General features: G+C 38.7%; 1 protein-coding gene across 3 annotated transcripts; it reads right to left on the bottom strand.

The window, feature by feature from the left end:
- Positions 1-31,121: 31,121 nt before the first annotated feature.
- LOC104921929 (polypeptide N-acetylgalactosaminyltransferase 10) lies at positions 31,122-100,311 on the bottom strand. Of its 3 annotated transcripts, none has more exons than XM_027273255.1 (14): positions 100,084-100,311; positions 81,160-81,262; positions 78,521-78,659; positions 75,157-75,323; positions 53,434-53,619; positions 49,726-49,909; positions 43,358-43,475; positions 39,169-39,276; positions 36,635-36,856; positions 34,775-34,891; positions 33,589-33,738; positions 32,631-32,866; positions 31,669-31,825; positions 31,122-31,554 (listed from the first exon to the last, which is right to left on the bottom strand). In XM_027273255.1, the coding sequence occupies exons 1-12, from the start codon at positions 100,231-100,233 to the stop codon at positions 32,702-32,704; spliced, it is 1,809 nt and encodes a 602-aa protein (XP_027129056.1). In that variant the 5' UTR covers positions 100,234-100,311; the 3' UTR covers positions 31,122-31,554; positions 31,669-31,825; positions 32,631-32,701. The 3 variants fall into 3 exon arrangements, with proteins under 3 accessions (XP_027129056.1, XP_027129058.1, XP_027129059.1); XM_027273257.1 differs by having other exon boundaries at positions 31,122-31,527; XM_027273258.1 differs by having other exon boundaries at positions 31,669-31,820.
- Positions 100,312-144,179: the final 43,868 nt, after the last annotated feature.

Here is a 144,179-nt window from a genome sequence, read left to right as displayed (position 1 = left end):
GGAAGTATTAATTTGTGGAATAATGTCTCATTGAAAGTTAAGAGACAATACTATTTAATTATCACCCAAAGATAGATGCTAGAAAGTGCTGTCAAGGGGTCACATTGGATTCATTTATGAGAACTGTGGATATCAATACCAAATAGGATATGAATCGAGATTGTAGTTTTCCACCAGAAAACATTTTCAGATAGTAGAATAAAAAGCTCCCTAAAATAGATTTCCATCATTGACTGTGCTGCAGTGGAAGAAAAAAAAACATCTCCTACCTTCAACTGTTGTGAATTACACATTCTAGTCAGAAAGAAACATCTGTTTACTTTGGTGCACTGTTTCAGCACACAGAAACTCTGAATAAGTTTATATTCTGTACCTTGTAATAATCTCAAAGGACACGAGTCATACTCTGTTCAGAGTACTCCCAGCGTTCAAACTGTTTTCAAGGGATTTCCTTTATTTACGGACATATTGGAAATCTACAAAGAAACCGACAATGCAGAAGGAATTTAATTTGATCAACCAGAGCCTGAAGCTGCAGCAATAGATGATGGATTTCCCTGTGGTGCTGCAGCCTTGTCCTATAACTGGAATATTAAATTATATTCCTCAACACAAGTTCCACTGGGTCTTAATATACATACGTAGTGTGTGAGATTTGCAGATAAGCAGGTTCATTTGGATTAAGCTCAGGTGAAGAACCTCTAGAGAGTCTCACACGTCCTTTGAAGATACTTCCCTTCATTCACTTTGCATTGCTTATGGGAATGTGTTTGCACTCACTACGCATGAATCAATAGTCAAGGAAGCTGGTGATGAAGTGTTATACTGATGATGTGTTTGTTTATCCAGCCTACAGTGAAACCATTTTGAATGCATGTTTTATGTGGCTTGCAGCTCCACAATTAAAAATCCATACAATCCCTAACCATTTTTATGTTTATGCCCATCTGCATGAAGCATGTTTACATTGCTGGTGATCACTTCCAAAGCCATGCCAATTTTCACTGTAAATTTAGAGTTCAGTATCTCACCCAACCCTCTGACCTGCTTTACCACCAGAGCAACAGCTGCCCTACAGGTTTCCTGGTGGTTTTTCATACGGTTTTAGATCTCCATGTCGGTTTCCTGGTGGTTTTTCATACGGTTTTAGATCTCCATGTCTGTTATTACTGTGTTTTTAATAGCCTGACCATAGCTTCTGTGGAACATTATGTATACTTCTGTGACACACAAGTGACTGACAGCTGTGCCGCGTTGCCTAGCAACAACAAGATGCCTCTCATGGCGAGGAATAAAAAGGATGTGATGGGGATCAGAGCTACAGGGAAGAGCCTCCATTGTGATCTGCACTTTATATACATCCTGTGTGACCGCAGTCATGACAGTGTCCAAAAACTGCAAATTTAGTTATCAATTATTTTTGTTTAATCAGTTATTCATCCAAACATTTGCCAGTAGTTACAATTTCTGTTAAAAAAATACACTATGACTATTGCTGCTGACAGTTAGAAAGTGCTATTTTCAATTTAAACCCGCAATCTTGAGCTTGAGAGGCAGAAGTCATCATCCACCATCCATCCAATTTTCCTTTTTCTGCTTTTTCACATCCGTTTTTAATTGAGTGGATGTCTCACTCTGAAAGATTAGATGGGGAGTTGCAGCCTGTGGTGGTGTAATTACATTAGGAAGGGGATGTTTGGTTCTGGACGGATACCTGGCTGTCCCCTGCTGTCGACTAAACTGTCTGTCAAACATCAAAACATCTCAGTCTTTAGTTTTGCTTTTTGCCAGTAAAGACTGAAAAGTGAATGAGTTAGTTAAATCCTAAAGAGAAGGGAATTGGAATTTTCCTCACATTTGCATTTTTATATATTTTTTGTAGGAATATTGAGGTACGTTGGACACAACAACAACCCAGGGAGCCATCAGGAAGTTTGCTCCAAAAGTGAGTCAAATGTCTAACTTCATAGCAGAAATAAACATGTTTACAGCCTGGTATAAAAAAAAACAGTTTTGGTCTCTATAGTTAATTTTAACCATCCATAACTGTAAGGGTCAGTTTTTATATGACTTCATATACATTTCAGATAACAAACAAATTAAACAAATTAACAAATTAAAGTTCTACATAAATAAAAGCAAGTCATATTAATTGGCAAGTCTTTTTTCACACTAATAATGAGCTTATCTAATTAATCACTGCTTTGTTTATATTAGCAATGTTTAAAAAAATAAACTTATTAAAGTTCATTAAAGTAAGTGGTTCTATTTAAATGTTAATGAAGTAAATGTACCCTGTTTCATGCTTCAACTCACTGCTGATTATTTCGATATTTAAGATTAATATTTTTTAAGTGCCTTGAGTGCTGAAACATAAAAATGGTTTATAGTACATATAGTACACACAGAATAACAAAATAAAACACATATTACATATGTTACACAATAAACAGTTTTACAACTTAATTTGATTAACAATTTTTGTGGGTCCAAAGATTTCATCCCGATACATAATAGCAGTCAGAGTGCCATTGTCTAACCTGTAGAGGACTGTGTGTCCTTCCAAGGATATGCCTCCCCAGTCCATCACTGACCCACCACCAAACCGGTCATGCTGAATGATGTTGCAAACAGCATAACGTTCGCCACTGCGTCTCCAGACCCTTTCACATCTGTCACATGTACTCATGTTGAACCTGCTCTCATCTGTGAAAAGCACCGGGTGCCAGTGGTGGATCTGCCAATTCTGGTGTTCTGTGGCAAATGCCAGTCGAGCTCCACGGTGCCGGGCAGTGAGCACAGGGTCCACTACAGGACGTAGTAGGGCCCTCAGGCCAGCCTCTCATGAAGTCTATTTCTGATTGTTTGGTCAGAGACATTCACACTGGTGGCCTGCTGGAGCCTGTTTCCTGGAATCTCCTCCATGCTCTTGAGACTGTGCTGGGAGACACAGCAAACCTTCTGGCAATGGTGTGTGTATAATATATCTATTATATGATATATGATATATATATATATACTGGGAAAAAAAACAGTGGGGTCTCTCACAGCTCTGCACTCTGTACAAACTGCCATCGGCGAGACTCCTGCTCAGTCCTCAGCTTCTTGCTCTGATGTTCTGAGTCACCATCCAAATCAAGATTTGTAGCCAGCTCAGAAAGAGGGACCCATTCAGAGGGAGTCTGCTGAACATGCTGCTCTCTCACTGTTTCACATTGATCCGGACAAAACATGGAGCTGAGCCCAGTGACACTGATGGTCTCTGGGTAGCCCCAGGTTTAGCCTTTTGTAGTTTTATTCCTTTTGTATCCTACTTTCCTATCACCTCTACACATAGGCACACAAGATCAAAGTGCTATTTTTGTGATATACTGCATGATATTAGAGAAATACTGAGAGCCAAGCATACCACTTGTTTGAGTTCCTTAGGCAGTAGATCTCCGAAAACAACAAACATGTTTATGTTTAATTATTTTTTAAACCTTATGTCCAAAGGCCTGAACATTTCTCATTACGCTTAGTCACAATATGTATTGTGAGCTAATGCTGATTTAATAGCAGCTAGTGTTTACCAACCACAGTTTAGCAAGTTTACTTGCTACTGTAGATAGTTTAGTTTTAGGCTGTAGAGTCTCTGTTGTATTCTTTGTCTCACTCTTCGCCATGTGGTCTATAAATTACTCTAATTTGAGATATAGAGTTCTTCCTATTTTCCATGCCAATGGACAGATGGACCCACAGATTTATACATTTAAAGCCAGACAATGAGTGAATGACTGTATGTGTGTCTAGGTGTGTGTGTGTGACTGATACAGATGACAAACTAGGACTCAAGCTGTTATTGTCAGATGATAATCATCCTGTCATCTCTGTCCACCTTAACACTTAAAAAAATCCATGGGAAGGAAAACTGTTTGCTTAGCTGTTTGTCCATCTGTTTTGTTTAGTTTTTCACTAAAATAATGTAAGAGGCTTCGGGAGAGAATTAACTGTTTTTGTTTTTTTTGTATCCATGTGAAAAGCAGTACTCTAATTGAGATGGTAAGAGGGAACGAAGGATTCCCTCCATTTTTCTTTGTTATATGTAATTTTTTGTTTGGTGACTGAAAATAAAAGTCAAGCTGTTTTTCCTCCAGTGTGATGTTTTGTCTTCCATGATACCCGGCACCTGTCCTTGCAGCAGCCAGGGATGACATTAACTTACAAATTCCAGATATATATTTATGAGGCGAGTCACTAGTTTTAAAGTAGATGCTAATGGACTTGCCTTGTGTTGTAAGAAATACCATGTTTGAACACTTCAAAGGTCAATCAGTAACTATTTCTATACTGTATCTTCACTCGACCCAAGTCTCTGTTTCCTTAACTCTTACATGGAGCTGATTTTCATCTAGTGATAACATTGATGTCAAGGCCAAAATACAGAACCATTGCCTAGACAGAATCTCCAGGAACAACCATCCTGAGGAATATCCGCTTTTGGAGCCTCAGTCTTACATCTCTGCCTTTTTTGCGGATGATGTAGGCTGTAGGCTTCATTAGACTGTGACCTTCAGCAGCCAAGTGTGAGGAGGCCAGAATGAGAGTCAACACCTCCAAATTTGAGGCCATGGTTTTGTGCCAGAAAATGGTGGATAACTCCCTTCAGGTTGGCAATGAGCTTTGGGTAGTCAGCAAAAATAAATTTCCTTCTCAGGGTGGCTGGTGATGAAATTTGTATAAAACTTTGAGAAATCAAAAAATCAAAATTTACTCCTTTAGAAAATGCACACATTCAAAATGACACTTGACATGGTAACAAAGGTACAATGACTTCACAGAGGCTTTCTATTTGACGGGGGGAGTTTAGGACCTCAGAAGGAACTCAGAGCCCAGTTGCTTTGACTCTACAGTGAGATGAACCAACCGAGGAGGTCTGAGTTCCTAGTTAGGCTCTCCTATTAGTGCTCAAGTTTTTCTTGGACCCACATACACTATGGTAAGATACGCAAATGTAGGACAAACTTAAACCCAACTATATAGCCCATTTTGGGTGAGCCCTAACTAGGTTCAGGGCTGAGAATCAAAGCTCTACCCTTAGAGGATATCAGGCTGACTGTAAGGAAACCCTAAAATAGATCCAAACACAGTGGAAAGTTTTTATTTCCCAGCAGACCTGGGTGCATATAGAGATTTCCCAGGAGGTGCTACAGTAAGGGGAGGAACTACTGGAGAGGTCAAGAAGTGAGCTCCTCTGCCTGCTTTGATGCTATTGTAATTATACATCTAATATTTAATAACTGAATGATGAAATTATCTTTCTGTGCACTGTTGAACTGGTCAATTGGAATTTAAGGTTAACAAATGTCAGATTCATATTAGTTGAGCACCCTTGTTCAGATTCATGCTGAAAGGGAGGCTGAATGAGGACGACTTGTAAGGAGAGACAAGAGGGGCTGAGGCTGGAGGCCTCCATACATCTCATTTGGGTTCTGCTGCTTGATTAATGTGGTCCTTCATTTCAGATTGGGTATTCACCAAGAAATTTGATGAGACAATCAGATTTCCACTGTTAGGTTATTCCTACAGCACAACGAATGGATGCACTTTTTATAGGGCCTATTGTTTTAATGATGGATTGCACGCTGCATCTTGAGAAAATTGAATACATTAGAGATCAAGTTTTAACAAGATCAGACAAGTTTTGCAAGCTATGCTTTTCTACAAATACGATGAAAGTTGAAAAATGTAAAGCCACTGTCCTTGCATTTTTATGTCACATAATCCCTTTAAACCTGAATTATTTTGGTATTAATTAAGTGACAGATCAATGGCTGTAATGTGAAAAGGTCCCACCAGCATTGTTATGCTGAACCTACCTAAGAATAAATAGCTTTCTCTGATGTTTACCACTGGACTTGTCTTGATCTCATGAATTGGTGAGGACTAAACCAGAACTAAAGAAGTGTGTAAGTGAGAGAGTGAATGATGAATGAATGAACTTTATAAGCTAACATTAAGTCACATTTGATCATTATTCTTTTGTCTGGTGCGGCTGAAGGCTGGAGGCCTCGCTTAAGGGCAACACTTGCAAAGAGAAGGGATCATACCATTCTACTAACAAATTCAGAACAAGAAGTCTGGGCCAGAAGCATTCCATTGGCAGTCCTTTATGTGAGTGAGCTGTTAGAACGTCTACCTACAGTTTAATCTCATAAAGGAGACAGCACTTTTCAAAACCACATAACACCTTAAAGAAATAGCTTGAATCATGATGTTTTGGTCTTATCCCTCATACATATACAATGTTGGGTGTAGAGAACAAAGACAGACACCATTCACTCCAATTAGATTGTGATAATGACACCAAATAACATACCAGGGATTCAGTGATTTTCAGTCTTAATTATAGAAACAGATTAAGGAAAAAGGTAAATCTGCTAATCGATCAGTTTAGGTTTAATTACAAGCACTGATGTTTCAGTATGTTTGCTCAAAGAAACAAACAGAAAAGACTTGGAAGCAATCTTTAACCTGCAGAGAGAAAAGGAGCGGTACCGTAAGTAACATGTTTGTTTGATCGAGGTGGAGCAATTTATGAGTGAAAAGAAAGTATTTTTTTATCAGTGCAACCAGCTGTGTCCCTACTGCGAAACACCGCCAGCCCAGAGAGCAGCAGCTGGCAGGCAGGGGGGGGGAATTCAGCCAGCGATTTCACTGATAAGCACACCTTTAATCACAGAAGGAGGGCTAATCAATGAAATCACCTGAGTGGTGATTGGTTTGTCTGCTACCCTGCAGACACTCAGCTCTCCACAGGCTTTACAAAAAAGGGATAACAGGAACTGCTTTTTTTTTTCCACATCAATATTTAAACCAAACTGAGTCACATTTACAAACTGATGGTCCAGGAATTTTTGTACTATCCGAAAAACAGTGACACATCTTCATTTGGTTTGTGTCTGTACTCAGGCACATTGGATTGTGTGTGACTATGTGGTTAAAGTGCTGACTTTCAGCTTTAATTTGAAGGTTGTTCACATCCATATTGAGGGACTCATATCTCGTTCAGATCACAGTCTACCTCCAGAAGAACAAACTACTCGAGATTCATGCATTTTCAAACTGAAATGCCATTTTGTACATTGTGCTTTCTCAATGTCAGACTAAATTACCCTTTGTAACCTCATGTGACTCTCTCTCTCTTTCACAAAAGAGTTTCTACAGGGCTGCACATGTGGTATTTTTATCATGATCACAGTTGCCCACAATTATCGTGTGTCCCCTCATCCATTATTGTCACATATGCTAAAACTGTAAGTGGTGCCAGCAAAAAGATTTATTAAAAATTCTGTATTGTGCCACTTTTGTAAACCCCAGCAGCTTTAAAAGGGAACGAGACAGTAAATCAATCAGCAGAGGAGCTTGGACTTAATGCTGAACTGACAATTTGATTAATTAAATGTCGATTCTAGTTGCTTTATGACTGATAAGACTAATTTTGCAGCAACTGCTGAATAGAACCTTTGATGCAGGTTTTGAATGTCAAACTTGTGTGCAGTAGGTTTAGTACATCATAATTTAGTCAGAGTGTGTGTGAGACAGATTCACACCCAATTAACTTTCTCCATCCACTGATTTTTTTTTCAATTAACCAAAGTTAATTGATCAAAGTTTAATAAAAGTTCTGTTTGTTTGTTTCTGACTTGTTTCAAGTCCCCATGCAATCAGTCAAAGCTTATGAAATGAGGCAAACAAAATGACAGGCTGCCTCTTGTATTATTGTCTTCTCAATTAAATTTCACCTCACAGAAAAAAATCTGCTCTTTTCAAATCACTTATTATGTATATCAACTATTTTAAATTTAATTAAGCAAAACTGTGATAATCTTATGATGAGAACCTTTAATTCATAATTTAAATAGCAATGCCAACATAAAAAAAAAATGTAAACAAAAATCTGCAAAACAAAACAGATTATTAGCATAGGTTACATATTTAACCATACAAACTATATTATAAAACTGTATTAGAATGAGGATTTCTATCTACAGACATTATGGGTCTACGTAGTCCACAATGTTGAACCATCATGTTTCTAGCCCTGAATGGAAAATCTCAACACTGGCTCTAGATATGGTTATTTGTGTTTTTCACATATTTTGCAGCCACTATAGCAAGGGAGGGTGATGTAACGGGGTTCAATAACCAACTACATGACTAGATGTCACTAAATCCTACACACAGGTCCTTAAAGAAGGCATTGTACATTAAAATGTTCCCTTTCACTGTTAGGGTCACTATTATATCTGATGTATTTGGGTTATTATTGCTGCTACAGTATGTTGCATTTTATTGCTGTTGATTTTCTTGATTGTTCTAATTATAAATACTGTACATGCTATATAGAGTGATAACAACACATTTGTTGGGCCACAGCAAAGGCCAACTTTTCCTTGCATAAAAATTGTTAAAAAAACAAACAAACAAAAAAAAAATTTTTTCACAGGATGTAGTACAGGAAATTGTAATCTTGTAGGATACAAACTTGTGTTGATGAGAGTTATTGAACTCATGAGAGTATATAATTCAGTAGACAACATTGGGCTGTGCCTTTACCTTGAGGATTATTCAAGTGATTCCCAATACATATACCACATTTGTTCAGGTATGATTTCCTTGAGTGTTTAGTCGAGAATGTGAGAGGCTGTCATGCTGTCATAAATACCTGTACAAGCTCTGTTACCGTGCACAGCAAGACACCGACTGCCCTCCCCTGATGCTCCGTGACCTTACCTCGAGACTCTCCTGGCTGTCCAGCTCTAATGGAGTCAACCCGTCGACCATCTGTCAGACAGCCTGTGAGCGGTGATGTTGTGTGGGTGGAGAGCTGGCTTGGTGTAATGAGCCAGAGAAGCAGTGACAAAGGAGAAGCCATGTGGAGGAATCTAGCATCCATCTCTGTCTGCAACAAGTGCACCTGTTGACCTTCATGGGCCAGACCCGGAAATCTCATGTGTTTAAAAGACTTTCTAAAACAACAAACTCTGTGTCTTCTGATTTACCCGTAAAAAATGATAGTCAAGGTGTTTCCGGAAATAGATGAAATCCAATGTTTTTGCTTGCCCTTCAAGCCTGCAGTAGCAGAATAGAGATCATGGTAAAATAGATAAAGTGTGCAATGCACTCACTGTTATCCATTAAACATCTGTAACCATGGATACTGATAGAAACGTATTGTGTATGTGCTGTTTAACTGCAATATTTCAGTAGGTCATTCTTGAGTTTGGAACATGAATAACAAAGTAGCTAACATAACTGCATACCTTTTTCAGTTTTCAAGGTCCGGTGTCAGATTTATGAGCAAAAATAGAATAAAAAAAAATATTTTTCCCCTTAACTCTTATTGTATAATCACCTGAAAATGAGTCATTATGCTTTTGTCACTTAGAATGAAGCTTTTATATCTACAGATGCTGCAGCTTACCACATCTCAGTAGTAATCAGCACAGAGTCTGATTCATCACATGAGCTAAGTAGGAGCTTCTGTCATATAATAACAAGGGTTTATGTATAGGGAAAACATGTGTTTGTAAACTGCAGCGTAAATCATTTACTCCTATAATTGACAAAAAAGCACAATAACAAAGGACCTGGGAGGTACAAAGGAGGGAGTGTGTCTTTGTAAAACCGTTCTATTCTTCATAAAAGATGTTGCACATGACCTTAGACCTAGATGCAAATAGTCTCCCATCCATACTCGAACTCAAGAACACTTTATGTATCAAGTTTCATTTCGAGCGCAATGCCACTGGGATTTTATTCTATACCATGGCCACAAAGAAAAAAAATGTGTTCATATAATCGGAATAGTTTTGTGTGTAAAACGCACAAATAACGCCACAGAGATCATCACCCACACTTACAAATGACTCCCATGGCCCCTTCCTCTTTGCATGGCCTTGCCTGCAGGCATACAAACACACACACACGCACACACACACACACTGTGTAGAGTGCGAAGCAGGAAACAAAATGATATGATGCTGCATCATTATCCCTGAAGGCACATTCTGCTGCAGAGTCTTTGGGGCTTTTTTTTTGGGTGGTGGTGGGGCTCATAATCTGCTGCTGCTTCAAGGCTTTCTTACTGACATGTAAAAAAAAAAAAAAGAAAGAAAAAGAATAGTTCCTTTCTTCTTTACCCTCTTCTTTGTTCATAGAAGTAAAGCAGCAACCTCTGGGTCCCAAACTAATTATATATATATAAGCTTATATTGCTTTTGTTCTTTCATCGTACCTCTTATCCCTGTTAGTATAAATACTATGCTTCTTCCAGCAGATCACTGAGCATATTTACTCCAATGTCCACATAGAAGCTTTATCAAAAGATTACATTGGTCAGTGTAGATCAAGACACTGAGGAAATAAGTAATCACACTTTTGAAAAACAGTGATGAAAAGGAGCATGATACAGACAGACAGATGCTTAATGGACTTTGCTGTAGATGTGGATGTGGCACTTTAAGTACTTTTCCATAACGTTTGATGTACTTGGTTTTGGGTGGAGTAGATGATTAATGATGCATTTTCTTTAAAACATGGCTCAACAGAAAAACCTTACAAGTCGATATGTTTTTGTTTCAAAAGGAATTTAGTTATTGTAATAATAGTTATTGATCCGATATTCCAGTAGAGGGCTGTTTTCATACTAAGCCAATGTGTTAGCTTATAGTAAATGTATTTTTTTCTGGCTCCGGTAATTGATGAGTGATAAACATAGGCTTTGTTCAGACCATAGACAAATCAGATCTTTAAAAGTGACAGATTTTAAATAGTTGTTATGCTAAATGAATTTGGTAAAAGGTGTCTCTGTTATTCTACGTCTCATCTAACTCTGAATCTAACTTTGATCTCCCATGAGAAGTATGTAATGCTTTAAGGCACGGAGTAACACACCACCAACTATTTCATTGATGTGGTGAAACTGTATCACATTTTGTGGAGAAAATGTTTTGTAGTTTTCTCTCTGAAGTCCTCTGGCTGATCCGCCTCAACTCTCTGTGATTTATAGAGTTTCCTGATGGACTGTAAACGCTGCTAACTATAGCCGCTGATGTCTGGCAAGGCTGCCCGGACTGTGAGTTCAGATCACTGGTGTGTTTGTAACACAGATGTTTTTGACCACAGGGAAAGGGGAGGTTTTTTAGACCGGGGGCCTGGGGGAATGCTGACAGGGAGCAGACCCCATGTCATGCCAGGCGTTAAGGCTACAAACTCCACCTCTGAATAGGCGAAATTGAATATTATCATATCTTTTCATTAGTTTATAATCCTGTTTACGTTAGAATCATGAGGTTTTCACTGTGTATCTTCGATTGAGCACCGTATATCTACAAAGAGAGCCTCCTCCATGGAGTCTGCCATGGTGCACTGCCATGTTTCTACAGTAGCTCAGATTGAACAAACCAAACACGATAAGGAGTTTCACAGCCACTTTGGTTTTTCACACATGCTAAGAGAAGTGGTATTCAGTTGGAAGTAATATGAAGCCTCATTGCTAGATGCCACTAAATCCTACACACTGAAGTTAGTTTTCAAAAGCAGGAAAAACTTCAATGGGAATTGGTTGTATTTAATAGCAAAGGATTTCTGACAGTCCTCTTTGACTCTTAAATGTCTCTGATGTGCAGTTGTCCTATTGTCCAAAATTAAAAGTAAATCAATCATATGATCTTATTTCAAGAGGTCATTGAAGGGTGAAATGGTTGTCGCACAGTGATTCAAAGAAAGAAAAAGAAAAAGAAGCTTCAAAATGTGATATTTTCTTCCATGATGTCTATGATACAGTACTGCTTGCTTCTCCCAGCTCTAATATATTTCAAGATCCAGATTCACTGGAATTTGCAGCAACCGAATATCTCGAGCTGAAAAACAAGAAGCTTTTCCTCATTTATTATTTAGTCACTTTCTCCTCGCTCGCAGCTTCTTTTTAAGTTTAGCAAAACCGGCAGACTGTGTTTACGTTCAGCTCCAGTCTATTATTTATGCAAGATAATCGAGTGTATGAGTGAGTGAGTGTGAGTGGGTTGGTACTGTCGACACAATACAATATTCATGCACCGTACTAAGGTGTGTGCACCACAGTTTGAATGTGTATCTTCCTGTTTGATTGAGATTACACATTTGTGTTGGTCTATGTGTGTGTGGACATGTATTATTTATGTGGGGACCTAAGTCTCTGCACACAGTTAAATTGTCGGGACACACCTTCCTTTTGGGGACAAACAAAAGTCTCTTAAGGTTAGGGTAGAGTTATGCTTTAGAAAGTTGTGGTTATGGTTATGGTAAGTCTCCAGATAATTAATCTTTCTAATCTCTGTGCTGCCCTTTCCATTATGTCAACTTGTATCTATCAGGAGAAATAATAAGCAAGACTCAATGGTGACCGAACGTACATTTTCAGTGTGCATGATGGTTGCATTGCAGCCCATTTTAACGCTGCTGGCTGTAGCATTATCACTTAATACTGGACCGCAAAACTTGGTAAAAAAAAAAGTTTCCTTTTGAAGCTCTCAAATAGACATGGACATTTAGAACTTCCCACTGCACCTAAATGCTCCACCGGCAGTAAACCGTCTAAAAAGTCAGCTGCAAAAAATGTCTTGCATTCAAAATCCTAATTAAATGAAAGCACAATTATTATAAAAAGATTTATTTAAATTATTAAATGTAAAGATGTAGGAGCTCAGCCATGGGAAAACTTTACTGCACTCCATTAGCCGCACGATGACAATATGGGTAATTTTAGACCAAGAAATTGGGTCTTTCATAGGAATCAAAGGACCCCTGTCTCAGGTTCTCTTCACACATCCATGATTAAAACGACCATGTCACTTTTGAGGTGTTCTTTTTCAAACCAGATTGAAACTTAGCAAAAGCCTTTTCCCTCTTTGGGGCTTGACAGAACAGAGAAATCCGTCAGGCAGCTTGATATAACACAGATTCTTGTCAATAGGGAGCAGAGCTCTCTCCTCTGCAGTACCTGTGAGGTGTAAAATCAGATCCTGTGTCGGCATGACCACAGCTCTCCTCCCGAAAATGAACAAGTGGTTATTAACCATGTCTGAACAAATATCGATCCAAATAGTCCCAAAACTCTAAGTGATAGATACGAGGTCATACTTATGTACTTTATGAACTTTGGGTCCAGAGACAATTCACCACTCAGAATTAAACAAACACAAGGCAATCAGAGGCTTGACGGTCCTGTGTCTATAGCTTGTACATATATCGTTTTGTTTTGAGATTTATTTGGATTGATTTATATTTGATTATGTTTGCATCTTGATTAGTGTTACTTTTGAATTCTGGCAGATTACACTTGAATACAGTTCAATGGAAATAACACTGTGAAAGTCTTCCCACACCAGTCATTTATTGTAATAAGAGCTTTACATGTTATTTTCGAACATTTCATGAACTTCAGGATCTATTCAGTGACAGACATGGAAAGCATGAATGTAACTTGTTGTCTTTTTTTTTGTATTACATGGGCACATATTCAAGTCTGAAAAAAAAAAGATATTTCATCAATTTAAGTGGCTTAGAAGACCACAATGCCTCTCTGACAATACAAGAGAGTAAAAGTGAAGAGGCTGCTTCCAGTGTTCACTCTGTAGCATCCTTCACCCATGCCGGTCATCCACCAACGCATGTACTCATTACTACTGACGGATAATAATTAATGCAACTGACTGCATTACAATGAAACTCAAGGAGTTTGAAATAGTCTTGTGTGAGTTTAAAAGATTGGAAAAAAAATAAGAACTTGGAACCTTTGTTTTCTACAGGTCGATTCATCACAGCAAGATAAAATTTATTAGCTTGGTGTGAAAACCCATTTTTCTGATCAAGGGTGCACAGGAGCGAAGACACCATACATCAACACAGGTTGATAGAATAATCTTACCTCCACATGAGGCCCAGGCCCAGGCACTTACCTTCAAAAACCCCAGTGTAGTGCTCTACAAAAGTGTGAGAATGCAATGCATATTATAATGCCTGGTTGTGGGTGCTAAAAGCATAGAGACAGGCTGATCTGTGGGTACCTAGATCACTAAAAACAAGTACACATATTAAAACCTAGTAGCGTAACCGTGAGTGGTGACCTCAGTTTTAATCAGTATATCAACAGTATTACCAAGGGTGCCTTTATATATTTCAGAAACATTTCCAAAATCAAAGACTTTCTTACAAATTTTTATTTAGAATCATGCTTTGGTATATTGATATGTAACAATAAACGTAATACGAGACAAATATTAATAAGGATTAAAGCAGGTAATGCAACTAAGAAGTATTAATTGATAATAGCATGAAGAAATATTAAAAAAACAATAAGACACTATGTCCAACTCTGTATCAGAGAAACCAATGCATGCATTTGTTATGAGTAGCACAGACTATTGCAGTTCTCTTTTTCAGGTGGTCTTTGGAGAGACCACCTGAGCACATGAGACCCATGATTTGGGCAATCTTCATGCTTCCCTTTTGGAAGGATACCACAAACCCTCCAACTGCTCACATGATATGCAGAGACATATTCAGCAGCAGAAGCACTAACCTATCTAGCACAGCTATCTACTGTTTTCAGAATACAATTCAAAATCCTCCTCCAGTACTTGCTGGTCTGGCTCCACAGTAGGCAGTTTACAATCCCAGCAGATATCTGTCTGGTGAGATGGTGCTCAGCCAGGATGGATGGATCAGACAAACACACCCAGGAGACCTTTGTTTGTAGGCGATGAGACCAAAGTCAGGACTGACTTATTTTCAACTTATATAACATAAGTTCCTAAGGTACATTATTATGTTCATTATGTTACGAAATGTTAAATGTTACATATGAAGGTTTATTTTTAAATTCTCCCGGGATATTGCATGTTAATTATTGCTAATTTGACCACAGTATCTACAGCATCATAGCTTGAAACATATGGCTAATCTGTTATTTCTGAAAAAGTTAGGAGTGAAAACGTCAAGAGTTACCAGGCATTCAACCAAGTCTTTTTCTTAGTCTCTCACAGTCTGACATATAATGACCTAATAAGATCGTTGTTATCTCACTGTGTTATGTGATCTAAATTTAGGGGTAGCAGATTTCCACCTGAAGATGTGAAACTAACTGGACTGTGATGAAATGAAATTCATCAATCATTAATTTATTAATTTCTGAAATATATATTTTAGCTTTTAATCTATGTGAAAGTGTACCTAAGTTATTTAATGTCATTTATCTTATTTTATGACGAAATATGTCAATGATGTCATTTTCTTTCTCCCAAGAGACCATGTGTCCACTGACAGTGAGTGTGTGTGTTAGACTTTTTGTGATCAGAATATGTTATCATACATATATAGGTGTTTTGACGCAATGTACATTTCTTGGAGTGATTGGCACAGAAGCTGGAGTGTGTAGCTAAGAACCAACCTGCTATACTTTGATTTCCGTGCTGGCAATGAATAATTCTATTGGGTTAGTGGCTTGCTTGAGTACACTTGAACAGGACACACACATTGACTGAATCAGGTTACAGTAATGATCTCTCACTGGGTCGCTGAGCCCCTTCCTCACTAAACATGCCGACATCTCTTGGAAAGGCAGTGCCGATGTGAGAATCCATTTTAAATTCATGAGAACTAGTGCTAATATTTAATATTTCAGAGTGTTAAAACAGAAGACAGCTTGTGCTGTGAGCTGTTTGTATATTTGTAAACACTTACAGTTTATGGAAAGAAAAGCCTCGATGTGACAGATTATGAAAAAGCTGTCAGACTGTCATGAGATACATCTACTTGCACCTATGTGGACATTTTTTTTTTTTTAAAGCTCAGAAATAATCAACAAACATTCCAACATGCACTGTTTTTTCTCTACAACAACACATCAGATGCATCCTGATACAAGTTCACATGCTGTTGTGGTTACTCCTGGGAAATTTAACTTTCATCAGTCACAGTTTCCTTCTGCAATAGATTTCAGGCCATTACTGGAGCAGTTAGAATAGAGGAAACTAGAACATTTCTGAAGAAATTTTGAGTGTGCCTGACTCTGGCACCGTCGCCCCAATACATTATTACTGACACTGCTCAGTAAATTCAGTATTAATACAACAAGCTTTGTCATCATTGCCTTTTCAATGTCTCTGCCTTGTCTGTCTGTCTGTGTGTGTTTTTTTTCCTTCCTTCCTTCCTTCCTTCTGCTGTTTTTTTTTCCTTTCTTCCTTCATTCCTTCCTTTTGTTATTTTTTCCTTCCTTCCCTCCTTCCTTTCATCGTTTTTCCTCCTTCCTTCCTTCCTTCCTTCCTTCCTTCCTTCCTTCCTTCCTTCCATTTGTTTTTTTTTTCCTTTCTTCCTTCCGTCCTTCCATCCTTCCTTCCTTCCTTCCTTCCTTCCTTCCTTTCGTCATTTTTTCCTTCCTTCCTTACTTCCTTCCCTCCTTCCTTCCGTCGCTTTTTTCCTTCCTTCCTTCCTTCCTTCCTTCCTTCCTTTCCTCCTTCCTTCCTGGCCGATCTGCACGTTTTGATACCTGTTTTGTGTGTGTGCGATGGAAGAAGCGTGGTGGATAACATATACAGTAGTGTGCACTTTCAGGCACACTCAGTTACACCAAGTTCTTGCAGAAAGTCATTTGGAGTAAATGCAGTTATTGACTTCACAGTATTGTCAAATAGAGCGACCCCTTCGTCCTTCAGCCCCCTTCTTCAGCCAAACTGAACTGATGTCAATGTGTGGAGACAAATGGTCATATTCCATTTCCAGCTCGGGTAATGTCGCGTTAATGAACAGGACCATTTTCCACCAAATTAAAATCCATTTGCATGAGGCTTAAGTGCATCTGGCGGATACATTTCCATAAGCCAGACAGGGCTCAGGGGCAGCACTTGAGGCGTTACTGTGCTTGTAATAACTGAATTAAATTTTTATTAGAAGCAGCTAATTTCAAGTGAAGAAAATTACTCTGACAAGTCGGATGGTTTTCGGGACACTGAATGGAGGCAAGGCAGGCACATTAGAGAGGCTCTTCACTCTTCATGCTTCTTTATGTGACAGATTCATGCAGCTGAACATAGAGCAGGCTTCTGAAGGTTACTCTGTGTGTGTTTGTGTGAGTGGTTTAGTTTTTGATTTTATATCGGCAATAAAAAAATCCTCTGTGAAGATGAAGAATTAATTACATTCATAGGCTGGATAAAACTGAACTAAGTAGGCCATGTTTACATTATGAAATCTGAAGCTTAACTCACAACCAATATTTCTTAGGGAGCTCCACATACAGTGATGGGAAAGAATTCAGTTTGAGAAAATCTAAACATGCACTAATCGATCTGATATTAACAGTAAATCAGTCTTATCTATGATATGAAATGCTCAAAGGGCTGAAGTTATAAAGGGAATTATCTCACATTTCTTCCTAATTGCTAAGATTTTTAGCATCATTTAATTTACAGTACATTTACTGAGACAAGCTCTGACAAACTATCTATACGCCACCAGTTAGGAGCTGGTGGAGCCCAAAACAGAGCTAAAAAGAGAGTTATTGATTTCGATTCATGAGGTGGACAGACACACGACTCAAAATAAATAATAATGTTGCTTTCGGTTTGCTGGTTGTGTAGGGTAGGTGGCGTGAATGTTGGATTGTTAGTATTGTTTCCATGTGGCACAAATGAATGCTGCTATCCCATGCATTGTTTTTTACAATGTGGGGATGGTAGGCTGACCTAGATGAGACCACCTGAGCATTTTGGGAAGTTTTAATACTACAGTCAAAAGGCATTGGAAAGATCTGAAGACTAGAAGGGGAAGAGGGTGGAATTACTTTATTTAATGATGCAGATTGTGACAATGAATGCCGCTTTAATTTCATCAGCTATACGGGCAGATGGAGTAAGGAATTCCCCAAACACCTTTGCTGTCCAAGAACATATCAAGCATGGGCAACATATTGTTAAGAGAGTGCTTTATCCATCGAAACATTGATGCTCAGTATGTTTTTTGTCAATTTAGATAACATAAATAGAGCACATATTAGAAAAATGTGTCCATAAAAATTGTACTAGGAGCAGAACAATGTCAATAAACTGTTGAATCTGTTTTATGCAGAAGACAGAGACCATTCTAAAGTCTTCTTGTTGTTATACAGAGCAAACACTAACCTTAGAGTTTTAAAGAAGAGTGTTTTTGCTTATAGTTTAAAGTTTATTTTTGATATATAAAGTTGGCTATCAGTTATGTTGCTTTTATTTTCAAGCAACTGTTTGGTTTAGTGCCGCTTGTCTTTACGATATGGTATGATTTGTTTTTATTGTGCTGGTTTCTCTTATCTTGTGTACAGATGGATAATATGTGATATTTTTGATAAGAAAAGATGGAAAAAAAAAACACTGTCAGACTGTACAGTTCAAAATCAATGCAGCAGAACCAAAGATATGGTCTTTTTTTCCCCCCATACATTCTTCTTCCTTGTCAAAACTTGGTGCCTTCATTACTCACAATGTAACTCAACTGCCGACAGCTCAGTTGGAGTAGTAGCCATGAGGTGCTACTGGCTGACTAACTTTCTCCACTTTCTCTAAAGATTTTTTATATACTATACTAACTATACTAATATTAGTTTACACACACACACACCAGACATCAGATATAAATTCATCATCACGTGATATCAATGAAACGTGTGTGTTGGATAGAAGCCTTCATTTAGAGATGCTGTTTTTCTCTTAGATAAGAGCCTAGGGGATGAATTGTCTAAAAACTCTCAGCTCAGCATCTTCTGTGAATGGATTTTTAATAAACCAATGTAGTTTTTCCTTTTTTTTTTGTCCTCCAGTTGCATTTAATTTAAAAAGAAAAAAATAATACAAAGCCAATATGGCAGATAAAACAGTCAGTTCATTGTTGCCAAAATCAATTTTGAATTGCAGGGTTTGTTCTCACAGTTATTCTTGCTCAGCAACAGATGTTATAGCTATGAAGATGGCTTTGGATGTGTCTGATGATACAGAATCTGGTATAGTAAGTGTTAGTATAATTAAGTCTAACTAACTATCAAACTCTAATTCACAGAAATACAAACCAGTTTGTCATGTAATTTGCGTTGGATTTTTTTCTGTTTCCCAGAAGATGAAGATGATAATGATTTTGGTGATTCCTTGGCGCTTCATCGAATGCCACTGACAGACCAAAATTTCTGACCCAAACTTCATTCTGCCACCAGCGGAATAATGTCAATTTTAGAAGAAAAAAATAATAAATCATAAAAATCTTATGGGAAAAACCTTTAAAAAAAATAACTTAGACTTAACTCAGAGGCAACAATGCCTTTTTACTTCAGACACTTCATTTCGTCACTTTGACATTGTCTTTGGCTCTTTGTACTGTCTACTAAATAGTACTGAAACCACCAAGACTGTTCACGTGGTCTCGGACAGGTCAGTTTACTTTAACCACATTGTCAAAATAATACATGGGAAAACAGCATTCATCTCCTATGTGCTACATATCTGGAACAAACTTCTGCTTCAGCTCTCAGTTCTGTTTAGACTTAAACTTTTCTGTTTGCCAATGCCTTTTATTTTATTCAAATCTGAGCTATGCTGCACTAATAGCAAGATTTGAAAATAGTCTCAATGAAATGAACCCATTTGTACTTCCATTTGACTATCAAACTTTTTCCTTGTTTCAGTAAAACTCATTAATTGTGTACCCAAGCATATATCAAAAGGAAAATAGGACAAGATGGGGATATTGTCCTATCCCCCCCCTGTTCTGTGGTCTTCCGTTATAGATTGTCTGTGATGGCCTTTTTTGAAATAATATTATCGTAAATTACTGTCTGTCTTTTTTCCCACCTGTGATGATTCCATTGTTGGACCTTTGTGCTTTGAAGACCTGCTATGAAGTAAGTAATTACTTACGCTGGATGGATGCAAGGCTAAAAACGAGGATATGGGCCAAGCATGAGAGTGTTTGTAGAGGGGCAGAGAGGAGCTTGAGGGGGACTGTGGTTTGTGAAAATCCACATACTGTATGGATTGATCAAAATCAGCTTGGCATTGCCTGGGTTACAGGACATGAAAATGTCACCCAGGGGACACAGGAGATCTATATAATATATCAGCCATCTAAAAATGCAGTAATATTTTTGTCACATTTTAAATTGTAAGAAGAATGCAGAGAAGAACTAAATCTTGCTGCCATTTTGTTCTAGTTTCTGAGAGCATTGTTATGGAGTCACTCTGGGAAACGTAGGAAATTAAGAAGTAGATGAGATGGGTTTGAGTGCAAATGGGTACACAGAGAGTAAATTACACCACTTGATCACAAAAATACCTCCTGGAGTGCACTGAACATCACAGAGCGTTGATATATACCGAGGTGAGATGGTGGATTTTTCTTTGGTTGTCATCATCCTATCAGAGAGACCCCTCGAGTATTCAGATAAATGCCTCCCCGCATGCCATGAGATGTGACTTTAACCAAGATGAAATGGAATTAAAATGATAGGCCATCTCAGGGGTGCAGAAAGAAATGTGTTTGCTTTTCAGCTTTCTGTCTTTCAAGTGAGCACTTCTGTGTGATCTTAAACTTGGGCTTCATAACCATCTCAGCTCCGCCTTGCCTGTACAAATCTGACAGTTAGGTAAGGAATGGTGTGGATTTCCTATGCGGATTGGCCTGATTTTGTAGGTGCCACTCCACAATGTACTGAGATGATTCAGAGCCCCCATTTAAAACCAAGAGTTTCAATGTGGTATGTGGTTTATACTTTGGAAAAGATTATCTGAATTAAAATACTACTGTTTCATAAAACAAAAGGGAATAGACGTACAGTCAAGAAAAAAGATCCCTAACCCACAGGTGCCTCTTTCCTGTTTTATAATTTTGTTCTTTCACTTGCTTCATCATTTATCCATGTATCATTAAAAATCCAAAAGAGTGTTTGATCACACAGCTGGGATGTTGTTATCCTTATTCCTGTTTGTTCTGTTGCCTTCACTTAATTTGTGCTGCTCTGCAGAGGAACTGTGAACAGGCTTTGATTCTCTGCTATCTGGCAGATGCTTTCACACTGGATCTCTTTTGCAAACTCACTAATTCTTCCTGGCAGGGTAACGGTGGGAATTGCTGACTTTTTTTTTTCTTTGGCTACTTACAGTTCTTTGTGGATCAAGTTGATAAAATCAGTCAAGCCAGTGATGCGATAAAACCAAGAGCTTAGTTATTACAACTGTAATAATACCATGCATGTACCTTACAGCATTACCCACAACAGAACAAAACAGGGAAAAAAAGCTTCCTGCTGACAAAGCTCTTTGGCATGTCTTTTCAACACTCATGTGTCAGGGTTTAACGGTTCTGAAACCAAGATTGTAACAAGACAAACACATCTACGGACTCAGGACTCCACCAGTTGTATCAGATGCAGCATGCTGGTTGACTAAACCGATAAAGTGTCGCTGGTCCACTGTATGGGTTTGTTAGTTACAGTTAAATTGGACCGAGATTAGTATTAAACCATAGGCTGACATAGTTCAAATAAAGTCGGGTTTATCTGTGAAAACACCGGAATGAGACGGTCATCAGACAAAAACAGACCCGAAAGCGAGTCTATGGTGTCATTTCAGTGCCAAAATCCGCATGCATAAAAAACATAATCAGTGTGCATAAAAATCACTCTCTGCATGCTTGTAACCCCCCACTTCAAATGCCTACTGTCTCCAGGTCAGAGCCAATCCGAGGCAGAGTAGGGCGGAAGGGAGAATGCAGGCTCTCCATTCTCCCTTGTAGCAAGTCAGTAAACTATCACAATTACTCCCAAGCTGTTCAGTACATTTAAATGTAAATATTTGTCTGTTTCTCAACTTATCTAATTTTTCTCTGACATCTCGATCTGCAATAAAATTCTGCCTCCAACTCTACTACTACTACTCTGCATCGGGTTGGCTCTGACCTGGAGTGAAATGAAGCTATCTGAGTCCTTCTCCTGACAGTGTTCAGTTGATGTAACTGCAGCGTCAGGCCAAAGTAATAAAGTGGTATAGGTGTGTTTATCTCTGTGGATAAGTGGTCATACTGAGATGCACTAGAGCACATGATCAAAGTAGTTGAGGTCTGCTACAACATGCCTTCTTCGCGTATGATCGTAAATTGATTTGTCAGTCAATTATGCAGCATTACAATTGAGCACAAGTTCAGGGATTATCAACAGTCAGCAACTGAAATTTATTGAGTTTTATTGATTATTGATTATTTGAGTTTCATTTACTGTGTTTTATATTCTTCAGAGAAGCCATCTTTTGCTTTGATTGTAGCTTTAAAAACACTCAGCACTCATTAATCGGCTTCATGAGGTAGTCACGCTGGTTAAGCGTGCCTTGAATTTTGAATAAATCATCAACAGTGTCATAAACAAAGCAAATCCATACCATCACTCCTCCTCCATGCTTCACAGTGGGAACCACACATGTAGATATTTGTTCTCCTACTCTGTGTTACAAAGATAAAGCAGTTGGAATCAACTATTTCAGATTTGGCTCATCAGACCAAAATACATATTTCCACTCTAATGTTCATTTCTTGTGTTTCTTGGCCTAAGCAGTTCTCCTCTTTCTTAGTTGAAGTTCCTTACCATGAAGGCCTGATTCATGCAGGCTCCTCTGAGTAGTTGAGATGTGTCTGCTACTTGAACTCTGTGAAGCATATATGTGGGCTCTAATCTGAGTTTCTGGTAATTGCTAATTTCTAAGGCTGGTAAGTGTAATGAACTCCCTCTGCAGCGACTAACTCTTGGTCTTCCTTTCCTGGGGCAGAGCCAGTTTCATCATATTATTTGATGGATTTTGTGACTCCACATGTTGATATATTCAAAGTTCTTAATGTTTTCTGGATTGACTGACCGTGACTGTCATTTGTCTTGAGTAGTTCTTGCCACAATATGAATTACTACTACTACAGTAGTTGGATAAAGGTATTTACTGTATGCCAACACTATCAACCATACAACGGATGGTCTGAAGGCAAGAAATTCTACTAATTAACTTTTGAGAAGGCACACCTGTTGAAAAGCTTTCAAGGTGACAACCTCATGAAGCTGACTGAGAGAATGCCAAGAGTGTGCAAAGCTGTAATTAAAGGAAGAACTACGCTGAAGAATCCAGTTTGGCCGAATTTTCTGTTGCTGAGTGGTTTTCTAATTGAGGAAAATGGAATAAAACATTATTTTTGCTGTACTGAATATAATCTGTGGGCCTGGCTAGTGTTTAGACCCTAGACTGAGGGAACATACAGGGAAGTGTTTTTGTTTAATGAATCTGATTATCAAGAAGAAATTTGTGCTTAAATGAATGTTGATTGGACTTAATATTTGAGAGATCACACCAGTGTTACTGCATAATTGAACCAATTTTATACAGATGTACTGTTCCATGTACTGTCTACTATCATCATCGCTTGTCATCTAAAACATATTTTCGTTATTTAACATTTTTTAACATGTTGTGCCTCCCTTTGTGCTGTTGGTGGTTACTTCATTTTTGTACAGAAAGAAAATCAACTTACGACTTGTTTGAGATAGGTAATCCATCATAGTGGACACAATATCAGCTTTTATCTTGTCAGAATTATTATATTGTTATGAATTGCAAATCAATCTACCATAATTTTGATCAGAATAAAAGATGACGGTGTCATGGCGACACTTCCTTACTTTAGAGGTGAAATGACGCTAGAAGAAAGGAATAACAACAGCTACATTTATGTGTTTTATTTGTTAGGCGTTGAAATACAAATGTGTTTGTATTTCATTTTCATATATGAACTGTGTTTTTTTTTAGATTTAGCGCGTGGGCATCCGTCTGAAAGCCTGCTTGATCAACAAGTAACATGTACTGCACTGTACATGTAAGAGGAACTTCAACATTTTTAACATCACTATTTTCCTTTATAGATTCAAATTAACCTGTTAAAACCCCAAAGTGACTCAGTAACACAAACAAACCGATCAAGGTAGTAGACTAGCTACACCTATATTATGTGAAGTAAAATTACTTACTGGTCGAGATAAAAGTGAGCTGTATAACAATATATCAATATAACTACTGGTTAAACATAAAGGATTAACCCCTAAATTCCACTGGGCAGAGCTCTAGAACACTGTTTTCTCCATATGGCTATATACCCCACCAGGAGCCTTTCAGAGTGGTTTGCATGCAAGACTTTTAACTTGCTCAGATTTGGTCATTTCTTCCCTGGTGCTTCTACCATTGAAGGCTACATAGCTAAATGGATTAATCTTGTTTGTGCTGCTTGACTACGTCCATCAAAAATTGAACAGCTGCATATTAGAGCAGACTGCAAAGCTACTTTTGGGATGCTTCTAAAATACACCCTAGTTTCTGGTGGAAACACAATCATTGTCTAGAATAGGCGTGATTAGCTTTGCTGGCGACAACATAGCCAAGATGTGTCATAGCTGTACCTGGTGGATTTTAGATGTTAATACCATCAGACACATGGAATAACAATTTGAGCTTGTCGGGGGCTAAAACAAGCACCTTCCTTATTAGTCGTTTAAAAAGCACAACAGTGTAAAAAATATATATAAGAGAATATACAATATATATATAGTAATATAGTTTCCCTTTAAATTATACATGAACTCTGCTGCTGGGCCCAAGATATTGGTATGTTCACTGTGATAGATTGCTGAAATCAAACAAGTTTCATGTCTTTGTAAATTGATTTTCACACTAGAGTAAAATAAATTGAAAAGATTGGCTGTCTAGAGGGTGAAAAAAAAAGATAAATAAGAAAAAAAAACACGCACTCAAAACTAAATTACAGCAGTAAATATTTGATTTGTAGTAAATGGACTGAAAATGCAAAAACCCCAGCATAGACCTTGTTATGTAATGTAAAGTCTAATTTCCAGCTGACATTTTTTACGGCTTTCTCTCAGCTGAAGAGTCGGTGAAGAGCAGTTTGGCTCGTGTACACGAGCTGCTTTTGGATGTGTGCCTGGTGGAGGCAACCTGAACAGAATATATAGCATACCGTATAAATCAGTTCAAAGACGGAGGTGACAGCAGCATGTGTGTGTCGCCAACAGCCAGCAAGTAACTGACTGAAGTACAATAAGCAGCAGTTCCTGCTTGTCGCTGTCAAAATGCTGTTGTTATTCTGAGGCTCCAGTCTGCAATTTACTCACCAGAGCTGAATAGTTTCATGTAAATATAACAACAGGTATTTCACTAAGTCACTGAGCCTCAGAAGTACTGTGGAGTGGAAGAAATCATTTGCTTCACAGCTAGAAGGATGATGATGAAAAATATACAGAGTGAGGGACAGGCTGTTATGTTGAATGAGTGGAAACAACAGGAAAGAGGTGAAGACTTACGAAAATGTCCAACTAAAAGAGGTAGGGGGATCAATTTAGGTCTTTGTTCACCCAAACAAATTCAAAAGTGGCAGACTATCTCTTTGATCTCTTTGGATTTAAATAGTTTGCATAGTACCACATGCTTTATAACTTGCAAACATGCTCAGATGATTAATATACAACAACAGAGCTTCAGTTGCGTCCCTATTTCCTTAGTTCTAACTTAATTATCTCCTGACAAGAAGAGCTATCTTCTGACAAGCAGAGTTATTTCCCCTGAGGTTCGATAACAAAGTACAAAGTTATAAGTAACTAAGTAAATTTATTGTCATGAAGCATCTGTACAGAGAAACAAAAGCTCATGCAGGAGTGTAGTGCAAAAGTGCCGATATAGATAAGTAATTTGATCGGACAAGGCATTCCATTACAGCACAGGGACTTTAAACTAAAAGTATCACCTAATTCCTTATCTTGCTGTCAAACACATCACTCTAGAAATGTGTGTCGACAGTCTTCGACATGAATACAATCCATGATGATAAACTATTTCCATGCACACATTACCTTTTTGGTAACTCAAGAAGTCAACACCAGCCTCCTTTGGTTAGCTGCACTATTTTAGTGGGAGACAACTACAGGAAGGTCATGTCAGAGAACAGTTGAGGGACAGCTGCAATAAAAAAAATTATATCATCAAAATTCCAACAAAAGTCATAATTTTATGCTGTCAAAAATCAGTATTGGTGGTTTTTAAATTTAGTTGTAATATTTTATTTAAAAAAGTTCTCGTCACTCCTTTAGCCTTCATGCCTGTGAGTGGGCGAGCTGGTGTCTGTGTTTGCAGTGAGTGAGATACAGTTTAAAGAAGGTTGCAGCTTAGGAAGCACAAAGTCTGAGGCTGTTTTGTTTTATGCGAAATTAAATGATTGGACGTGCACATTAGTTCTCTGTGTGTGTTTTTGTTTCTGTGCCCAGAATGCAGACTGACTGATGTCAGTACTGTTTTAAAAGGTTTATTATGAGAATTAACACAAAACGCAGGTGGTGGTGGCTCAAGGCCGGTCGTCACAGGTGAAGCAAGCCAAGCTGATTAAAGGATTCAACGGAGAACACTAGAGAAAGAAAAAAAGATGATAAATACTGTAAAAAAACATACAGGAACGGATAAAGGTAAATTACCAGAAGTTTACCAAATATGAAAGATTAATCTACTGACTGCAATGAGCACAGGTATAGGATAATCTAGCACAGGAGTGGTGTCTTGACCAGGCTTTTATGGGAGGTTTAATAGCTGGATGACAGACAGATGTTCCTTGCTACTGAGACCAGAACACACCACACATACTACAAGGGAGAATAAAAACAATAGTAATTTCACTTTTTTTTTTTTTTTCATGAATGTCATCTACAAGCACTTATTTCACTTCAAAGTGACAGCCTGTTGATGTGTTACATCACCTAATAACACCATTGTAGAACAGCTCCAATCTGCCTTTTTAAACACCAAGGCATGTTAAAGAATTTGACCCGGATACATCCACCCAGGTCCCTGGCGACCCGTGTCTGCCACTGTGACACTGCCACGACCGTGATTTTCCATTAGTGTGTGACAGCGGAGCCATTTATAGCAGTGAAGCCCTGTGGAGAAACAGGTTACCTGTAATTATTCAGCTGATAGGTTATGAAGAGAGCAATCCTGTCACACCTCTCCTGATTTCCTGGACTGAAAGAATCAGAGGCTAGAAGGAGTATGGATATTAGTCAGACTGCCAGTAAGCAAGTACTTTCACCAGGAGTTAGTTCATGTTTGATTTTGATTTTTACCCTCAACCCTTTCTGTTGATTAGCCTGGTTAACACACGCTAATAAGTTGCCGTTCATTATGGCCTATTTCTATGAGACATTTTTTAGATGTCAAAGATAAAAGTTGATGCTGCTAAAGAAGGAGAATGTTTTTCTTCTTCAACCACGCCAGGGTTCAATGAAACAGTTTTTGTTCAGCTTTTCTGTCTCCAGCATCTTTTTACCATTTCAGGTTTGCTGAAATTCATGTTGCACATCATCAAAAGGAGTGGGTGCAATTTGCAGGGTCATAATATGATGGAGGTGAATGCGGAGCTGGATGCTTTAGAAATGGTATTTCAATGACAGTACCCCCCCCCCCCCCCCCCCCCCCCGTTCAATTGACTCGGCACAGTGCAGTACAAACACATCTCCAGAGTCTCTCGGTAATTGTGAACATTACCCGCCATTTACATCTGATTGTTTCCGCGTCTGTTTAGAGCTCGAGATGTCAAAGTCTCAATCACACGTCTTGTGCAAACAGCACTCACAATGAAGAGCAGGCAGTGAATGAAAGTGCTTTTGCTTCAGAGCAGCACGGCGAGCAGTGAGAGTGTCTACCATCATTTCTCAAGCTGGAATTTTTTGTGCGGAAAATCCTAATGTTGTAGCTTTCAGTGATCATTAAAAGACATGCAGCCGTTCAGATTCGTAACAACGGCAAATTACAGTTTTATGTTCATCTTCTTAATCTCTGATGTTTCTTATGGCTGCAAATGACCAAAGCAGAGGAGGTTCTGATGAGAAGCATGCTAATTAAAGAATGATAAGACTTATTTAAAGCACAAGATTACTTCATCCGAAAGACACAAGACTCTTATATATTACTATCCTCTCTGTCTTTGTCTTTCTTTTCAGAATCAGCCAACTGAGTGTTCACTTTGTCCGTTAAACCAATCAGAGTTTGCCACTGAATTCTGTAAGCCAATCATGTTCTTGCTTTCGAGCTTTAAAACTGTTTCATGGTTTGTGAATATGAGTGTGGAAAAAGGCCTTAGAAGTTTTTTTAAATAGACATAAATAGACATAGGCTATGAAAGTGCTTTATTGCTTTATTTCTTTATATATTTCATGCAAAAATAGAAATTAAATTTCACACATCCAATCCTCTCTTCTCTTTTTAATCATTGTCTGTAAGTAATCAATGCAGTAGTTTGATGGAAGTGAGCCTGGAAAGTACTTGGAATATCCTTGAATTGTGTATGGGAATCCTACAAATGTTATTATTCACATTTATCTGTTTTTTTTTGTTGTTGTTGTTGTTTGTTTGTTTGTTTGTTTGCATCTGTTATATTGACATGAATGTAATGAATGTATTCATACATACATCTGTAACTGCTTATCCTCACTAGGGTCGCAGGGGCTATCCCAGCTGACATTAAGTCATATCTACAAACAATTGATTCACCAATTAACCTATTGAGTGCATGTTTTTTGGACTGTGGAAAGAAGCCGGAATGCTAGGAGAGAACCCACGCAGACACAGGGATCCATCTGGGGTTTGAACCAGACAGTGCTAACCACTGCACTACTGTGCCGCCCTTGAATGTATTCATTTGAGCTTATTTATAAGATATAAGATCAGATAGTGGAACTCAGGGATAAAAACTGTAGAGAATAGGCTAGTTGCATGAAGTAGGAGAGGGTTTGTACTCCTGGAGGAGGTCAACTGTGGAAGCCTTTGAAGATGAGCAGAAACTTGGACGATCTGGTATTGGACATTTGGTCAGTGTTGTTGGATGAAAATAGGGGTTGGATGATTTGGTGGAGGGATGGTAATGATTGGCCACTGAGTTCTGAAAATTGTGCGGAGGGTAGACCACAAGCACCTCGGCCCTGATCGTATCACTTTGGTGCCAATGATGACGTTAAAGTGCATCCTCTCATGCAATATTGCTTAAGTGGAGTGAGAACTGAATGAGTGGAGGTGGGCCATGTAAATTTCCTTAGTGCATTAAACTCTGCTGATTTCATGTAGATGGACTCTTAAAACAAGTGAAAAGGACAAATGGTGTTTGGGCCTCAGGAGTTCCTGTCATTTGTGGGAAAACGTTAGCTTGCTGTGAAGGTTTCATCCCCTGACTGGGCAGAAATGATAAGTTTGTTTGACCTTAGCTTCATCAGATTTCCAAGGAGATGTCTGCAATCATAGACAGGTGCTGAGTCAAGGAACTGTGTGGTCAATTATATGATGCTGGATGGGACACAAAGTGGGTGTAACACGCATAATAATTCAGAAAATAGTAGACATTGTTGTTTCATTGTATGATATTTTGTGTGCAGGCTTGTAGTTCTGTTTTTCACTTTGTGACTGTGTTTGGAGATCGCTGACAAAAGGCCCGAAATCAGATGCAAATTAGCTTTGGCTTGGCACTTAAGAATCTGCACTTAATTGCTATTTATGAGCTCACCAATGCCGTGCAGAAACTCATATAAAACAGGCTAAATATCTGGTCGTGTCAGCAATCTCCAGCCAATTAGAGCAGACATAGATTGTCATCTGCAGTAACTCTTTAAACCCAATCTTATCTGGCATCAACAAGTTTCTCAGTATTTGTAACCTCGCTGTATTTTGTACATAAGAGGTGAAGACCTCAGAGAGTGTCATACCATTCTCCGATTCTCTTGTACTGTAGATGATGATGTACTTGGATGTCATCATAGAATTTACACTACATGTACAGCGAGTCATGTGGATTATGGAAATTATATTGTGTCAACAGCTATTGTTATTCATACTGTAGGTTGCATGCATCTCTTGGAAAGAACGTGATAACTTACAAGATACAGTTGTTGTATACAATGAAATGTACTAATATGTATCAGTAGAAGAATGAAAAATAGTATTTTGCAGTTGACACTGTGCAGTTGCATAGTTCTACAGTACACAAAATGTGTGTAAATGTCTAGTCTCTCACAGCATTTGCTCATCATGAACTGGAAAGAACTGAATACTTTTGCAGGTAACTCACTGTTGCCATGCTTACAAAACATCCAGTTGTTGTTGACGCATCCACTGACTCAGCGATTCGACTCAAGTCTCCAGCAGTGGTTCTGCCAATGTAGACAACATGTGGCGTTTTGTGGTCAGAGGTGGAGACAATGTTGCAGTGGGGCAATAAAGAACCTACTTTCTTGGTTTTCTAGTAAAACTCTTCACTGACAAGTGAAATATAGCACAGAAGTACTACTAAGGATGTCAGTTTCATGGAAATGCAATGGGGGTGGTTCGCCCAGGGCGTAAATGTGGCCAGGACCGGCGCTGCATTGACATATCCTGAAGTTGATTTGGTGAACTAACTTGCTTATTTGCACTTTCAGCATTTACTGAACAGCATTATCATGCTTTTGGAGTCACCAAATGAACATCAAATACATTTCAGGCCACCTAATGAATGTAAGTCCATTATTCACTCCCTTTTAGCACTGTTTTTTGTTATCTGTGCTAAATGCTGTGGGAGATATCTTTCTCCTCAACTGCTGAACGCTGCACGACATTCACTAGCTAACTGTGTCTGTCTGCTGTTTGGTGCTGAGCAGGTAGTGTACAATGTTTTTTTTATAACTTATTCGGTCAAAACAGTTGCAGCCAAAAGTGCCATCAAAATGGATAGAGTGAACAATTATGGTAAGGTTGTAGGCTAGACAGCTGAACAATATGTTGAAAAAGCTGCAGATTTACAGGTAGCGATATATGAATTTTAGCTTACATTTTTTAATCAACACATGAATAGCTGTTACGTTTTTGCTTGATATATCCCCATTGAAGAAACATTTATGGAATTTGTTAGTATTTTACCTATACACAGTCGGGCATTGGAATAAAAAAAAAGGACATAACATGTCATTTTGTCACTTTATTGTTCAGTAGAAAAATATATAAATATTTGCACCTTAACGTAAATATGTACAAGATTGTGTTCCTTTGATAAAAGGCATATCCTTGGAATGCATCTGCACACTGTGCAGGAATAAATGTCAAATAATGTTCAGAATTTTATATTTTTTTCCAGTTTTCATAGAGTTATAACTTGCAAAAATATCCCACATATGTCGTTGTTTTGGTACCTTGGGTGAAAAGACAGAGCGCAGGCATTTCCCATTGTTGGAATTGTTAAGGCAACAATTGAAAAAGACAGTGAAAAGAGGCAAAAAAAGAGATGATCCATTGAATCCAGCAGAGTTTGTGTTTGACAGGAGAATCTTTGCAAATTTCCATCTCTCGAAAATTGTTGACATCCAAGCTTCAGTCTGTTAGAGCTCTGTGTTTTGCCAGGGGTTTCCCCACCCTGGGGAAGGACAGAATACAGACAGTTTTATCAGTATTTTGTGAACTTCAGTTGACAGGAGATTGACTAAATGTTTGTGGCACTGGTGCTCAGGCAAGCGTGTCTTTCTTTTACCTCCTTGCTCATCACAAGCTCACGCTGTATGATTGTATTCTGAATATTGTTGTGTGTGGTCTGACCAACTCTTCAGCTCTTAGCCAGCACACTGGATCACTGCTGTGCCACGGGGAATGTTTCTGAAGCAGCACTGTATTCATTTGTAGCTTCTTATCTGGACAATAGTAAAAAGAGAAAAAAAAAATGGTCGTCTTACAGCAGCTCAGAAAATTTGTTGGACAAAGTTTATGTCCTATCAACAAAATCCCATAAAAAGATTAAACAAACTATGCTATCTAATTTCTCAATACTTTCCAATTCCCCTACCTTCAGACCCCATATCTTCTATCCTATCTGAGTGATCTCATCTCAATTGATATTGTTTTTAAATATTAATAATATTTTACCTATTTCCAGTCCGGTTTTAGAGTGTTTTTAAAAGTATGTGTTGAATGTCGCCTTTGATACAGACGATCATAATACCTCTTACATTGCTTAGAGACTTGCGTAGGGAATCAAAGACTTGGCTTACAAATTTATATGCTTACAAAATTCATATGTCTCCAACAGAACCTTCTCTGTCGCTTCGGGTGTGTCTACTTCCTTGATGGATCAACTGAGTTGTAGTGTCCCTCAAGGCAGCGTCCTTGGCCTCCTTCTGTTTTCTAGTTTTGGCCAAGGTATTTAAAATCATAATGTGCTTTACCATTTTATGCCTATTATACACAGGTATACATGCCTTTATAACCCTGATTGTTGCAGTCTAGCTAATCTCACAACCTCACTGATATTAAATCACAGATGTCCCAAAATTTACTGAAATATAACAATGAAATTCAAGGTCATCCTGTTTGCCCCCCTCCTCTTTGACTGAAATGAGTTGAAAGACACTTAATTGTATTTAACAACACAAATAACCTTTTTCCCCTAAAAAAAAACTAGCAAAAATCTAAATTATTCTATCATACTGTATTGTTCACCTGATCAAAAGTGACCACTGTGTCATGATCTTTTTCTTTGGAAGATGCATCCTCTCAAGGGTCCAGTGGCCTCAGTTGGCTCCCTGGTTAAAGTGCTCCAGCACGGTGGCGTTGGTTCTCTCAAACAGCCACTGCTGGCTAAGAGAGGAGGGATCGCACGTGTTCATGAAGACTCGCCTCTCGCTTGGGCTGCTGTCAATACAGCTGTTACTGACAGGGTGATAGAGACTCGTATCCTGGAGGAAACAAGGTAAACAGAAGAGTCCTATTCACATGGTAAACTTTGACAGGACATGTATTTCCTTCTTCATATGATTTTGGTGAAAAAGCTTAAATACTTCCCAAAACATTCTTGCAATAAACTACAAAGATGACAATATAGCACTCATCCTACCATTATGATTTCCACTGACTCGGAAAAATGCCGATACATTTAGTTGAAATATAACACATTTGGAAGATCCAAATGAGTTTTTGAGCAGGTGAACTAACTAACTACTATGTCAAGATGTGTATTTGAAGTAAGAGAAATTTACTCTTTGGGTTCTAGTATCAGTCATGCCTATGGATGAATTTTAATTGAAATAAAAGCCAAAAAAAAGAAACTTTAAATAAATAAATAAATAAATAAATAAATAAATAAATAAATAAATAAGAAGGGGAGAAAAGAAGTAGAATTTGAATTGATATGTTTGATTGTTTTTTTTATAAGTCACCCCAAATGCAGCACATATGAGCAACATATAGCACAGATGGCTTTGTTCCATTCATCTTCATTAAGTGTTGTTTACCATCTTACAGAGACATTTGTGTTTCGTTGTGAAAAAAATAAAAAACAGATGGGGGTTAAAAGCATCCATTAAGACCCCTCTTAATGATGGAGGATACATTAGTCATTTCCACCATTTAGTAGTTAACTCCAAACTCCAGTCTCAACTTCTGGACTCCTCTGCCGTACCTTTCTGTAGCGCCACAGCTGGTTCCCCTTCATGCCGTGACAGTCGTACAGGGTGACAGGGCTGTTATGGGAGACAGCATCGAAGCAGACCTTCCTTGTGTGCATGGGGTCACCCACCCGAATATCCTCCCTCCAACCGAATGTTAACACCTGCAGGGAACAAATTTAAACTGTGAACACACATCAGATGTTTTCCCTTCTCTGCTCCTGCATTCTTTCTTTCTATAGTTTTTGTTATCCTTTGTTATCCTTATTAGGGTATAAGAATAGTCTGTCAAATCCACTGAATCAAACTTTTGCTGAACAATTTTGACTGAGTTATTCAGATCATCATTCTTTCCTCTATAGTTAGATCACCATGAAGATGTATATATGAATTGTCAACAATGAATTAGGATTAATCTACTAACCCAAAAATATACAAAATTCCATGACAATCCATTTGCCTCTCTTCATTTAGATACTCTAATCTGCAACTAGATATATCCAAATAAATTAAGACACTTAAATGTAAACATAAATACATAACTGTGCTGCCCCTCCAATGAAGCGCTCTGAACAACTGGTCAATAAGGAAACCATTAACCTCATTAACAACATGCAGCGTAGCACTCCAACAAGACAACATGAAGGAAGTGGAGGAAATTGAGACCAAATATATATAACAATAAAAATAAAAAAAGAAGTAAAAATAAAATGAGGAATAAAATGAAAACAAACAGAGAAGTAAAAGCAATACAAAAAAGAAATAAAAACTGCATAAAAAACAAAGAATAGAGATGAGAAAACTCTTAAGAAGAGATTTAAAAGAAGCTGAGGACTATAGTATGTCTGATTTTAGTAGACCATAGTATCAGGGTTCAAACAGCCAAAGCCAGATCACCCTTTGTCAAAAACAACTGGGCTCCATTCATGGATGTCAGTTATCGAGGGGGCACATTCCAAGGCAATAAATCAGAAATCTATTTAGGAGCAAGGCCGTTTAAAGCCTTAAAAGTGAGCAATAAAATTTGAAAATCAATTTCAAATCTAACAGGGAGCCACTATAGAGAAGGAAGCACAGAGGTGATGAGTTCATGTCTCTTTGTCCCAGTAATGAGTCGAGCAGCAGTGTTTTGTATGAGCTAAAGATGGTGGACCAAGCCCTAGCTGATAACCAAGTACTAGAGGAATGAATGACCCTCACCTGTCCATGACTCCAGCCCACCTCGCCTCGTCCTTTCACACAGCTCTCCAAGCGAATGGGGCTTCCTGACACAAAGTGTTTTATCTCCATACACATCCCACTACCCACATTCCGTATCTAGAATAAACACATAAGCACAAAAACACATGGACGTGTAAAAATAAAAACAGGAAGGTTCCACCAGACAGTTTTATTCATGGCCTTCGTAGTACCACTGTGACACTCCGACTCTGAAACATTATGTGTGTTGTGACTCTGCATGGTGAACATTTTCCTAAACAATTACACGTGGGTAGTCCTAACTTTGTATCTGCGTAAAAAATAACCCTATTTTAGTTCCCCCTCTTATTAATGTAGTGTTGATCACACTTATTTTCTTTAATACAAAACTTAACATGTTCCTGCATAACAAGACTCTGCTGACAGTGTTGTTGGTTTGTACCCACAGCAGTCCAGTGGTTTTTAGTTTGGACCCAGGGTGTGCATTCAGAACAGCCTGATGATAGTTGCAGCATACATGAGCCAAAAGAGAAGCCAAAGACCCTGTGTTATTGCAAACAAGTTTCATCACTGTTTCTTGTTCTTGTTACGACTGGGAATCACTATCTCCAGCTCAATGCACACCCCTCTGTTTTCAACCTGGAAAACTCCAGCCTTTTAATTTTTAATAAGGTAAAAATCCTGTGTTGAATTGGATATGACCTGAGCTTCAAGATGGCCACTTTTGTTTGTCCAGTTTACCTGCATGTGTCCGGCAGGAACATGCTTCCACCTCCCTCTGAAATTTGTATGTTTTTATGACGTATGTACAACATTATACTTTTTTTTGACAGCACTTTGGTTGTCTTTGGGATCCCACTTTAGATTGAGTCTGATATGTGTATCAAATGATTGTAATGCATAGCGTAGATTTCTAAATACTGCAAAGCATTTACCATGACTTCCATCCATCTATTCATCCATTATCTATAACTGCTTATCCTCATCAGGGTCATGATTTGAATATATTAATGATAAGATCACAAAGCACAATCACAGGGGATACGCTAATTTCAACCTATTTGGTTGCTTCGGGAAAAAGAGCTGTGAAAGAGCCTTTAGGCATTAAACTAAAGAAAAGTTTTCCTGAGAGTTTAAGAGGAAGTAGAAACTGCTGACAAATTTAAACAATAAATGTTAGATGAAAACACTGTTTAAACTTTGCTTTTAGCTAAGGAGCAGTCTCTTTTTCATACTAATTTCCCTCTTCCTTTGATATATATATCCTTTTATTTTATATATTCATCTACTCAAAAGTTTGGAGTCACCTGTTTAATTGAAGCTTTTCGTCTTTCCTTCAATAATGGCTATTTTACCAGAGATAAAAACACTATAATTCGGAGACTAATTGCATTATTTACATTTTAAATACATTTGGCCCCATTTAAAATAAGTAAACGATTAAAACTTCCATTTAGTCATTGTCCAAGCATGACAGGGGAATGCTCTTTACCCATTTTCCCCAAAACATCCTTTGATTTCCAGTCCACAAAAGTACAGCATCAGCTTGTTCAATATTGTACACTTCTGATTTAAGTCTGCACAGATATTGATAATAACCCTTCAATTTATGTTACAAATGACTGGTGATTTCTAGTTGAACCACTGGACAGTGAACTAGAAACAAACTCAACTATGGTTTACTTAAATCTGGAGCAAGACCAAGTCTTTTTGTCAGACTATGGGTCGACTATTCGGCTGTTTAGCTCAGACCATGAGCTGAGGAAGGTTTCACAGTTGTAATTCCTCTAAATCATCTTCAATCTAACATCTGTCATGGACCTAACTTCCTCACTCTTATCAAAGCAATTTAACCCTTACCTCTCCCCATGCTGCAGCGGGTGGCTCCACCGGTGGGTAGTGTTTGGGCAGATCCCAGGCCACCTGGCTCATAAACCACTTGAAATTCTTACAGTTGAGGCGGTTCCTGAGCTCCTTTTGGGCTGTCATGTCTCCTGCTGACAGGTGGCGGTATTCGGGCCGACGCTGGTAGACGTATTCTGCGTATTCGTCCATCCACACCTCTGCTACACGCTTCAGATTCTGAAATCAAAGAGAGATTCACTCACTAAACATCCAACTTTTCTTAGACATCATGGGAGACTGCTATGAGCTTCCCATGAATAAACACAGTCCCTGGCTGTGAGGACTGTTTTGTGAACACAAGTGTTTACAACAGACTAATTTTCCTACCTTGTTGCATCTGTTCTACTTTTCACCATTGAAATCCATTTGAATTGGATTGTAAATTCAGGCTGACCTTATTAATTTTAGCAGTAGGAGTACTATAGCACAAAAAAAGGTAACGAAACAGCAATTTCAAACCTATGCAGAGAGCAAGTATATTTATGTTTGTTTATTCTGCAAGTTCAGGTCGATTCAGGGCCATCAGCATTCCACAGAGGTTGTGTTTAAAGACTGTTGGTCAGAATAAAAAATATCAACACAAAAGGCCAATGCCTTTCAGTCGCACACTGAGCCAAACTGAGCCAAGTTCCAGGTTGCGGTGGAGGCATACATAATGAATGGTGTTCTGCGACACCCCAGATGATTTAGCGCTTTTAGACAATTTCTCATTCTGTGTAGGTACTTTGAAGAATACTGGGAACAAAGAAACTTAAGCTCATTCTTCACAGTAACACCTGCAAAGGCTATACGTTGTAGATAGTGGATAGACTGCATACTGCTGCCTCTTGTCTGGTGGTCTTTTCTTAGTGGATGCCGAGCTGACTGTAAAGTGCTCTTGTGCTTAGAGGAGAAAGAGTGGAGTACTTAGCGGAGGATGTAGGAAACAAAAATGCTGCCATTTGTTATCCTGCACCACTTAAAGACTAGCTTACACCACACATGTGTGTAAGTGTATGTGTACACTTTGTGTGCAGTATGTGTTTACATGTGTGTACTGTATATGCATGTTTTTGTTTAATATCTGTTTCTTTATGTACTTAACTGAACAAAAGCTCCATGTTAGCACGCATATGTTTACAGTTACACATAGTAACTGTTCCACTAAAAGGTGCAGGTCAAGGGCACAGAAGTTGCTTTTACATTGCTGCTGCTCTCTATGAGCTGAAATATATTAGTTTTTTTTCTATTAAGCCATATTTCAGCAACAATGCACTGTTTACATAACTGTAATTCTAATGCTGAAGAGCCCTGTGTGTGAATACTGCAGAATACTAATAGAGTTAAAATCAGTTTTGCTGATAAGATGTCATTTTTTAATTTTGCAACCCATAATTGGATTCTTCATTTATTGTTTATTTAATCGAGAAACCTGACTGATAAGAGGTTTTTAAGGACACCAGAGGGGAATAAAACAGAGATGTAATAAAGAGGAACGGCTAATATAAATGGACTGTGGATAAACATTGGAGTTGTATTGTTGCTGTGTATAAGTTTTATTGTCTGTTCCATTTAAAAGTTAGACAAATACCATGACAATAAACACGTAACATTCAGACCTGAGGAATGGAAAATATTAAAATAGTTTTAATATTAAGTCCTCTGGATCTTCTGATGCTAAATCAAATATAATATTCACATAGAACAGTGGCACACTTCAAATGTTTCTTAAAATAAATAATGAGGAGTCTGTGAAACTGTTTATGTCTTCTGTGGGTCTGGAGAAGTGTTGTCAAGTCTGACAAAAACAAGCTTAGAGACGACATTTCTTTACCAGACGGTCTGCTTTACAAGTATGTGGCACTGAAATTGAACGATGTGGATGTTTATCAGACAGGTAAAGACCAACAAAAAAGACAATATTGAGTTGAAAGGGTGAGAATTCAGTGATTGTGGAGCTTGATCCATACCAGGCAATAAAAGTCAGGATATCTGGATCTCTGTTGCTTTTCAGTTGAGTGAAACCAATTTTATAATGCATGAAAGTGCATTATAACATTTCTACTTTCACATTAAGCTCAATTCTGATTTATTGTTCAGATCAGATTTTTACTGGTTGCCTATTGTCTTTCTTTTAATGTGACCAGTGTTAGATTCCAGTGTGAAGTGGTCATTGTTCTGAAGTGACCCACATGTGGACAATGCATTTAGACAGTGTTTACAGTTTTATTTACGAGCTGTGCGGAAGCCGGCAAATCCGTGAGCAGATAATAACATAGACGGAGAGAAAGAAACACAGACTGCTTTCGAGTTTTGCCTGTCACCCCAGATACTTATGAGGTCTATCATCTGTTAGACTTCATTCAGTATTTGGTGTTCACTTGGCCACTTCCAGGTTATGCGACCACATTGTGCTGGACCAGACTGCTATAGTATACAGAAAATCTGTGACTGATCTACTGTATTGTATTTTCTCATGAACCGTGGAGGCACACAGTGTGAAAAATTACCTTTGCCAGGCTGATCCCACCAGGGACCTTGTAGGGGACGTACTTCCTATAGATGTGTCCTACCCTGGAGCAAGGGATGTCCTCCATCCGACCACCACACATCCACACCTACAGAGACACACAGAAAGAGAGAAAGCTTGTTTTTAATCAAACAAATCTCTCCTGTATTCAGAAGCTTTGTCCAACTTTAAAATTCAAAGACTGAAAGTTGGTGGAATGTGAATTAAGGAGACGATCAAAGAGATGAGCAGGAGAACAATGGCTACCAAGAAAAAGGCATGAAATGCTAACAGGCTTATAAATCCTAGGATACTAAGAGGAGAGACGAGTGGATTCTGGGGTTGAGGTGATACAGATGAAATGGCACGATAGTGAAGAAAGAAGAGAAGACACTGAAACCATATTATGATACGATGGTGACCTGACTTCACCTGAACAGCAATGTCAGATTAGTGAAAAACCAAGCGGCTGGGTTAATTCACTGGTACAATATCCTGTGATGGGCAACTGCAAAAACTGTAACTCAAAAAGCTTTTGAGGGAAATAATAACATGCTTTCTCTTTGTAATATTGAATTCATGAAGTAAGATTTTAATATGTTTTGAGAATCATAATGTACTTGTCTTTAGTATAAACAAGCCTTCCGTCAGAGCAATTTGATCTTGTTTCTTTTCCTTTCCCTTGTCTATCTCACATAACATCCAGCAGTGGATCCTCATTTTAATCCCAACTATAATGAAGACAAAAGTGAGGAGTCTCTTTCTTGGCTTGCAATGTTGAAAAATAAAACTTAAAAAGGAAAGTGAGGCCTTGAAGAGGATAGGAAAGAATGAAGGACTTAGAGACAGCAGATGAGACAGAGAATGGGGCTTTGTTTTTTGAAACAAAAGCGAAATGAAAAGAAGGGAAATGAAAAGCTGGATTTAAACATGGAAACAAACAAATTAAGTACGGGAAGAAGAGGTGTCGAGCATCAAAATTGCTTCTGTAAAGTCCTTTAATATGTAAATACGATTTTTGCTATTTGATGGTTAGAGGCAGGCTGAGGCTGCTTAGAGAAGCATGAAATCTACATATCTTATACAAGACTTCAAGGTGTGAACAGATGATTCTGCCGACTGTGCTTCTACAGTACAGATGACCTGCGAGTTGATTTGAGAAAAATTGTTTTGAGACTTAACTTGGACACAAATGGCATTGTCATAATTGGATGCCCTGTCAGTCAAGCTCCGACCATCACTACTTGATGGTCTATGGAGATCAGATCATCAGTATCATACCTGTGCCAAAACTCATCACTTTTGATTGAAGAGTTTCACATGCTGATTATAGCTATCATTTTCCATTCCAGCTAATGTTAGCCTGATAATGAAAACCAATTGCAGTGTAAAATGTCAGCATTGTAATGTTATGTTTCTGCAAAGCATGGATACATTTAAATAATTATGTTTCATTTTTTAGTTAAGTTGAGTCTGTTAAAAATACATTAAGTAGCTTAATAAGGAAGTCCAAGAAATATTGCTTAAAATCAAAAGGTCCCTTTATATAATGCACACAAGACCAAAAGAATTGCAGCATTTGACAATGGATACCTGAGAAGACTACCAAAAGCAAGCACCAGTGTAAGGCTTGAGTTAAATGCAGACCCTCTAGTATGGCAAACGCGATTGCAATAACTGGACTCATCCACACAAAAAGAAAACCTGAAGGACCAAAAACGACTTTCTGCAGAACTGTGACAGACCAGCAGCCAAGATTAACTGAAATGAAATGAGGCTCAACACAATGCTGAGTATTAGGGAGAGGGAACTGATTGAAGCCGTATGTCAAGGGATATAAAGGATTAAGTGATGGTCTGAATGAATGGATTATCCCAAATGTTTTGGTAACAGTATACCGTTTCTTCCTATACATTACTCATTACTTCCAAGTCTTTTTCGAACAGCTAAATAATTTTATGTATCTATTTGTGCACTGCTTTATAAAGATTTACGTCTCCAGAAGGAACCAGTCGAGTTGGGGCTGACTGCCACAGGCAATCCAATTCATTAATGTTATAACTAACAGTAGGCTATTACACAATCCAGACATAACCAATGCATCCTCATGACCTTGTGTTGACATTATTGTCACTGTAGCACAACCACAGTCTCTTTTCTGCTGCAGATCAAGGTCCACCATCAGTAAACCATCTCAGATCACACGCACGTACAGCTTAGCTGATGGAGAGAAACTACAAAACAACAGGACTCACTCCAGCCGCATGAATAAAACATATTACTGCGAGACAAAATCCAACATAAAACTGCAACTAAAACTTGAGTTGTCTCCATTGGTGTCTTTGAATAAATAAAACATGAATGCATACAATTACAGCATAAACTGCATTTCAGTTGCTCCAGTCATATATTTGCTCCCACTATATATGAATTATAATGACCTAATAAAAGGCTAACAGCAACAAATGCAAAGTCTTTAATGCTTCAAGGTTAGTACTGGCTCCCACATGAATCTGAATGGACCGACCATTTTTTTAAACAACAGATGGTTTACATGTTAATTTCTGTTTTCAGCAAGGACCAGAGCGTAAACAAGATGGTAATAAGCAGGATGCAAATAAATACATGTCATGAACCATAACGTTTTGTTTTTTTTTTTGGCCAGCATAGACGTTTGATAATGTAGTCATGAAAAGATGTGTCAGAAAGTCAGTGCACAGCAATATTGTGAATTTCACAGTAATTTATTTTTTAATGTATGCTTTTAGAAAAGTTTTCCTCTTCCAACTGTTTGCCAGTTAGCTAACTTTTACTCTGAATAACTACTTTTTTCTGGCTCCATCCATGGAGGTTTAATTATTTCTGCCTCCAGAGTAGCTCTGTCTCTGAGAAATGTTTGCATAACTGAAACCCCAATCTGCCCAAGCGATATAAAAAAAAAAAGAAAAAATCTGCCATCAGTTTTATGCCTTGCACCATCTTCTCGCTTGGCATGTGAGGTCATATTATCTCTTTGCTCTGTGTGCCTGTATGTACTGACATTATTTCACCGTGTGAGCTGGAAAAGCCTGATGTTCCCATACCGGTGCAACCAGGATGGAGCTTCAGATTAACTGTGCCAGTGAATGAAATTATTGTGTTTCACATGCAAGCAGAGCCTGGTTGTCTGTGGAAGCAGCAGTTTGGTTGTAAGGATTAGCACGGGAGCCTGTTAATCTTCTCACCTCAGGAGCCTGGCTGTCTGTGCTGTATCAGCTAATGGGGATCTTAATAAAAAGGAAACCAAATTGAATATCTGAGGGCATAAAGAAGTCTTAAGAGGCACAGCTAGGCATGTGCTGATAGCAACATGTAATAGTACAATAATCTTGGCCACAAAAATAACCTTGGAAAGTGATATTATCACAGTAATGACTTAAGATAATTCAAAACAATATTAAAAGAGGAGGTTTCACACCAGGCTCAGCCCTGGGTCACAGCCAGTGATAGTCGGTGCTATCATTCATTTCACACTCACAGCTTTAAAGGTAAGAACTCCTGCACCTTTTGCCCAAGATCAGAGTTATCCTTTATCCTTTAGGGTAAAGGTGGAATTATACTTCTTCTTCTGTAATATTCATTCTATGAAAACCCCTGCGGTCAGGTGAAAAAATAAAAAAATAAAAAAATAAAAGAGCCATGTGCAAATGTGTATTCTCAATTTACAAATCTGTCTTGGATTCATAACCCATGCCCATGGATTTGTAAACCTTGCGCACAGATTTTCAAAATATATTAATTGGCAAATCCTTGCACATGGTTTATGAATTCTTTTTTAGCTGACTCCAGGGGCCTCCATAGATTTGAACTATTGAAATGGCCACAAAAACACTGGGCAGATGTGTCATACATTATCAATGCTTTAATCAATACAACCTAAGTAAACTGTGTTGGAAATGATGTCAAGTTATTGCCTGTGCCATCAATAATCACAACTGGCATCAGATGAAAAAAAAACCCCATAATGACACAATAACTTGTGTGTTTTAAATTACCCATATAAACATTTTGTGATCATCAATAGGATGCCACAACATTGCTCGTGAACCAAAACATAAAGGTTTCATTATAGATGTGATTGATTGATTAGGAACTGTCTTTTACACACATCACCGTCTCATCACTGTAGTGTGTGATTTTGTTATATTTACCTTGAAGGAGATCTCGTACTGTTCTCCTCCCCAGATCTCCAGACCTGTGTCATATCCTCCCAGCTCCCAGAACCACTTCCTGTCCACAGCAAACAGTCCACCTGCCATCACTGGTGACCTGCAGGACACATAAAATACAGCACACACATGTTTTGTACAACAGCTGTAGCCAAAAACATTAGATTTACATACAGAGGTGCAGCACCGTTTTTCACTTCTCACCTCCCAAAAAACAAACATCTAAAAAAATTAAATATGTACTCACTTGTTTTCTATTCACAAGCAACTGCATCACCAAATATGATCCTTCAGCTCATCACTTTATTAGAGCTACAGAAATAAATAGTTTCACAGTCATCGAAAGAGATAAACTAACTATCTCTCACAACTGAAATGTCAACATGTCTACAGCTGGAACCATTTTTTTTTAATCAAGAGAAAAAAATATGACACTGACTTATTGATAACACTATTTATAAATCTTTGAAACCTCCCATATATGTTGTATATATCTGTACAGGAGACGCTGTTTCTTAATGTTAAATATGACCAGTGTGCCAATGAGGTTAGACGGACCAAAGCTGCATACCTATTGTGAAATTTAAAAGGATTATTGTAGTAAAAAATATGCAAAAAGAGTAAAAAAAACATAGATTAACAGCTCGGTACATTACTTTGGGTGGAAGAAAATGAAATGTGTACCTACAGGGGGAAATTATTGTGATTTTGTTGATTACAGTCCCTTCTATTTAAACATAAATGGCTAAAGAGATAAAAATGTTTTACAAGGAAATGGTTGGAGTATCTTTTAATCCATTGTACAGGTATCCATTGGTATTTTATCCAATACAGTATGCAAGTACAACAAGTGTCTACAGCCCATAACCCAAATTCCTCCTGTAAGCTCCAATGCTAGCACATCGCGTGGTCTCCTGGAAAAGTAAAGGTCCTGTGTTTGTTTGACCCATTAATCCATCACACTTCTTTCATATGTGGACTTGGTCGCTCTATATACTAGGTGACTGGCATCAAACCATGAAGCTACATGGGTGTGTCCAAACACGAGACTTGAGGCGTACCTACATACGTCATATTTTGAAGCACAGGGCCACTGATTAAGTGGCAAAATTTGATGATAAAGGATATCCTGAACAAGACTTCCTCAGCAGTCTTGATACACACAAATTATTAGAAATACATGTTTAATAGCTAATCTCTATGAACATATCTGCATCTAAAGGCAGCTAAATGTTAAATAAAAAAGGTTTAAAGAGCTAAAACGTTGTCAGACCATAGCTGTTGGGGTCCAAGATTGCATTTAAGTCAATGCGTTCTCCCTCTTTTGCTCTCCACATGGACTATCTACCTGTATCAATAGCCAGTGTGTAGAGCAAACCCCGGTCAGATGTGATTGGTCAATGCTACTCAAACTGCAAATGGAAACCAAAAGGCTTCTGACTCCAAAGTCTTGTACCTTGTCTGTGTTCTGGTACGGAATATCTGTTTATAGACATTGGTTTTTCTGCATGTACAGTATTTCTGTTCTTTACTGTGACTCACTGACTACAGCTGCCGTCCAAGATTAGGTAACAACAAACCTTTCAGAGACACTTTTGTAAGCCTGGAGGATGAAAGAGTTCACGTATTTATGCTGGTACTATTTCTCAGCAGATAATGAAGATGCTCTGAACAATGCAGAACCAATTAACCCACTATAGAGCACTGTGGCTTCTGTCTGCTGTGACAAACGCCGTGCTTGCTGAGTGCAGGGCTTGTTAGCTGTTGTGTCGCTACTGCAATTGATTGTAGCTGCAGCACACCTGAGGCAGAAAACTGGGACAGCAGGTGCACACATTGCACACATGCGATTTCTTGTAAGGAACACGACATTCTCCAGCACATGCTTCAACCTGATGACACTGATCTTAGCAATCAATCAAAACTCAGTTGGATTTTTCTCATCTTTTAATCCCCCCCAAAATAAATGTGGTTCACTTCAATCTAGAAATTTCAAAAGGCACACTCGCAGGTTGTCATAGTTACGAGCTTTTCATCAGGTAGAAGTCGGAGGCAGGCAGCCAGCAGGTAGTCTGCTCCCGCCAAACTCCTCCCTGAGGAGGATCAATTAAAGGCAAATAGGGCAACTACTGTACAGCAGCAGTGAGAAACACTCTGGGACTTCCCACGCCTCGTGAGCAGTGAGCACAGATACGAGTCCCGTGGTGATAACAGCCAGCTTTCAGCTGCCGTTTTCCTTCTCTAAGGGTGAAAAGGATGAAATGAAACTAACAGCGGTTACAAGAAATCCTGTACACTCCTGTCCAACACTTTTTTTTCTTTTTTTATTTACAGTTTTACAATTTTTTTTTTTTGTAATTACTGTGAAAAGGAATTTGTGTGGAGTGATGAAAACATTTATGTTCTGCTGTGCCCTCTGTGGGTTGTGCTATCCGATGGGTCTCTAAATTACCACGACAGCTGTACAATATGCATGCATGATGGCTTTGTTTGCTGTGTAATGAAATTAACATAATTTCCAATTTACCTTCTCAATGGCAGCAATGTTCTTTATTGAATATCTAAATCTCTAAAAGAGAAATGTGCACTACATGGACAAAAGTCAAACGTTATACTCATTTCGGAATGTTTATTCCAAAATTTAACAGCCTCCCCACTTCAGGAATTACTTCAACACCAGATTTTATTACTTGGCTGCAGGGATTCACTCATTAAGACCTGGCTCCAATCAGTGTTACAGTTCCTTTCAAAGGTGTTGGTTTTGTCTCTTTCTTTAGCCAGTGAGTTACAAAATATGGTCAGTATCCATATCTACTATCCATCCAGTAGCCATAAATGTAGAGAAAGAACAATTGCGCTGAGTGGGAACCACGAAGCTAGAACAGAAACAAATAGAAATTATATAAAAAGACTTGATTTTTTTACACAATATTATTACTACCAACTTGATATCAATAGATTTTATTCCATCTACAATTTTTGTCTTCTCTACTTGACCTTTTATATGACTCGTGCAGCTACTGCTTTCACTGCCGAGCCCACCTATTTTTCTTGTCCAACAGAGTTCATCGTACTGTTGCCCTCTGTACTAACCTTCATTTGACCAGTAAAAGTGAAAACTGAAACTGAGCTAACCTTGAGGTCGTGTCTCTGTGCAGACCATTTCAGTTCCTCAACAACAAACTTTTCTTTCTTTGTGTACAAAGGCATCACCATGTAGAAACACGCGTCTTTAACAAACTTTTGCCACAAGTTGGTGGCACTATCCATCACATCGTCTGCATGTCTTGTGGCCATATATAGTAATATGCAAGCATAGATTTACACCAACTTTTATCAAGCAACAAGTTACAGCAATTTGTTTCTTGCTTTGCTTTTGTTACACGCTGTAACGTGTCATGACCTCTCCTCCACAACTCCTTTATATGATGAGTGAGTGTCTTTTTCTATTATTTTCAGCCTTTTTATTGTGAGTGAGATATGCTTGGTGGGGTTTAGTTTTGTCTGTGTTTGCTTGCTTGTTCTCTTCCCCTTCTTGCACTCTCATGTCCTTCCTCTCACTGCACACCTGCCTGTTATCTCCAATCAAGCAGACCTGCCTGCTATCACTCCCTCACCTCACCACTGTAAGAACCCTATGCTGACATCCAATCCCTGCCGGATGGTTGCGCCATACACAGCACGTTTAGGTGCCTCGTTTCAGCTCAGTGAAAACATCTAGTTAGCCAGTTTATCTTCCGGCTCGTTAGTTTGTTTGCTTGCCTGTCTGCTTTCCAGAATAACTATCACTGGTTCTCTCTATCTGCAGGATCCCCTGTCTGCCAGCACTCCACACCAGTTTGCCATGCCAGCTGCCAAATCTCCTTTCTCCAAATACCCCTCCCGTGCAAGCCTTCACTCCCGCTACTCTCCCTCACTTCAGCCAAACATCAGCCTGCCACCAGCTCACCTTTCTTGCCATCTTCCAAATAAAAAGACTTGTTTTTCACCTTCCTGCCTGTCTAGAGTCTGCTTTCGCGCTCTGCCTTTGATTCAGGACACCTTTCATATCAACAGCAACAACATAATTCTGTCACTGTTCAAAGTGGATCTTTTAGCCACACTATATTCTTAGAAGAGCGTTGAACGATCTCATGGCCTAATACATAATTAATTAATATTACTTCTGCCATTATGGATGTATGTTTCCCTGAGCTGGTTATCCATTTGTTTTCACCTGTTTCATCTGCAACACCCACTTACTAAATGAAGTGCACCTCAAATTTGCCAGGAATGAGGTGCTTAGCATCAGAGACACTCTCAGACTGAGACTTTGTGTCTTTTCATAATCTTGATTTCAAAGAGCTGTTAGTTGTACATTGTTATGTTAGTAACTCCCATGGGTTTGGTTTTAAAAGGTGTCTTTCTGTGGTGGTTTTGTGGTGAGTGATGTGGTTGGCTGCCCCATCCATAGGTTGGATGAAGAAAAACAGCCTCATGGGACACTGAAACATGGGTCGATATCCAGCTGCTGTAGACAGTTGTTTTAATTACTTGAATATGAACCTGATCAAATAAGCATGTCCATGTGGACATGGTGCCAGATTTCGACTGACAGAAACACTGCTTCTGTAATGCACCTGCAGTTACTCAATATAAACTGGACTAACTGGAATAACAACTCAGTTTTCTAAAACTTGGTCTAAATCTATATTAGTATAAATTTGAGTACAAAGGTTGAGTTTGAAACAAGACAGGGGAATGGACTTAATTACTACTGGGACAAGTGAAGCAAAGGGGTAGATGGTGCTACCAGCTTAATAAATTTCAGCTTCTGTGCCTTGCGTTAATTAGGAAAGCTCATATTGCGGTAACCAAAAAAAAAAACAACACATTGTGCAGACCTAATTACCCTCGGAAATTGTATTATAGTCCATTGTGCATGGAGAAAATAAAATGTCACACTATAACAAGCAATACTTTGTTCCCCAGTAATACACAAACATCCACATCTTCCTTGCTCCCTTCCCTCACTGTCACACTGAACAGATGAAGGACATTCAGAACATTTAAGGTTCTGCAACATAGAAACAGGTGGTCTATTGTTGTCGAACCAAGTCAGTATGCAAATTCTACATATTAATGAAGCGCATTTGGCACATATATCTAGGTATTAAAGTGTAGCAGGAGCAGGTGCACTTCTGAGTACAATAATTAATGAATGCATCAAGATAGTCTCTACAGTTAAAAGAGCACTGCAATGAACCAATGAAGTGGCTGCTCAGGCGGGTTTGATTTCCACTGTACTGCCTGATGTACGATACATGGACTCCCCCTCCAGGGCTCTGTCAGTTGAAGAGTTAAAACGTAATGGAAATGGTATACCATGAAATTTGTTACAGATATCCATGGTGCCCACATGAACCTAATAATTTCAGTGATCCCCTGACTTTTCCTCTAGCACAACCAGCTCATAAAATCTTTCACTTTTTCAGTGAAATATCTCAACGTTTATGTGACTGATTGTCAAACTTTGTACAGACATTCATAGTTTTCAGACACAGTTGTAATGAATCTATAAGGAAATTCAATCAGGAAGACTATCTTCATCGTAATTCTGTTGTTACATTATGTACATAATGTAATGTAGTAATCTGAACCATGAATTGTTCCTAAATCTAACCAAGTAGTTGTTACTTAAACCTAACCACACTATGGTCATTTCCCAAAGTTAACCACCTGCTGATGAACATCTGGTATGCTGATTATCACGTGTTGTACTGGAAGTCTTTGAATTGACATATTCACACGTGTTCATAAGTACCAGGACGTGTTGGTCAAATACTCTAATTTCTGTTCTCTGTTTACTGCCAATTAACATATTTTAGCATAGTCATAACACAAGTTAACTCAAGCTGTCTTTGTCAAAAAAAGCTCAAAAAGGCCAAAAAAACAACTTTAAATAAATAAATAAATAAAAAATACATCGTTTCTTTCCTCTGCTGATAGTTTAAAGTTTATATGTAAGCCTGTATAATGACATCATCAACATGTCAAAATACATCAGTGTCCCATATATTTCATGGTGTCAACACAGTTCAACTCACACAAATAGTGACAGTTTTATCAAATGATGCAATGCTACATGTCATAGCCAGTGTTTCACCAACTGACATCACCTCCTCCAAAAATCATTTAGTCAGGCCTAGGCCAATCAGAACAAAAATACTGCATTATGACAATGAGTCTCTCCATTTTAAGAAAAACCTTAAAAATCTAAAAATGACATTGGAAAGCATGACACACATAATGAAGTAGTTTTCAACATTAGTACACTGATAGTACACCAAGTAAAGTCTGTTGTCACTCACTCAAAGGGTTCACTGGGGTCGTCCCCCTGCATCTCCGGAGGGATTGGTATCCGCTTATAGTACATTTCCCAGTCAAATGCCCCTCGCATGGCATCCCCTGCCTGAGTGTCATAGCCGAAGTTGTCGTGGTCGATCACGTCGATCATTGGACACACAATGGTTTTCCTGTTCTGGGCAATTCGGTCTGGGAGACACAGACAGAGGCAGATGGTTGATCTTCTATTCATTAAAAAAAGTTATTGCACTGCTTTTCAAAGAAGAACCACAGGAAAACACAAACAAGGTTTTATTGTTAGAGGGCATTTCTTTGTGTTCTGAGGAAGGGTTACCAGCACATTGATGCAAGTGACTAAGTGAAAAAAAGTTTTAAAGGCAACTGATATTTTGATTTTCAGTAGTAATTGCTTCATGTTTGTCTTCTCTTTTTTATTTGCTTGAGTCAAGATGTTTTGACCATGTAGTCATCCCTCATTTTGAAATTTTGATCTTGGCTTTTTTGATCCTGTGTCCCCATTAGGATATACTTTGAATAAACTATAAACACTGGTTTACCCTTATTCTCTAACACAAAGTACAAGCATTTACAAGGTTTGTGAATGGAGGTGCAGATTTGTACTTTTTTTTTGGTGTGAGGTCTTATATGTAAGGCCCCCTGCACAGAGAAAAGCACATAAACTCTGCTTTAAACAAGGTGTCAGAACTTTCAAAGGTTGTAATAGGTTTGTCATACAGTCAACTGCACTGAGCCATGCACCCAGCATGACCCACAAAGAGCCACAATCCAGATTAGCTAAAGTCTATTACTGGTTGGCCTTCAGTGTTCATGTTTTGGAACTTAAAAATAAATAATAAATAATAAATAAAATATAAATATATATAATATATATAATATATATAGATATAAATATTTCTTAGACAGAAAATTATATGTATATATTATATGTGTCAAATAAAACTGGACCTAAATAAGAGACGTTTAGATGAGATGTGATTTGATCTTTTTTTCCTATATTGTTTTTTGAATGCCACACAATAATAGAAACCTGTTTGTGAAATGTAATTTCACCCATCATTTTTCCACATCCTCCACATCCTATCTCCGTTATTAATAGCCCAAGTGTCACAATGTGCTGTAATGAACATAACAACTGCCTGTTTATGTTACGCACTGGCAAACACGCATCCGCATTTCCAAGCACTGAGTGAACAGCTTGACATAGAGGTAGTCAGGGTCATAAGGTTTGTTATGAAATGGTTCCCTTGTGGGACGGCACCATGCTGCGAGACAGAGCTGAACATGGGTCCTTAATGGAAAAAGGGGTAATTGAGAAAGTGAGAGTGTTTGTAAGAAAGTCCATCAGCCTGAAGATGAGTCACTCCATCTCACAGTAGGGGTGTGTGTGTGTGCGTGTGTGGGTGTGTGTGTGTGTGTGTGTGTGTGTGTGTGTGTGTGTGTGTGTGTGTGTGTGTGTGTGTGTGTGTTGTTACTTCAATCATTGAAGGGACCTTGAGAATGAGGACACTTCAGAGATTGAGGACATGATGGTGTACGAAAACCAAAGAAATTAAGTTGTGACAACAGCTGGATGTAGTTCTTCTGTTGTAGTTCATCAGAAACATACTCTGTGTTACAAACTATATCATGTGCTACAAAATATATTAGAAAATATTTAACATTGAGTAAGAAACATCTGTAATTTCCGAGAAATAATAGTGTCAGAAGCATTGAAATCCCCAAAAATCCAAAAGCTAGAATAAAGACCAAATAGGGTATGAGAACCAAGATGCCAGTACGCCATTAGAACCAACCTACAGGATCTAAGAACTTGAATAGATGGAAGATAACCATCAGAGGAGAATACATTAAGGAGAAGCAAAGTCGTCATATAAAATATGATGTAGAGCCATTTTGTCTTTAGTTTATTTGCAGAACTAAATCTTGTTTATTTCTTGTTAAGAAATCAACACTATTGCACTGAACTTTCTCTCTGCATTGAACCTTTGAATCTTTTGAATGTTTTGAGACTCCAGTAGATATTTACCTATCCTGCAGTTAAGTTTTGAAGTCTAGACTTACAATCTGGCTCGGCCCTGGACTTCTGACCTTCAATACTTCTTTGCATTTTTTGTCAGACAATGGAAATGGGGAGTACATGCTGGAGCTTTTGGAAAATAACAGAATGGTGTGGGTAGCTTGCAGGGACTATGGAAGAATACTAAGAGAATGTTCGGTATGAGCTACAGTCGGTCAGAAAATAAATTACAGCTCCCCGACAGCTAAGCAAAGGCAACAGGTGAGTGTCGAGATGACTCGGAACAACTTTGACCTGGAGCTGTAAGTCTGTCCTCTTTGCTATCTGACTACTGTCTGCATGATTAAGTAGGTTTCAGTTGCAGCAGTCTGTTATTGAAGCATCGCCATAATGTTCAAATACTAAATAGAACACCCAGCAGAGGGAATGAGATAACAGAAGCTGTAAAAGTCGTATTTAAATGTAATTGTAATTATAACTTATTTTTGAGGTCAATAGTAGTGAAACACAGCCCATTTTTATTAGATTCAAGTAAACAAACCTACAAGTGTTGCTAACTACTGAATATGTTAAACTAATGTAAATAGTTAAACAAACAGTCCATGATTTTATGTTTATTGTTGGGTAAAAAGAATCACTTAGAGCTCAACCAAGAGTGCAAGAATATTGTGCACAGGTCCATTCCATAAGGTATTGTTTGTTGTTAATATTGCAATGTGATATCAACCAGTCCATTCACATGATCCAATAAACCATGTTAAAGTTATTATAAGAATTTGGTGTTGTGTATATTAATGATTTGTATTTTACAGGTGACAGTCCTAACCTAATCCTGAAGCTGAGAGTCAGACTGTTTAAGAAGTGAAGAAAGTTCAGCCAGTTTAGTGTTAAACTGGAGATTTCTCATATTCTCCCTTGACTGAGGTTCTTTGTTTCTTCATGCCCTTCAATTCTTTAGTCTGGTTGGAACCATTGAACAGTGTTTTGTTTTCATGTGCAAAACATAGTCTTTCAGAAAACCCTTCATACAAAATAACATCTATTTGGAAAGAGGACTTTCTACAACCACACTTTTCCAGCAGCCTTTTCAAACAATGTTCAACAGAGAGAATTCAGGATCTCCTTGGGGAGGAAAGAAAAGAATCATGTAGGTGTCAAATACAGGAGAGTACTAAAACTAATCATTGTACTCGGAGTTTTTACAGTAAAACTGACAGAAACTTTGGTCTCAAGACTCAAAGACTCAAAACAACTTTTACTGAGGTTTTACTCAAAATCAAACCACTGTCACTTTCTTACTTCATGTGGTCAAGGGTCAAGGCCAAGAGGGGATGCCTCTACATATTTTAAAAAGGAAAACAAGTTGGACAACCGTTGTGGTTGATGGTAGCCATTTTGTCTGGAGCCTCTTGTACATTTTAGTATAGAAGACATGTTTTGCATATTTAGTAACATTTTAATTTAAAAGTAAGATTTTACAAATTACATTTTTGAAAATAAAAATAAAGACAGTTTTAACAATTTATAACTTCTTCAAAGTTCCATTTGATGGTCATGAACATAACACATGACCCTAAAACTTTGTCTTTAGTAAAGACATACAAAAATGTATGTTTGTGTGTGAATGACAGCAAGATTTGTCCCACAACTCTGTGTGTGCACGTTTGTTCCTCACCCAGCAGCGGAGGCAGCCAGTTGGCGTTGGCCTCACAGTGGGAGTCCAGGAAGGTGATGACTTCTCCTTTAGCAGCAGCAGCTCCAAGCAAGCGAGTCCTGATCAAGCCCTCCCTCTTCTTGGTCCTCAGGATCCGAACCTTCGGCATCCTTGTCATGTATTCCTCCAACGCCACCTTTAGGTGTTCTGCACAGAGGAGGGAGAAGGAGGGATACAGTAAGAGGGTGAGATCATCCACTGTTCGATACAGTTACATCATTTGACACATTTACTTCAGTTCATTTCTTGGTTTCCTCCTAAGCAATTAACAAGGGAAGGGAGGGATGTAAACCTGGCTACCACGCTAACTTTGATTTCATGAACAATTCATAGATTTGATGCGTAGCAGTGTGGACATCATCAGGAATGAAAACTAGGAAACAAAAGTTTTGATTTAATATTTGAGGGATGTAACAGATATGCTAACTCAGTTTAAAGAAGAACAAGTCCAGCTCCAGTTCTTTCAACAGTGTCTGTTTAGTTGAATTAGAGGTTGCAGTGCCATGGTTACAACAGAACCCTGTGATAGACCTCCTGCTCAGTGCATGCTGGCAACTGGGATAGATTCCAGCCCCCTGCAACCCTGTCTAGGATAAGTGGTTTAGAAAATAGATGGATGGTTGCTGAGGTAGAAGTGAAGGACGGACTCAGGATGAGGAACTTTTTAAACAACAAAGGTTGTCATCCTGTGGCCGTCAATAACAAACAAACCTCTCCTCTCTGATACAGACAGAGGTGAAAATGACTCATGTCTCTGGGATTTTCATCATGAAACCATACGCACAATCAATCAGACCGACAAACTGCACAAACAAAAGTGTTTATTTATTGATGCATGCCAAATGTCATCAAATAAAAGTAGGATTGTCAGTTATCTTGGATTAGTAAATAGCTCTACATCCTCTGTGAGGTGGGTATGTATTGATTGAACAAATGTGTGCAGAGAACAGGCAGAAACAAAGCAAATCAAACTAACCTCAATCTCCCCTTTTGAGGCTTAATAACGGCTGATTATTCATTATCTTGCTTCATCCGTGAGCTTTTATTCCTGAATGGTGTTTGCTTGTACTTACAGCAAATACCTGCCCTTCCAGAGTGGCTCTTAAATTATGATGGTGAACCTGTTATCCCCAGCAAATGCTGCAGGCCTCCTTCTAGCCAGATTGTAACGAGTAAACAAATTAAGGCTCGAGCACATTGTAACCCAAAGGTTTGTCAACATCAGCAGTTCTCACTTGGTTGGACATAATTTTGTAGGACATCCATGCTGGCCCTGTGACTGCCACTGTAATAAATTTACACCCATCACTGCAATTAAAGTCAAAGAAATCTATGTGCAAAGTTCAGCTACCATTAGTCACAGAAAAAGGTTGGATTAATGGCCTCCCTGAAGAGAAAACAGCTTTCTTTGTGATTTAGATGAGATTTCCATTTACTTTTTTTAATGCTCTTTATGATTTAAGGACTATAATTCTTTATTAAATGTCTTTCATCTGTGTTGACTTTTGGTTGATCGAAAAAAAAAGATTTTTGTGGAAGATTTTAGTAGTTGTTACAGTACAGTTTTCAGATGAAAGGCTTCATGTCAGAAGGTATTCTGTACTGATTAGTGTACTGTTAGCGTTTGACAGTAGGGTCAAACATAGAAATAGGTAGAAAATGTGTCAAAATTACAGAGGATGCTGCAGCCTCTTCTCCTGATAAATCTCATTTTTGAGGATAAGAGCCTTGAGTTCTCTGAGGGGTTTGAATAGAAACCCTTCCTGAAGAAGTCAAAACATGAAATGTAACTTTGACAGCTTCTTTACAAAACGCCAAAGCACCGCCTGTTGACTGAATCGGAGAGATGCTGTGAGAAGTTGAAAAGTTGACCTTTCAACCTTTCATCTGTTGGAAACTTTATTTCCATGCCAATTGCAGATCTGACTGAGCTGAAGCTGACAGCGAGGTAGAGAGACAGAAAGAGTGTGTTGTGAAAGGCTACCTTTGTACATGAAAAAAGACCTATGACAAGAGATACAAAACAGTTAATTGCTTTGATTATATTGCAAGGCATCCAGAAAAGTCATGGCTGAACAACAATGTTTAGGGCGGAGACAGTGTTGGAAGGGAGAATATGACAAATGTTTTCCATCTTTCAATTCAAATATCCTCACTCCCCTCTGTCTCTTCTGAACCATTATGAAGAACACTCTATTTTTGTCATAAAGAAAACACTTTTAGCAAAGAATAAGGTGCAAGAGCAACATGGACGATGCCACAGGAGTCCTTCATTCTCACAGATTGTCTCTTTTCTCTTTTTGTCGCTTCTCTGGTTGGACTAGGTGACAAGCAGCACTGGTTTGAATATCTATTTTTCCTCTTCCACCAATCTTTGCATCCCTCCTTATTATACATTCTGTGCAGGGCCTCAGGGGTTTGGAGCTCTCTATCACTGGACTGACACAAATAGCATTCACACTTACACCTACGGGCAATTTAGTCTCCAGTTAACCTAATGGTAGTAGTCTTTAGATTGTGAAGCTGAAAGAAAACTGAAGCCGCTGATATTACATCAAAAGAGTTCATTTACAACAATGGGAAATGTTTCAGATGTATTCATAATATAAAATGCACAGATGTTGTGTGTTTATGCTGCAAAGAGTCCTACCTGATTGGTAATGAGAAATAATAAAGATGGCAGTCACAGTAATGCACTGTGTTTCTACAGTAACCAACCACAATATAACTAAAAATGCACTGATATTACTAACAGTGCCATTCACACAGTAATTACTTGTGATTTACCATGTTTTACTGTATTATTACTACTAATTCAATATACAGTGGTCCCTTGTTTATCGTGGGGCAAACGTTCTAAAAATAACCCGCAATAAACGAAATCCGCGAAGTAAGTTTTACAATTATTATACATGTTTTAAGGCCGTAAAACCCCTAACCACACACTTTTATACAGCTTTTTACACGCATTGTGTACAGTACTCCTTTAGTTAATCAGGACGCAGAACACAATGCGCTTCCATACTGTACAGTACGCTGTAAAAAAAAGCATACAAAATTACACTAAAAAAATCTGCGAAACAGCAAGTCCGCGAAAAGTGAACAGCGTTATAGCGAGGGACGACTGTATGTATAAGTTTTAATCAGTGAGGAGGTAACAAGTGAACTTCAAATCGGGCAGGAGATCTGGATTGGACAGTACAGTACAGCCAATCATAATGTGCTAATGTATTACATCATCTGTAACTACAGGACGCAAGGCCTACTAGATCTCCTATCTAGTAGGCCAAGCACATTTAGTACCTATACTTTGGTACTGGTACTGTACATATAATAGGAGACTAATGAAAGAATTTGAAGTTTTGGCTTGCCTGCACCATCAAAGGCATGCTGCATTGGCTCCTAACAGTTCGTGTTTGCTCTGTAACCATAGATGCACAGACAGCTACCACCTGGATTGCTTTTGACGCTAGACAAAAAGTGAAAGTGAGATTTATGACAATGTATGCTTGATGGACATGAAACGTACAGTGATCTCTGGATCTGACTCTGAGAAGGAGTGTGATTTTTTTGAAGCAGAGTACATGAGTCTGGTGATTCTTGCTTAGAAGCTGCTGTACTTCTCCCTCACACAGTTCAGATGCTACATCGCCCCTCGTTTGAAATCACAGTGCTGCATGAGAATGCAGGTTTAGCGCCGGATGTTGAAATAAGGCCTCAGTACCGCGACCATCTCAGCAAGTAACCTACTCTCACCTCAACCTAATCCCTTCCAGCTGAGTCTTTCTGATGCTTTTTAGAGCCACCACCCTCTTTTTCTTCATATCTTACCGTCTCCCTCCATCACCCCATCAAAAAAGATTCTAAATCTAATCCCTCCATCTTCCCATCCCTGATTTTTCTGATTTGCATGGCTTTTTTGTCTCTCCTGTCCAGATTCTCTTGTAGGTCAAGCGTCTTTATCATCTGTTGCCGAGTTTATTACGTTATTTATTGTGTTGCAGGGTAGCTGACCTACACGCTGTAAAGTGTGACATTGCAACAAGGGCGAAAAGGCACCGTAAGGTCGGCGTCAAGCAGCGAGGAAAAGGCACGCTGTCCTCCCTGTGTGCTCCTATAATAAATCAACTCATTAAAAACTGACCATTAAGAGCCTGACTCTGCCTCTTTATAAAAGCGCACCCTACACAAAGTGACGCTTACATCAGCCTGCTAATGACAGGAAGCCAGGCAAAATTAATCAACGAGAATTCGCCCCGCGTGTGAAAAGAGCTTGTATGGGGAGAGGTAGGGGGAAAAAGATCAGAGCATTTAATTATGATTGGTTAATTTTCACTGAATAAATTGGAATACAGCTCATACTGTTTACCGAAAGCAAGGAGGCAATTAATCATGCTAATGAGAGCAAACTAATGTCGGCAAACACATTAGTCTTTATTAGAATTTGAAGCGTCGGAGATTGGGGAGGGGGGCTAAGTCAACCTCGACATTGGGGTCATCTCACAGCGTGGAGCAGAGAGGGTAAATCGCTCATCACACGCCAGTTTGGTGATAAAAATCCAGACCATTTATTCAGCACAGACTCCACCTGAACTCCCACTATACCATCCATCCACCTTTTTTTTTCTACCTCCCTGCAGTCACTTCTATCTTGTGTGGACGGTGCCCGGGCCGCCCAAACATCTTTCATCTGCTCACATGGGGCCGTACTCAAGCATGAATTAGCCGTTAGCAGATGAAACGCGCAGCAGTTGGCTCCAGGCTCTTGTTAAAGTGTCTATGTGCATTTAAAATGTCACTGATGAAATGAACATGTATTTGCAGATCATGCGCTTCTCATTTTGATGCATGCCACTGACTGGAGTATTTAAAGGAGTAGTGAGTCATTTCACGTCTTTTTACGTTATAAGCAAATTAAGTGCAAAATGTCCCTCTTACCATGTTGGTTATACTTGTCTGGGCTGTTTGTTCATGTGAATAAAGAAAAGGGTGCTAATGTGACTCCATTTGTCAGCTCTGATTTGTTCAGGAATTCTCAAATTTGACTGAAAAACGCTAATTCAAGACTTCTCGATATACACGCTATTCAAAGGCATTTAGACTACAGTTTATTCACTTACACTGTGACAACACCTTATACCAGAATTACTCACATTAGTGTTTTCTTGATCTGCCTCACAAATGTTATATAGCAGTATAAGTAGTGGATCAGTTCAGGTTATACGCAGGTATACCTGTATATTTTCCAGTTGGCAATACCCACTTCTAAATCCTTTCCCTCTGATCTGCATCATTCATTGCTGCTAACCATATTTGAGACGGCATGACCGGCCCTACTCTGCCTCCATTAGCCAAGAATTGCTGTCTTCATTTGTGGGCTTATGTTTAGGCATGAGGATGGGGTTTAGATCAGTGTTAGTATATCAGTGTGAACCAATCAGAGGCAGAGTAGGATGGATCAGGTACCTTTGCTTCCCCATCTTAGGAAAAAATATTTAATTAACCTAATTATGTAGTTGTCTAATGCCTCTATGGGGCAGTATTTATGGTAAAATATGCATCTCTTCTGTGGCTAATGAGTCTTACTCCCTAGGCCAAGCTGCAGAACTGGCCCATTTTTTGGGGGAACTAGACTAAATATGCAAAAGTAGTCCTATATGTCACTTTTTATAACACACCTTTGCTGAATGGGTTCCTTTTAAAAATACACTGAACAGAAATATAAATGCAACACTTTTGTTTTTATTCCCATTTTTCATGAGATCTAAAATATTTTCTATATACACAAAATAACCATTTCTCTCAAATATTGTTCACAAATCTGTCTAAATCTGTGATAGTGAGCACTTCTCCTTTGCCGAGATATTCCATCCCATCTCACAGGTGTGGCATATCAGGATGTTGCATGATTATTGCACAGGTGTGCCTTAGGCTGGCTACAATAAAAGGCCACTCTAAAATGTTCAGTTTTATCACACAGCACAACGCCACAGATGTTGCAAGTTTTGAGGGAGCGTGCATTTGGCATGCTGACAGCAGGAATGTTCACCAGAGCTGCCCGTGAACTGAATGTTCATTTCTCTACCATAAGCCATCTCCAAAGGTGTTTCAGGGAATTTGGCAGTACATCCAACTGGTCTCACAACCGCAGATCACGTGTAACCACACCAGCCGAGGACCTCCACATCCAGCACGTTCTACTCCAAGATCGTCTGAGACCAGCCACTCGGATAGCTGCTGCAACAATCGGTTTGCATAACAAAAGAATTTCTGCACAAACTGTCAGAAACCGTCTCAGGGAAGCTCATCTGCATGCTCATCATCCTCATCGGGGTCTTGACCTGACTCCAGTTCGTCGTCGTAACCGACTTGAATGGGCTAATGCTCACATTCAATGGTGTCTGGCACGTTGGAGAGGTGTTCTTTTCACGGATGAATCACGGTTTTCACTGTTTAGGGCAGATGGCGTGTGTGGCATAGGGTGGGTGAGTGGTTTTTTGATGTCAATGTTGTGGATCGAGTGGCCCATGGTGGCGGTGGGGTTATGGTATGGGCAGGCGTGTGTTACGGACGCCGAACACAGGTGCTTTTATTGCTGGCATTGTAAATGCACAGAGATACCGTGACGAGATCCTGAGGTACATTGTTGTGCCATTCATCCACGACCATCACCTCATGCTGCAGCATGATAATGCATGACCCCATGTTGCAAGGATCTGTACACAGTTCCTGGAAGCTGAAAACATCCCAGTTCTTGCATGGCCAGCATACTCACCGGACATGTCACCCACTGAGCATGTTTCGGATGCTCTGGATCGGCGTATACGACAGCATGTTCCAGTTTCTGCCAATATCCAATATTCAATGTTCAGCTAATGAAAAATGGGAGCAAAGTGTTGCATTTATATTTGTGTTCACGGTAGTTTGAGACATAGATTAAGTGTATACCCACCACTCCAGCGACCACTACACCACCGGATGTAGGCAACCACAACATTTTTGGAGCTAGAGGAAGATTACCTTCATGTTTTTAAATAAACGTATAGGAGAAGGATCACAAATTTTGGTCTCTGGGGTCATAAACTTTGTATTCGATGATCGATGTGGACCAGAGTTTTTGTACGACCTTTAGTTTACCTTTATATATTATACACAAGCCAAATTACAAGCTCTTCTAAACTTCAAATGGCCCAAAATTGCAGATTGCTGCTTTTAGATTCAGTAAATCCTTTTTAACATGTTGTCAAATGTGATGGGAGCTGTTCAGGATTACAATACAAACAAACACACACACAAGCACCACCAGCAACATCCTCCCTAATGCATTCTTTTTTTCTTTTTTTTTTTTTTTTACAAAATTCAATTAGCGTTGAGACACAGGGGATCCAACATGGTATGCTGAGCTCTGTTTCCAGGGTGGTGGATTAATCCCAAGATGCTCTGGCACGCCACCAAAGACTGGAGCTGCTCCTTTATTCCCTCAGCAAAATATTTCACTTGTGAACTTCATCACACCTTATCAATTTTCTTCCTGCTGCAACTTGAATTTTAGCTGCAGCTGGAATCATTAAAAAAAAAAATGGGTCTGGAGGGAGTGACTGAGTGAGCATGTTGTTGGTCAGTGTTTTCTGCATTGTTAGGCACACAAGACAAGTTCAGTGTCAGTGATGTCAAGATTTAGCATACTTTCATATCAGTTTTAACATTGTTCATCCTGTCACCATGACAGTCTAGTCACAACACCACTGCTGACATTGCCTGTCAAGGCAGCAAGTTCTGCACTTCCAATTAAAGGAAAGACCTTAAAGGGACTGCTGTTAATTCCCTGCATTGAGTAAAATATCATCTTTACACTCGGCTGCAAACCCACATACGTAGGCTGGAGGTTGATGAAGCCAATAGAACTTCAGCCTCTCAAAACAAAATCACTTACAGTGTGATTGGTTGCAAAAAACAACAACAACAACAACAACAACAACAACAATGTCAACTAAGAGAAGTGGGAAAAGCCGTGTACAAATGACACAATTAACTGCACAATACTAAACAAAATATGGGGAATTTCATACAGTACCACAATAGAACTGCTTGAGTTCAAAATTAAAACCCAACAAAGACGTCTGCAAACAGAAGACAAGCAACTTTCTTGGGCACAACTTGGAACATGTATATAATATGATGATGTACAATGAGATTACAAGACATTTCTTAAATTATGTTTTCTTTTTTGTTTTTCTTGGAATATTGCTGAACATGTTGAACCACCAGGAAAACATTAAACATCACACTGAAAACCAAGAGAGGCTACCTTTTAAATATCTCAGAGTTTTATCTCTATTAGAGAGTTTTCCTGATAGATTGTTAGCTAAGTTTTAGTGAACATCATACTCTGGAGTTCAAACCAGTGGAGATAATTATTGTTTGCTTATTGTCTTTCCAAAACTGAACATCAAATAAATATGCATGAGCAAAGAATTGTAGAACTATAGAGAAATAAATATCTTCTCATCTGAGTGTAAAAACACCTTTGTATGACTTTTTTGACTGTATGTTGAGCTGAGCTGAGGCTGTTTTATTAGTAAAAAGCTTTTTGTTTAGTATTGTGTAGTAGTGAAATGAAACCTTTTCATAATATCAAAGCCTAAATTTAAAGTTTAAATTCAGACTTTTTCCTTCATCAAATAGCTATTAAAATGTTTTGCAACATTTTTTGCAATGATTTTCCATGGTTGAAAAATGGAAAATATAAAGTTAAAGAGTTTAATACACTTCTTTGTACTCATTAACTTACTGAACCAGCGAAGCCCAAGTGACATTTTGGGCAAAAAAATGTTATATAAATCAACTGAAAGCTCAATTATCAATAAAAAAAACCTAGCAAAGAGCTAACACTGAACTATTTGGGGCTAAAAGAGCTTAAATAGGCTTAAAAGATAGAACATGTGTTTGTTTATTGTTGTTTTTTTCTAAGTCTAAGTCTTTGATTCAAGTCAATTGTATTTCTATAGCCCCAAATCAGGTCTAGACTGTACTCTTTACAGCATTATTCACCCAACCATTCCAAGTTTTACTATTAAAGATTGAATTTAATAAACAAAGTCAGGATACATACGCCACCTGATATTCATATACATCATATATAGTTCAAATAAACCAAAAATAAACCCAAATCAGAGACGAGCAAAGCCGGTTTTTCAGTGAAGCTGTATTGCATAACTTAATGCTGGGGCTAATAAATTCATTGCTAAAGCAGTACAGTAGACGATCTTTACTTTGTCCTCAGTATACGTGACTCATCTGGTCCTCTCCTCTTTACAAAGACGTTTGGATCGATTAGCTCCCACTGATGGCTCAACATCTCTAAATGGCAACACTTAATTAGCTCCTTTTGTCCTCTGTCGTCTGTCTCCCTCTCAACCTCCTTCTTCATATCGCTCTCTCCCGCTTCTCTCCATCACACTTCACTGAGCACCATTACCTCATTATCTCCCTACACCCTCACATACACAAACAGACATACACACACACACACACACCGACGTGAATGAATAAACATGTCGAACTGTGTTCAGCCTTTCTTCATTCGTACTCGCCTCCGTCGCTGTCTGTCCCACAAATCGTCTCTTATCTCCTCATCACAGTCGCTTTCTCTCCCCACCTCTCCATCATGCAGATGGTTGGGCTGCTGGTGTTGATAAGACTGTTCAAAGTTGCTCTACACTGCTGATAGCAGCTTTGTCAGGCAGCCAAAGAAACTAAATCATTAATAAAATCAGTACATTAAATACCGATTAGAAAGGTGCTGTGTTTATAGTATATATGTTAATTTCTATGCAGGGCTCTAGCATACTCTTCAGTTTTTGCCTGCCAAAGGACACAGCCAAAAGAGAGCCTCTATATTAACAACTAGTGGCCTGATTCCGATGAAATTTGTTATGCTCTACAGAGGATGACTCTTGATGAAGTGACCTCTTACTTTGGAGGCTACCACTACGACCAGTTCAAGAAATTAAGCTAAGATTTCCATTTGTACAACCAAAAACTGCAATAATCATCCCCAGAGAATGAACCCTCCATTTTTTTCTTACTTTACACATGACCAAGCTGTTCTCACTCTGACTTGTAGCTTGCGATATAAATGGTCGATCCAGAAAAAAACATGCAGAAGGTATTGCCTTAACAACGAGGACCCAAATACAATCACAATTTTCATTCAAGATTGTTTGACTTTTCATTTGAAATACTGCAGTTTGAAAATAGCTCCTGGCTTTTTCACTACTTTATCCTGGCTCTAAGAGCTGATGCAAATATGTCTGAGGCTTCAATCCACAAGTAGCTGTGGCTGGCAGCACTGTGTAACCTCTGCCAGCGCTGGTGCAATCATTTCCCTTTTGAACACAATGACATATTTCTGCACAATTAGCAGCAGACCTTTTGTGGTCAGTTCTGTGGTGGCTCCAGGTTGGAGGTTACGCTGATGCCTGTTGGGAGCCGTGCTGTCTGACCGCCAAACCGCCTCTACATCTGACTGGGAATACATCAAAAGTCACTCTGCATAAGAGAAGTGTACAGGCCACTCCTTATTTGAAATGAAGTATTGCAGCCATTTGTTCAACTGATCCCATCGGGGAAAGGAAAGTAGGGAAGTAATTGGACGATCAATCTGCCAATGGCAGGTTTCCATCACAGAATAGCTGATGATGCAGTGTGCCACCGCAGTCCCACTGAGTAAATACAGGCTCTGCTACTGGCTGTGATTACATGGCACAAATCTTTCCCATTCAGAATTAAAATGTCGATGTTATTGACAAATGCAACAGAAGTATTTAAAAGAAAGCTGCACAAAATAATGTAGAGCTTTCACCTAAATCTGGCACTCCACCATGGATGGTTTTACTGTGACCTTCCTACAGAAGCAGCTGTTCGATCATCATATATTGCTGTGAGAAGATGAGCAACCTTCAGTACTATGATTCAGAATTTCCTGGGGAAAAAAGAAAATGAGGCCAGAAGGCCTCAAAACACTGGCATACTGTAGAATGATTGAGAGTGATTGAATGAATAATTTCCCTTTGGAGGGCAGACAACATGCAGGAACTGTCTTGGACAAACAGATTTAATCTTAAATGAGACGTACAGGAAATTTTTCATCAGATCTGTTATTTGTAATATACAGAGAGTCAGTTCCGCTTTGTCCACTCTGAATCTGAGTTTAACTTTATATTGAAATCAACAGATCAGATTACTGTTGTACTAGTACCTAGTTCTGTCAAAGCTACTATAGTAAGACATTATGCAGGTCTTTGTCCAGTATCATCCTCTGTTAAGACACTCTTTAATTTCATGCTTACGATCAAATATGAAATCTCCTCATGAACATGCATTAGGCTTAAAATGAGCAATTTGCAATGAGTTAAGAGAGTCTGGTAAATCAAACTTGGACCACTACAAAATACAAAGTAATCAGACTTAGCAGATTTTTACTATTTAAGGGGAGAGAATCTAAATATTGGCATCTTAATGGCAAAAAAAAAAAAAAAAAAAACATCTGGCAGTGCAAACTAAATTTAAGAACAGAAAAAAATAGACAATAAGAGAATTAAATACATTTTCTTTTAAAAAGGAATAAACGTGTTTGCATTAGATTTAGTGAAGCGTAACAGTGGCCAGAAAGATAACATACATAAACAAACAGAAGCTGAAAAGTTCAACAGAAAGCAACTCACCACAGACAAACACCAACTGTCAGCTGTAAACACAGAACAGTCTGCAGCATACTTCCTAAATCAACTGCACTCGTGAATGGGATGAAGAATGAAAAAAGACCACCAGTTTGATCTCGTAATATTGTAAGTAAAGAAAAGGGCACAGTGAATCAGTCTTCCTTAACAGCACAGGTAGGGGGAAGATTAATACACAGGCTTATTCAATAAGCTTAAGCTCTAAACTGAGAAGTGCACGGTGTTTTTTCAGACTATGAATGTTGCTCCATAGTTTTCAGAGAATAGACATAAATAGATTAAAAGAAACCAACCACTTGGCATCTCATTTCACCCTTTTGAAACCCCACTGTGACATGGCCAAGGGAAATGAATAAAGAACTAGCATCATTAAGTCCTGTCAGAGTCCTAAACAAAGCCCCAAACTGCCGCAGACTCAAGCTGCTCCCAGCTGTCAAGGTGTGAATGTATATTATTCTCGCCGGCAGCTATGGCTGTAAACAATGCTGTTTTTGTCGTTGTCAACTTAAATTCATTAATAAGCTTAATAAGTCCAAGAGTGAGTTTTCATGTGGCGTAACAACCATGGATGTGTTAATGTGGTCATTTGCCTGAGAAGGAAACAAATGAATGTATTCCTAATGCATTCCTGTCTCTTGTGAAATCAATTCAATGCTAATGCACTACTGAATAAGGTTTGGAGAAAGCATAATGTTGTAGTTGTACCGCTTTTTTCTACTCTAGGAAGTGTGACCTTTCTTAACCAGACACATGTTGGTAGGCTACTGTAACACTCGAGCTTAAGGTTAAGATCAATGACTCAAGTCTCATGACTAATCCTCAACTAAGTCCTGTTGGATTTTTACATTTTACAATGTTAACCTAGTTGTAACCCACAAACATAACCATGAAAGCAATAATCATACTTCAGTGCGGTAACTTCAGTCCAGCAATTGCTTAATTAGACCGGGTTTCAGTGACACCTGCTGGATTTTGATATACAGATCTGCATTCAATTGAGACTAACTTGTCATTCTAAGTGTGGCACGATGATGTGGTGAGTAAGAAGAATGTTACTGGTTGGAACTTCTTCTTCTTCTTTCTGAGTGGGATTTGCTTGCTCGTCCGGCAAAGCAATGAGAATTTGGAAGTTGCTGAACATACTGTACGGATGGAGTTGTTTGAGAAGTTTCTATGGATATTTTGGTACTTCTTCACTTCCCTTCTTCTAGTCGTGTCCCATTTGACATCCATTGTAATAGCTGGGAATCAAAGCTGACTACATGTAGCAGGAGTGGGAGCAGAGGTGAGGTTTGACAACACAGAGTACTGAGTCCCTGCAGGGACTGAACAGATTCTGGTGGATCTGTGAGAGCCAGATTTATGAGCTTTGATCTGATCCCTGAAAGGCTAACATAATGGAGCATATATGAGTCTTGTGAAGGCACATACTGTAACTCTTACATAGAGCATACCCTCTACTCGCCTCCCATGCATTCTCTAATGTGGAGAAGAAGGAGGCAGCTTTCTTTCTTTTCTGTACAAGTCAGAGCTACTTTCCCTGCCACCCCGTCTGACCATAAATCTGTGAAATGACTTGGACTCCACCAGCAGAATTCAATGTTAGGCTGCCAGACACATACAGCCATTTACCCAGTATTATGATCTTTACACAGCGGAGATGAAGCCACATGATTAGCCTGACATAATCACTTTCACTTGATAATGTGATGATATTAGAGTTAAGGTTAGGGTAACAAGTGTTAATGGCTTACTGTAACAAAGGCTAACAATTATATACTGAATATGATAGTGGCTGAAAAATAATGAAAGAAGAAGTAGAAGGGCATCTGTCTTTTATATGACCATATCTAACCAGCTGTTAAATTAGCATTAGGCTCAGATAGATTTCAAAGGGAAGGGTGCAGAGAATTATCTTAAACATTGGCAAATCGAATGAGATTCTAAGATGAAGAACATCCAGCAAATGACAGCGGGAAGTTATCAAGCCATTTGCAAAGATCTTTATCAGCCTTCAAAAGAATAATTTACATTAGAGGTCAGGTGTTTTTCCCAGTCTGTAAAGTGGAGGACATACTTTTCTTTGTTATCTCCTTGATATGCTACCATCATGTCAGCTTCACCATTCATCTAATATTACACCATGTAAAGACAGCAGCAGAATCTATCAAAGAGAGATCAGATACATGGAGGCAGGGTTAATCCATGCAAATAGTGTGAGAAAGGTGCTATTTGGAGATGAGATTTAGACATTTTTGAAATAAATCAATATCCTCAGTGATAATAAATCTGAGAATGGATTATTCAGGAAAATGTTTTACACACAGAAGTTGTGAAATATCCAAATCTAAGCCCCTAAATTCTCTTACTGTGTATAAAGTGGGGAGGCGAAGAACCGAGGGAAGAAAAAGAGTCAAAACGAGGAGATATAAAAGAGCCGTTTGTCAGTTCTGATAGCAACACTCGCTCATTGTGTGTAGCTCAGTGTCACGGTTGAGCTGCTGGCTGTAAATCAGAGCTGCTTGCTGGTCAGATGTGGAGTGAGTGAGTGAGCGAGGGGCAGAAAGAGAGAGATAAACAGAGAGGCAGAGAGTGAAAGGTAGGGGTCCCTTGACGTGGAGAATCGACCTTGACTGAAACCTGTAATTAAAGAAAATCTGACATAAAATTCTTGTTTTTCTCTTCCACCTGAAATCTCTGTGGGTTGGAGTTTAGTTTCACTCCTGTGTTCCTGTTTGTACTTCCACATACCAGCTGTTTAGTGATTGCTTTCAGCTGCCTTGGAGCTGCAGGTTACCACTAATAGAGTGAGTGTTAGAAAGGCAAGGGCGAGGGATAAAACAGAAATGCAGAGACTGAATAGTGAGCTCTCCTGACATCAAACCTGCAGTTAAAGAAAATAAAGCCACCGGGTGAAAATGAAGAGAATAAAAAGAAAATGAGGATGCTGCCTCCTAAATCTTACAACAGTATATGGCAGTAGGGGGTAATTTCATGAAACCAAATAAGATTCAACAATGAGACAATCACCAGTCCTCATCATCAGAAATTGGTTTGAGAAGGCAAAAGGAAGGAGAGTAAATAGTACTCCATTTTAATATCCTCTTTTTTTCTATTTAGTCGGCCATAAGGTCATTAGATTGCATGTAAGTGTTGCAAGGAACAAGAGTCTATTGTACATCAACCCAGTTTGAACACTAGAATGTGACAAATAGGGGATATCAGTGGAATCAGTACAACTAAAACACTAAGGAAAAAACCTACAAGTGAACTCCTGTTTTTTAGACAAAAGAAAAGTAGATAGATAGATGCTTTGATGAATGAAAGGACAAGAGGTTACTCCTGCAGCTTCTTTCCCCCATCATACCTCCAGGGCTCTTGTTGCTATGATTCCTCCCCAGCATCACTGCCACCTGACAAATACCATTTGTCACCTGCAGCTTGCTGTGAAACAGACGGCAGCTAAACCTGATGTCAGCAACTGGCAGGAAAACAACAAAGTTTTTAGCACATCATCTCCTTTTGCATCTTCTTTTGTTAACAGTTACCTTCATGAGTAAAGTGTAAAAAAAAAAAAAGCATAGGGGGGCGAAGAAGTAACAGATGTTTTCAAATGAAATTAGAAGGAAGGGTCAACACAGTACATATATAAACAAGAGACCTGAATCCAACCAATTGCGAATGGCCAGATCATGAGGGAGATGAGGGCCGGTGTGTGAAGGACAGTTTTGCAGATGTGCTCCACACCTCTCTCTATGACCTGACAAATTGCTGTGATCCTCAGAAGATTAAAAAAAAACATTCTGGTGAAACCAATTGAGCCATGGGGGGATGGTTGCCAAGCCTCAAAACTTAAGCCATTAGTGCAAGACTGCAAAGATAAAGGATAGCAATCGTTGACATCTCTGAGCATCAACAGAAAGAAACATGGAGAATGATGCATTGAATGCCTCTTGAGCCTGAACTGGAAGGGTTAAGGCTGGGACAACTCCTACTGACTGAAAAACATTGTTGGCTCTGTAGAGATCAACAATCGATGTATGCTTTGAATGTCATATTATATAGCTAGACACAATGAGTAGTTTAACCTGCATTTTACTCAATTATTTTTAGTATAGTACAGGGTCTTGTAGTCCGTAGAAGTTCAAAGTAGGGCTGGCAAAACATTTTTTTTCATTAGCTATTTATCGGTTGATTCAATATTTTCAAATCCAAGGCCAGACCAGATAGCACATCTAGTCTAGGAAAACCTTGCCAGAAGGAGCTGTAATCAGCTAGATAAGCTCAAGATTGATGGATTGATGGATGGATGGATAGATGGATGGATGGATGGATGGATGGATGGATGGATGGATGGATGGATGATTATTTTAATGAATCCATTAAACTTTGTCAGATGCCAGGAAATAACAAAAGATATCCATAATAGAAAAGCAGCAAGTCCTCACATTTGAGAACCTGGAACCACCAAATGTTTGACGTCCACATTTGATAAATTACTTCAGCCATAAAATGGATTATGGAAATTGTTGATGAATCATTTTCTGCCAAAAGACTGATCAATTAATCAACTTGTTGTTTCAGGACATATGGTTCTTTATGGATCTTTAGCCATTACAGTGCAGCCATTAATAACATCACTACACATCTCTGAAGTTTACATCTCAAGAGATGTGAATGAATGAAGAGTGACATAAACGGGAGGAGAACAGCTGTTTCAGTTTAGCTAATCATCTATAAATATCTTCAAACACTAACAGCAGGTTGATGTGTTTGAAATAAATCTATCTATCTATCTAGAAAATGATGCTAACTTACCCCAACGCTGGAGGGACCTTTAACGACCACATTAATAGAACTGGGGGTCATTTCTATAATTACAACATGTGTAATCGGACTCACCTTAAAGGCAAACTTCACAGTATTAAAAGAAAAACTGCCTCATCATGAGCTAATTTGCTTCAGGGTAACTGTTACAAGCAGTTCTGATGCATAATGAAGTGTTATAAATATAACAGGGCATTAGTATGGCTGCAGGCTCTGTGGATGTTAAGCAGAGCAGGGTAACACAGCGTCAGCAGAACTGACTGGCAGGGTTTCCTACTGGCTGTGTGTATGTGTTATGAAAGTGGAAGTGCCTTTGTCGGGGTGGGCTGGGGCATTAATGACTCACACATTGATTATATTTTGTGAATAAGAATTAGATCACAAGATGCTTAAGAGTCATCAACTCTGAGCAAAGAGGAAGTTTCCATAGAGTACCACACAACAGGACCAAAAGCTTGTGTTAAAGGGATAGTTCATGTTACATATGAGGTACTTATTCATAGGCAGTTTATTACCTACAATAGAAGCTAAGCAATGTTCTGCTGTGGAGAGCAGAACAAAACCTAATTTGTATGCTAGGCATACGTTATATTTAAAATATTTTGCCTTGCTTTACCGCGCTGTCAGACAACAGTTTATATCGATCTATGCTGCTTCAAATCCCACGCGGCCCCGCCACGCTCAGAAGTCCAGAAGCGTCCCAGATGCAGGCCTCTGCTTGGTTGCTCTGGGAATACGTGACTATTCTATTTTTGACGGACGCCACAAGCAGCCCATGTCAATCTGTATAGAGCAGCTTGAGCTGATAGGAAGCCAGGTACAGAAACGGTATAGAGAATCCAGCTGATTTTCAAAATAAAACAACAGCATATTTAGAGGCTTCTGAAATGCTAACCTGACCAAGATGTGCACAGACGTGTTTCCCAGTGGAAAAGTCTGTTTGATGTCAACATAAAGCAGTAAAAAATATTACAAATGTAGCGTCTGGTGTTTTGTTAGAGCTTTTGTTTGTACCTCCTACTTAGAAACATTTCACAAAATAAAACTGCTATACCCAAAGCTATCATTGATGTATGTGTTGTGGATCGCTCTCTTTGTCTGTGGATATGTGGTTGTGTTTGGCTGATTATGCCTGGGTGGTCCCTGTTGGGCTGCCTTAAACACACTACACACCCTGATTTAAACTTCTGCACAGGTTGGAGAAAACTATGCGAGAATATATGTGAGGACACCGGATTCATCAGACTAGTTTTGAATAATAAAAAGCTGACAAGAGAGTCAGGGAGATGTCGATTAAATAGAATCTAGACACCCAAACAGACCTGAGGTCAGGTCTAATCAACCAGATAGGTAACAGTATGTTTCTGTTGCCTCTACTCACTCCACTTGTAACAAGTCAACCTGCTTTTACATGCAAGCTACATTTTACCGTAAAAATAATGTGTTCCACAAACATATTGTCACCCTGGTAGGGTTGTATGCATGATGAGTAGTCTTTGGTAAACTGTTTTTCTCATGCTTTAAGCAAAAAACCTTTAAATATTTAAGTATTTGTGTCTATTTTAATCATTTTTATGGGCTGAAGCCAACAAGCCTTTAACTAAAGTCTGTAAAAAGTGAAGAAGTAAGCCATAGCTACAGCAAGACACACAAAGACAGGCCTTATTCACACCCGCTAAAGTAATTTCCTCCTTTTTCCACATTTGTACAGGAAATAATTTCTCATCTTGGTAAATGTATATGTGAACTAGAAATTAAGCACCGCACTGTAAATCTGAACAACTCTTTATAATAAATCACCTTTTCTCTCCTCCTCCATAACACACTTAATTTATTACGCAAGGGTTCAACGCTGAGCATTGATTTGTGGTGTTCTGCGAAGAAACTGTTTTAACACCAGTTACTCAACCAGAGACCAGAACCAAGTGAACTTCACTCTGTCCTTGTGTCTCTTAAGCCTTAATTACAGCCCGACTCATTTCTTATCAAAGGACAGTGGCACTGAGAGGGAGTGTGTGAGCAGACGGACTGCAGAGGTTAAATCCCTTCCCCGCAGCTGCGTAATGTTCTCCCATCCATCCTAGCGACAGAGAGCTCAGACCCCTCCCAGGTTCCAGGCTATTTTCACACAACCGAGTTGTTCTTTACTCCCCACCCGCAGGGACGTGTGAGGGTAGAGGGCAAGGGATTATGTAGAAATGCAGGCTTGCGTTTTCTTTGTCTGAATCTGAATGTAGAAGTTAACAATTGGACGTTTGTCAGTGATTCAATTTGATTAAAAGTGCTAAACAAAGTTTTTTTTTTTTCACAATTTTCATTTTACAAATTACAGACATGTCAGATTCAAGAAGGTTCTAACATCACAGACAACCTCTGCAATTATTACAAATTAGTAGAGAGTACTGGGTAATACTACCTCATCAACCACAAAGTATGTGCATTGCATTATGTACAAGAATATGTTGATTTTGTCTGGTAATTGAAGCAATCATGTGACTGTTTTGTGACATCTTGTTTAACATCAAAAGCTTTACAAACCCCAAATTTACATTACCTGTACAACATCTGAAAGTAGGAATAATTAATGAAGTGTCCTGTAGTTTAAACAACTAGATTATAGCACTGCTTTCGCCATTTTTTATGTTTCTGCTCCACTCAGCAGGAGCAGTGGGAGGGTTTGCTCTCTGAGCTCTGATGGGTGTTAACCTCTAAATGAGTCTGAGGCAGCGGAACATCTCATTACCGTGGAGACGAGAGGTAAACACATCCTTCAACGAGGGACCGTGACAGAGAGCACTAATTAACAAGGAATTAAACACTTTCTTAAGAGGGCTGATGGGAGGGTGAGAGAGAAAACAGAGTGCGCGCGCGCACACACACACACACACACACACACACACACACACACACACACGCGCGCACACACACACACACACAAAGCTATGCAACAATGGAGAATAGATGTTTGTGTATCTCTGACTCCTCAGCACCTCATGCAGCAAACAAACCAAAACCCACACATGCTGAACACAGTGAACCAGAGCAGTATGCACTGCAGTAGAGAAGTCTTCCCGTTTCATGAGATATGATTATACTTTCATCATTCCTGTGTGAACTGGGCGACCATTATTATATGACAAATTACTGCAGTGCTCGTGCTGCTAAAGTAACTACATAGCATCTGTGTCTACAGATGTCTTGACTCTTTCTAGGTAGAAACAGATGTTTTTTACCCCGAACCTTTATTTATTGGAAAATATCTGACTGAGCACTTTTTATGCATCTTATTTCCATTTATTTTCCGCAGCTTGTGAACGTCCAGGTCCACTGTTTTTGGATGCTAATGTTCTTTAAAGAAGTTTGGGTTTGGAGAGTTAGAATTTTGATTTTAACTTTCCCAACACAGGTTGTAACAGCAAGGTTTGACTTCTGAACTAGTGAGTTTTTCAAGCTTGTGTCTTCAATGACTTCTGAACTAGTGAGTTTTTCAAGCTTGTGTCTTCAATAGTAACATATTCACAATAATAATACAATATTAATACTAACAGGGTAATTGGAACTGAGCCACTGAAAACAACAAATCAGTGCTCCTTTTTTTAGAGGGCCAGTATGTAGGATTTATTGGCATCTTGTATTGTGATTGCTGATAGCAACCACCTCGCTTAACCATCTCGTTCCTAGCATGAAGGAGAAACTATGGTGGTTGTAAATTGCACAAAAAACATGAATAGCTCCATTTAAAGCCATTGTTTAGGTTTTTTTTATTTTTGGTTTTGGCTAGTGTAAAAACATGGTGGACTCTGAAGACCTGTAGTATCGATGTAAAAGGCAAATTTTAAGGTAAATCGCCTTATTTTCAGGTGATTATACACTAATGAAATCATAGTTATGCATGTCATGTATGCTCACCACCAGCTCGTTCAATAAAACTATGGCGTACGCTTTAAACTCTAACGCTCTTCTGTAGTGTCACTTTTGCACCTGCAGGGCTCTACAGTCGAGCTCTATGCTCTCTTCTTGGGCGAGAGAAAAATCGAAGGCAGTTTAAAGGTATTTTAGGTCAGGGGGAGGAGAATGGTGTCACCTGTCAGAGGAATCATTAGATTTGATTCACTGCAGAGCCTCGTGATTTATGTCAAAACACTGTTTCAGCTGGAACGTTATTTTTGGTTTTATCATTTGTTTTTTTCTGGTTTGAGTTTCAGAGCTGAAAGGTCTCACTCATAGTGCCTCGAAAGTGTGATGTTGCTTGTATAGAATCAGTCCGGTGAAGCTCGTTATGTGTTTCATTTGGACAGGCTTCATTTAAAATGAGCTGTTCAACAAATTACAGTATTTTTCATCTCTCTGACTGAACCTTTCCAATACCTGACAGATAGAGAAATGCAACACTCACTAGAGTATTCTTGATTTAGAGTTCTGCTAACATTGCAAAATCAAGTCAACCTCTCAAGCCAAGTCAAGAGATAAAGAAATACACACTTTTTTTCTATCTAGTCTTTATAATATGTAGTTTCATTTATTTTTACCCACTGGCAGAGAAGGAGACACAGTGTTGAGTTAGCATCTGAGAAACTCCCAATAGTCCCACTGATTGGTTTGGTTTTCAGCTGCTGGATTTAGTCTGATCTTAGTGGAGGTTTCCCATGCTGATATGTCAGAAACACAGCTTGCATAAGGTTGGTTGGTCATATGAGGCTGACTGTAAAGAGGTCAGAGACAGACTGAGAATATTTAAAAATCCTTTTGGACAAGAGATTCATGAGCTGAGTGGCCAAGGACTCATTGTGTCTTCAGTGTTGATCAATACGTTTTTAATTGCTATTTGTCATGAAGTCACACTACCTTAAAATTTGTTTGGGTCTTGATGGAGAACGTACTAATATGTCAGTGCTGTCAGCAATACCAAAGAATTTATCTGTTCCAAGAAAATCCTAGAAAACTTCACAGCACCGTGAAGGTCCTTGATGGGAACCCAGTCTTTGTGATTAGTTTGAAATGATCTTTATTTGATCCGATCTATAACTGAACACGTATACAAGCACAAATTAAATAATGTTTTGCTTGCACACACGTCTATGGTATGTGTTTAGCGATGAATGTGTGTCCTCGGTACCTTTGTCGCTGAAGTCGTCGACCAGGATGACTTCTGCTATGAGCTGTGGAGGAGAGCGGTTGAGCACGCTGTGAACGGTCCTCAGCAGCGACGACCAGCCTTCGTTGTGGAACGGGATGATGATGCTGGTGTTGGGCAGCTTCTCTGCATACAGCTTCTGTTTACAGCTGCACACAAGCAAAATGAATACACAGATATAGCACTTTATACTTGTTTGGTGACCATTTTACAACTTATTTTTTCTCCATTCACCGTATTAAGGTGAGGCATTAACATCCCTTATCAAGCATCCTTTCTGCTGGTTTCACATCAGCAGGTCTCCATTCACTGAGGGTGGCATATGGATTAAGTGCTCATATGGATTTGTTAGAGCAGGCTGGAAGACAGCGGTTCTAACTAGTTCTTGTCTGAAAAAACTAATCACTCGCTATCACAGTGAAAACTGTAATTGCTTGCTTCTCAGAGACAGAGACAGAGAGAGAGAGCCCCATAACATTTTATATACATTCAATTAGTGGTTCACCCTGTCCCCTGCTGTGTCAAGAGCTAGCTATCTGTGTGAAGTGTAAAAATGTATGACAGCAATCATCTGTTAAAAATAAATCTTTGACAGCATGTGTTATCTTGCCCTGATCTGAGACCCTTTTGGAAAGATAAAGTTGTTAGTCAGCACCAAATTCCTGTTAAAGAATGAGTAATATGATCTGATCAAAATTAAGGTTGAGTTATGGGTGAAATGATTTTTTTAATTATTACTGATGTTGCCTAACAGAAAAACACAACCCCAAATCTAAAAAAGTTGTAACGCTGTGTAAAACATAAATTTAGCCCTGAGGACACAACCGATTCACCTCCTCAGCTGCTGAATGGAACTCAGTGCAGCTGAGTTCTCCTGTCCTCCTACACCAGGGACAGCTTTAATTGTATTATTTGCAGCACATACAGCTGTTATCAGCTGCCGACATGTGCACCGACGACGGGTTACAGCGATCACCTTGTACATGATCATCTCAGCAAGCAGTGAGATCCCTGCAGAGGAGCTAATCATGGGAAGAGAGTACTGTTCCCTAGCTGATGGACGGTGAGAGAGAGTGTGTAGCAAACTGTGTCAGTCGATCAATGTCTGTGTTGAACATCAGCCTGCGTGTTATTCATTCAAATATGAACGCTGGGAGACAGGCAGGCAGAGTGATCGACAGGCAGTCGGCTGGTGACTCTTAACAAACCGTGTCCAATTCCTCGGGGGATGGAGGTGCGTGTGTGTGTTTCAATTAAGTCTTGTCAGCGTGCAGAAATCGAATGTGTCAGTCGCAGGTCTGGGTCTGGTTGCCTCGGAGGCACAGACAACATGCCAATCACCAAGAGGCAGACAGTGCCTACAGTGTTGCAGTTGAGTGGGAGGGTCAGCCAGTGTTTAGTCAGGAGAGCATCTGATTGGTCATGGAAGGTTGACAAGTGTGCACCAACCGGGGGGTTACATCAGTCCTCATTTGTTCCTTTAGATTATTTACACGCTTATAATTCAATTATAAACAAAACTTCGTGACATGTAACCATGTAAACACTTAGATATTTTACTACCTTTCTGTTGTCTTAAACCTGAACACAGCAACAGCAGATAAGAAAGCATTTGCATTCATTATTTCTGCAAGGAAATCAGAAAATGCTAATCGGTGTCAGTTGAAGGCAACGAAAGCATTCAATTCTGTCATTTATTTTGGATGACTTCATTCACGGCACATCAAGAATTAGGCATCTGACACAGAAATCCCGAGACGACTGGACAGGAAGGAATACTTACACTAAACTTTAGCAAATCTCTAATTTTGCAAATGCAAGCTTACAAGATAAACATGTTTTTTCCTTGGCCTCGATGGAAAAGGTCAAGGGAAGACATGAAGGAGAATTCATGAGTACAGTACAAGCACAGTCCTTAGAGAATCCAATGCACTACAGGCTATTCTTTCTTACATGTACAATGGGGACATCCCAGAGGAGCCAGGGATCGAACACACCACCGATCCTCTGATTGATTTACCTCCCGAGCATCTGGATTACATGTATAGCAGCAAACATGTTTTAAAGGGAAAAAAAAGATGCCTGATGTTTTATTCATTAACATAATAAGGAAAACATTAATTGATGTATCTGATATTAAAAAAGTTGTCGAGAGGTTTATTCATCAATGGTCAGTTCAGTCAGAGAGAAAGTGCAAGATGTCTTATGCTGAAAGGTTTATTGAAGCTTGTCCAAGGAGAATGGAAGATTCATCAATACACTTGTCATGATATGTAGAAACTCTCCTCTCTATACGCTGTCAGATTGATGTCACAATTACTCTATGTCTATAAATAAATTTCCCATAGGTGTGACTGTGAATGGTTGCCGGTCTAAATTCCTTAACACATGTCAGACTACCCATTTATGCTAATGTAAGCTGGAAAAGAGCTTGATTTAGTTAGTTGAGACTACCTAAAAGACTTAATCTGACTTTTACCGTGACAGCAAAAATCCTGGGACATTTGAGCGAGAATTACCACACACCTTTTTGGGCACTGAAATCCTCAAGGACTTGAGATTTGACTTGGCTTTACTTTAATACTTGAGAACTGCTTTGTCATCTGCTTGTTCAAGTGTTCGAGTGCAGCTACATCTGTCAGCTTTAGAACTAAATTACAGGTCTGTACAAAAAGCTGGATATCTGTAGTTAAATGTGGGTTCATTTTAATGCTGCATAGAGTACTCGTCGGCACAGACAACTCATGGCAAGAGTTGTGAAAGGTCAGGGAAAGCCTGCTTTTATAAACACTAATGAAAAAGAATCAGTCCTCCTGGGGAAAGTGGCAGAAAGGAAGCACTCAAAGCTGCTTTCCACATGAAAGGGGAGGGAAGGTCAAGTGTCAGAGGAAGATTCTTGTCAGGTAAAGAAGAAAAGCTGTGATTAAAGGCTGTGCACGATGCCATTTTGAAATTGGAAGGGGGCACTCGGTTCACAGGAAAGTTATTGGGGTTTTTTTCCACAATTTCCTGATGCAGCAGCAGGAATCCTTGACAAATACTGCACCTAACATTGTCCCTGTGACCTGCTGTTCCCATGAAGATTAATACTAATGAATTAAGTTTTCAGAGACTAGAACTACAACTTCAGCTTTTTGCTAAATTAAGTCACAATATTTACCCTGAGCCAAACACAACACACTTATATCACACCAGATTAGGTTTAACCATGCTTCTGATTATTAACTGCAGGGATTAAAGGGATTCAAAAGATTCATTACGAACTCAGAAAAGAGTAGCTTTTTAATTTAGAGGTGATGGAATTTCACCAGCAAGACAGCATAACAAATTAACTTTATAGACTCACTTTGAATGTCGGATGTCAGGGAGGGAGCGGTTGAGGGAGATCCGGTCGCTGACATAGATGTTGAAGCCGTTCTCCCTGTATGCCTGGTCGACTCGGTCAGTTTCCGTCAGAGGGAAAGGCTTTCCCTGTTCACCGTTGCCTGCATCGAACACAAACAAAAAAACAAAAAAAACTCATCAGCATCAGTGTCAATCATACTGTATGGATCCCAGACACATGCATGTGGAGTCAAACACAACTTCAACTTGAATGTTTAACTTGCTTGGTATCTGCTCCATGTTGAAATAAGGAACTGTTGTCTAACAAGTTGTCAGTGTTTTGTGAAAATCATTAGTTGTGGCCCCCAAATGCTATAAAAATCTGTACTGATTGTAGTAGACCATTGAAAGCACTGTTGCACCACATTACATACATAACCACATGTTATGGTAATGTTGTATTTGCAGGAATTTGATACTCATTTCACTAGAATCACCAACAAGTACAGAAGCCCTGAGAGGCAAGGGAGACATTTCCGTCCCCTTGAAAGTGTTTTCTTGTCTGTGATTGACTTAAGAACATGCTACCTTGTGATTGACAAGTCTATCCAATGCAACACCAACTTGCAATATGCCAATTACCAGATCCATGCTACAGGCAATGTTTTTCAGGGCTGTCATTTTTTCAGGGCAGACATATATTTATAGTTATTTATATAAAGTCTGTGTAAAGTAAGAATAAATATGTTTTATGAGTTTATCAGACCAAAGAAGAAAGTGTTGTGTGTTGTGTTGAAAGTGTAGGGGGTCAGGGTGGTATGAGGTGGCCTTAGTGTGTCATCGAGCCACCCTTTAGGACCGCCCCAAAAAATCCTGGACCAAAAACTGTTTTAACCTCTAACTCCATATTTCAGTAATATATCATTAAAAGCCTTTTCACATGTTTTCAGCAACTGTTTTCCAACATATTTAATGTATTTAGAAATAAATCTCACAATTGCCTTTACGCTGACTTTAAAATGTCAGAAAATAGTTTAAAAAAAAATAAATCCAGAATAGTCTCCTACATCCAACATTGCCATATACAGCGTGTTTTCTTCTCATCTGAGAAAATGGAACCAGCTGCAAGGAAATGAAAATATTAACCGATAAGTTTTCAGTCAACTGACTGAACTGATCATCAACTAAGTGGTTCTGTTCTGGACTGTCAATCATACAGTATTACTACACATAGCCTATATACTGTAGCACTGAACTTCCATGTATGACACATACACACACAAGCATGTACCTAATGACTCTCTAATAACTCCTTTCCACACAAACATTATAAAAAAACGCAGCTAATTTCAGGAATGCGTCAAATTACACCGTGCTGCATGTTTCATTAGCCACTCATCAATGCACTCCACATAAACACACACAAAATGCATGCAGGCTGATCTATAGTCAGAGGAGAGCATCAAATTAAAGTGAGCTGCCTTGTTCCATTAGGCAGAAATGATCCGTCTATATTCCTGAAGGTAATAAGTGTGGAAAATAACTCTTCACTTTAATGGCTCATTTCAGAGATAAACTCTTCTACTTAATGTTGTACTTTTCCCTGCATAATAAACTTGTTACGTAGATCACTTGAGTTATGTTTTCTAGTCCTCCTCAGGCAAATCTGAACTCTAAGTAAGAAACTGCTTGACAATTATCTGATTTGACTATCTGAGTTGAAGTTTTTTTTATTTTTTTATTTTTGTTTTATTAATGCTGTTAAATGTAATTTAGGACTGTGTACACATATTTCATATGAGCACACATATTTCAGCTATGCTATGTTATTTTATATCCATCATTTTTATTATCAAAAAGTCAGTCAGAGTAGAGAATCAGCACTGTTGTGAATTCAAAGCACATCCTCATTGCTGTTCGAAAAAAAAAAAAATTCCATTGTACCATTGTCAATGGTCTGAGCCAAAACTGAAATCAATCAGTACAGCTACAGTATTAAAGTAACTTTAGCTTCTGTTTATTTATTTGTTCCTGATGATTCAATGCATCAACACTGTGGAAAGGCTGACAGAGTGAGTCACCTATCATATTATTATGGAACCAAGGGAGCCAGAAAAATCACTTTGCAATTTCAAAGTCTTTCCATGTATGTTCCCACATGGTGCTTAAGAAAACCTGCAAACCATTATTTTGTCCACAAAATCTACCGTATGATCTTTTAGTAGATCTTTGAGTCTCAAATCCCTTGGTAGTCTTTTACAAATCCAACTCATTTGCTACTTAAGTACCACCTAATACCATACAAAAGCCAGTTAAACCTGTTACATTCGTAATAAAAAGACAGAGGTATGCTTCCCACTCAGGGCCTGGGGCTAAATCAATGTTTATTGTAGAAGATTAACTGTGTTTAATTATGAACTCAGAACTGTACTCGCAGAATTGATTCACACGGCTTCAGAGAGAGAGAAATCCACTTGAAGGAATTAAGATGGAGTTGAACTAGAGTTCCGCAGTGTGTATCTGTGTGTGTGTGTGTGTGTGTGTGTGTGTGTGTGTGTGTGTGTGTGTGTGTGTGTGTGTGTGAGACCTTGAAACAGAGCAGATGTTCTTAACAAACATGCTCAAACAAAACAGCAGCATCAGCAAAGAGTCTGAACCTACCTGAGCGAGCAGCATCTCTCCTCATTGCCTCGTAGTCATGCCAGTCTGTCCGCCGCACACCATCGAGTCCCACCTGGGCGACCTTCCTCATCTGGTTCAACCCCTGCAAGAGCACAGATAAAAATACGAACCATTAGGACTTCCATTATGTCTTTTTAGTCGAGTTTGTGGAAGCATACCAACCGGAAAACGCCACAATGTTTTGATGGATCACAGATTTGAAAATGAAGAGTTTAATTCAAGTATAACTTGCATGACAATAAAGGATGTTGTGCTTTTGTGGCAGACTTATTCCGAGATAAATGTATTTGTCTTTGATATTAAACAGTAATAAAACAGGATGACACCTGCATTTATATTATCAAGAAAGAGACCTGGTTAATATAAATGCCATCTATAAATAGTAATATATAAAAAAATGTAATTGTCACGTGAATAAAAGATACTGTACAACACTTGTCTACTTCATCTTTCTCTTCATTAACAGTCAAAATATGCACAATTTTATTTTTCTTCATAAAGTGTGCCGCTGCCAGTTAGAGGTGTACAGTACGCAAAGAAAATAAAACATGTTTTCTTTTGTTTCTAGAAACTCAAAAATAACACTCAGTTTCAACCAATCAGTCAGTCAATCAACAAAAACAATTGATTAATTATGACAGAGCTAAAGTTTAGACAGACATTACCATAAAGACAAAAGACAGAAATTCAGTATTAACAAGATTTCCTTGCTGTCATGCATATGCACACACACACACACACACACACACACACACACACACACCCTCTTCACCATGAGCTATTATTCTAAACACATCATTTAAATGCAAAAGCAGCCATTTATGAAATTCTCTCCGCTTTAGAAATAACTTTCAATGACTCAAGATATTATAAGATCACAGCACAACTGTAAATTGATTAGCTCCATGGGAGAATGCAATTAGTGAAATGTTGTTAATACTAACGACACGTCTGACTGCATGGAACACTGTTAACCGGGCTGTTAGCTGATACCACATTACAGTCAAACAAACCACCATGGTGAGCAATGGGAGTGTGTGTTTGTGTCAGTGTGAAGTGCTTCCAGCTTCCATGATATTTCAGAGACAACCAAGCCAATCAGACAGTGAGTAAAACAGTGTCCGTACTACATTGTAGTACAGTATATACTGTCATATATTATAAGTCAAGTATGCTGGGATAGATTAACATACTTCACCATTTTATATTAACAGGGAATTATAGGCTACTATGTGCTGTTGCTGCGATATTATATATTATGATATATATATATTTCATATATTTTATGATGTATTCACTGAGATCTTTCTAGACTTCTGGGCACTTCTTTTGTGCATTGCATTGTGGGAGAATAGTACAAAGTCATGCATAAAGAATTTCAGTATGCATACTGACAGTTTTGTACATACATAATTTGTTGCAATATCAGTGTGAACACTTTTTTATTTTATTTTTTTATCAAAGTGCTCCAACAACTGCTGAGCGAAGCTCGGTCAGAACTTCTATAACTATGTAACTTTCAGTCAGCTTTTTATTCTAGCTAATCTATATAAATCGTTACCGAGCTAGTGTAACTAGTCAACTAATGATTGATATAGATTGGATAGCTTATCCTTATCTTTATTTTTTATCTTAGCTAAAGTTGAGTTTGAGATGTATGATGCAGTTTTGACTGACAGATTGACAGGTTTGATTCACCAGAGCAGGCATTAGAAACATAAGTAATTTAATTAATTGTGGAAAATCAGCATCCTGATTGTTCTGTGCCAACTCTTTAAAAAAAAGTATCAGTGACTAATTGTTCTGATTGATGGTGTTACTGATGTGGTCAATTATGAATCATTTGTACGATGGGACAATTGAACCAAAGCAGCCATCTTTACCATACTGTAAGCTGAAATGAAGGATAGAGAGCATCACAGATAATTATTCTCCATGAACTCTCCATGAAGTCTCTTTTTTCACAACATTCACGATAAAACTGGTTGCCATCATTTTCTGTTTCTGTTTCTTTTTAGTTTTTTCCAAGTAAAATGCAAGCATAATTGTCTCAAACCATTATCCTTCCTTCTCTTTTTTGCTTGCTTTTGCTGCATAGTTCCATTCAGTGTGTCACACCAGGACCTGACATGAAGCAAGTGTCCATCTGTGTGTTCCCAGTTAAAAGGAAGCGACTGCGCCAGCAGATGTAGAGGACCTTGCAGAGAACAAACAGCCAGGGGAATTTAACTCCCAGAAAAGCTGTCGTAATCACTCAACACTAATATGCACGAAATGAGACTGGACACCACATTAACCCAGCATTCTAGTGGAACATCCATTTCCTCTCCACCATAGAGGCACATTCATTTTCAGTCACTTCATTGCACTTCAATTGTATTCAGTTCAGTTTGAATTTACAGTCATTCTGCGCCACACCAGTGCACAGCTAAAGGGAGTAGCTCTTATTGCGAGGGTTACAGTGGAAACCAAACTAGAACCGATGAATTACAAAGAAATGTAACTACAAAAACTACAACTCAAGAAAAAAGACTGAACATAGAGCACAAATGCAGCGGTGTTTAATAATTTTTGGTGTTAGCCCCTCTGAATTTATAGAGCTAGAAGTATTCACCCACAATGAGGCCACTAGATAAGAATGTATGTGGCCATGAGACAAGTAAAAAACATTCTTATTGTTGCTGTTTATCAGTTTACAATACATCTGTCTCCTGGGTGAAAGTCCTGAGTTTGTTGGACGCATCCATCCAACCACATCCATATGGAATTTACCACTCTTAATGAACCATCACATGACTTCAATGGTACATCAAAACATTATATCAGATGAGCGCATCCAAAAAATGACACTTGAGGTGTACCTACAGTGTCATATTCTAAAGCACAAGGCCACTGATCAAGCTGCCGTATTTAATAACTTCAGAGTAAGAATGGGCTGCTTTTGGTTTAGTCTGAGTAAAATACATTTCCTTTACTCCTTTCCACTAAAGCTTGGGCAGCATCTGACCATGATTCAATCCAGACTGAGAGGATGGTTGCAAAGCCAAATCTGATGATGCACCTTGACCAAATCAGATCAATCGAATCTCATTTGAGTATTGATTACTACATAACACAAAAATTACATCTCTTAAACACATTTTAACTCGAACATACTGCAGTCGATCTGTTGTTGAAAACAAACCTTTCACCAAACCTAACCTTTATTTCCTTCTGCCTCACAATGCCTCACCTGCAGCTATCTCACCAAACAAAACCCCCAGGGTTGCCTGACACTTTTTCATGCATCCCAACACTTGAAACAGATTCAATTCAACTGGCAAGGTAAGAGGGGTAGAATTTCAAATAAAGCACTGAATCTACACTGCTGTGGACCTGTATTGTGTGTTGTACCAACCACATCACCAGTGCACACCTCATGAAAGGTGCTGTGAGTAGCATTGACATTGTAGAAAAAAACAACAACAACACAGCCATCTTTAGTCAACACTTTGTGTTGCTTCATCTGCCTTCCTGCTATGCATAGCCATCATCCCAGGGACAAGGCTTCCCGCTGCCACAAACAAATTTCTGCCCTGGACACTTTTATAGTCCATCAATATTCAAGGTGCAGCATACACTAGTTAATAGGGAATGACAGGAGCTACACCATGAATCACTGAGCCCATGTTTTATCTCCATCAACTGTTCAATCATTAATTACAAAGCAGTGCGTCAGACAAGTGACAGGATTCAATGGATATTCATACTTTATCGAGAAAAACATACAGCTTACAGCAGAGAGAGAGACAAAGACAAAGGTGGCCAATTTCACCTGCATGACTGATCACTAATTAACTTTCATGTAGCATTTTAATTATCTGTTCATTCATCTAATGTTTGCTGCTTACAAAGTGTCTGTCCCTGGGTGGGGATAAACATTATGAGTTCCACTTTGAAGTATTTTAATAGATTTGTGTGCTTGTGTTTGTGTGTGTTAAAAAGAAAGTAACACAATTCAACAGAGAAATTGAGTTTGACATTTTCAGCACAATGGACAGAAACAGTGTTAGAGGGCTCTATCTTTACAACAAAATGCTCCCCACACAGTGATTACCCAATCATAGGTGAGCAACCGTAACTAGGCTTGGGTGTTTGGAGGATCATGTCTTGTCGCACAGCTGTGTCATTGTGTCATGTCTTGTCACAACTACAGTGAACCAAATATACTTCCAAAAGAAACTGAAGTCAGCAGTCAGCCTTTAAATTCTTACTTGCAGCAACTGTGAGACTGAGAAAACAGCATTGTACAACAGATTAATTGATCGTGATTCTAGATTTACACTCGTGAACCATTGGCTATTGTCTGGTGGCGATTTAACCTCTGGGGACAACATACAATTTTTTAGGGCTTCCTGTACAGCCAAAGAAAAACAATTTTGGTTGTGGTAAAATGGGAGACTTGTACAAGGTAAAAGGGATCTTGACGAAGGAAGGCTATCATTCCATTTTGCAACACCATGCCATACCCTGTGGACGGCACTTGAATGGAGCCGATTTCATCGTACGACAAGACAATGAACACAGCTCCAAATTATACAAGAACTATTTAGAGAAGAAGCAGTCAGCTGGTATTCTGTCTGTAATGGAGTTACCAACACAATTGCCAGATCTCAACCCTACTGAGCTGTTGTGGGAGCAGGTTGACCGTATGGTACGTAAGAAGGGCCCATCAAGCCAACTTGTGGGAAGTGCTTCAGGAAACATGGGAGGAAATCTCTTCAGATTACCTTCACAAATTGACAAGAAGAATGCCAAAGGTCTGCAAGATGTAATTGCTGCAAATGGGGGATTATTTGATGAAGGCAAAGTTTGAAGGACACAATTATTATTTCAATTAAAAATCATTATTTCTAACCTGTCTATGTTTCCTATTCATTTTGGAATAAATTCATTTCTTGTATATTTTCATGGAAAACATGGAAATTCTTAAGTGACCTCAAACTTTTGGATAGTGGTGTATCTAGGCCAAGACTTCATCTGCAGTGTGATTAGCATATAAACGAATGACAGGAAAGATACATTTCGCCTAAATCTGCAAATTAATGCAGATACTTTTTTTAAAAAAAAGCTGAAGATGATAGCTAATTGGGTCAGGGATTTCATTTTGTCCAATGTGTTCTACCCTTTTGACGTTCCACATGGATTTCATATGCAGATACCTGTTTATAAAGATTATCCCAACAGTAATTGAGTAGTATTTCACCTTGGAACAGCTGGAACAGTGGCTGGCTTGATTAGCAGTAAAGAAGCTAAGTGAATTCATTCAGTTGCAGCCTTTTCAACTCTTCTCTACACTTCTTTTTCTTGACATGTCTGTTAACCATTTTGTAAGTTGTCCAGTTGTCCCACTGGTTTCTGTAAATGTCTTGCATGCTGCACATGACCAGACTTGAAAATGCCAGCGACCTCAAAGGTCTCACTTCTACCTTCTGAATGTTCTATTAAAGCACAGTGAAAAAAGTTTGCAGAGAAAAACCCAAGAGGTTTCAGTTTTTTGTTTTTGTTTTTTTAACACATGGTGGTTGCTGTCCAGGCTCAAAATACTTAATTGTCAATTTGAAAGAACCCTGCAGGTCTTTTCTGAGTAAATCCCACTGGGCTACTGTTTGTATTGCTCTCTGTATGTTCTGTTTCATATCGCTGTATATTCCTGCAGCAAGAAACATTCCCAAGAGTATAACCAAACTGCCATGCCAACAATCTACAATAAATATTTAAACTAATGATGAGAGTGTATAAAAATCACAGTACAAATTTGTGTTTTTTATCTGTGAAAGAGCAGATGCACCGTATATGTTGCTGTTTATAGTATAAACCACTGCTGGCTCTGCCTGTCTCCAGAGAACTGTCTAGAAAACGCAAGCTTTGCTTTCCCCTTTGAGTACTTGACTTACATGGAGCTGTCTTGTATATGTCAGACACGACATCAATAATGCCTGAGGTAGGTTCAATGCCCAGGGGAAAGCATGCAAAATGTATGTACAGTACCCTGAAATTACACTGTGGTCGCAGTCCACACTTAAGTAAGCCTACATAGTCCATGCTACACAAAGTCTCCATCACAAATTTTAAAGTCTGTACTGATTTAAATTGCCATGAATTTCATCAGGTTAATATGTTCAACATGCGGTATTTTCTATGATGACAAAAAAGTCTTTTTTGAGGTATTTCCAGGTTTTATTTATGATAGTCATTCTCTGATTAATGATAAGTTGTTGACTTATCATGACTCTGCTCTCGGGGCTGTATACTAATTTTGCATTCAATGAAAAGCTCTCTCACTACTGATGCTGCCTGAGTGTTTCCTCATTCATTCAGTCTATGCGATCTAGCAATGCTGACAGCTACTACATGCATCTATATTGCTAGGCCTTAGTGATTACTGTACAAAAGTACAACTTTAGAACTTCTTTCACTGAGTTTGGGGAAACTGGATCATATTTTATACAGAATACATATTTGCTGGTTTCCCCTCTGATGTCCACGCTAGCTAGAGTGTTTTCTCTCTTTCACTTGTCATGTATGTCTGTTTCGTCTTCAAGCTTCTCCTTGTATTCCTGCTCCTAGTCTTTCTCAGGTCTGGATTTTTCTTTGTTGGACCACTGTTGATTGTATTTTTCTTGGACTGTTGGATTCAGTTTGTTTTTGCCTGGACTCCTCAAGTGCCTTTTGTTATTTTGTGTTTACCTGCCTGTCTACTAAGCCATTAAAGTTACCCTTAACCTCCTCGGTCTACATCTGGGTTTTTTTTTCAAACAAACCATAACACTGATGCAGAAACAAATAACACCCCTTCATGACCTGAACGTACCATAATAATAATTCACCAAGCACAGAGGACTATAGGTCATGTGACATTAGTCCCATATGTTGTCTGTATGATTTCAGATCATTTTAATGTTTTTGCATGGTCCTGTGGCTTCTCCTCGCTTCTGACTCTTTCTTGGTTGAGAATCATAGAGGCTGCTTGGGCAATTATAAATGAAATTTTAATATAATTTGAGTGCACATTCAGGAGTTTCATTGCAACATGAAATCCCAACCCGCAGAAAAAGCAAGCTCAAATTTGTGACAGTGTTGCACAAGACAAGACAATTACTAGAAAAGAGAAAATAGGTTACAATATAAAAGGCTGAAGATCAATGTAGCTTCAGATCTTTTTGCACCTTTGCAAGACATTGTTACTTTCTTATTTCCTTTACCCACTTTTGAACAGATTTGCTTGTTTGCTGCTGCTTTAAGATCTTTTGTGCCGAATAAAGACGCAGAGTGTACAAGGACAGATAGAGGACTGCTGGTGGACCGCCTTTGTTTGGGTAGAGGCAAAGCTGGTATGGCCAGCAGTGCGGTAAGTCTGATAAGAACAGAACTGCCCATTCATTCTCTGGAGGACAAATCAGACCACCTTAGGTCAATACTTCCCTTTTCTGTTTCCTCTCCTCCTGTGAAGTGAGAAAGGGAAGCATTTCTGTTCTTTTTTCTTCTATTTCCTGTTCTGACAGATCCACCTCGAACCCCAGAGACATAATTACCTGTCTTTTCTGTTTCACCTCATCCCTCTGCTCCTCCTTCTTCACCTTCAGCCACTTCACAGATGAGCCAATCTTTGCCGGAGGCTCACAAATCCCACTGTTACCTCTTCCAAGTAGAAGAACCTTCAGCGCACTAACTGACCTACTCCGGCTTCAGTTAAATGAGAGGCCAGGCTAGAGAAAGATGGATGCTATCCATTCCCAAGTCTCAGCACTGGATAAAAATGCTCTGTTGCTTTGTAGAAACATGTTAAAGCTACATTTGTAAATGTTTTTTGGCCACTAGAGGGCGGACAAATTCTACCGAAAGCTGTCAAACACAATGTCTTGACATATGTTCATCTTTTAAGGTTACTCACCTACCAATACTTCCAGCAGGCAGATCAACATTATCATCTCACCTGAGTCATGAACGACACCATCAAAAGAACACCTTCAGAGAAGCAGCACGCAGGAAACACTCTTCCAGGCCGAGCAGCCATGAGTCAGACATGAGTTTGAGGAAGGAGACCTCCAGGCAGAGGCTCCTGCAGCGAGTCACTCCAAACCACCCCTCAAAGAGGAGCTCAGTAGGACCACTGCACAGTCCATTATCTCCCAAAAGGAGTCATTATCCAGAGTCCCGCTGAGAGAGAGAGAGAGCAAGCAGAGGACCAGAGAGAGGGCAGGATTCGAGGAATCCTGCACCTCCTGCGGTCTCAGACTTTCTGCTCAGATATTGATGTGAACATTGGTCTTACAAAATGTTTGGTCCACCTGCTGTTTCCATGAAATGGCCAGAGATGCATCCAGATGAAAGCTCTAGCTCCCTTTGGATTTGAACGATTAAGTCAAAATAAAGATCAAGACTGGAGACTGGAAGATGGGGACATTGTGGGATGGATTCTGCTTCATGCAGGGTTTTGGGAGGGTTTTGTTGTTGTTGTTTTTCTTTTACTGCACAGAGAGCAATGAAAAGCAGCTATGAGGCAGTCAAAGTGCAGCTGCTCTTTTAAAAGGCACTGCACCCGGTGGCTTTTTTTGGCAGAGTGCAGCACTTCTAGAAAAAGATTTAACTTTCCAGGAATGGTAGCCATATCTGTGTGTATAAAATGCTCACTATGTTGTTTCTGTGTAAAAGGTCTATTGGTTTAGTAACTTTTACATGAGGTCTTCATGCAACATTTTACAATGATATTTTAGACAATAATGTGCTTCCAACTTTGTGACAATAGTTTATTAAAGGTCCTTTCTTCTTTCACCATTATAATGCCACAATGCACAAAGGCAGGGCCATAAGGGCGTTTTCACACCAGAGCTGTCTGGTCCGCTTTAAATAGACCAGAGTTTGTTTCCTCGGATAGTCCACTCTGTTTGGGCAGGTGTGAAAGCTCATCCAATGTCTGGTGCAGACCGAACAAGCCAACTCTGGTCCACCTGAAAACGTGATTCTCGGTTCGCTTGAAAATGAGCCCTGCCACGGATCGCTCACAGTGGAAAATGAAAAGGGACTATCCGGGATGTGGCCCAGTCGGTAGAGCATGTACAAAGGCTCAGTCCTTGCTGCGGTGGCCCAGGGTTCGAATCTGACCTGTGGCTCTTTCCTGCATGTCATTCCCTATCTCTCTCTCCCCACATTTCCTGTCACTCTTCAAACTGTCTCTGTCAAATAATGCTAAAAAAATATCCAGAGAGCCAAAGAGATGGTTTGTGTAACCGCAGCACGTAGTTTCTCACTTCCCGCCATCTTTGTGGGAGCAGAGCAACATTCTGGATAGCTCGCTGCCTCGTCTGCTACTCATACTGGGCAGCTTCTTGTGAAAAACCAAATAGGTTTGAACCCCAACGTAAAAACAGAACTCGATGAGCCGGGTTTTCTTTTTCCTTATTCTTTTTCTCTTCTTGGTCAGTGCTCATTTTGGGCAATACCATCCCCAAACAAGCAGCTGTTGTAACTGCATGACATTGTCCAGGCAGTTTAGTCCGCTTTAAAACATGCAGTGTGAAACTGAACCAAACCAAATACATAACATGCCCCATCCAATCAAACCGAGTCCCTCGGACTATCCTGGTGTGAAAGCGCCCTAAGAGATTGTTTATTTAGTTTGCTGTGAAAGAACTTGACTGTTCTATAGAGACCCCTGACCTGAACCCCGCCCAACAACTTTGGGATGAACTAGAACACTCCCTGCAAGCCAAACCTGATAGGCCAACATCAATTTATTGGACCTTAATGATGATCTTGTGACCGACTGGGAGTAAATCCCTGCTTCAAAATTATGGTGGACAGACTGAAACTAGAAGAGTGGAGGCTGTTTGAGCTTTGATGTTTAACAATTGCATATGGGTGTAATCATAGGTCATCCACATATTGTTTACTGTATGACGACATTTTCTCTCTCTCTGCAGTACTCGGCTTCTGTTTTCAGCCTGTGGGCTTTGTATCAGCACAGATCGTGTACACACACACAAACACAGAGTAAACAAACAACAACAGCAACAAAAGAAATTCAAAAACGCACACACCAGGAGGTACACACCAATAGGACAGGTCCACAATCAGTTGTACATGTGCATAAATAAAAAAAGATATTAGCCTCACTAATACACACTGGGGAAGGCAAATCACACAACTGTACACAAACACACCTCCAGCTAAAAGCAGACCTGCTATCACCTGCTAACAGCCTACTGCAGAGAGCCCACAAACAGCTTAAAGGTTATTAGTAGAACTCATTGGTGGATGCAGCTCGGAAACATGCTCGATATCTGAATGTAAACTCAAATTACTGCCACCGAACACTTTGATATATATGCACAGAGTATTGCTATGTACTTAAAAGCCTGTTAAGTACAAAGTGTAAGGCTGAGCTGACAGCTTCAAAGCTTTAAATCTTCCTTCCTTGACCTTATAACAGCCATAAAACTTAATGCTGCAGGAGTTAGTTTTTTTATTTTTTATTTGTATACAAGTTTCTCACATTGGTATTTCAGCAAAACTCCAAGGCAACCTTTACTCCTCTTTAAATTGAGGAGAGGCTGAAATGAACTTCTGCAGTTCTTGCCGTGAATTGCAAAGTTGTTCAATCTGATTGGACTTTATGAGGCTCTCATGTCCAGACAGTTTGAGACATGGAGGGATGCTGCAAGATGACAATTATTTAAGGTATATTCAGCAAACACATGGAAATGATGACATGATACCACAAATATGTTTCAAAACCACGTTCCCCATGTGCAAACTATGTTTAACGTGCAAACTACGTGTTCCACATGTTTTATATGTGATTCTGCACATGTGTAAATTCATGTGGTTTTGGTTCTGTAAGGGATGTTCCAAGCACAGGATTTTTCCTCGCCAACACACAAAAACACGTGATGAGCTATAAGCATGTTGTGATTGACCTGCTGGGGCGAGGGTGGGGGTAATTTACAGCTGTGTTGACAGTGCTGGGATCACAGCCTCCGCTGGCTCTTGTCCAAACCCATCTGAGCTGTTCAAATAAGCTCCTTATTATCATGTCTGAGGGAGCCGAAGTCAGGGGTATAACAGGACAGATATATTGCATGGTGGCCATTAAGTGCTGAGCCACTCAAAGAACAGCTTCCTGTCACATCCCAATTTCAGGTGAAGCTGACAGACAGGCAATGCCATCAGCTTCCGACTCCCTGCTCTGTGCAAGGCTGCACAGCCCATCTCCAAAGTTCAGAAATACTCCAAGTTTTTTTCACTCCAAGTTGGAAAAATGTCGCATGTGTTTTCACCTCCTTGAGTAAAAAGTGCATCCTTGTTGCTAATCAGATGGCCATCAAACGACGTCAGACAACCTCACACCATGACATCTTTAGCGAAACATACATTCAAACCAAGCTTTCCATCATTAGAGACTGTGTCTGTTAAACAACAGGTTCTAATTAGCTTACTGCATACATTTAAATATATATATGGCCTTAAAGCTCATGATTATGCTTATTTACATTATTTGAAGTGTGTTCATTTTCCTTATTAATTCATTCTAATTGAGTTTTTGGTGCAGTGTTTGTATTTGTTACAGTTAATTAAATGCAATTAAAAGGTAATGAAGAATCGCAGAGAAAAACAACAGTATTCAACATTTGTTCAAACACTTAATATGATTACATTTTCCTCTTACATGGACCTCTGGCAGCCATGAGCACATTATTATTGTTCTCTGTAGGTAGGAAAGGTGGAGGTTGTTGTTGTACCATTGCATGATAATCTCGTGATTTGTTGTGCTTCTCTTTGTTTTGCTGTCATGCACTGGAGTTGAAAGTTGACCACATACTGCCAATATACCACTCCAACTGAGATCCAGAAGAAAGAACTCAGTAATGAGTCGATGCAGGTTATGCTGACAATGTTCTACTACTTTTGTATGATTAATGAACACATAGCACATGCTATATAATTTTAGTTGCCTAAACCTAAACCAAATGGCAGTTTAGAAGAAAATGACTGTCCTCCTAGGATAAAACAACACTATTATCAGCAAATAGTAATTTTAGCAAATGGTCAAAGACAACATCTGTTGACGTTCAAGTGAGAAAGACTTTAAGCAGCTGTAGAAATCATGACTCTTATCTGAGCAAGTCAGAAATCAGATGACGTTATTCTGAAGCCACAAATCCAAAGAAGCAGGTCAACAAAACATCAGATTTTGACCTGTTCATCAACACAAGGTTCTTTAAACCAAGACTTAAACCCAACCATACGTTATTTTTAACTGAAATCACAACCTTTTCCTAACCCTGACCTAGAAACATGTTAGCATTATACTGTAGTCTTACTCCAAAGAGTGGAAACATGTCATGCCTTTTTCAACTTTGGAAAGTAAAATTGAGCCAAAAAGTCTCTCTCTTCTCTATTTAATGCAGCAAAATGAGAGCACATAACACCCATCCTTTCATATTTGCACTGGCTGTTTGTTAGTTTGAGAGTGGATTTTGATTTTCACCTTTAAAACCCAGAAAGATTTGGCCAAAAGTACATAAAGTATACAGTATCTCTGGCTCCGTGGTTTTCTTAAAATGTACTTTTTCTAGTCCTGTGATCCTTCTGTCTTTCGTTGTTTCATCACTCATTACTATTTATTATTTTAATGTTTTTTTTTCCTTGGTTACTGTTTGTTCTGTATATTGTTTTGGAATGATGGTATTTTTATTACGCCTCTATAATTTCTGTTTGTTGTTTGTAAAGCACTTTGTGATCCCAGTTTTGAAAGGTGTTATATAAATGTGTGAATGTGTCACTAAGTGTCTCTCAGCATAATCCAGCCTTCATATAAGTGACTTGTCTCTGTTTGTTGCTTCTGGGGTTTGCCTGAAGTTGAAAACTGCGTTACCATTATGTGTCTCCCATGTTCCCAGCAACACTCCCATCACCAAACCCGGAGCAGCTCTTCGACTCTGCCTCATTCCTCAACTGCTTAGTCTCTCATTTGATGTTTCTTCGTCACGTTGTATATTTTCCCCACATTTCCGTAGGAACGTTGCAGCATATGCTCTACCAGAGCTCACCCTATTTCCCTTCTTCCTTGATACTCTTGTTCTCAGCTTGACTCCATTCAGTATGGGGCTTCTACAGAGACAGATGTGGCTTACAGCACCCCGCCTGCTCCCAGCATCCCTCCATACTGCACATCTCTCCATCTAAAGCAGACTTACTCTGCACTGCTGAGCCTGAGGCGTGCTGTGTTCTGCAAAGCCCAGGAGCCAGAGGCAGGTCGCTCCCTCCCTCTGCTACAGCAATCAATGCTCAGTATGGTTAAGAGGAGCAAATAAATTGGCTTAACACAAAAAGCTGTCAGTGTGCTGCTGAAAGGCATTTAGCCACACCAGTGTGTGTGTGTGTGTGTGTGTGTGTGTGTGTGTGTGTGTGTGTGTGTGCGTGCGTGTGTGTGTGTATGCAATATAGGGCAAGTTACCCGAAGGCCATTTTTCTTTAAGACGGAGCAAAACTAGCTTTTTGCTGCTTCACTTTTCACTATGATTCCCAGCAACATTTGGGGAAAAAAAAGAAAGAGTATTTATGGAGCATACAAAGTGGCGCTGCTCTGCTCTGCTTTGGCTGAAACATTCATTCACCATTTTACACCACATAGCCACAACTTCGTCATCAGACAAGGACATTATGAAAACAACCAGGTTGGTGCGTGTTCAACAATGGGTGCTTTTCATTCAGCTAATTATCATTTCTCCCATCCTTGCTCAACTGTCCTCCAGCCCAACCCACAAATTAATTGAGGTCACTGTGGATGTTCAAACTGCCCTGAATGCCTCTTGGGAGGAGACAAGGAATGAGGAGAGAGGAGGCTTCAAAAGATCTTGGAGTGAGCCACAAGTGTATAGTGTATACCCCTTTTGATAACACACAAAATAACTTAACACAATGGCCATCCGGATTTCAAGTAATTTAGTAAACGTTTCCATCCACTGCAGTTATGTACAGATTATGTTAATTCACAAGAATCAATCAAGCAATAGATGGAATCAAATTCCCCAGTCAGAAAACCAAAAGTGGAAGTGGAAGCTCAACTGGTGAAAAACAATTCAGGATGTAAATATAACATTTGTGTTTGTTTCATATATTAATGTGAGGAAGGTTACATCAGATCTGTGTGGAGCCATCATGGATGTGATATAGAGCCATGGGAGCCACGAGGGAACAGCTGATCAGACATATGGCTTCAGTGTTTACTCCAGCAGAACTTATTCAGAAAAAAGTGCTTACATCACCCATTGACAGCATCTCTCTTAATTAAACTGGCAAAAAAACGACCATAAGTGAATCCAAAACCTTTTTCATTGACCTTCTCTAATGTGACACTCTAAAATGTGCTTCAAATGTGTTTATAGAAACATGCTGCTGGTATGTTATTCATACGCTATTTGGTGATACCAGGCTGTCTGAACTGATAAGATGGTAAATGGTATAATGCAGACTGTTCCGAAACATTGAATATATCTATAATCAGCACTGGCACGTTAGTCAATACTTAATTATTTCTACACATTAAATCTCTATGCATTATCCTCCACATTTGAGACCTGAGGCAGCACATGGATGATGTCCTCTCTCACCTGCCTCTCAGTACTTTTCCATTCACTCTCTACTCACCTGCCAGCCACACCCACCTCATCAGACCAATGCCCCTCACCTGCTTGACTCACCTGGTTCCCATCACCAATCAAGCCAGTATTTAAGCCCTCTCTGCTCGCTCACTCTCTGCCGGATTGTTCTACATGCTCATGCTAGACTCCCCAGCACTTTTCTCCAGACTGATCTCTTGTTGCGGCGCTGCCTGCCTTGGACTAACTAACCAGATGAATAATTTTGAGAAAATTTGCTAGCAGATTATATATATATATATAAATTTTAAGTTTTGATCGTTAACAATATTGAAAATCAACTCCCAGAAACAGCATCTCTGTTACTCTGAATAACTAACAGACCACATTTTGGGAGCCAGTAGGTCCAAACTTGTTCATGATGAGGTGCAACATTTTAAAACTCCATTCAGGCATGCTCTCTACAATCTCAAATGCTGTTGCTATTTCGCTCTGAAGGGAATGCTCCGCCAAAAAATGCATTTTTTCAGAATAAAACATGAATCCATGCATGAAAATATGAAGCCGGGTTCTTGCAAAGTGCAAGCAGCTGTAGTCAAACACTATAAACACTTTTGGCCGAGCTTCAGAGCGATGACTACATTATGTATTTAATGATGATGAGAAAGTTTCATGTGTGGTGGATTATGCAGAGTCGTTTGAGAACTTTCAGTGGTTGTTTGGATACTTTTTGGTGCTTATTTGGCATGACTTTGTGGTGGCATTGGAATAAATTGTACCTGCTGTGAATCCAAAGTTATTACTGCTGTAATTCTCAATAAAGGAGCAAGAAAGTACTACAAACTGCAAATTCATGAAGCTAAAATGCTTCGCTGCGAAAAGCAAAAAAATGTATTGTGAAAAAGTGCCACCAAATAAATGCAAGTACGAATGCTGCTGAAGAAAAGCCTCTTCTCCGCCTTCCCTGGGTAAATAAATGTTTAAAAGACAATATGTATGAATGCTATTCATTTATATTCTATTTTGTCTAATACATCAGTGGGAGAGATTGTCTATGAATGAGAAGGCAGCTCATTCTGTTTGTATTTAATCCCCTCTGATCTTATTCTGACGGTTTAAGAACTGTGTCGTCTACAAGTGAAGCAGACAGAAACCAACAAGGGGAACAAAATATCCACTACAAATGTCTCTAACAAGACTTATGTGGGAAAAGGCTGAATGGGATAAGGGTATTGATTTTTATCTACTTCAGTGAAGCCATATCAGCCCACAGGGAGCACTAAAACACAGAACACAAACACACATATTGTTTCTTCCTTTTCCCTCATTTGTCCTTTGTTCCATTTGTCTTTCACTATTAAAAGTTTGCAATAAAAAACTGAACAGAAGATGAATGCTTGCAGCCAGTTTCCAGCAGTGTAAAAGAGGTTCGGTGTTATATTACAAGCGAAAATATGACAAATGTTAGTGCTGCCTGATGATAGAATAGCAGTCTCGCTGGTGTGTTCCCCTGCGTTCTAACCAGTGCAAACTAGGAGAGCCTTCAGTACTTTCATTTTGGCCATCCACCAAAAGGTTGAAGTCTTCCCAGGCTTATTGGGCTTTATTTTTTAGTGTCATTCTGTTAGTGTTATCAATAAACTGTGAAAACTGATTCTGGTCTCTGGTTGGTGTTTGCGCTATGTCCATTACAACAACTGTTTTTCGTTTTTTTATGCTGTTTCCACTTCTTTGGTCAAATCAAGCTTTTGTCCAAAGCACTTTACAACCTTTCTCTTGTTAACACAGTCACACACCGGTGGCAGTGAGCTATTGTGAAGCAGCTGGCCTGACCACCGGGAGCAATTTGGGGCTCAGTGTTTGGTCCAAGAACACTTTGACATGTAGCAAAGAGGATCGAACATCCAACCCTGCAATTAGATGAACTGCTCCACCTCCTAATTGCTTTGTTTGACTTCCTCCAAATGCAGACATTGTTTTTTCTATAACAACGTCAGCCAGACCAGCATTACAACTGGAGGATGATTCTGTGTCATCCATCACCTGTCTGAAATTCATGAGCAGAGTCAAATGTAACCGCTCACCATGGTCAAAAACAATTTTGTCAACAACTTTTAAAAATCCTTGGAAGTCTGGAACCAGCATTGAAACAGAATAAATATAAACATGATCTCACTCCAATCCCAAATTAAGCATATATTATGCAATTAAACTTTATGTTGTTGAGATCTTGAGGGATATTAAAGGCAATCTATGCAAAACGTTCTCTCAGGATGATATCAAATGGAATTTGTTCCACATCACAAAGCACCGCTCTGAGACTGAAGTTTACAACAGCAATATATTTTAATTTTCACAATGTATAACACTGTGCCACAAAGGCATTGTTATGGATAAATGACTGAGCACTCTCATACTGTAGAAATGAATTATATTAACTCAAAGGCGAAAAACAAATCCATAGCGTTGCTGATTTTCACAGCAAGGTTATCTGCATTTCTGTTTAAAAAAAAACAGGAAGAATATCGATTGAGTCGTGAATTATAATACAGTAATACAAAGAACAACAAGGTCCACACTTCACCGTCCAGTAAATTAATCAGTCAGCCAGTTGACATTATGATGAATTCTAATCAATTTCTCTCATCTTCTCTGTTGGAACAGTGACTACACTGAGAAATCGATTCATCAATAAGAGAACACTGGTGGTGGGAAAATCATGCTAAATGAACTGCCTTTAATGATGGTAGTTTTAGTGTTGGCTGTCTTTAATACCTCAAACTAACTGAAATGGTGCAGCTCTTTATCATTTAGAGTTTGTTCAAAGTGGGAGCAAGTGGCTGTTTCACGCTTTGTGAATCAGATTTGGAGCTGCAGGTGGCACTTCTTCTCAGGCACGCAGGATAAACAGACATCTGGCGACAACTTGATGATGATGTCAATGATCCTCCAGATGATGATGATGATCACTGGCAGCGGTTTAATCAGAGCATTAGATACCGGACACATCCGGTGGGCTGAAAAATTCCACTGACAAAGCACTTCACCATCGTTTCATGCAGACAAGCTGCTCTTTTGTCTGTTGAAGGATTAGCAAACAACTGATTCATTCGTCGCAAAAATGACAACAGCTTGATTACATTACCAAAACATTTGCAGGTTACAGCTTCCCCGATGTGACAATTTACTGGTTTACTTTGGAGGATCTTTGGTTCAATTCCCAGCTCCCCCAGTCCTGTTTAAATGTCCTCGAGCAAGACACTGAACCCCAAATTGCTCCTGAAGGGTGTACAGCCAGTGTGTGAGTGTGTGTGTGAGCTCAGTATCATCGTGAGCGCTTTGAATAGGAAGCACTACGTCGCTCCCTGTGAGCGGTTGGCACCTTATGTGGCAGCTTCTGCCATATGAATGTGCGTGTGGGTGAAAGTGTGGTAGGACTTTGAAGGGGTCGATTTACAATCCATATTTCATATTATTGTTCATAGTTGCTCAGACAAAATAAGGAGTTTGAAGACATAGCTTTATAATCTGACAACCTCTGAAGGCTGTTTGTCTTTATTCTTAATATTCCATACATCAAGTTACCAGCTTACATTAATCACTAGAGCAAATACCCTGTAGCAGTATTAGTTGTTCCTCATGGCAACGACCACAAACCAGATGTTGAGAGGTTGCAAAATCAATGAAATCATGATCACTAACTGAAATCATCCACAGCTGCTTATCATAAAGGAAAATCAGAAATAGGAACTTGTTTAGAGGTCGGTGATACAGCAAACAAAACCAACAGACTTCACAGGAGATCAACGCCTAACCTCCTGCCATCCTGTGCCTCTAAAGCTTCACAGTTTATGCTTTGATTATTGGCAGAATTGCACTACAATCTGTATAAACCAATGAAAAGTCTATCTGTGTCGACTGTTTGGACATTTCCAAACGTTTTCTAAGCGCAGAAATCAGAAAAACTTCTCCTGCCTTGTTCCCTTAAAGTCTAGGCACTCTCCATGGTGCTGAACCTGAGCAGCGCTGCAAGTAGCAGGGAGCTCTCCATGGTCCTGACTCTGCAGGATCCTGACGGTCTGAACTAATTCCCGTCATCATCCGTATCACTTCTGAAGTCGCCCTATCAAGTCGTTGAATTGAGAAGAAAACAAGGTGACTGTTATATAATAAATAATAAAAACAAACAACTGTTTCCTCAAGACTCCCTGGAGATCCCAGAAACGATACACGAGGAGTGACATAACCCAGCTTCTCTTACCTGTATCGGGAGGATGCCGTCCACAGTGTTGGGCGAGTTGTCGAACACTCGGTCCCGGTACAAAGACCACAGCCCGACGTTTGGGAGGAAAAGAAGAGCCGCTATGAGCAGCCCCGCGAACTGCAGCAGCCTCTTCTCTTTCCGCCTCATCTCTCCGGGAGAATGCGTGTGAAGCAGCAGCAGCGGCGGCAACAAGCGAGTCCCGAGCTCTCTGGCTTTCCCAGCGAAGACAACTTTCACTCTGACTGGGAGAGACCGACTGCCTCCAAGGTAGTTAAAATACCCGTGTAGACGCGACGTCCGGTCACGACTTTTCAAAATAAAACCCCTAAGACTCATCTTTTGTCTCTTTCCCTCTCTCTCTCACAGAGAGCACAAATAGTATGTGTTATTATTATTATTGTTATGATTATGTTCCCTGTAATTCTTAGGATGACTCATACTTAGAGACATTAACAATTTACAACATTTCCATAAAATTACATACAAACATAAATCTAAATTTATGTTTTTTTGTTTTTCTCCATTCACAAAGTCACATTAAAGTTAATTCCACAATTTGTAATTAACTAATCTTAAATGGGATTGTGATACTTTTTTATATGTTTATTTTAATGTAAAGCATCCAGGTGTTTTCACAGTTTGCCCAGGTCTATCAGCTCGAAGATTCAATATCTGAAAAAAAAAAGACATGATAGGAAAAACATGGATACATTAAAGAGTTCAAATGTCAAATGCCCATCGGACAAAGGAAAATTTGATATGACATGTTGAGTCTGTAATACAGAAAAGGCTGAATTCATCTTGACTTCTGTACAGCTTAAAGGGACACACAGCTCCTGCTGCCTCCAGGATGTCCATGTAAACCCGGCTATATTTAAGGCAATTGTTCGCAAATGCTGTGAAATGAGAGCTTAGCTGGTTTCAAAACAAACCACCAAATTATACAGCGTACACACGGCTGGCACACACTCTGAGCACCATGTGTAATTAGGCTGTGGGAAGTCAGACAAATGTCTACCTTACAATTTTAAAGCTCCCATTCTGGAGCAATGTCTCACTTTCTGGCAATGACATTCTTTTCTCTTTGTTTAATTAAAAACCGTGGAAATACACGATTATTCAAACATTATATATTAGCATATAAATTTGATGTATCCCAGCTCTCGCCCAAAGCCAGCTAAGATAGGCTCCAGCCCCCCATGACCCTGATAAGGATAAATGGTTATGAAAATGGATGGATGGATGGACATTAGTATTTAACCTCAGTGTCAGTGCTATTTTCTATTGTTTTCTAGTATTTTGATCTGTTTTGTTCTTGCACCGCTGCCTGTTCCTCTTCTCTTGCGAATGACGTGATGCTTTTGTTTTGAAGGGTGAATCACCTAACTTCCTTTGGTTTTCTGGTTCTCTTTATCGTCTTGGTGCAGTTTTTAAATCATTTTGAGAGAAAGACTTGGAGGAACAAACTTTGAATTTAGTGTTTGATGTTTCAATTAAAAAGTGCTTTTGTCTTTGTATAAACATATACAAACAACGAGATAAAGTACAAAATGAGTATTGGACAAGACAGGTAAGTAAATATTCAGCCTCATAGAAAATATTTTTGATGGATAACATTTGGCAACAAAGAATCTATGAATTGTTGCTTTGGCCACAATGATAATGAACATCAGTTTTTTCCCTCATTACTTTTCACCTGTATCTTGTTGTCCCGTCTTCACTTGTGTATTTAGTGCAGTGACCTCAGCTTCCCTCATTCATCTCCATCACCTGCATCTCATTCCCTCATCAGACACTCACCATATTTACCGGTCTACTTCCTTGCTTCCTTGGCAGATCATTAAGTAAAATTGCTGTGTGGCTGTCTTGTGCTCTAGTTCTTGTTTTCTCTTCATCTGTTGTACTTGAGACCTGTTACCCGCCTGTGTTGGACCATGTCTGTTTATTGGGCTTTTGATTCTTGTCTCATTTGTTTTCCTGTTTCTTCTGTCTTTTCTGGATTTGATACTGACTCTGCCTGACCATCTACTATTCCTTTGTACCTCATTGTTTTAATTAAACCACTCAGCTACTTCAGCTTTGCCTTTGGCATCTACATTTTAGTCCTTTTGTTTCTGTTACATTGTTGGTAGCAGTCGGTATGAAAGCTGGTTAATTGAGGGAGCAGATTGTGAACAACCCTGCAACATTAATGAACAATTTACAAAATCAAAGTTCTGAATCATGGCTGAATGCGCAAAAGTTTCAAGTTTAGAAATGAATCAAAACTTCAAATCACAATGAAACATCTCAAACTAAGCTAATGAAGCTGATATATGCAAAGGATGTGGAACAACAGAGTACACTTGTGACCACGCCCAACAGATACTGGAGCCTTTCATCCAGAGAGGGCAGTAAAACACTGCTTTCCATCGCAGTGTTGAGTTACTCTTTAAAGGGAAACTAAAACAGACCAGCAGTGACAGATCTTTTATGTCACGTTGCTGCTGTTGCTGTTGCTGCTGCTGCTTTCCAGTATGTGTCACTGTCCTCATCCCAGAGTCTCTCTGTATTCACTCCTTACTTCTTTCTTCTTAATAGAAAGCTAAAACACTTTCTCAGATATCTGTCCATGGTACTGGCTATCTTGCTTGCACAGCCTCCAGCTCACTCAGGCTTGGACCTCTCCCCATGTTGTTGCCCTGGATAGTTTGTTCCTTACTTGCACTTACTCTCTTACACTAAATTATAGGGTCTTTCATTTAATTAAAAGGCACTCGAGTAAGGGGTAACCCTGTTTTATATAGTCCTGTTTATTCTAATACAGTCTGCACTTTATTGGCATTTTTATTTTTAATTCAATTCAAACAACTTTATTAATCTCACTAGAGGTAATTTGTTTGAAGCAGCATGTTGTACACAAAACACAGTAACATGATACAAGGACGCTGAGTGTGGAAGAGACTGATATTATTTATTTATTTCATTTTTTTATTTTTTTTTCACTCAAGCAATCTTAAAACAGATTGTAACAATGCTTTCTGTCTTTTACTGTGGGGCTGTGAAACCAGACGATAACAGAAAAAGTCTGCAGGCTCTCAATAAAAGCTTGATTAAAAACAATAAAGGATAAGAGGAGGACTGACAGATTTTGCAGTGAAGTTGAACTCTCTGGCACAAATTTTAAGATAATCATTGATAATAGTACCCAAATATTGATGTAACAATTTCCATTATCGATGACGCCTTCTTTGGTTGCATCTCTGTCTAAATCAATAATCACTTCCTTGGATTTAAATACATTTAAAGTCCAGGAAGTTGTTATCACACCAAGAAATAAAATCAATCAGAACATTCCTGTGGTCCTGTTGTCCCTTCTCACCTTGAAGAAGGGACAAAAAATGCAGCACCATTGAAATATTTGACAAAATAGCACCTGAGTGCTACTGCTTTGAGGACCCACGACATGTTGATGCCCTGTACAGTCTGTTTCTTGCACTTAACGCTTAACTACATAGTTAAATTATAGTGTGTTTAATGGAATTAAGAGGTGTATGAGTCAGGAGCAACCCTAGTGTTTTATATGGTCCTTTTTACGTTAAATACAATCTGTACTTAATCAGCAGGTTTATTTTTTATTACACCAAAGGTCTGATTTGGCCATCGTTTTTATTGGTTATGATAATATTTTAAGGTAGTTGTTAAGTGCAACCATTCCATTACCGTATTTGGTTTATATTCAATTCAATAATCAATTCAAGCCTAATCTGGTGTCTGTCTTTCAGCCTTTTATGTCACAAAGCTACCCAAGCCCTGAAAGTCAGTCACCAATTTACTCTTGTCTCTCTTCTTAGTTTCCTCTGTCATCTTCTTTGGTCTCTTCGTTCCTGCCATGCTCTGCTCACTCGCCTGGTTCTGGTTCTGATGTCACTCCCAGTTAGCATTTCTCGACACCCGGGCCTCAAAACCTCTTCTTCCCAGTTGATGAAAATGACTGTGTAAACACAAACATTCCCTCAGCGTTATGAGCTAACAGTCCAAGCAGCACGGCTAACAAACTGAGCTAACTCTATCTAACAGCAGATATAGTCCATCAGGAAGAAATAAAGAAACTCTCTTTAAACATTTAAAATGCGATCCAGTTTCACCAAATTCAGTGAAATGGTGGTGTGTGACTTCTAATGAATACTTTGATAGTGTGTAGTATTTGCACCTGTTTGTGGCTCCAATTAAACAAGCCTATATTGGTCAAACCCATGCACATTATAATGCATCTTGTTGTTCTCATACTTATTTGATCTGTATTTGTGTTGTTCCTCTAAGGAGTCCGGATGGAATCTTTCTGTTTATTTGATCTGCAGGAGCAGATTTTACAGCTCAGTTCATTGGGACAAGATGACACGTCAGTAATTGCTTGTCACAGAAGTCACGGCCCGGCCCTTTCTGAATGAGCTCTGCTAATGGCTTTCAGCACAGAAGAGTGAATCAGTGGTCTGCCATCAGAGGATATTAATACTGGCATTTCCCCTGCTTTGATGCTCGGCGAATTACCTTGAATTTTTTTTTTTTTTTTTTTTTTTTTTTTTTTTTTTCCCGAACCTCTTTCAAATCCACACTGAGCCTGTGACACGAGCAGGAGCAGTTATGAAGCTTAAATCCCCACCACATTCAGAGGTTGCAGGCTTCATCCATAATTCATGCGAGAGGACGCTGAACAGATTGAATTGTCACAACTCAGGCTGGTACAGATGGAGAGAACGAGAGAGGAATGAGCTGTTCTCTTTCTCTCTGAGCATCCAGAGCAGGAATAGAAAGAGCAGGATTAGCAGGGCGAGAGACTCCAACGAGTCCTGAGTTCAAGTCCACTCTGTTAAACAATGTGGCTAATCTTCAGTTAACCCACACTCATTCTTACTCGGTACATGCGTGCCTGTCAAATACAAGGGTTAGAAGAGATTAGGAAGATGCTTGACTGGTTTGGAAATGAGAATTTGTACATCCTGTGTCAGAGGTCATGGGGAAGAGGCAAATCAGCTGCCATTTGAAACAATAACAAGTCAAGGGGCAGTTTGAAGTCAAGAAGAAGGGGTCAGCATGTTCTTTGCTTTAAGTGACAGTCAGACAACAGGAGTGAAAATTACTTTAAATTGTGCTTAATTGCAGATCCCTCCTTTTTGAACTGAATGAGCAGAACTAAATGATGTTTTGGGCACGACGACTACACAGTTAAGTGTCAACTTCTCAAGTGGCTGAGAGGCTTTGGCACATAAGCACACGATTACAAAGAAACTAAACATGCAGGGAAAACACGATATAAAAGATCACTTACTGTAAGTATATTTGTTGATAATCTTCCTCCACACATATAAGTGCAAACAGCCAGACTCTTATCACTTATGAGCTAAAGCTCGCAGGCATGTTTGTGATGAGTATGTTTACATGCTGGGCAGCGTAGTTGGGCAGTTATTTTCTTTTATGCTGACACTACACTGGCGCACAGCGAAGTGGAACAATTCTCAAGTGGGTGTTTCTGTAGGTTGTTTTTAATTTATTTTCTTATGTATCAAAGATCTAAACTGGAAACCAGCTGAATCTGCAAACGCATGTTCTATCCAGTTGCATCCAGGGGCATTTTGGCCTGCGCCTGTTGATAATCTCCTTGGAAATTGAAAATGAGCTGCGAGGTTCTGGACTAATTTGCATTTGTGAATTGGTCTGGGGATGCAGATCGATCGATGGCTATCAAAGCCCCCTATAGCTCCTTAGAGTTCTCTCAAAGAGGATTGAGAGGGCGATGGCTTGCAAGTTCTTTTAGGTAGTTGATGTAGAACACTGTTTCACAACAAAATCCAAACAAGTGTGACTGGTTGTCTTCAGCCTGTTGGTCCTGGACATCAGAGGACATTTACATGAAGTATTGCACAAAAGAATGAGACACAAGCAGCACGAAATGAGTTTACTCCATAAGGCCTTAGCCTTAGAGACAGGGTTTCGAGCTCAGACTTCTGGAGGGAGCCCAGAGTAGATCCACTGCTCCTTTGTGTCGAAAGGAGTAAGCTAAGATGGTTCAGGCATCGGGTGGTTTGTGATGCATCCTGGGCACTTTCCTTTGGAGGTGTTCTGGACATGTCCAACTGGTAGGTTGCAGTTTTATATGATTTATTGCCTCTAACAATTGATATATTTTTTATTATTATTTTATTAACAAGTCTGTTTCAGTGTTTTTGTCCTGCTTGTTTCCAGTATTTTATTATTTACAGTACACTAACAGTCTTGAAGGATATTGTCATAACCTTGTGTTAGGGGAGGACAGATGTTGTTGCAGTGGGGCTTATCAGAGAAATGTCAAGATATACACATACTTTTCTTTGATTGTGTTTGCCCTGTAAGCTTCAAGGTCTGACTGAAAGCTAACAAAAATAGATCTAGGTACCCGATCACCAGAACAGACCCATTAACACATTTTTATTTTATCTATTTATTGTAATAGCCATGTGTATGCGAGATCATTGTTACACCTAATTAAAGGTACAGTGTCAAATTAACCTGTGTCATGTACATACAATTTCTGTTTCTGCATAACGTGATAATGCTGTTTTTTTTTTTTTTTTTTAATTGAGCTGAACTGTGATTAGCCGAGCATTACTGCTGGCACCATTTTCCTGGAGACAAAACAGATAAATGTGGGCAATCATTTCTGCTCCAGCAGATTTAGCCAAACTCCCATCTCACCTTCCTGTAAATGAGAAACTGAAATTCCTCCTGTGGTGAATTAAGTTTAATTCTGAGTGCCTTGCAGCATAAAATGGCCATAATATAGAGTACACTATCTCTGGGGATTTGATGAGGCTGTTCGATACCAATAACTCAAAAAAATGCTCCGGGCAATGAGTCATGCTCTCCAACATTACTGTTCAGCCTGCAGAATCGGTCTTATTGTCAGCTGTTTAGGAAGAATCCCTGAGGTAGGCCCGCGTCTAATGATTGTTTATTATCAATTAATCTGATGATTCTTGATTGTATTAACCATCCAGTTTATAAAATGCCAAACAAATATTGAAAAATGCACATCGCATTTTCCAAGCTCAGGGCAACACCTGTAAATTTATTATTTGGTCTCTTAACAGTCCAAAACACATAGACAGCATAGAATAAAAATACAATACAATTCAGGTAAATTACTTAAATCAGTGCTTCCTGAGCTTTTTCTATTTTGAATATTTTGAATTTAAAATGCCTAAAAACACTTGTTCTATAATTAATTTATTTGTACATTTATTAGCCCAAATGTTTCTAATGTTGTTCAAACCATGAAAAATCTGTAATCATTGCAGTGATTACATGCAGTTTCCTTGCTTGCCTCTCATTTTTAACTTCTTGGTATACAAACCTCTGAGAGTGAGGTCAGGAAGTTGTCAAATGTGACTATTTAACCTGAGTAAAACGTTGTATACTTTATCCGTGAAAAAAATTCTGTTTTGATAGCAGCAGTGAACACAATGATGCCTTAACAACATGATGCCATGCAACTTCTTCATGTCATCAAACTACATCTTATACACTGTTGCCCATAAAGTTTTTACCTTGTCTCATGGAATTATTCTGACAATGTGCTTTATTCTTGATAGATAAAGTGTATCTTCTCAAAACTGTATCAAAACTGTATTTTATTTGCATAATATCTTTTTTATATATATATCTATATATATATATATATATATATTATATATATATATATATATTAATTATATATATATTATATTATATATATATATATAATGCCAATTTGGTGACACTTGCAGTTTTCTCTGGTTATGTGACTGCAAACTTTGTATTTTCTTTTGGACACAATAGCAATGGTGATGGAATTATTATTTTTTTTATTTATGTATTTATATTGTTATTTTAAAACAGTGCCTTTATATTTTCAATAAATGCCTCATTCAGCTCAGATAAACCCGGCTTGTCTGCCTGAGTGTTTGTTATGCATAAACAGCGTATAATCATACACTGGAAATGACATGCATGCTTTTATATCATATGCAACAACACCTTCTGAATTAGCTGGATGTGCTACGGGTTAATATTTACTCAACTCTCCTGGGATCCGTGTCTTCCAGCACACACTGTTATGTTTTAATGAATGTCAGTGATACTATTCAAATGTTGTATTACTGTTAGCGGATTCAAGGCATAAAAAAAAAAAAAAAAAAACACTAATAAAGCCTATATGTCTAGAAGAATCCTCCCATAATGCAACTCCCATGCTGCTTTGCTTTCTTTCAGTTGGTGATAAAGAGGCTGTAGGAACACTCCGTACACAATTTATGTGTAAAAGTGCCCTTTCTTAATGCCACGAAAGGTCAAGAAGTGGTAATTCACCAGAGGAATTACCGTTGCACATGGCAAGACCGAGCGAAATAATATCAGGCGTGACTAGTATGCTGAGTGGAACTGAAGCAGGATTGTTTTACGGTTCCACTTTACTATTCTCATCTGATGCTCTCTATATAATTGCGCAGCTTTTCTGGCAAAATCTGTAACAGTGCAATCTATCATGAGGGAAAGAACAGGAGACGGCGAAGATGGCGAATCATCCCAAGGAGGAGGCCATAAAACCTGTCCATGCTCTAAACAGCTCTACTCGGTGCGATACAGGCTGCCTGTTCACTAGCTGGAGCTAAAAATCAGCCAAAATGATGCTTTTGAGAGCAGCCACCAGTATTTTTCGTGCTGTTATTTGTGGAATCAACAGAACAAGCAAACAAACTAATCTACAGGCTTTCTGTCCAGATTGTTGCTATTAATTCATTTGTTTTGTTTGTTTTGAATTATGTACCAAAGACTCCATGGAAAGCGGTATTGACAGTGAGTGGATCAAGTATTTAATTGAATCTCTCAGGCTTAATTATTGTGCTGCTGTTAATTAGTCATTAGTGACATTGTGCTATTATTGGACTTGTTTGGAAAGCCTTGTTTTGCAGTGCGTAAGAGTGGAAAGTTATTTCATTAACTTGTGTTGGTACAATCAATGAAATAGTGCAGACATGACCAACAGTCAAACAGTAATAGAATACTTTAATGGATTCAGAATTTACAGACAATAAACAATTTGTTCATAAGACATAAAACAGTAGTTATAACTTGTCATACAAACCACCCATAAATGGTGTATAAACAGTTAGACCACTTTAATAACCAACATGTTCTCACTCCCAACTTTTGGCCACATGGTCAGTGTAAACACATACTTTATTGGTTTTACAAAACGTTCACTAATCATTCATTAACCATTTTATAAATGAGGGTTAAGTTTTAAGGTCCATCCTCAACAAATCATGTTTGCATTTCCTTTAGGGGCTTTCAGCCACATCTACTGGCCTCCATTGGCAGATGGATTGGGGTTTACAACAGTGTTTGCAGTTAAACTAATGGTCTCTGAGGGTTGTCAGTAGGCATTGTGGGAAGTGTAGGAAATAATTAGACAAAGCAGACGGAGGGCAAGTGAAACCATGTCAATTACAACATTGTATCAAATGCACTGTATGTCATAGATTACAATCACATTTGTCACTTGAATGCATTAATTTTAGGAACTAAATCTCTTCCAGCTTGACTTCATTATAAAAACACCATCACTCCGTTATGTAGTGTGTGCCAGCCAAATCAAACATTTTCCACGCAAGCATCCTTCTGTGTTGACAATAATGGAGTCTGCTCTCTTTGTGTATAAATTAATTATGCACCATCAGTATTCCCTCAGACTCATGGTGTAACTGGCAGAGAAAGAAAGATTAGGCTGTTACATTCCCAGAGCTGTCCCTGGACAAGTGCCCTCAGTAAATCTGTCTCGTCTGGTCCCACAATACTTTCTACCTCGTTTATATTAACTATTTGTTTATTTACCCCTGGAAGTTTTGGCTATATAGTCTTGCTACCTTCCTTGGGCATATGCCAGGTAGTCATATAGCAATCTCTCCCAAAGTAAATTCTGTTGTTGCCTAGAAGTTTATTGAGGACAAAGTCCCAGTTGTGGGACAAAAGATAGGCCCCATCATTGCAGTTTACTGTCTGCTGTGCCCACCCCATTCTGCTGCCTCTTGTTGGTTTTAGTCTCTGATGTGTCAATGCTGGCCCCCAAGCAGATCGTAATGTGCCGTTCATGTGCTTCTCTTTCTTCAGTTTTTTTATTTCTTTGCTGTTTGCATTCACTTCTGAGTCACATTTTTTTTTATTTTCTGTGCACCAAAGGCTCAGCCCCTCTCTTTGAAGCATGTTCTACTGCACAACATTGCAAAAAAATCTCATAAATTCTGCTAGTCTCCATCTGGGTTTCATCCTTGATAGTTTTAATGCCATAGTTCACTGGCGTTTGGTCTTTTTTTCATAGTGTTCTCAATGTTCACACTTACTACCTTTATGGAAGAAAGAGTGATTATGTTTGTGTAAGTTGCCGCCAGATATATTGGTAGTAAAGGCATGGGAGGTGCGACAGTTTCCTTTTAATGCACCAAACCACAGCCCACTTGATGTTGAAACACCATCTAATTGGTGGACCCAAAATTGTCAATAGGCTATCTAAACTGTAAGGATGAAGGAAGAACAGACACCATCCTTTTTCACCTTCCTCCTCCTTCAAGCGGATCTGTCCATGATGTCAGAGGTCAAGCGCAAGATAATCAATTTAAATTAAGACGGAAAGACCGGAGTTAAGAGTTCAGTTTGTCTGGCTTGGAAATCATCTTCTTTTCCTTTTCAAAGCAAAAAAAAACACCTTAATAAACACCTTAATGTTTGAACAGAAGGGAGAGCTTTTACTCATTTACTTCTCCACCTGTGTTTCCTACCCTGGGAGTTAATGCAGATTGTGAGGAAAGCAAAGAGAGAAAGACAAGAATAGTGGAAACCTCAAATGAGCCAACATAAACTAATTATGCAGCCTCCCTCTGAGGTAATATGTCGCACATGTTCAGGGATGTCAGTGTCTGTTTGTGCAGGTGAGTCTGTGAGTCCATATCAAACCTGCTTTCTGTTGGATGGGATGTGAAAGACTGATCACTCTTATTGATGGATACTGGGTCAATTTGTGAATTTTACAGACCAGTATTATGTAGTATTTACATTTTTTTATGTATGCACGATGTGCTGTATAAACATGTTGAAGTACAGTATATATGGTCTGACTGGCTTTTCTGTAGAAGAAACACATGTTAATAATGTGTGAGCCCTTTAATTAACAACACAAATTTCTAAATATAGTGACTGTTGTAATCATGAAAAAGATGGTTATTAAAGCTAATATAATTAATATTTAAAAAACATATAATCAAATGACTGTGTGTAATATAAACAGTGTCCACAATCTCTAAAAACCAAATGTCTACTGCTTTCTCTTTGAAAACAGTAAAAGGTGCAGACAGCGGAAGGAAGGATAAATGCCATATAAGCGACGTGCCTAATGGCAGGCCTGTATCAACAGCCTACATCTGCTGAGTCACACTATGACTATGTGTGATATGAAATGTGATAATATGTCAGAGCTGTGTTTACAGCATATATCCGCAGAAGACAGGTGGCCAAAAGATCCCTTTTTGGATGTTTAAAGTTTCAGTCCAGGTTGTTTTACCATCACTTGTGCTTACTGGTGGTAACAGCAAGGACATTTTAGAAATAAAAATCGACCAAACACATAGCAACTAGGGAACAACTCGGTATCTGTTTGCACCTCAGCCAATTAAATGAAGAAGGAATACAGTAAAGAAGTTATTTCTGAAAAAGGACATGCTGGTCATAAAAAACACCAAAATGTGGTTGTGCCTTCATTATCTTTCAGTTTTATTGTCCCAGAGGATAGGAGTTTGTGTCACGACCAGGGATAACACAGAACATAGATATTAACACAAACACAACACAATAAATACATGTCCTGTAAAAAACAAACAAACATACAAACTCATAAATTACTGTAAATCAGTGACATTCTAATATAAAACCAAGCCATTTTCACTCCGCCCAGTCATCATGGTTAAAACAATAATCCCAATCATCTCACAACAATGTTATATGAAAAACTGAACATCAGCTGAGTCATCCTGAGCATTTACCAGTCTAACAGCATGAAAGATAAAAATCTTCAGATCACTCTCCAGAGGGGAATAGTTTGAACTCTCCGTACAGAAGATGAAAAGGACACTAAAAGGAAATGTCTCTGTCTCAGAAGACAGTCAGACTTTATGATGGAATTTTATTGGAGCGTCTTGAGTTTTCCTACAAACCCCAACCCAACTAACTACAGATTTCCATTCTATTATCATTGAATGTCAGCTAATTATCAATTAAGGTACCCAGATATTTGTATTTGTCCAATCAGTTATCCCTTACCAACACCCTGAATAAGACTTTTGCACTTTCTTTTAAAATCAACACACGTCTTTTTGGTTTTACTCAATTTAAAAAAAAAATAATAATAATAAAAAAAATGCTTTCACACCACTGAACACAATCATCAACCACTGGACCATGACCAGAATCACTCCCTGTTGCAGGCTCACAATAGCTGAATTTTCTTCAAACTTTACAATATGTCTGCCATGATGGGAACTTATACAGTCATCGGTGTACAATATGTATAAGAAAAGTGATAGGACACAGCCCTGTGGCAGCAGTTTCTCAACTAAAATATGGGCCTGGGTTGTGTTAAACTCAAAGGAGAAAAAAAACAACAGTGTACTTGAGTCTTCAAGGTGTTCAGATATGAGTTTAGTTTTTTGTTTAAAAGGATTGTTAAATTATGACAACCCCAATCAGTAACTTTGTGTATGTTTTTGCATCAAAACTATCTTGAGATAATAAGACATTTAAAGATCCAATGTGTAGAATACATGGCCACAAAATTCACGAAAAACAGAGTTTCGTTTGTCCATTCTGGGCTACTGCAGCAACATGGCGGTGCAAAATGGCACTCTCTAGAAAGAGGATGTGCTCATTTTAAGAAAACACAATGATTATTATTTTTAATTGATCTGACAAAAACCTACTTATGAATATTGCATTCCATTTCTGCAATCTATATCCTACCAACTGGACCTTTGAGTTGTTCAGTGAGCGTTTGCTATGTTGAGATATTTTTTTGATACATAATTATAACAATCATTCATCTGGGATGACAACCTTGAAACCTAATTACCAACATTTAGGTAAGAAATTCCTGATTACAAAATAACATGCTTAAAAAGTAAACACAGCCACTGCCATCTTTAAAAACCATCATTCTTTGTGGTGTTATGAATATATCTGATCTGCTCCAAACCTCAAAGTAACATATGGGAAATGAGATACAAATATCATTGCACCAAACACTCAAGTATCTGTATCCAACAATATGTTTTTCAATAACTTTGCAGCTTTGTTTTTCTCTGGCGTTTATCCTCTGAATATTGAGCCATCCATCTCTATTTTCAAAATTCTAACCATTAAAAGAAAGCAGCATCTCCCACCCAACAACCTCAACGTTTTCTCCGTGTGTTGGGCTGTTTCTTTCTCTGAGCGACTGTCCATCTCTGTCTATCCCCTGTTTGCTGCTCCATCAACCACTTTAAGCAGTGATCATACCCAGCCTGCCAAATATACTAATTTCCCTAAAATCCAAATTCCTTCATAAAGTCTCCCCCTCTTCCATAAACACAGACAGTCTGACCAGTTTGGCTCTCATTTTCTAACTTCTTGTTTCCAACTGCTCCGATGTATAACTTCATCATCTTCTTAACAAACAGCAGCCGTAATCGCTTAGGCAGATGGTTCTGAATTTCCCGAAGATGGAGAGATGAAAATTGGAATATTTTCTGGCAAGCTGACCTTCTGAGAATTGAAAGATGATGAATGGCGTATTTTAAGGACCAAACTGTTTTTTTATCAGATTGTATCCAATTAATTAAGACCATGCCAACATATACTGTGTTTTACATCATATTTATATAAAAACAGTGGCTGATTCACCACTTGAAATTCTTAAACAACAACTATTCAACCCTGTAAAAGGGTCAAATATAAACGTGATGGCTACATGATATTGTCTTAAGGGTGAAGCTGCATGTCCCAGGCAAAAAGTTAGTTAGTTAGGCCTTGTGGGGAGGCTAGGACAAAAGTATCAGTTGCAACACTGACCTTTTCTCTTGTAACAAGGAAATGAGGAACATACCATGAAGGAGGTACATGCCGTCGTTAGTCTGAAGCTGAAAATCAGACCAATATGATCAGAGTTTTTCTTTTGTGGTAGCCAACAGTCATTTTTTTACCAGTTAGGATGTCACTGAAACTGAAGGTGAACTTTAGATTATTATATTTATCATGCATTCATAAGTTGTTTTGGATAAACATGTCAGGTATAATGCGAAAATATTTTTAAAGCCCTTTTTTCCTGCGAGGAGGAAGTAAACAATGGATAATCTGAGACATATCCATCAGTTCTGACTATCAAAATATGTAAACACCAGCCTTGAGGCTTTGTATGCTAGGCCAAGAGACAAAGGGTGGAAAAAATGAGTGTTCTGAGTTATAAAGTCTGAATGTAAGAGACAGAGCAGGTTGAGGAAATAAAAAGCTGAGAAATAAGATCATACTGTATAGTTACACTTCAGTGCTTTCTCGCTTCAGCCCTGCGACCTTTGTAATCAAATGGACATACTAGATATTTCAAGTCTATCTATTATTCATTAAAGTCAAATAATGCAGGACGGCATCCAACGGGGCCAAATGCTGGGACTGAAGTTAGGCTTTCATCCAAAGTAAACCAACTTTATAAAAGTTATAAAAACAAAACAAAAGTGAATGTTATTTAAATCTGTTTCTGTGATCTTATCTGAATTAAATTAACTTTGTTTCTGGAAACAAATTGAGAGGAAAAACAGGAGGTTGTCTCCCTCGTTACAGAGATGTGGTTTGATTTTTGATAGTGTGTGGTGCTTTTTCTTCTTGTGAAAAAAAAAAACATTTCAGAATGCCATTTGCTGCAAACCATTTGTCAGGCAGATCAGGCCGAGATTAAGTCATTTGTTGGGTTGTTTATCTTCCCTTCTGACACTAATTACACATTTTGGTTCAGAGTCAACAATTGTGATTTTTCTAAGACAACAGTCTGTAATGTCTGCTTTGTCTTCATACAGTACTACGTAATACCTCTACACCTACAGAAATCTGTCAAAAAATGTTGAGTGTATCAACCACTGTGTTTCTCATACACAACGTAACCGGCAAAACAACTCTGCAATGTCTCTAAGTACCTTCAATCAAAGTACCCCAACTCTTTAGTACTAACAAAATGGAAGGGCTTTTCAAGAAATAGATCAAATCAAGAATGGTCAAAACTGGTCTGAAGCTCTTAGTCCCTATTGTGAGTCAAGATCCTACACTCCCCATAATGCTAGATGGTTGTGTAATGGACATTCTCTTGTTACACTATCTGCCTGGTAAATGACCACGTCTTTCTTGATGCCCCCATTCTTTAACACTAGCTGATGGCCTTTAACCATTTACGTTTTTTAATCTTCAAAATTTGGTTTTCTCTTTAACATAGACAAGCTAACACACAGCACACAGCCCACAGTGTACAGGGAAGGACAAATGTTCTGAACAAGGCTCAACTGGTATTGGAGCACAAAACTAAAAGGTAGTTAAACTGATGGTGTAGAGTTACAACCTACTCTACATTAAAAAGGTCAAAAAGACTTGTTCATTCATAGTGAGTCTGGAATATGTAATGTATTATATATAATACCTTGGTGCCCCCAATTCTACTTGCTCTGGCAAAGTTTTTCACATTGTCACTTTTTCCAACTTCTAGTTTCATTTTTAAAACCCAAAGTGATTTTGATTTACAATGCCGGTGTTTGTTGCGTAGCTGTGTTTGTTCTCCAGCTGTCAACATTTTTTGACAAAACAACTGGGGACACTGGGCAACAGAGCTTTTCAATAACAGGCGGTTGTATACATGATGTGAACTCTCGCTGGGCGGATGAAACTGACAGCTCACAAACAAACTCAGAAAGAAAACAGATCAGGTGACATTTTTAAATGTAAATTAAGTATATGATTTATCTGTGATTCCCACAGCTACTGTCAAGGTGTTTGAATAAATGTTATTTCTTTAGATTTTAAAATGGTGCATTTGAATCAAACTAAGGCATTTGTTATCCATTTAATGCATTTACATGACTTTTTTATGTCTTCATATCTTTTATACTGTTTATATCTGTTATTAAGATGTGCTTTAGATGATGCAGTGAATGCAACAAGAGATCAACCCATATTCATAGGTGGTCTAGCAGTGTGCATTGCAAACAAGGTGAAGCAAATCCTTAATCATTTGTGCCTTCTTGTAAATTTGGCATTAAATGCAATTCAGTTACTTCTTTCCGCGTAAAATTCTTTCTTCAGATCTTCAGATCCATGAATTGGTTGCTTCCTGGAGTCCAACAATAATATAAAATCACACAGTATCAATAATACAAGGAACTCTAACACAAGGCAAATATAAATAATGAAATTATTCTACACACGTAACAATGAGTAACTGTAACCTATAATGGAACCAAAAAAAAAAGGCAGATGGAAAATAAATGATCAAAAACAGCAATAACAAAATAACATCTTTGTGAGATTCATCAATTGTTGATCTTTCTGGTGTTGGTGGAGAACATATTCCAGGCAGAAGAAGCTCCATAAAGGACAGTTCATTATATAATTTGTTTGTGGATATGGTGCTCACCAGTAATCACAGGACATGTTATACTCATGACAAAAAAACAACAACATTGTCTTAGTTTGTCATGGCTTAATTTTTAGGGCCATCCTACTGATACAGTATGTTATTTCTTTCTTTGTGTCCATTTCTTCAAGCATGTTGGCTACTACTGTTGAGGGGGGCATTCTACAGTTTCAGACCCTCGTTTGCATGAAACCACATTAAGCAGAGATATACTGAGGCGCAGGGAGATATTGTCAAAATGAATTCATGAATGAGTGAGGCGCAGGGAGATATTGTCAAAATGAATTCATGAATGAGGGATTTTTTCCCCGCATTCCGTCTTTTTTTTTTTTTTGCCTTTATTTCCCTTGTGATTTCTCTTCATGAAAGCTGACCAAAGCGATCGTTTCCATACTGGTTGATAGCGAAAAATATACAGGTCGCTGCTGTGACTGCTTATACCAGTAGCTTTCATGCTGCGAGCGGAGAATAGGCTGAAATTAAGTTTATGCGTTTCATCCTGCAGATATAGGAATCCTAACAACTACAAGGGAAATACTCAAAGAAAGCATATTCACAGTACCGCTTTTGTAATCTTCTTTATTTATCTCTGAGGCAAATGTGAATGCACGTTTGTGTAACAGCAAAATATGTACTATGTATTGTGCATTTGAGTGTGCACATTAAAGTGAGCTACTTGCTTTGGTGCTGTGCAGTGACATTTAAGGGAAATCAGTTCAGCACTTTGAATGGTGGTAGTCTCTCTTTCCAACAATCACCATATGTTTGGATTTATATCTCTGATGCTATGGCCAGTTTCTGTAGCTCTGAACACTTCTCTGTGTTTTCTGTATTTTTAGTACTTTTTCGTGTTTTTTTCTAAATCAATTGCCATCCATTTTAGTTGCAAACATGGACTTGGAATTGTGGATCCTTTTTACCGACTGCTTCACGATACATCGAGTATGTGGAGTGCTCACTCTAATAGTTGAGCCAGCTATTTAGAGTATTTTTCTTGTATATTGTGAGCTGCTGTAACAAATGAATGTCCCTGGTGTAGGATCAATAAAGTATATCTTATAGATAGACCCTTTGTTTAACCAGAAACAGCTGCTGTATTACTATTGCTCGTCACCAGACTCCATAGACAAAAATCATGATTGATTCATTTTTCTTTGCAGATTACCGTAACATCGTAACTTCAAGTGCATAGAAACACACATTTCCCACAGTCTTTTGAACAATTACTAAGGCTGGTTTGGTCGTAATAAAACCTTAATTCCCCAGCATAGATGGGAAAAACAGCCATTTCAGGAGCTCTTCTCAATTACACACTAAAGGACTCACATGTATTAACATGGACGCACATGCCTGCAGTGGGGACTGGTCTTATGCTCACCCTAAGTATAAATCCAGAACTGGATTGGACATGTCATGCTACAGTGTACATCCACACACATGCACCCACACTCTATCTATTCATTACACATTAGGGGAGAAACTCACTGCTGCATCAATAGATTTGGCTCAGGCCAGTCAGCAATCGACTTATTGACGATACAGTAGATTATTGGACCTGATTAATGAGCTGCCCTTACACAGTATGTCTTCTGTCCTAACTCACCACATACATTACATAGATTAGCAATGCCAGTTTGGCCTCTAGCTGAGATATTGGCAAGCTGGACAATGGAGCTTTCTCTGTCAGGCCACACTGTATAAATGCTTCTGACTGAGGGCAGGCAGAAATCAAGTAATTGATAATACATTAGACTGCTGGATGATTCAGCTTCTGTCCCATCCATTACACAAACCAGTCAGTGTGACAAGGCTGGACCAGGCTCGAGTAGATTGATTGTAAATACAAGCCGACGCCTTGGAGGTAATATTTGTATCATCCTGTAAAGAGGATGTAAAGACCACTTTTCAGATAATCACAGGATCCTAGAGTCAAAATGTAATGGGTGAAACTCACAATGATGAAATATTTCAGGATAATGAGTTTATCTCCCTTTTTCTTTTCTTTTTTTTTCTTTTGTCAGCTAAAGAGAAGTTGGGTTTTTCCATTCAATTCAGACTGCATATGCAGGCACTTCCTTTCTATTTTGGGAAAATACATTGATTCACAGAGACCTAGATGGGATGATTAATCCTGCTCTTATATCTGTCTATTAAATAAAAGGCCACAGCCAGCAGTCTGTTAGTTTAGCTAAGCACAAAGACTGGAAAAGGCGAAACGGTGAGCTTGTCTCTGTCCAAACTTAACAAAAGTCTCAGTTGCCTGCCTGCTTCCCCATAAAACGCTAAATTGCCGTTTTTACAGTTTTTGCACTGATTAAACAAATGAGATAAAACAGTGGAGAGCTTTAGAGGTGCTTCTTCGAGAACATTTTATTACCTTCAGATGGAAGATTCTGAGAAAGGAGACTCATTATTTTGCACAACCACAAAACATTGCTTACCCGAAAACATAAACCCGTGATAAACAACCATGGCTGTATTTTTTGCACGATACAGTGGCCAAAATATGTGTCTCTTTGTTGCAATAAAACTGTGCAGGGCTGACAAAGTGAACATTAAGAGCACTGTATCAATTTGAATGGACAATGTGGAGCTGCTGAAAATGACAGAGCAAGCAACCATAGAAGACACTTGACTTCCGACAGCTTTACATCTTTTCAATACAACACAAACATAAATGGATTGAGGGGGAGAGTGACAGAGCTGCAGAAGAATGTACCCCAGTGTTGTTTTCTAATGCCTTTTTGTATGTGTTGAATGTCCTCCTGTACATGTTTCCCCTGCATAACCTGTGTTTCTGTTCTAATTCATGTCACGCTCCATGTACATTTTTCTACTGTACGTGTGTGTTTGTCGCACAGTGTGTAATCTGGCACACTGGGTCTGCAGGAGTGGAGGTGAATGCTGCAGTCTGTACTGTCTCTGTTTGCATGTGTGTGTTTTCCTGGTGTGTGTCGGTGTTATAACCTGGCTGTGTTCTGCGCTGTGATAAAGGACCAGCTGCCACCTCAGTTCCCTGCCATATGGACTCAGACCAAGGCTGCTCCTGGACAGAGAGATTAGAGAATAAATGGCTGATAACTGGGAGCCAGAGGGGCTGTGAGAGCAGAGAGACGAATCACAGCCTGCAGCCCCCTAAAGACAAAAACAAGTAAAAGTGGAGAGGTAATTGACAGACAGTGATTGGGTCGGCGTTGCATCAGCAAAACTGCATTGTGAATATAATTATGCATTGATGTGGGGGCTGAAAATAACAAGCTTCTCTCCAGAGTCTTGGATTTGTGCAAATGTTTATTTGATATGTTTAAAACTGTAACATGTAGAACAGTCAAAGCAGTGTCGTCTAATTCATTTTGATAGTATAATACATACAAAAATCTGTGTTTTTGGGGTACATACTGTGCAGGTACAACATTCAACTTTGTCTCATTCTAAATCTAAAACAGTTTGCAGCTAAGGTAAAATATTTAAGACAAATGCAACCAACAACTGTTACCTTCTACGGAAAGAGCAGAGTTCGAAACTGCAAACACTTGTTGGCTACAGTCATGGTTATTCGGTTAGAGGAAACATTAGGCATCCCTTTGCTATTATCACAGTTCATAATGCACAAATACACATAACTTTCAATTCAATTCAATTCAATTCAATTCAAGAGTTTATTGTCATTGTCCACAGGCAACAAAATTGTGTGTGGAGCACAACACAGAGCAGTAGTTAGATGGTTAGTTAAAAGTTAGAGGTGCCAGTGCCCCCCTCTCCAGTTCCCCTTAAAGTGCAAAGTGACAAGATGAAGTGACATCTGTGCCAAACAGACAGGCTCCCCATAAATAAATAGCTCCAGGATACTACATTATACTACACATATGAACAAGCAGTTGTTCTAGCAGCCTTGTGAATTTAACAGTCTTATTTCACTGGGGTATAGGCTGTTGGCCAGCCTTTTAGTCCGGGTCTGAATGGACCTGTATCTTCTTCTTTATGTCTGAGTAATGATACAACACTTCAAGGCACCTTTTCTTATGCCAATTGATCAATACATTGAACTTTGATTAAATCTTTGATGATTTACCACAAAGTATAGCTAGGAAAAATATTGAATCGCAGACTATGTTATGATTAATTTAGGCTTATAAAGTCTTGTCTGCGATATGTGACACCACAGCTTGCTGTCAGTTGTTTCTTAGTTTTTATTTTTTGTTAATATTAGAAGTGGCTTAACCTTATCTATATATTCATGTCCCGTAGGCCTTAATTGAGTGTATCTGCGCTGTAAATCCTCAGTTGTTGAGATACACGTGAATTTATTGTGCTGTCGGCTTTGTGTTCCTGTACTATAAATCCTGCTGAGATGCAGGTGAATGTAGTTATTGTGCTGTTGGCTGTAAGTCAACTCTGCCGAGCAAGGTGGTTGTTCCGAGTCCAACCCTGTGCATGCACCAAAAATTTACAGCACCCCCTCCCAGAAAATAGTTCTGACATCCCTGACAGCATGGAGCAAATTCAGTTTGCTTGTCTTCAGATAGAAGAGGTCTTGTGTGAGGTGTAGTGGTATTTGTTTAAATACTGAAGTGTACCTATGATGTGCGTTCATGCACGTTTAATTTCTGAGGCTTGTTTTGACATTTGGCATTAAGCAATATAGGTGAATGAACACAATTAGTTTGTATTTTGAATTATTTAATTTACGTAAGTGTGCTGAGCAAATAAAGCTGCATTTAAAACATCCGTTTTCAGAAAAACTTGCAGTGCAGACAGAGGTCAAGCTCAAGCTCCAATAGTCTAACATTAGTTATGAAAATGTAGCTAAGCGAGCCTTTAATTTCGTGGACGCAGCCCAAGCTGGCCTGTCTTGCATGGCGTGCACTTTAGTGATGATTGAACATTCAAGCGCTTATAAGAATGTACATAAATTTCAACCGGATTATGCAAAATGTGAATCGTCCTTTGTGTATGACATACGTCAAAAACAATAGGTAATCTGACTCAAGGGGGAAACATTTAAAGTCAACACAAAGACATGCACGGAGGCATGCTGCACACACATCTGCACAAGTTGAAAATTATTGGATGTAGGGGAAAATATTTCTACTTAACCTGTCGTCAAGAATGAAATGACTTAAAGCTTTTTGTGTACGACAAGTACAACACAACCTCACAAGTTCAATTTGAAAGCAGCATAAGTCATGTTTTTTTTGTTTTTTTTCTCTTTCTATGTTCACTATGATATGGAGGCACTCACAACTGCTGTACGGGAAGTCTTTATATTTCAAATTCTAAAAATATCAGCTGAAATGATCAAATATTTGTTGGTGTTTGCTATAGCAGACATTCCTCCTTGCTTTCATGCTACATTTCCTAACAGATATCAACTGATATAGATTGGTCATCAGTGTCCTGTTGATGGGGATATAATGACGAACACGGGTTGTTGCTATGGATACCGATCACTGCTATAACTATATATTCTTAGCCCCATGCTGGTCTCTGTGGTATTTCTTTGCATTGACTGACACAATGATGAGCAGCCAACCGCAGTGACTAACATTATATCTGGTGAGACACTCGTATTTCTCCCATATGTGCTGTACATGGAGCCGAGAGGAACAGGGATATGGAAGACACACGGAAAGGTCACCATATGTTGATTTTTTTCTTATTTTCTCGTTAATATAGAAGGATGGAGTGGCTGGGAAATGCAATTTCTGTTCGATGCAGATTTATTTCAATAATTAATCTAGTATTAATGCTTCATGGTACATTTTCATTGAGAGTTACAGCCCATTTTTAGAGTTTTCAACATCCTAAATGGGTCCAGGCTTATTTTCTATTGCAGTCTGCAATTATAAAAAGAGGTCTTGGACATAATGACGCTCCAGAGACTCAATTGTTTTCAACATTGTGCTGTGTTACAGAAAAAGACTGCATCATTATTTTGGTAATACCCTTTTTATCTACAAGGACACTCAAGTTTGAAGGTCCATCTGTTAGCTTGTCTGCCATTGTCCCCCAGTAAACGCTTTTATAACACATTTACCCACCCCTTGCCTATAATTTAGGGCTTATTGCAGTTGACGGGTAATAAACCTGGACCCCACTTGTGTCTTAGCAACAGAGTTGAAGAAAAGAAAGAAAGAAAGAAAGAAAGAAAGAAAGAAAGAAAGAAAGAAAGAAGGTTTTGTACAGTACAATTGAACAAAAAAATAAAATAAATAGTGTTTCCTATTTCAATAGTTGCCAAATCACATTTTATTGCATCTGAAAGAAGGCCAATCCTGACTTTCCGAATCCCCTCTGAGGGTTAAAGTTGAGCTGTAGTTCTGCAGGCTTGCAGTAAAAAACGTGGGACTCTGGCAGGGCAAAGGCTACATCTGTCCAAGAATTTATTATTCATTATATTTTTATTTTTTGGGGGGGCCAGGATGCTTCCCTGTAAATGTTACAAGCTGGTGGGTTCTGCTTTTCAAGTTTTATGTTTATGTTGGCCTTCAAGCTACAGATTTGCTGGCAGTCAACAAGTACTTGGCTGAGCTGTGCCAGTTTAGAGCCAAACGAAAGATTTGTTTGTCTGAGACACACACACACAAAAAAAAAACATTATTCTTGTTTTATTGTTTCATTTTGCAATATAGCAAGAGTTGCACATTAAGGCAGAAAGCATTACTTTAATTGGACTATCATAGAGAGATGTATGAGTGGGCGGGCATGTCGGTTGGTCAGTGCTATAATGAAATCTTTTTCAGAGTCACCAGACTGCAGGATTTAAGTGGCTGCAATTTTCTGGCTGTTGTTAGCTGCCATTTAACAAGGTTAATTTTACTGATGCTGAGCATTCAGTTTCCTTGTTCCGTCCTGTGCTTTGCCTGTGATTGGTGGAGCCATAGTAAACTGCCAGTATAAGCCAGTTTCTGAGAGTTTTTTACTATGCAATCATTGTCAGTTCCTGTTGTGATAATGTGGCTACTTGGGAGCAGGTCTGACAAGTCTCGCATGATGCATAAATTGTATTGAACACATAAAAAAGGCACCAGCAAAAAAACACAGCAGACCTCACTTAAACTTAAACTGAGGCAGGTGGCACATGGTGGTAGCTTTTGTTCCCCATCCAGTCTTATAAAACCAACGTCTCCCAACTCTGCAGCTCGTAAATACACAAAAATAAAAATAAGTACAACCTGGTCATGAAAAGGCTATTTCTGTATTTCTACATTTATTCATTTCCACGTGATCCTAAATTAGTCTCAACCATAATTAGTTAGATAGAAGATCCCATGCCACAAACCAGACATCAAACTGTGGGTGTGGTAATATGGCATTAATGATGATGTTTTTGTGTAGAATGTTATTATGATGTTTATATATAATTAAAAAGTATTGATTGCAAACACATAATGGAACCATTATGCTGTAGATCAGCTCAAGACCCAAAAGGGAACTTTGGTGTTTTCCCCAGGACCGACGCTTATTTGATTTTCTACATAAAATACCATTCTAAATTTTTGAATACAGTTGAAAACTCTGCTGGAATGAACATGTGAAAAAATCTTATTACCAAAAGAGTAATAAAAACACTTCTTCAATACTGAGTAATGCTGTCATAATTCATGCATGAAAGACTCACAAGCCAAAACGGCTGAGAACCAGGGGGCTCATTGCACCAAATTTACAACTCAAGCCGTGTCTTTCTCATTTCAAAACACTGTCACAAATCAAAACTAACATCATACTTGCAGCCGGCGAGTGTGCAAAAGCCATCAGGGACTTCTAAATTTGTGGGTGAGAATTATTTGTGAAACGTGACACTGCCACCATTTGCAATCTGGGTGTAAAAAGTGTTTGTAATTTGTGTTTGTAAAACAGCCCCAAGGGCTTTAAGTGTTCCTCATGATTCTTTTTTTACAGACCATTTTTATCCAAGCAGTGAGGCAAAAACAGAGCTACGAACAGCTTGAGCCTGAGTTTTTTTCTTCCTGTCAGCTGTTGACATAAGCACATAAATATATTTGGACTCATTTAGAAATTTTCTATTTTCTACTTTGAAATAAACAATGGATTCAGTTCAGCTGGCAAACAGATCCAGGTCCTTGGGAAGAGCACTCAATTCATTTTAACATTACAGCACAATATTATGGACCCACAGGGTGACCTTAATTTTCCAGTCATTCCCATTTGCAATTCAGAGATAAAACTGCATGCCTTTTCATAGTGAAGATACAGAGTGACCTTCATTACTCAGCAAAACCTAGTTAGAAACCACAAAATAACCTTCCCCCCCTACAGTAAAAGACCATCTGAGCTTGGCTGATAGAACTCAATTCTTTTAAAAAAACGGTACACGGCTCAGTTCTGGATCGACAAGCCGACTTTCAGTTCACATTCAAACTCTGCGGCCCTGCAGAGAGAAGTCTAGTACTTTTAAAATTAAAAAAAAAGAAAGAATGAACCAATCCCAACGAAACAGAATGAAAGTCATTCCCTCACGGGGTGTAACCTCTCTCCAAAATGTCGCGCATGCATCTTTCATGCCGTGTTACACACAACAGTATGTGGCAGAGATTAGGTCCGCTGGTTCTATACAAGGACTGCAGGTGGTGAATATGTATGAGTGTATGCCAGAGTTAGCATGTCTGTCAGCGTAATGAATTTTACCATTTTAACTGGGCATTCATGCCTCTTTGTTCTGACATTGACGAGTCAAGTGTTCATTTAATTATGAAGCTTTTATGGAATATTTGAAAATAAGCATTCATATTTGATTTGGAGTCAACAACTTCTTTCACACACAGTTTTTACTGATTGCAACTGAGTTGTTGCTGCTGCCTACTAAAATTTATAACAGGCTGTTACACACACACGATACACATACAACATTCTAACAAAAATTTGACAATAGGCTTTAAGTTTGAATTTACAGTCAATACTTCTCTCATACATTTTTGCATATACAGTTGAAGTTAAGATTTTATTTTATTTTCACTTTAATTTTAGAATTGTAGCTTAAAGTCTATGAATAAATTCAAGAAATGCCGATTTTAAACTTAACTGTTGGTTTTCTTTTGGTTTTGTTTTTTTCCCTTTTAATTCACAGTTTGAGTGAAGCCAGACAGACATCGAAATATGCTACCCTGTCATCAGACAAGATTAGATGAATCTACAAAACTCCAGGTTGTGTTCAGTGGCAGTGTTCAATGCGAACATTTCTGCAATAACAAGGCCTGACAACTCAGTTGTGGTTAAGGTTATAGAAAGATTGTGGTTGCTGCAAATAAACTGATTAGGAGGGTTACGTTGTTAAGGTTAGGGACAGGATAAACTTAATTAAAAATGCAAACACTAATTTCAGTTCTGTGTCAGGACTATGAACTTTGGTCCTGCAAGATAATCAGACGTGCTAAATTCCTATCCAACACCATGCCTGCCACATTCCTAATTCAAATAAAGAGCACGCTCCTTCCTGTAAATACATTAAACATTGGACTGGACATGAATTATGAGGTGCAGTGATACTGGGCTGAAATGTGACAGACATGATCTGATGAGTTTAACTCGAATGCACCTTTGCAGTTTGATGTTTCTGTGATCATTTAGATTTTTTGTGATTACAGCCACAGCTCTGTGAGGGAGCAAACAGCATTTTTAATCTGTCTCTAAAGTTGACAATGCGAGTGTTTGATATTTGAAAAGATGTGTTTGAAAAGATAGAATTTGGAAGGAGGATTGCTTTGAAGCCAGTGTTTACACTTGCACAGATTAAAAGTATCAAGGGTAATGAAAGTGATGCAATCTTCCAGTTGGAGAATGAGATAAAGAGGGTAAGAGTTTCTATTTCTATTTTGTGGACGAAAAGTCCTGAAGTAATGAATCTTCAGGGAGATACATTGTTCAGAGCAGTTTTCTAGTCTGACAAGCAGAAAACGTGAAATCAGATGTTTGCTATTGAATAATACATAATTAAATGTTTGCTTTTACTTATTTATTTTCATTTTTCTGCTCAGGTTCAGTGCTGGGTTATGTGCACTCAAGATTACAGAGCAAGTTAAAAGAGACACCCACAAAATATGTGCAGCTCCAAGAGAAAACATGTTAATTTCCTCCAGCATTCACGATTTAATTAGAGGATTATGACATTCAGGCCATAAGTTAATCTTAGACATATTTTTGCTGTTTTTTATCCTAGTGAAGGACATAATAATAAATATGGTTGAAAAAAGACATTTAATTATGAGAATATACAATGAGAATACACAATTTAATCAAATGCAGCTAATTTTTAGATTTCAGACTTACAGTTTTTTTCATTATAACTTTGTTTTCATATGATTATTATATATTTTCTTTCCCTTATTCACCATATTTAATGTCTCTTTGAAGGTTTTGTTTTGTTTCTTCATTAAGTGTCTGACACACAAACCACAACCAAGAAAAAAACAAACACTTTATATTACATTAAGATAACCCTAACCCTTGTAATAAGCATTTATAGGTAATAAAGGCTTTATGAGAAGCTCATTGACATTAGTACGTTAATAACATCATAAATACATTTATTGTTAAAACATATTATAAACACTTAAAAAAACTGTTTAACTGTTTAGACTGCTTAAGCTTAACGTTGATAAGAGATTCATAAGTTATCTTTAATTGTTTAAAATCTGTAATTATGCACCTTATTAATACTGTTAACTGTTAAGAAATGCATAAAGTATGTATAAATAGTTTTAAGTGTGCATGATGTCTTATAAACTAACAATAAACTTGTGATGCTATTATTAACACTGTAGTCTTAACACACAGGCAGTTTTAACTTATTAACTAATGGATATTACAAGCATCTTAATATAAAGTGTTACAATATATAAAGTAGGGGAGCAGAGGATGCCACGTGTTTTGATTTGTGCTAAATCAATAAAATTATGACTTGACTTGAAATCTGAAATACAGTCATGAAAGAAATAAATTAGGTTTAAAGTATAAACAACCAGGTAATTACATAAGAAAATTTGTGTTTGACAGTTCATGTATTCATTACTTGGGTACTTCTTGGGTCAGGGACTTCTAACTTTTAAATTATGATTGATGTTGGTGGCTTTAACATCATATTTGTTTAAAATGTATGTATAATGATGACACCATAAAGTAACCACAAAATGTTTAAACATGTTACACGAGTTTGTAAAAGTCCTTAAATAATTAAAAACTTGAGAACAGGAGATTTACGTTTTTTTTTTTTTTTTTTCAAAGAGATATTCTTGGCTCAATTCCGATGGGAAGGTGAAGAAGAGGCCATTTTAGTAGGCCAGGTCTATTTTGGGTTATGGGAGAACAATGTTTCTCCAATTTTTCATCTGACTAACAGATGGAGAGGGGGGACGTGGGGGCAGAGAGAGTGAGAGAGAAAGAAGGAGGATTGAGGGTGGAAAAAAGAGAAATAGAGGGCACTGGAGCTCATCCACCATGCATCATGCTCAACAGCAAAGGGTCGGTTACAGAGTGGGAGGGAAGGGTTCCTTGGGTTCACCGATGCTCAGCAAAGTGAGGATGTACATTCACTGGCAGCAAAATACAATCAACAGAGTCGACAGGCGAAGGAGTCGGCTTATAGAACATCCTCAATGTGTCGCCTCCTCCTCCCAAATGTGGCTATACGACTCTTTTAACGGTGGAATAAGGTTAAGGGGATGAGAAGGAAGTCATCTCTACCATGGAAATACAGTGTGACCTCGACAGTCACCTTCAAGTCTGCATACATATATAAATAATTGAGTTGTTGTCAAGGGAGAAAGTCTTCAGCATGACGGAGAGTCCCAGTGAGGAAAGCTTTCTTAGAAGTCCTCATCATCATGCGAGGAAGCAGTTTTCCAAAAGGGGTTTGGCTGTTACAAACTTTTTTCAAAGACAAACATTTAGGAAAAGTCAGAACGTACTGACGATGTTCATTTTAAAAATATCTGATTCTGCACAATTTTGTTCTAAAAGTCAGCATAAAAAAAATGTTTGGGTATAAATAGAGCATCACAGGGAGGATGAGTTAAGAGGGTGAGAGGTTCACCGATCTGAAAGGCTATGCTGGCCAATAGAACAACAATTTAATCTCAACATAAAATTGCAAAGAATCTGATTTCACTTTCTACTGGTTGCAATATTAAAAGATTCAGAGAATCAGAAGTAATTTCTGCCCACAAGGGACAAACCTGAAAGACCGTATTAAATGGCTGTGATCTTTGGGCTCTCAGATGGCACTATGGGCTAAGACACGCTTTCAAAAACCATCATCTGTGAACACAGTTCATCGCTGCATCCATGACTGCGAGTTGAAACTCTAACATTCAAAGACAAAATCATATATAAACCAGATCCAAATACACTGCTGCCTTCTGTGAAGTTGCCATGCTTTTTCTAGCAAGAAAATAAGACATCTGGAACAACCTGCTTTACCTACTGCCTCTGTGATCCGATGCCAGAGAAGTGGAAAACATATTGATGGATGAGAATTACCCCAAGTTCTGCAGCTTTACATTATTTAGCCTGTTTTAGGTAATAGTTTTTATTTTACAGTACATTCACTGTTTGGTCTCTTTTCAGTAATCAAGTTTGAATTATTTGGCACATTTCATACAAAATGTATAATATCAAGTATATACAATAATATATGTGATAGAATGGAAGCAAATGGATACTGTGGTCTTGACAATAAACATGGCTTGTTTTTAAAATCCGGTTTAACTATATATAACAAAACAAATCAATGTATGCAAGACAAAAGGACAGCACACCATGCAATTTGTATAAATACTGTCTAAAAGTAGGAAAGGATTCATTTGCATGGGGCCCGTGTGTGCAAATACAGTATAATTGGTAAGGAAAAGAAGCAGGAAGAAGGCAAGAAGTGGGAGGTAGTGGGAGAAAAGACAGAAACGATGAAGATGAGAGAAGGGTGGAACAAAGGAGAGATAGGAGGTGAGAAAAAAAAACTAAAAACTTGGGAGGAAGGGCAGATTTCTAAAAGCAAAGAGGGAGAAGCATCTCAGCTCAGCTGCAGCAGAGAACATTTCATTTTGATCTTTGGATTCCTGTTTACTTGTGAAAGTTGCATCTTGTCTCCCTATATGCCCATGTGCGTAAGACGTTCCATTTTTAGCTTTGTTGCTGTTTTTGATTAATTCAACTCGCGTGTTTTCACAGCTCGAAAGAAAATCGGAGGATAATGAAATGCTTTCAGGGACTGTGTCTGCAGGTGGTGTGGTGTTATTTTTCTGATGGATGTCGGATCTCATTACAGATGCAATATGTCAGTTATTTGTGTGCAGTTAAGCAGCAGCAAGTTCAACACGTTTGTTACCAATTTTCTGTACAGTTATCTCTTATTTTTCCTGCCTGCGGAGCCAATTCTGTCTTCCACTGCCTGGAATCAAACTCAACTTTGATGAAGACCTGCATCTCCTCTGCTCATCTGCTTGTTTGATATAAATGATACTAAGATGAAACAGTGTGTGGGTTAGCTATTTAATTTACCATAACAACATATGGTCCTTGTCATTGTCTTCCAGAATGACCAATATAAGCATTTTATAAACTCACATCATTTGCCAGTGCCTTTCAAAGCTGTTTTTATTCATGGCCATACTTTCTGATCTGACACTACTATTAAGATTCTGTGTGAGCATGACAACGACGTGGTACTTGTTTTTAAGATTGTTCTGGTGTCAGAATGACAACAATGATAAAACACATTGTTTTTCTAATGTTTTTCTCTAAAAAGTTGGTCGCTAAAAACCCAAGGTATGTAGATGTGAGTGTTACATTTTCTAATCACGGTATGGTGGACGCCTCATGATGGTATTTTTGACTCACTATAGCTGTGAATAAATAGATAAATACAATGATGATGAAAAAACTTCTATATTTGTCTATGTTGGCCTCCTGTCACAGTAACTTTATGGTGCTGCACTTGGGTGGCAGCAGCATTGTCTTTGACGGAAGCTGGAAATGATGAGGAATTAGTTGTTGTTGGACAACAGTCAAGATATCGTCCAAGTAGCAGCCCCAAGAGAACTGATGAGAGGCCTGATGAAGGAACCTACAAAAACACTGGAGATGCCACATTTCTCCATGTATACTTGACCAGAGTGGTGCATGCAACCATGTTGCAAAGACCAAAAGAAAGTGTCTATGGTTAGTGATTAGGTCAATTTGTGTTTGGGAATGCATATTTTGTTGCTGTCTTGGCACCTCGCTGTCTTCTGTCTGTAGCTTTCAAGGATCACCTCATTGGTTTCAAAACATTTAGCCAAAAGACAGCAGTTGAAAATTAGCCAGTTGGCACACACTGATACATTCACAGAATGGTTGATTAATGTGTTTTGTTCTCTAAATGGAATAAAAAAAATGAAACCTGCGTTATTTGAGTGCCAGGTGGCCAGAGAGCTGTGGTATGTCGTAATGTTTGACAGTTAGCGCTAAAAATGTATCAAGTTAGTTTGGCTGTATGTGAAAACTGTGGAAAAGCTATTGTACATACTGTAATATATATATACACATGTTGAGTACAGAGCAGCATAATAAGAAGGACCTTTTATTATGAAGTGATATTAAAATCTTGATTGATATATTTACTTAAGTGACATTAAATGCAATTGCATTGGTGTTGTGGATGGTTGCCAACAACTCTCAACAGTCTCTCTTCTGATCACACAGTGAAATAAAGATTAGGGATTATTTTTCAGTCAGTTGCTTGATTAACAACCCTGTAATCCTTTAAATAATTCCATGTTTCCATGGGTTTTTTGGAAATAATTCATCATGTGAAAATGATCGACTGAACATATTAGGACCTTTAGTGTGACAAAAATCACAATTTCCCTTTTACTAATGTCTAAAATGACTAGCTCATTGTTAAATCAAATGTAGAATGTGTGGAAATGATTGTGAATTAGATTTAGAGGACACCATTTCTAAACATACAGAATGAAGATTTTTGTCGTGCCTGCATTATATGCATTAACAGTCAGGAAGTCATTTGTTTGAGTTCATTTCTAAGAAAATCAAGCAAGGCTTGAAACCTGCTGAACTCCTTTCGACGGTGCTTTCAAAGACAGAACCAGCATCTATTATTTAAGAGTAAGCTTTCCTAAATCATTGAACTCACAGGTCATACTGTAAGAAATTTGAACCTTGAAATCAAGCAAGTAACCATAGACATTGTCAAAAAGACAAATATGTGTTTGGGCATGCATTAAAAAAAAATGCTGTTTGGCAGCTGAATCTCCAATAAAAGATGTGTCCTTGATACAGAGAGGCTTGATTGTTCCATCTCAGACAACATAAACCACACAAACACATACCAATGTACGGAACATGGGTTTAAGTTTAACAATAATTCATGCTATGAAATGTCATAATTTGTTCTCTTTTGTGCAAAATGTTTAGTTCAGTGGTGTCAAACATTAATTTAATGCCTGAATGCCTTTTGCTCAGGTACTCCCAAAACGTTTGATTGAGAAGATAACCTAGATCTACTGTGATGACAGCAGACTGACTGCATGGGATAAAACTGAAACATATTGTGAAAATTACTCTTAAGATTCAGGCTGTTCCTCATCTGTTTTGTAAACGGATGGTTCATTAATTACACAAATGTTTTTGGTTTATGAACCATGAAGGCCCATCAGGTCCTCTGGGTCTTCTCATTTAGTTGTCACACAAAACAGAACAAAAACATTTGGTGATGCTGTTTTTAGCCATTACCCTCCAAGCCACTGGAACAGCCAGAGGAGCTGAAGATATGTATATTATTAAACATAAACTAATTCAATTTAATTAACTTTAGTCTCTAAATCCTTTTTATCATCCGTCAATCACTTGTCAAAGGCTTTGAATTGCATCTGACTTAAAAGCAGTTATCTAAATAAAGTTTGACTGATTAATTATGAACTTTTTTTGGAATGTGCCTGTACATCTTTATGTTCAAATAAAGGGAAACGTTTGGAGGCGTTATTTATTATTTATAGGTTATTATGTAACGGTTTTACTGGTTCAGCCCACTTAAGATTGACATGACATATTAATTATAATCATGTAATGTTAAAATTGAGTGGAGAAAAAAAAACTTTAATATTACACTAAATGTTTAGCAACCTACTTTTTCTGTACAGGCACTTGGCATTGATTGACAGGTGAAGTCTTTCTCCTTCTGAAAAAGTATGAAATAACAGTTTTGGAATTTTTCTTTGAGGAAGTTGAGTTTTCTTGAATTGAGCTAAAGCAAGTTGCATGAAAAGAACAAGATCTTCTGCATAATGAAAACCCTGAGATGACCCGAGACTCTCTGGGGTTTAAGTCTGGCACAGAGATGCTAATTGGTTCCCGTCTATCTCTCTTTCCTCCCCATCCGTTAGTGTGTGTGGGATGATAAAGTGTCTTCATCACAACAGATTTAGAGGAAGCCAGAGCTTGTGATGAAGCTGCTTTCAGGGAGACAGACAGACGGTTCAGGTGGGGGAGGCAAAGAGCAGAATAAAAACTGAGATGTGAGCTGTGATTGAAGTAGAGTGTGACTCTGACCACATGAGTGCAGGTGATAAAAATGGGACTTGGGATTTTTTTTTTATTTAAATACATTGTAGGTAGCATTTTGAAGGTTAAATTTTAAGGGACTCTTTACTTTGTCTGAAACCAAAGTGGGGGTCATTATCACCATATTAATAATTACCCAATTACTAATACTAAGATCCTTTCCTGTTTAAACATGACAATGCCCTGTGCAAAAAGCCAGGTCCATAAAGAAATGTTTTTTCCCAGGTCGGTGCAGAGGAACTTGACTGGTTTGTACAGAGCTGTGACCTCAGCCTAATCCAACACCTTTGGGATGAACTGGAACAACAACTGCTTAGGGGTGTTTGGCAAAAATAAATAAATAGATTAATTATTTAAGTAAAGCCTCTATGTATCCCACAAGTACATGAGCATCCAAGCTGTGTGTGTGTGTGTGTGTGTGTGTGTGTGTGTAACTCTGTCTGTCCTTGTCCTCTCTTTTCACTGAGGATGCTTTGTTAATATTTCTCATATTTATCTATATGTCTATTTCTACTCTTACACAGCAACCATTTTTCAACATATGCAATGTATTTTGAAAAAAAAAAAATCACAGAATTGCCTTTACGCAGCCTTGAAACATCCTGAGGATACAGACTCACTTTGAGGGTTTCATGAAGTTTCTCCTTGTTGGGACAACTCACATCAGTGTGAAGGCTATTCCTTCAGTTTTTCAGAGGAACTTGTGACTGAGCCTCGGCCCAGGCTTCGGGTCCTCCTATCTGGACAATTCAGTAAACATTCATGACCCCATCCAGTCATTAGCTCTGTACTTTTTGCTCCACAGTCAAGCCAAACTTTCAACCAATCATACATAATGTATGTGCAAGGCATATGAGGACTTCCATCTCCCTTTCACACATCCATTACATTAGTTTCTTTAATGCTTCATGCACTGTAAAAAAAAAAAAAAAAGAAAAAAGAAAGAAAGAAAAGTAGTTAAGTCATTGCTATAGTTCACCATATTAAAGCACATCTACATATTTATCACTGATTGACGTTAGAAAGCACAGTGTGTCCCTAGACAACTCACAGCTTTGTTTCAGCAACACGCTGCAAGGCAAATTCAATCAATTTCCACGGCTCTATGAACAAGAGACTCTGTAAGAACAGCTGCTCTCTATTCTGCACATCACATGACCACATGTTGATTTAACTTTCTTTCATCTTTTACATATTGCAATCAGAGTGGTTTTATAGAGCCTAATGAAATGCAGATGGCAAAGTCGGTTGATAATATAGATGAAAAAAACAGCTAAATTAGCTTGTCTCTCTAGTTATTGATTCTGCACAATTTAAAGCAGGGACCATTTGTCACTTGAAACTGCTTAAATCTCTGCAGATTCTGCACATGTGAGAAATGGTAGTGTTGATTTAGGCTGCACATTTGCTGTGAGTTATTACATTAGCCACGCATAAGCAAATTGTGTAAACAGTCCCCTCAGCCGTGTAGACTTGGAAGGTCCATTTGTTTTCTAGGAGCAGCTCTAAAGCAAACTTTGCCATAATGACATTTCCACTGTGTCCTCCTCACTCCCTCCTACCTCTATTACCTCCTTTGTGGTTGTCTTGCTCGCCATGTGTTTACTGCTGTTTGTTATTGTTCTTGATCACTGCGGATGCTCTGGTCTTTGCTCCACGAGGCTCTGATTTACAATTCAACCTGCCTCATTTAACCACAGAGCATCTAAAGGCTGTGATCTGCATGACTGGGTAATAGTGATTTGGTAAGTGAAGTGTCTTTAAACTCTTTTTAAGAGTGCAGTGGTGATAAAAGTTACCTCTACTGCTTACTGTTGTGTCATTTTGTGTCCTGTACAAAAGAATGGCTCTGGTGTCCTAGGAACTCTCTGTATTTATTAGTGCCAAAGTCTGATGGGACACCACAGTTTTGTACTGATTTCCGGAAAGGAAACAGTGTTACCAAATTCAATTCATTTTTTTGTGTGTAGAAGATTGCATGGGTGGAGATGCTCGTTCTGTCACCAAGATAGACTTGCTCAAGGGATACTGACAATCCTGTGCTTCGAATCTCTGCATTCGTTAACCAAGACAGACTATCAAGACAGTATACTGTCATGGTATTCAAACTGTGCATTGCTTTGACCACTTTTCAATGCCAAATGCAGAGGATGTTGCTTGGAGTAGGCATATCTCGAAGATGTGGCAGTCTACCAAGAGAGTGGACTGGTACAGTGGTAGAATAGGTAGAATTGGTATAAGTCTTTACACTGTTTTTCAGTGTTTGCAAGAGACTTTTCTCCCCTTGAACACTGCGAAATTGGCAATCATAATAAGCTGCTCGGTCAGGGCCAAGTCGTCTAGTTGATGCTAAGCACTATAATCTTCTCTTACTCTTACTGTTTTATGTTACTACCATGCGTTTTGCTGTAACTTTGCTTCCATTGCGTCCCCTTTGACAGACCTCCTTAGCCTCGCTAAGAGTTTGCTTTGGGAAGAAAAGTGGAATCAGGATATTTAGATTGTAAAAATATGGCTTAAGACTTTGCAGTAACATTCAAGTTAGTCAAATTGTTGGCGGTAGTGTTATATTGCTACAGTTAGATTACTTCAGCATTGATCACTCAATGTGTTACTTCTCTAAGAAGTTCTCTGCAACCCAGCACAAGTACAGTTTTTGTTATAAAAAGTGTGGCCAGGGATTGTCATTGGAAGTTGTCTCATGTTGTAAGTTTTACTCCATCATCATTTGTTAGGATGTGCTAGGTTTGTCTATTGCCCTGTGTTTTCCCGGTGTTTCCCTGCCCTTTGTGTTCTGTGTCTGTTTTTGTGGGTCTCCCCTGTCTGTGCAGGCTGAGCGTGGCTGACCTACTTCTTCAACCACTCCCTCATTGATTCTCACCTGCTCAGCTCCCACACCTGCATCTCATCAAGCTCCTGTAGTATTTAACTCTGGTTCACCCTTCCAGACTCCGCCAGTTTGTCGTTGTACCTCACGTGGTAACTATTCCCGTACCGGTTCCAAAGAAACTGTCTGTGCAGATTCTTTGTTGTAGATGTTTTTTGGGTTGCAGCTTCTTTTTGACTATTCACCTGTTTCTGTCTACAGCCCAGTCACACTCACCTGCCCTGCAAGTCACACTCAGCCAACCCTGGTCTGCTCACCTGTCCTCATCATCCTGCCCCGAAGTTTCCCCTCCGGACTCCTCCTGTCTTGTCTGTTCGTGTTTTTTTTGTCTTGGAAATAAAAAGCCTTCTAAGTCAACTACTGTTTGGTCTGCATTGTGGGTTCAGTGTCGGGCCAAACACAAGCTTAACATCATTGCATCAGTGTCTTCCAGGCAGCTAGCAACTTCATCTGCTCCTCACCCATTCTTCCCACTTAATTCCAGCAATATAGCAGCGTTGTAACAAAGGTATGAATGGCAAATGTAGTGAAGTTAAAAGCAGATTGCTGGCTCAAAAATTTAACCCATCAAGAGTGGAAGTACAGTTTAATAAGAGGAACATGAGTTGTACAAGTCATAAAAAACATTACCAAGTAAATTTAATCCAGAACAAGGGTAATACATTTATCTATAGAGTTACAATAAATCTTCAATTGAAGTTCCAATGTGACAAATGAGGCTTTAAAGAGAAATAAGAGGTCAATTGTTGGGAAAGGTCAATGTTAATGTTGCATCCTCTTTGGTACTTTTTTTCTTGTTTCTTTATTAATTTAGTCAAATTGTAGTTTAATGATGTCTGTTATGACTTCCAAATGTATTGTGAGATGCAGGCACTAATCAGTGTTGATAATGAATTATAATGTCAACCACTTAATATGCTGATATATTCTCCAAATGCCCTGGGATAATAGATTGAGCCCTTGTGTGTTCTTGCCAAAGATCGCTTGAAAAGTTGCATTAATTACCAGCAATAAATTTAGTTAATAACTTTGATAATGACTTTGCTCCCTGTCTTTGTCTTCCAAGGATCAGCGATCTCAGTCTGTTTTCTGATATTATTCTACCAGCTCAGGTATTACCGGACCAGCGTAATGCTAATCATTCCATTAATGCCAGAGTAATATAATCAGGAATACCCGATTCACTGAGTCAAAAATAGGAGACAGCAGATGTTAAAGCAAAATGTGCATCGTAATGATACATATTTGAGTCGAGTCAAGATGTCATTTAGATTTAATCTTTTGGCTGGCAGGAAAACCTCAAGATTCCACAACATTGCCAGAACTTAAGTAAGACCCTAGACACCCTAAGACACTAGACCCTTCATCATTGGACCAACTTTTCTACCTCAGCCATGTATAACTATAACATGTCTACATCTACTAAACACCATACAGCATATATAAGTATAACAAAACATTACTAAACATTGGCGGCAATGCCAAAGATTATATTATTTGTAAAATCCAGCAAATCTGCATATTTTAGTCCAAAAAAACCCACATATAAGTCTGCACTACTAGATATACTACTCCAGTTATTTTATCCATCTGCTGGAGACAGAGAATTAGTTTCTTCCTTCTCAAGGAATTATGTCGTGTAATACACAATCAGGGTGACTCTCAATGCAACATAAGGTCTTGTTGTTAATCTTTTATCTTACTTTTATCAAAAGACATTATAGAATTCTCCTACAAGCCTGCAGCTATTTAACCCACAATATATGAAGAGGAACTTAACATAAAATGTCATGTTGCACAACAAATGTGGTACTGATGGTGTTCTATATAAAGAAATATATCTCAACAACAAGGCCAGATTGATGCCAACAATAAAAAAAAATGTAGTTATTCATGTACAGACAATATTTTAAACATCAGAATGCTATTTCGTCAGTGAAATCATATTTATTGTGACATTCATTGTTATTTTCCCCTGATGGAAAGGCCGCTGAAATGCAGGTGTTGTGGTGTTTACGAAATTAGCTGATTGCCAAGTGCCTCGACAAGAGAACATTAAATCACAGCGCCATTCATCACTAATGCATAGCTGAGCTGGTTGAGATACCCAGAATCAATCATCTAAATGGGACCATGAAAGCATAGAGCATGCTATTAAATGAGTTGTATCGGAGGCTAGGCTCGCTGCTCACCTCAGAGTGTAATCAGCATCACTGCAGGAAGGGAGAAAAAAAACACTTGAACATGCAGCATCTGTTTAATCGCTGAACTTTAAACTAGTTTTCAAACTACAAGATGAAGTGATTTGTCTTGTTTGTTTATTTTTGACACTGGTTATATATAGTAAATAATACATTAAACAGATTTTATTCCATTCCTTAACTGATTTTTCATTAATAATCAGAACAACAACCCAACAAAATGCCTCAGAAGTCAGACTTCTGTCAGAATAAGTCTCAGACCGCTAAAGTGCGACATGGATGCAGAGTATCTAGACACATTTTAGCTAAATTATCATTGTTTATTAGCCTTTGCAGGTTGTAAGGTGACATACAGAAATGACAAGAGAAAGCTGCACATGTATTTTTACTTTTTTACTCAACAACAGACAAACATAGCAATGTGCCAACAAAGGCATGGAAACACAGATAAACAAATTTCACAATACTTGACAAATCAGCTTTGCAAACCTGAAGAAAATTATGTTTTATTCCTCCATCAGGATACAGTGCATTACTTACTGATTGATTGGCGCAGTGATTTACAATGTGTTTTCTTTGTGGACCTTTCTACCATTGAGTAAACTGAATAAGTGGCATATTTTATGTATATTTTATATAATATTCAATGTATAGCATTGGATATGAATGTTTGGTGACCCCTAGTAGGGTTGGGAACCAGTGGATTAGGGCAACACTTCCCAAAAACGAAATGGCAAAAATGCAGACAGGACAGCACCACAAGAATAGGCCTACTGATATTTAATTAAAACAGACTGCTACGAGAAGTAACATATTTGATCTTGTAGCATCGTAAAATTTGGATAAGAAATTACCTTGTTTGCAGTGTCATTTTGTGAGCATGTGAATGTAATAGTGGATTGCGGTCCACTATGATATACTTACATTTTTCTAGACATTTATTCTGGTTCTAATTTCCTTCCTAGATATTGTTTCCCTGGGATGTGTTGACCTTGGGATGCTGGTGAACTACAAAGCAGCAGGCAGGTCACAGGAGCCCAAACCAGCTTTTTCTACATGATTTCTCCAACAGCCATATAGAAGCTTCTTCCTATTACTGGAGAGGGAGATTACCAACAGATCAATGGTGGGTTTGTGCATGTGTTCTAGATCTGATTCCTTTCCTTCCATCCCTGTCAGCATTACAACATGAAACTAGCATTTTCAGATTAACTTTTACTGGCCAGCAGTGTTGGGCAAGTTACTCTAAAAAAAAGTAACTAGTTACAGTTACTAGTTACTTCTCCCAGAAAGTAACTAAAGTAGTTACCAAGTTACAAATAATAAAAGTAACTAGTTACTTTGGAAAGTAACTATTGCGTTACTTTCAAGTATTTTTTTAAATGCTCAAATGTGTCAAAGAATTTGGAGGACCCCACCCCCATCCCTTTTTGATGGAACTTAAAAAAAATGTGTGTGTTCAATTATTTATGATATATACTATACTATACTTCCATTTAAAGAAGGCTAATTTTGGACTATTCGGGCACCATTCCTGTTTCTCGTTGACTCACGTGAATGTCCTGTGTCGTCTTTGTGTGTCTGACAATTTGTGTAAGCAACACCCGACCAACCCCACCTCTGATTGGCTTACTATGGAATTTTACTCAACCTCAGCCAATCGTCATCATTCATGCGATTGTCTCGTGCCCCCGCCCTCACCAAGGAAGGAGGAACAAGAAAAATCTTTGCTGCTCAGCTCAGAGATCTAGTTGGTCTGATGAAAAACAGCTGCCTTCAATCATAGTAACGCGCTAAGTAATGATAACGCTGTTATCGTGCTACTAACGCTAATGCCATTAAAATGATGGGAAGAGTAATCAATTAGATTACTCGTTACTGAAAAAAGTAACGCCATTACAAACGCCGTTATTTATAGCGCCATTATTCCCATCTCTGCTGGCCCCAACGTATATACAGATACAGACATACAGCTAAAAAGCAAGGAGCTTGACAGGTAAACATAAACATAAAACTATGTTGAGGAATGTTGAGAGTTCCATTAAAAGAAATTGGAATTTCGATTTTACTCTAACAACTCTGTAGTTTGATGTTTTCTTGTCATAAATCCAAGTTTCACAGAACACTTCACTGCTGTTCGCTCACTTTCTCACTCATTTCCTACCGGTGGTGGGAGGTGTCTCTAGGTGAGCATTCATGAGCGAAGGGTAAGTGCAGTATAAGTGTGTGTGTGTGAGTTTGTGTGTGTGCACGGGGAGATCAATCACGAGCAGTCAAGTAAAACAAAGTGTTCCCAAGTCGCGGGGAGCTGAGATGATTTAATATGACATGTTTTATTATAAGTTACAGCGCTTCACACTGCACTCCTATTAGGAACACCCACCTTTTCAGGCTTGACCTCTGTGGGATGAATTTCCCCTCTCTGTGCATCTGACCTGAACTGATCGGAATCCCTGTCCTGGACCTACTTGCACCAATGTCCATGAGCATCACTGTCTCAGCTTTCTAGAGAGAAAGGGGATTTTTTTTTTTCAAACTGAATAAATACCACACATATAAACACAAAACCTGTGTATCTTTAAGCTGTTAGTGCCATGTCACCACCTCACCAGCACAGCTGCTGGAGGATTCTCTTATCAGGTCCGAGCTCATCTGAGAAGGACGTTAAGTGGAAACGTGTGCTGCGGTCTGACAAATCCGTTTTTGGAAATCATGGAGGTTTACATTTTACACGGCAACCCAACTTTTTTGGAATCGGGGTTGTACTGTCAGGATACTGTGACATATAACAAATATTTAGTGAATGGGCAGTTTTTCCTACTTATTTCATTGATAAAATAATAATTGAAAATATTCAATAGTTGTAGCTCTACCTATAGCTCAAAGTATCATTGCAGTCAGTGTTGCATAGTAGTTATCTCTGCTTTCACCACCTGCTGTGTTAATCAATAACCAGCCTTCAAAGTCTGTGATACACTTAACAAGCCCATCAGGTTCAGGTCAAATCCACCTGGCTCCTCAAATGAAGATCACTTCCAAGAATAAGTGCCTTTAATCGCCAGAAGTCATATCCAGTTATTTTTACCCGTCGTGTCTGCTCCATCGAGGCTGAATCTCTCGACTCATTAAGAGAAATTCACAAAGGAATCTGCCAAAGAGTATCTCTGTTTCTTCAAACATATCTACCATCCAATAAGTAAAGACGATGATATTGAAAGTACTACTACTTCTAGTCTACTTCTGGAAAAAATCCAGAAGTCATTCAGCAGCCCAATACACAAGAAGAAACAAACATAATGTGTGTAGGTACGACAAATGACCAAATCACAGAGACCTTGTACAGTATGTTATACTGTAGGATAAAAACAAAGTGGCTATAATACAAATATAACGAGAAATGTTGTGCATGTTCCCCCTCTTAAGGAAATAATTAAAATTCACATTTGTTTAATGTACTGTTGTTGGTTGGAGAATTGCGTTCCTTTTAGCTGTTGGACATTATCAAAATCTACCTTTGCTCAAACTAAATTGCGGTGTTGTTTGTGGGTTTTGTATGGTAAGGGAATCATTAACATTCCCCAGCAATTATACAAGGTTTCAAGGCTTTAGCAAAACAGGATGTAGTCAATCCTTTTACAGACCCAGTGCAGCTCTGGGCATATCTCTCTCCTATTCTGCTCATTTTTTCTATTCTGTTTTTCATCCAAGCTTCTCAGAGACTAAACAAAACAGGAATTAACATATAAAGGGCCAGTGTGTAACATATGTTGGCAGAATATGGCAGAAATGGTAAATGGACTTGTATTTATAGCATCTTTCTAATCTACTAATCATAGCGAATATAACAGAATAAAACCGTTGTGTTTTATTACCTTAAATTCAGACCTTTATATTTACAAATATAAAGGTCTTTTTTTTCCTTTAGTCTAATAAAAAATGGATTTGTCATTTTGAAAAGGGATAAACATCATAAACACACATAAATCTTATGGTTGCTGGATGACAAATTGGCGCAGAAACACAAATACATACATCCACTCCAAAACACAATCACATGCAACAGCTCACACGTATTATGACATTTGAAAAAAGAGTGAAAAGGAGGACAGTTACGTTTAATTCACCAACACACAAATCAACAGGAGAGGAAAACAAAGATGAACACATGGTGCAGAGAGCGGTGATGGATGGCAGGGAATGGAGCAGGAGATAGAGGCAAAGAGACTCCGAAGACCAAAATGACAAGGCTGCAGATTTTTCCCTCACTTATTTTTTGACAAATCTGTTGACCCTATAAATATCGCACAAGTTTCCCTGCTTCCTAAGCTCTGTAGGGAGGGAATGGATCGGTCTGGTGCTCTGCGCTGTGCCTCTGTATCCCAAGTTTCATCTGAAAACATTCACAGAAGTCAAGTTGAACTGCGCCTGCTTTTAAAGTCGCACCTAGTTCACTTCCGTCCTTGAGTGACATTATGGCACTGTGGCACATCGCAAACACTGACATCTGTCATAAGAAACTTCCAAGACTTCCTGTAGTTCAGCAGCTGAGGTGGTTAATGTTTAATTAATGACGAAAAGGTGTCTCTGTAAAAGGCAGGGGTTGTCTGTCATGCGGCATCTGGAGAGAAAAAATCTTGGTCTCCGGAGCCTCTGTGCCTTTATCTCGTGCTCCACTCTGTCATCCATCACCGCTCTTAGCACCAAGTGTTCATCTGGCTTTGTTTTCCTCTCCTGTTGATTTGGGTGTTGGTGATGAAAACATAACTGTCCTCCTTTTTGCTTTTTTAAATGTCAGAAAATCGTGTGAGCTGATGCATGTGATTGTGTTTAGTACTGGATGCATTTATTTGTGTCTTTGTGCATTGAGAAAATATTAATATTTAGAGTCGTGTGCACTTCTCGGCACATATGGCGCCGAAGTAAACAAAAGCTAGCAGACCATATGTCTTCCTGCAGGTGCTGCTCGGTGCTGAAGTGCTTGAAAACATCCAGCTGTCATTTCAGTTTTTGCTGATAGTTATCTCAACTTTGCCTCTGTCTTCCTTTGATAGTTTAACTCTGGGAGATAAAATGACACCACCTAAAGGTCAGAGGGGCCAGAACACACACTTATACGCAAATTCTGCCTCAATTTTTACTCTTTTTTACCAGTCTAGACAAACAGCTTTGCCTTTCTTCAAGCACAAACTGGCTGAGAACTCACATTTATCAAACTCTCATGCCCCAGTACAATGAACAGTGACACATCAGGGTTTTCTTAATAAAATATTGGATTTTATATTCAATGGTCATGAGATATGAGAGCAACCATCCGTGTCCACATTGGAATCCATGGTGATAACAGCTGACAACAGCTGCCATCCTCCACGAAAGAACAAACTTTCACTTTTTCAGCCACTTTTCAGGCCTTTAGGTCTCAAAGAGTGGTGGAGTCCCCCCTTACCCCCACACCACCAGCATTTTATTCATGCTTACTTTTTAAAAACACACCATAGTGTGTTTGACGCGACAAAAACTTGAATAATGTAACTGTAGCAGCTCAGTGAAGTCACATTGCCTGCTCCACTCTGAAAACATCTATCATAAAAAAATATATACATAGTCATACCACCTTTAAAATATTTTCTTACAGGGATGTCTCAGTCTTGGGGAGCACTAACACAGTTTTCAGTAACACAGACTGCATAATCAG

Source organism: Larimichthys crocea, chromosome XXII, assembly GCF_000972845.2.
Source record: "Larimichthys crocea isolate SSNF chromosome XXII, L_crocea_2.0, whole genome shotgun sequence".
NCBI lineage: Eukaryota > Metazoa > Chordata > Actinopteri > Sciaenidae > Larimichthys > Larimichthys crocea.
This window is presented reverse-complemented; position numbering and strand designations above follow the sequence as displayed.

What these genes read in the sequence shown, in the direction of transcription:
- LOC104921929 (XM_027273255.1), bottom strand. Translation starts at nt 100,233, where the DNA reads ATGAGGCGGAAAGAGAAGAGGCTGCTGCAGTTCGCGGGGCTGCTCATA. An exon ending in GACCCCAGTGAACCCTTTGA is followed by an intron (nt 43,476 to 49,725) that starts GTGAGTGACAAC and finishes TGTGTCCTGCAG; the next exon opens with GTCACCAGTGATGGCAGGTG. An exon ending in CCGCTGCAGCATGGGGAGAG is followed by an intron (nt 34,892 to 36,634) that starts GTAAGGGTTAAA and finishes TGTTTATTCTAG; the next exon opens with ATACGGAATGTGGGTAGTGG.